Source organism: Phascolarctos cinereus, unplaced genomic scaffold (genome assembly GCF_003287225.1).
Source record: "Phascolarctos cinereus isolate Bilbo 61053 unplaced genomic scaffold, phaCin_HiC Scaffold_5;HRSCAF=322, whole genome shotgun sequence".
Lineage (NCBI taxonomy): Eukaryota > Metazoa > Chordata > Mammalia > Diprotodontia > Phascolarctidae > Phascolarctos > Phascolarctos cinereus.
This window is the reverse complement of record NW_027555958.1, coordinates 339,252,260-339,375,536: the sequence shown is the minus strand read 5'-3', so window position 1 is coordinate 339,375,536 and position 123,277 is coordinate 339,252,260. Positions and strand designations below refer to the sequence as shown.

General features: G+C 38.6%; 1 protein-coding gene across 1 annotated transcript; it reads right to left on the bottom strand.

The window, feature by feature from the left end:
* Positions 1 to 16,079: 16,079 nt before the first annotated feature.
* On the bottom strand, positions 16,080 to 116,356 carry EDARADD (EDAR associated via death domain). The gene is made up of 6 exons (XM_021000419.2): positions 115,720 to 116,356; positions 94,648 to 94,706; positions 83,247 to 83,286; positions 77,395 to 77,453; positions 32,930 to 32,975; positions 16,080 to 22,839 (listed from the first exon to the last, which is right to left on the bottom strand). The coding sequence occupies exons 1-6, from the start codon at positions 115,964 to 115,966 to the stop codon at positions 22,460 to 22,462; spliced, it is 831 nt and encodes a 276-aa protein (XP_020856078.1). The 5' UTR covers positions 115,967 to 116,356; the 3' UTR covers positions 16,080 to 22,459.
* Between the last annotated feature and the right edge of the window lie 6,921 nt (positions 116,357 to 123,277).

Here is a 123,277-nt window from a genome sequence, read left to right as displayed (position 1 = left end):
CCGGTCTCTGATGGTCTCGTGATCATTGCTAGGCAGAGAGTATAAACTGAAGGATGTTCCACTGCCTTCTAGTAGCTACTGAGTATAGTACATACAGAGGATTGATCTACTAGTCTTGGATGGGTGTTGCTCCCTGTTACCAGCTTCCAGGCTTATCTCTTTAGGACCACTAGCTGGCCAATATACCTCCAGTCTGCCATACCAGAGGTGTCAAAAACACTGCCAACGCTGCCAAGGGCTCCCCAAATCAGATTAAGATATAAATTGGAACTATTTTAAAAAATAAATAAAAATATAACATAACATAGATAATATCAATACATGGTTTTTCTAAATCAACATGCCACCATCAAGGATCTTTTTTTTTGTTGTTGTTGGCAATTGGGGTTAAGTGATTTGCTCAGGGTCACACAGCTAGTAAATGTCAAGTGTTTGATCTGAGGCTGGATTTGAACTCAAGTCCTCCTGACTTCAGGGCTGGTGCTCTATTCACCATGCCACCTAGCTGCCTCCATCAGGGATCTTTAGGTAAGGGGTTGTTGTTGTTCAGTCATTTGCAGTTGTATCCTACTCTTTGTGACCCCATTTGGGGTTTTCCTGGCAAAGTGGTTTGCCATTTTCTTCTCTGGCTCAATTTACAGATGAAGAAGTGGAGACAAACAGGGTTAAACGACTTGCCCAGGGTCTTCCTGATTCTAGGCCTGACACTTTATCCACTGTTCCACCTAGCTGTCCCTTAGGTAGGGTTTAGTGATCCCTCTTTTCTTTGAGTTTGAGACCACTGGGCTGCAATATGTGGATAGAACCTCTTCTTGATGAATCTAGACTAACAGTTTTTTTCTTTGTCATAGCCAAAATACTTAGCTAACAAAAGCCAGGCAGAATAGTCATAGGAGTCTAGAAGGAGAGCAAAGTTCTTTGTTACATATAATTCTCTAATTTAGGGTTAGATAATCTGAAATTCTGTCTGGCTTAGATCAGAAATGAATGTGATTTAAAACAAAAGGTGAGGGGCAGCTAGGTGGTGCAGTGAATAGAGCCCTGGCCCTGGAGTCAGGAGGGCCTGAGTTCAAATGTGACTTCAGAAACATAACACTAGCTGTGTGACTCTGGGCAAGTCACTTAGCCTCCAATGCCTCACAAAAAAAAAAAAAAGTGAACTAAGAAGGTCATAGTTTTTTACTCAAGAAGCTCAGATTCCTGACTTTATTATAAATCTCTGTCAATAGCAAAATTCTATTATACCAGTGGAATATTTTGACTAGTGGAAAATCTTGTTTCCTCCCAACATATACATGTACACACATATAAATACATATACATACGTGGAAAATTGATCTTGCCAGAGAAATAGATAGGATTAGGAGAAATACGTTCTCATATGTATAAGGTAGCTCAGAAGATGACCTTTGGATATTAACAGAAATAATAAATTCCTATATTTGCATAGGCTTATAAAGTGTTTTTATATGTCTTATGTTATTTTTTGTAATTCTTTTTATTTTAAACTTAAATACAAAATGAGAAAAGAAAAAAATATGTACATTGCCATGTACACAGCAGAGCATAAGAGAGGATTTAATGTAAAACAATACATTCCATTTCAAGAAAACCTATGTAACAAATACTATACATTGTTTTCAAAGCTGCCCAGCTTTGCCTTCTTGTTGGTTTTCTTTTGTTCTCGGATGCGCACTTTTTACTTTATTTTTTTCCCTTCCCTTCTCCCACCACACTAAAGAACACTACAGTTAAGCGTGAATATGTGTATATGCATATATATATATACACACACACACATACATATACACTCTATATCTATATCTATAAACACACATACATATACACTCACACACATATGTAAGATCATACTATGCTTATTTCCTCATATCATCTGTTTCTTTGAAGGTGGAGAGCATCGTCCTTTATAAATCCAAGTCTTTCCACGTTTTCCTAAATCAATCAGCTCATTATTTCTTCATCCTTTCTAAGAGATTGCCTATGAAAGTTTTTTCTCTCCTAATTTTCTGCATTCCTTCTATTCTTGGCTACATAGGCTTTATTTATAAAAGAAAAGTTTAATTTAAGATAATCAAAATTATCCTTTTTATACTTCAACAATGCTCTCATCATATAATATAGTTTAAGGTCTGATACTGATGAATCTATTTCCTTTACATCTTTTTTCCCTGGTTTCTTTAAAGTTCCTGATCTTTTGTTATTCCAGATGAACTTTGTAATTATTTTTTCTAACTCCGTTAAATAACTTTTTAGTAATTTAATTTGGATGACATTGAATAAATAGATTAGTTAGGCAAAATTGTTATTTTAAAAATTATATTGGCTTTACCTATCCATGAGCAATAAATATTACTTCAGTTATTTAGATCTGAGTTTATTTGTATAAAAAGTTATGTTTATGTTCATATAGTTCCTGTATCTGTTTTGACAGTATACACTCAGATATTTTATAAGGACTAAAACAATATCGAATGATACTGTGACATATAGTGTAGTTTCTCTATTTTTCACTTTTGATGAAATTTATTGTAACTTTAACTTTATCTGAGATCATGATTACTATCCCTGTTTTTTTTACATAATAAATTCTACTCCTGCCCTTTATTTTACCTTTGTGTGTATCTCTAATTTATGCCTTGTATTATTTTATAAAAGTGGGTAGATCCTTCTTACAGCTATCAATTACTTTCTTGGATAGCTAGATTAAAAAGAGAGGCTGAAATCTTATTCACAGTCAGCCCTATAGGTTCCAATATTCTAACTGAACAGTGACCTGATCTATATGGGTATTCCTGACTACAATGCAGAGAGCAATCCATTTATGCCTTCTCAATCTGGATGACTCTCATCTATGTCCTTCCACAGATCTATCACAGGGGGAGCAACCAATACACTTGGGGGCCTTTCTAGCAATGGAGCACAAAGGCTATCCATCAGTTATCCCTGGCTATGGATAGATTATGGTCAAGACAGATAAGAAGATTAGAAGACCTGATTTTTTTTGCATTTGTTTTTCAATTCTTCTGAATTCCAGGAAAGGAAATGTGATGGGGAACACATACATATGCAGAAAAATAAATTAACTAGGGCTTGAGATTAAATATTCTACCTCCAGTACTTAGCACTGTGCCAGGCACATAGTAGGTGCTTACTAAATGTTCACTGCCTGCCTGACTACCTCATAAGGCTGTTGGGAGGAAACTATTTTGTAAAGTTTTAAGTGCTCCATAAGCATGAATTATTATTGACACCATGCTTAGCCATGGCTCTCACTCATCAGTTCATTCATTCATTCATTCATTCAATAAGCCTTATTAAGTATTTTGCATCATATATGAACTAGGAGAAGCCATAGTGGCCTAGTTCCTTACGTCGGAACAATTTATAGGCTTTCTTAAGTATTCCAGTTGAGGAGGAAAGGATGGGCTTAAAAGAGGCACAGATTAATTGTGGTCTACAGCTGATGAGAGCAAGGATAGGTGAGTAAGCATAGAAGAACAACTGTTTAAGGAGTGGAGCCATTAAATAGGAAAAGTGCAGGTGGATGTCATCATCTCTCTTGGGCACTGAAAGGGGCCAGAATATTTCATTTATAAACTTCAGTTTCCACAAAGTGGCCTCCATCTCTTAAAATTATAATTTGTTTCTCCCGTGACTTATAGTATCTGTCATTGAACTATAAACAGAGAGTACCCAAGGAGACAAATTCCTGACCAGTCCATATCTATCATCCTAGAAAAAGATTAGAGTTAAATGGTCTATTTTTCTACTGGAAAGTATGATTTTTTTTTCCCCAAGGGAGATACACTCAGAGAAATAGAAAATACTTGTCAATTGTTTCTTGGAGTCACGTGAAAGTGTGCAAAGAAACCATGACCCATGCAGCTTTATAGTTGAAAGACAGTGCTTACTCAGGTCTAAAGTCTACAGTTTTCCCTTGGGGCACAGAAAAGAAATATAACTATTTTCACATAAATGAGGAAAGAGAAGAGAAAGAAAAAAAACCCCACCAACAACTGGGAATCAAAGGGATAATTCTCTCTGAATAATATTCCTGAGAGGCAAAAGGAGATAATGGTATGTCTTTGGTAAACATCTTAGTAGCTGATTATAGCTATTCTGAGCAGAGTTGTTAGGACCAAGGCAACTCATTTTCACTAGGCTTCAGATTTTTATTAGTCCTTTCCATAATGAACCATTGTTTTAATAATAATATAAGAATAATAGCATTACATTTGTCTAATAATAATAGCTGACATCTATGTACTGTACTATATATAGCTCACAAAGTACTCTTACTTTATTACATTTGCTTTCCATAATGAATGTCAGGGAAAGAAAGTAGGTATTATTTCCCTCATTTTATAGATGAGAAAACTGAGGAATAAAGAGATTATGCAATTTGCCCCAGGGAGTGAGTGGTAGCTCAAAGCTATGAGTTGAGGTGGGAGAGAGCAGAATTGGAAAGGCATCTGCCAATCCTAGGTTAAGGGTATCTTTTCTTTCTGAAAGAGCACAGAAGTATCTCAGAGACAGCTGCAGCTGAGCTTTGTCCTGGGATATGCAAATCTAATTAAGCCATCCATTCAGCAGAGGTATCATGTCCTCTAAGGGGCTGTATTTTTGAACCATCTGTCTAGCTGATATATTCTGCCCTGTGAGGAGCAAGTGGACTGACTCATCCATCATAGATGTTATGTCTGGTAGTGAATTTTATGAAGACTTTTTGAAGACATAAAGGACATTGAGGCCTTACCATTCTGAACAATAAACATTTAGAAAACAGAACTTCTCCATCAGCTAGCATTGCACCATCCATACAGGGAACCATTGGTTACAACAACTGGGGAGGTTTTGAATGCTGTGGAGAAGTTCACTTAATTTGGCAATATACTTTCCTGGGATGTCCACATAGATGATGAGACTGATGCATGCATTACCACAGCTAATTCAGTATTTGGGAGACTCTGAAGAAAAACCGGGACAGTCCACCAGTGCTATGCCAGGAGAAGGAATTGTTTCCATTTGAATCTTGAAGATCACCGGACAAGATAAGGTACTGGATACTGAGGTCCTTTCTCTACCTAAACTGCCAATTACTCAAATTCGACTGCAGGAGAACTCACACAAGGCAAGCGCTCACACAGAGGTCAGAAGTGATACAAGGATATTCTCAAGGTGTCTCTGAAGAACTTTTTTGTTATCGATTGTTAGACATGGTTGATGCTGGCACAGGACTGCCTAGCCTGGCATGCCCACATCAAAGAAGGCATTGTGCTCTCTGAGCAAAGCAGAATTGCAGTAGCTCAAAAGAAACACGAGATGTACAAATGTAGAGACCTTTAGACATTCAGGGATATTTAGAGACAGCCACGTTCATATGGGCTATTTGTGCCTGACCTGTGGTAGAACCTTCTGAACCCCTATTGGTATTATCAGCTACAGCCAGACACACTATATGTTGACCCCAAAATAGTGATGTCATTTTGGTCTTCTTCAAATATGAAGGACAACCACCACCATCACTAACTGCTATAATGCATAGACATCGTGGCAAGCAGGATTAAGCTCTGAATATGTACACACAGTCACTGATTTGTTTACACAGCCTCACACTGGAGTGCTAAGCAAATACAAGTAAAACTGAGGGAGGTACAGATGTATTTCCCTATTCTGGTGGGCCCATGGTCAGTGAATTGTGGGGGACAGGGTAAGGCTCATAGCTTTGGAGCTGGAAGAATCCTTAGTAGCTATCTAAACCAAGTAAAAAGTAAGAAATGTTGGAAGGAAGAGAGCATGTCCAAATATTTCAGATCTTTTGGTTCTTTAGGTTCTTCATTTCTTGGCATTATTAACTGAGCACCTTGCCAAAGATACATTGCAAGCCTAGCAAAACGATTGGCTTCATTCCACACATCAATATAGAAGTTTGGTTGGCACTCCCCTCCATACCTCCAAAGGAACCATATTCCCTTTCCTCTTCTTCCAGCTCCTTCTCCCATGCCAACCTTAAAATGCCGTGGTTTCCCATCACTACACTACCTGTTTGGAGTGCCTGAAGATTTTAAGTCTTGCTTTTTGTCTGGATCATGGACTCTCTCTGTCCCCCCTAACCCCTTTCCTGGGTTGTGTTTACTCAACTGGGTTATTTGGCAAAGTTCCACTGATATGGAGACCAGCACATTCTGTTGGAACTGACCACATCATTGGATGGGGGTACAGCTACTTGGGTATCTTCACTCACAATGGAACATCTCCAAAGTCCTCCTTTGATGGCTCATCGTGGTATGAAGATGACCTGAGCACTTATATGCTGCCAGCAAAGCACAAACCTTGGCAGGTTCTGCCATGTTGGAAAGGCTTCAAGTAGAAGCCTGCCTACTGCATCATGTCTGTCATTTGAGGACCAGTCTAGCTAAGTTCAGAGACTCATTATCAAGTTGGCTGCGGGATAATGAATTTTTCAGCCACAGTAACTCTGCAAAAAGATTGTTCACAGTGTCTGTTCTGGGTAACCTGGGAAGGTGTTAGAAGATCACCGAGAGTTTTTGTTTTTGTTATTTTTAAGGTATATCCTGATTGGTGGAGTTGTGAAATAGTACAAATATTTTGGAAAGCAATTTGGAATTATGCCGATTAAATGACTAAAATATCCATAACCTTTGAACCAGAGACTCCATTAGTGGGAGTATACCTCAAAGAAGACCAATTAATGGGCATCTACTTTGTTTCCAATTTTTAGCCATCACAAAAAGTGCTGCTGTAAATATTTTGTTGTTTATGGGAACTTTCTTCTTATTGATAGCACTGGCCCTGGAGTCAGGAGGACCTGAGTTCAAATCCAGCCTCAAACACTTGACACTTAGTAGTTATGTGACCCTGAGCAAGTCACTTAACTCCATTGGCTAGCCAAAAAAAAAAAAAGACCGTCCACTTAAGTAGAGAAATTGATGCCTGACTCCCTACTAAATCTCCAGTCCTTATAATATTATTACATATTATATAATATATAATTATTATATTAATTATATTATATATTATTATATTATATAATATATGTCATATGATAGTGAAAATAATCTGTTAGTCAACAGGTATTTATTAAACCTCCATTATATGTCAGGCATTGTGATAAGTTCTGGGGGTACAAAAACAAAACTGAAGCAGTTTCTGCCCTCAATGGGCTTACATTCTGTCAGGGAGAGAATATATACACGTATGGGTAAATAATAGTAATAATATTAGTGGCCAACATTTACATAAAATGCTTTGAGGTTTACAAATAACTTATTTTATATTTGATCACATAAAATATTTTCTATTTAGTAAATTTAGTGGTTCTTAAATGTTGCCTACCTGTGACCCTTGCATAACCCCACACTTCTTTATAAAAATGTTTTTATATAATTCCTGAGTTGATGTAGGCAACAGCAACGACGAAATTATCACCTGGTGGCCAACCTTTTAAAGAACTTCTTTGCACTGATTTGTTGTCGTTGAGTCATTTTTCAGTTGTGTCTAACTCTTTGTGACCTCATCTGGGATTTTCTTGGCAAAGATAATGTAGTGGTTTGCCATTTCCTTCTCCAGCTCATTTTACAGATGAGAAAACTAAGGCAAAAATGGTAAGTTACTTGCCCAGGGTCACAAAGCTAATAAGTGTCTGAGGCCAGACTTGCACTCGGGAAGATGAGTCTTCCTGACTCAAGGCCCAACATTCTAACCACTGTGCCACCTAATAGTCCTTTGCTCTGAGTTAGCCTGGTTATAAGAGCCACATCGCACATTAAGAAGAAAATAAACTATTGTCACTGACCTCTGCAACAATCTTAGTAAGAATACCAGAAGTGCCTTATATCAAGGAGCAGAGAACACTGGAATTAGAAGAAAGAAGACATCAGGTTGTGGGCCTTACGTTTATTAGCTGAGTGATGCTAAGACAAACCACTTAACCTTTCTGAGACTCAATTTACTCTTTTTATAAAATAGAAAAGGTATTATTTGAACTATCTGCCTCAAAGATTTGTTGTGAGTTAGGAGACCTGAGCTCAGATCCTAAGATTCTTATTAGTTGTGTGATCATGGGAAGGACATTTAATTCCTCAGAGACTCAGTTTCCTCATCTGTAAAAAGGGGGCTATTAATGCTTGTATCACCCACCCCACAGGACTGTTATGAGGAAAGTACCCCATAAACTGTAAAGCATTACATACGTCATTCATGATTAGCCTAGGGTATGAGAGGGGTAGGCTAGGGAGACTGGAAATAATTTGTATCCCACTCACCCAGGCTAGCAGCAGCTTGTATGGCATTAATAGATGGAGTATGATGGGACCAGAAGACAAAACAAAGAGCTGCTGTGGACAATGAGTTGGTGGCTTGTGGTTAGGGGTAGCTGGTGGAAGGAGAGGAATAAGGGAATAGTTGGTAAGACTGGTCTCCAAGCCCTTGGCAGCTTCCCAATGAAACCCCAGCTTAGGGAAACAAATAGAATTTCAAATGTTAGCTTGGAGCAAAACACAGCCCCTCTACTTGGTTACCAGCTTGTCTAAAGCTTCCTTTATTGTTCTTGCCAACACCATTAAGCCACTGTCCATTATGTAGTTTTCTGTTGGATATGGTGTAAAAGGATTTTTTGTTTCCATGAAAGGAAGTAAAAATAGATTCTTCAAAGATCTGAACAGATACTTGCTTCTGGCCACAGGTGTTTTGTTTGACTTGGATGGAGTTTGGGAAATGCAGTTAGGCTCTGGCCACAATTATGGGCTACAATTTATGACTTGAATGAAAACATGAAATATGCTTCCAAGACCACTCTCCTCCAACACCCCCCCCCAATTTTCCTTCAACGAGAGATGTAGCTCAGGTTTTAGCTCACTAACGTGGGGTGGATCTAAAATGGCAACCCATATTTAATCCAAGAAGAAGTACCTTACAACAGTAGGAAGTACAACCATTCCCTTTAAATATATTGACATCTTCTCTTTCTTATCATTTAAAACATAACCCTAAATTCTTTTTCCTCTTCCAAGAATCTTGCCCCAGGCATGAAGAGTAATAGTTATTATAGCTAGCACTGATTTAGTGCTTAAAGTTTTGCAGTGATTTACATAGGTTATCTTATTTGATTTCACAACAACCCTAAATACAGTTCCTTATGTTTTGAGAGGCAGTGTGGAATAATGGTTAGAGAACTAACTTGTCTCAGACACTTATAAGCTGTGTGACTTAAGGTGAGTCTTAACTGCTCTGAGCCTCAGTTTCTTATCTGTAAAATGGGGGAAGAAGGTGGTAAAGATTAAGCACCTTGAAAACCTTAAAGGGCTCTTTAATAGCTCTTTAGTTGTGAAATGCTGTTATTATTATCCTACAAAACAATCAGCCATTAACATCACCACCCACCTATTTTCAATGAGCCATGCTGGTCAAGAAACCCATCGAAAATATTTATAGGTGGCTTCCTTTTGCTATCTATGACAGTACTGGGTACTTCCCCTCACTATCCAGATGGTGCAAATTCAGAGGATATAAGCAATATCAATATTAGCCTCAGCCAGCAGTATGTTGGAACCAGCTTGTACCAGCTGGAGAAAGCTGACTGTTAAATCTTCAGTGAGAGCATTTACACCTTGGAAATCTGTAAACACTATAAGCCAAGGCTTGATTTATTACTTTTTTGATTGTTTAGATTTAATAAAAATAATGGGAGAAATGTTAGTGATGCAGATTAACTTTTAAAAGTGTGTCACGTGTATATTTTTTCATAAAGCCAGTTGTTAAAATTTTACCTGCACACTCCTAGCCTCAGCACAATAAATTTGAAAGCTGAAATTTCTGCTTTGTATAATTCATCCAATGCATTCCTAAGCCAGTTCCTTTACACTTTGCACTAACTGACTTTCATTGACTCTACAAACATCACTTAGCTTACCTGAGCCTCAATTTTCTCATTAGTAAAATAAGATGATATCTGTACTGCAAATCTCAGGTTTTGGGGAGCTTAATGAGGTAATGTACATGAAAGTTTTTTGCAAATGGTAAAGGGCCAGAGGAATGTGAGCTACTATTGTTATTTCCATCTCTTCTCAATCTTCGTGTTCTACTTTATTTGGTAAAACTGGCTTCTATATTGCATAACTGTATTACCCTGCTCGATTTCCAGTGTTTTTTCTTTCTTTTTCAAATGCACATTTATTTATTTTTAGTTTTCAACATTTACTTCCACAAGATTTTGAATTCCAAATTTTCACCCCATCTCGCCCCTCCCCCCACCCTAAGATGGCATGCATTCTGAATACTCCTTCCCCTAGTCTGCCCTCCCTTCTATCTCTTCCCCCCGCCCCCTGCTTTCTCTTATCCCCTTCCCCTTCTATTTTCCTGTAGGGCAGGATAGATTTCTGTACCTCATTTCCTGTATTTCTTATTTCCCAGTTGCATGTGGAAACATTTTTTTTAAACATGTGTTTTTAAAACTTTGGGTTCCAAATTTTCTCCCTTCCTCCCACCCCACCCACCCTCATTAAAAAGGCAAGCAAGTCAATACAGGCCATACATGTGCAGTTATGCAAAACACTTCCATAGTAGACATGTTGTGAAAAACTAACTCTATTTCCCTTAATCCTATCCTGCCCCCCCATTTATTCTATTCTTTCTTTTGACCCTGTCCCTCCTCAGAAGTACTTCCTTCTGATTACCCCTTTCCCAATCTGCCCTTCTCTCTATCATCCCCCTGCTCTCTTGTCCCCTTCCTCCCCTATTTTCCTGTAGGGTAAGACAGATTTCCATACCCAATTGAGTGTGTATGTTATTCCCTCCTTAAGCCAAATCCTATGAGAATAAGATTCATTCATTCTTTCTCGTCTTCCCGTTTCCCCTCCACTGTAAGAACCTTTTCTTGTCTGTTTTGTGCAAGATAATGTACCCCATTCTACCTCTCCCTTTCTCTTCTCCTAGTATAATCCTCTCTCACCCCTTAATTTTATTCTCCAGATATCACCCCTTCATCTTCAACTCACCCTGTGCCCTCTATCTATCTATCTATCTATCTATCTATCTATCTATCTATCTATCTATCTATCTATCTATCCACATAATTTTTTCCCCTCCCACTACTCTAATACTGACAAAGGTCTCATGAGTTATAAATATCATCTTTCCATGCAGGAATGTAAACAGTTCAGCCTTAATAAGTCTCTTATAATTTCTCTTTCCTGTTTACCTCTTCATGTTCCACTTGAGTCTTGTATTTGAAAGTCAAATTTTCTTTCAGCTCTGGTCTTTTCATCAAGAATGCTTGAAAGTCCTCTATTTCACTGAATGACCATTTTTTCCCCTGAAGGATTATACTCAGTTTTGCTGGGTAGGTGATTCTTGGTTGTAATCCTATCTCCTTTGCCCTCCGGAATATTATATTCCAAGCTCTCTGGTCCCTTAATGTAGAAGCTGCTAAATCTTGTGTTATCCTGATTGTGTTTCCACATACTTGAATTGTTTCTTTCTGGCTGCTTGCAATATTTTCTCCTTGACCTGGGAACTCTGGAATTTGGCTACAATATTCCTAGGAGTTTTCCTTTGGGGATCTCTTTCAGGGGGAGATCAGTGGATTCTTTCAATTTCTATTTTGCCCTCTGGTTCTAAAATATCAGGGCAGTTTTCCTTGATAATTTCTTGAAAGATGATGTCTAGGCTCTTTTTTTGATCATGGCTTTCAGATAGTCCAATAATTTTTAAATTCTCTCTCCTGGATCTATTTTCCAGGTCAGTTGTTTTTCCAATGAGATATTTCACATTGTTTTCTAATTTTTCATTCTTTTGGATTTGTTCTACTGTGTTGTGATTTCTCATAAAGTCACTATCTTCCAATTGCTCTATTCTAATTTTTAAGGAAGTATTTTCTTCAGTAATCTTTTGGACTTCCTTTTCCATTTGGCCAATTTTTCTTTTTAGGGCATTCTTCTCCTCATTGGCTTTTTGGACCTCTTTTGCCATTTGGGTTAGGTGATTTTTTAAGGTGTTATTTTTTCAGTATTTTTTGGGTCTCCTTTAGCAAGCTGTTGACTTGTTTTTCATGATTTTCTTGCATCACTTTCATTTCTCTTCCCAGTTTTTCCTCTACTTCTCTTATTTGCTTCTCAAAATCCCTCTTGAGCTCTTCCCATGGCCTGGGACTGATTCATATTTTTCTTGGAGGCTTTGCATGTGGGAGCTTTGACTTTGTTGTCTTCTTCTGGTTGTACGTTTTGATATTCTTTGTCACCAAAGTAAGATAATATAGTCTGACTCTTTTTGCGAGGCTTGTTTATGATCCCAGCCAACTACTTGAGTTTTAAACTCTTTGTTAAGGTAAAAGTCTGCTTCCAATGTGGAGAATGTACTGTCCCAAGGTTCAGGGGTTTTCTATAGCTGTTTTCAGAGATACTTCTAGGGACCTGTAAATTTTCAGTTCTTCCAAGGTGGCATGATAAGGGTCAAGGTGTTTACTCTTTTCCTGGCCTGTGCTCTGGTCTTTGAGTGACCAGCCACAAGCAGTCTTTTCTCTCTTGGAACTGTGAGGTGGGTTTCTTCTCCACTGCCACTACAAGCTCCACTGCACCAGCACTCCTCCTCACCCTAGGACCGCCACCCAGAACTGTGACCCAGATCCAAGCATGGGCAAAGCAAGAGATTCCTACCTCAGCGCTGGCAAAGAGATCCCTGCAGTACCCCTCTGATCAGCCACTTGCTTCCCCCTCAGTCTGTGGGCTGGAAACTCAGGACACAGCCATCACCCCGGCGCCGGTGCTCTGGAACTGGCTCTGACCTAGCTATTCTCTCACCGAAAAAACAGACTTGTCCCACTGACCTTCTAAGTTGTCTTTGGCTGTTGGTGGACTGAGGAGTCAGGAAACCGCCATGGCTGCCTGTGATTCATTCCTCTGAGGCCTGCTCCAGGTTCGCTGTGGCCTGCGTGCCCCCACACCAAACTGCGCTCCTCTCACTGCACTGCACGATATGCCTTTCCGATCAACCATCCAGGCTGTCTTGGGCTGGAAATTTGTTTTACTCTGTCTTTTTGTGGGTTCTGCTGCTTTAGAATTTGTTTAGAGCCATTTATTACAGGTATTTATTTGGAGGGGTTTGGGGGAGAGCTCAAGCAAGTCAGTGCATTCATCCTGCCATTTTGGCTCCACCCTCTCCAGTGTTTTTTATCTAAATTTTTTTCTTCCTAAGGGGTATAATACTCTATCCAATTTCTTTTGGAGTCTATATTAAAGTCAATATATCAGAAAAAGATGATATCATTGGAGAAGCACTCTCTAGTCTTCTTATGTAATAATATTTTAAAATAGACAATATGGATCATTTCTCTATTACTTGTTTCTTTAGGCCTAAGAGTATGTAAGAACAATGCAATTCAGGTGAGGTGAATTGCTTGATGATATCTTCTCAAATCCCAACTTTTTCAATGAAAAACTCCTTATTTATTTGAACACAGCTTATATTTCCCAGTAATTTATAACCCTTCTTTTTTTGGGGGTGGGGGAATAAGACTTCCTAGGCCCTCCAGGATTTCCCGCAATTCACAATAGTCTAGTTACCACAACCATTACCCTTGTTCCTCGCCCCCACCCCCATTCTAATTTTCATTTCAGCTCCTCCTTAGCTTCCCCTATTCTTACTTTTCATACAGGAAAGTGAAGAGTTGTGAACCTTGGGCAGCCATAGAAGGCTACAGGAGTCATTGCATAGAAATGCTATACAACAGACAGGAAATAGGACTGTCTTTAGCTAAGGAAAACATTTTACTTGATGTCAACAGGAGTTGGGGAGAGTAGGGCCAAAGAGGGACTCTATGACATTTTAGTCTCTGAACTGTCCCTATAAAAACGAACATGGAAGTCAGACTGTATATTTGGGATAAACTAGTGTCCAGATCTGTCCCAAAGAAGCCTTAGGCATCTCCATTCTTTTCTGAAGCTGGACATCCCCTTCCCAAAGCCTAGTAGATACTCTCCTTTGCTCCTTCTACTGAATCTCTTGCCTTAGTCTCACTCTAGCTTCTCTGGTTTTCTTTCCCAGGACAGTCTTGAAGAAGTAAACGGTAGCAGAAAATGATGGATTTGGAATCAATTGGGTCCCTTTTCTCTACTGCTACCATAGTTCAGCCATAGTTAAAGCTCTTATCAGTTATCAGAATTATTGAAATAGTTACTTGAAAGGAAGGGGTCCCAACCACACCACTCCACTGCTTCCTTGCTATCTTAACTAGGTGAGAACATACCTCAATTAATCAAATGTGCATGGGCCTTGAACTGAGCACTAAAAGGCTTTTGACTTTGCACAAGAATCACGTTTGGATTGTTGTTGCTGAGTCATTTTTCAGCCATGTCTAACTCTTTGTGATGCCATTTGGGGTTTACTTGGCAAAGATAATGGAGTGATTTGCCATTTCCTTTCTCCAGTTCATTTTATAGATGAGGAAACCGAAGCAGAGTTACACTTGCCCAGGGTCACACAGCTAGCATCCAAAGCTAGATTTGAACTCACGAAGATGAATCTTCCTGACTCCAGAAAAAATCCACTGTGTCACAAATGTTTGGATAGGGGCTTAGGAAACTTGTCCCAGGGATTATTTATAAATTATCAAGCAAGTTGAGAAGTGATTGAATTCCAGAAATTGAAGCATACTTGGCATACTGGCTGAACCTCCTATACCCCCTATACCCTCCCATGAACTGGGTGGAGAGGAAGGTGGGGTATAGAGGGCCTTAGCTTCAGTCTTGGCTAGATCTCCTTTCCTCTCTTCTTCTCTGACCAGAGGAGACACTTGAAAGCTTTTGGGCTTCTCAATTTTGTATTAACTGTTTTTATTGTACCGTTTTAGTACATATATTTTTCTAAAAACTATTTTAAGGTTGGCTAATGAAATGATTTTCAATTGACAATTTGGTGGGGGAATCGAGATGATGGCATTAGAGAATCGCCCTGACTTCTCAGGGGTACCCCTAAATTCCTGAGGGGAAAGATGTAGCTAGTCAAGCTCCGGGAATTGCACTTGTCATTGGGAGTAGGAATTGGGATAAGAGGTTTTACCTGGGCTACACACCTAATCGGTCTCCCAACATCCAGTCTTTCACCTTTCACCTTCCTCTACACAACTGCCAAATAGATATTCCTTAAGAACAGGTCTCACTACAACATTCCTCTGCTCAGAAAGCTTCCCTTGCTTCTCATCGTCTTCAGCACAAAATCCAAACTTCTGTGTTGGGCATTTACTGCCTTTTGTAGGATCCAGCTCATCTTTTGAGGCTGACTACACAGTGACTCTCCCTTATAAACTCTACATTCCAGCAAACTGGCCTACTTGCTCAGTCCATGGAATTCCATTCCCTACCCTCATGCCTTTACATAGGCTGATCCCAATCTTTGAAGACTTTTCTTCTTCACCTCTCTCTCTCTCAACTCCCAATTCCCTTCAAGGTTCATCTCAACTGCCACCTTCTTTAAGAGATCTCTCCTGATTTCCCCTAGTTGTCAGTCTCTCCCTCCTCACCCCATCATAACTCTGCATTTATTTTGCATATAGACTACATTTTGCTATGACCATGAAATATACCCCTGGAAGAGTATAAGCTCCTTGAGCACAAGGACTCTCAGGTTTTCTTCCCCAGGACGTAGCACAGTGCCTGACACAATAAAGGTAAGTTGGTTGACTGACTGCTACCTGCGTGACTGATAAATGTTAGTGACCTTGGGCTAGTCTCAATCCCACTTGGCCTCAGTTTCTTTATGTGTAAAAGGAGAAGTGACTTGGATGATCTTTGGGCTTCCTTCCAGATATAAATCCTGTGATCCTCTAAAGCAGCTCCCTCTGCAGAGGTAGGAGGGGAAATGCAGAGGAAGCAGGAGCTCTGACAAGTGGGCAAGTTCCCTTCCTGTTAGTCACATTTCACCCTTCTGTGCCCTGAAAAGTGTAATGGAAAAGTTTCCCTGTATGTAGGTGGGGGAAAACTACAGTCCTATTAGGTGCTGGTAGTTGACCTTTACTTAAGCTATGATAGCATCAATCACCATGTAGATTGGTTTTTTAAAAAGCCTTTATTTGCAAGAAAAATACAAAATAACAAAGGAGATCCATGATGAAGCCTCATATGCAACACAAATCAAAAAGTATAGTACCAAGACCCCAACAGGAGAATACCACAAAGAGCCCTCATGGTTTGGAAGCTGAAATCTTCCTTAATCACTGGAGAAATAAACTCCATGGAGTCTCAGAGGGTACTTGTCAAGTTAAAAGGAATAAACTATTTTTCATCAGTTGCAATATTTTTTTCTTTTACAAGATGATAAAAGAAAGAAAACCTAGCTTAGTGTAGGAAGTTGAGACAGACAGTCTCCTTTCAAATCACTAAAATAGTTGGTAAAAACTCTGGTCTTTGATAGTAGGATGTGCATTTCCACATCTAGATTCTGTTTTCTTGGATCCAACTAAGGCCAGTAGGGCAGAAATCATGAACAATAGTGAAAAGGTCTATTGGCTTTTGCCATGTGCACATGAGAAAGCAGAAAAAATGGATCTGTCCTGCTGGGGCTGATTTCATCACCAGAGCCATTCAGTTTCAGCTAGGAGCACTCAGAGCAGCCTAAGGACATTCAGTACAAAATCTGGCAACATTACTCTAAACACAGGAACATAGCAGGAATGAGATGCACCCGTACCCAATTTGCCAACAGCTGTATGTGGTTTAAAAGGTGGAGTCACAGACAGAATTAACTAAGCTGGCATCCATGGAATATACTTGAAAGGTGGTTTCTAAGATTTTGATACATGTGTGTATGTGTGTTCCGATTACAAAAATGGGGGGAAAAGTTATGATGTTATGAAGCCATATGACTGTTTATTAAATATGACCCTTTGTTAAATGAAAAGTTCAACAAATCCTATCTGCATTCATAAGCTAAGCAAATAGACAGTAAAACACCAGCAAGGAAGGAGGCTATAGTGCATATATAAAAGATACTGATGCTTAAAACCAGAGAAAAATTTCAAGTGCATATCACTAAGATCAGTAAGAAGGAGAACTAAGGAGAAGGAGATCCGGAAGAAGAAAGTAGCCTAGCAGATGTGAAATACTCTTTTTAACAGAGATGGTAGCTTTTAGTAAAAACTTTATAAAAGCATGCCTTACTCTTCTAGACAGAAGGGTAAGCAGAAGAGTTGGCTATGTGTAAGCTATTAATAGCATATATAAATGTAAAAAAAATCACATTTTTGAATTACATCCTAAAGACAGGTCAGAGAGGTTAGTGCTACTGATCCACACTTATTACCTTTTGATGTGAAAAGTTACCCTTGGCCTTTGCACCATTTAATTGTGTGAATTGTATCAAAATAAGTTTCATTTACCTGGAAGAAGAAATGCCAAAGATGGAAAGTCCAGGATCTACATGGGAGAAACTTTAATGGAATAAGACCCAGAATGAAGGTCCTATTATCAGTGGCCATTGGGTACTTCGACATGTTGATACTAAGAAAGGTAGGGTGACCTAGTGATACTAGACATATTCCTCAGGTTTGGGGGACCAGAACTTAGCCACTATGAACTTAGCAATTATGAGATGCTCAGCAATGCACTTAAACTCTATTGCTCCATTTGTAAAATGTGGATACCTCCCTTCTTTTTATTTTATGGGGGCATTACAGAGGTATTCTAGTAGTTCTATGAGTGGTACCTGTAAGAATTAGAGAAAGCAGTCAAGTACATAAGTACAAGGTGGCTGTTGGTGGTAGCCTCATGGATAAGTTACTGAACCTGTATGGGTAAGTTGCCTTTTCTGTAAATTAAGGGAGTTGGGCCACATGATCTCTAAGGCCCCTTCCGGCTCTAAATCTGTGATCACTACAGAGCTTAATTAGCAGCATTTCAGAAACACTTCTAATTCCATAGCTTTTAAATTCCAGGAGAGGGCAGTATGACATCAAAATTCATTATTATCTTAACATTAAAAAAGCTTAACTATCAGCTGTTCATTGCTACCTTCGACTCACCATTTCTATTTGTTCACACGAGATATACCAATCTAATGTTCTTTGGTAAAACAAGCAGGGGGAGAGGGAATTTGTACACCATAAAATGTACAGTCTTAAAGTGCACTTCGCCATAGTCTCCCTCCTTTTTTAGGGACAGAAGGGGAATAATAATCAGACATGTCTTCTCCTTCCTTTTCCCTAGGCATAACATAAATCTAAATGACAAACGACTTTTGAAATTCCTAAATTAACCAAGAAGCAATACATTCCAGTCAATCAGAAGGCAAGCTGCTTACTATGTATTTACAAAATGTGCCACATATTACTGACATTGAATCTCATTATAGAACCCTACAAATGAAAATTTGGTATGAGAAGTATCTGTTATGGGCCATATTCAAGGAGCTTAACTTACCAAAGAACCAAAAGGACTTAATACCAAGGCAATTTAGTTGATAAAGTGCCCACCCTTCATGGACCCTGAGGACAGCATTAGAATGAAGCTATCAGGCTTGTATTAGACTTTAAAAATGAGAAATAATTTGATTAATTTACTACGAAGTTATTTCCTACCTTCTCATCCTCTTCTTCACTGCACTTTCTCTTTGCCTGAGTTTCTCCTAGTCCATAGAACCTCCCCAAGCATATTTATGATATTGTAGTGATTACCTAATGTAAAGAATTATTATTAAGTAGTTTTAGATTAGCATACATATCTGACTTGCCTACATTTATTTTCAGGCTCAAACTACTTTTTTATTTCATGGATCTACATATGCAAAACTCACCCTACATTTAATTGCCTTGTGGCAATAGACTTTTGATAAGTGCATGTGTTTAATTTCTGTCTTTAGCTAATATAGTCAACATTATCTCACAAGGATCAGAGTATGCCAGATTTTAGAACAAATGGGCAGAAAAAAATTAATATAGTGGTAAACAGATGTCAACTTCTACATTTGCTATGGGCAGGAAAACAACAAGAACTTTTAAATTTTATAACCATGCTGATAAAATAAGCAAATGGAAGATGTAATAGTAGAAGTTGTTAGTGGCAAGTATCTACCTACTTTGGAAAACATGATGCAAATGTGTGGGTTGTGTTCTGTGGTTCATATCTCACTTAGGTTTTAGTGGGATTCTCTTGAATTCTTAAATGAAAAGATAAGGACGATTTTTGGTCTACATCCTGTTTAACTCAGTTAAGGTTTCTGGCTTAACTTAAGAAAGGAAAGGTAATCTAGATCACTTCATGATGTGTCTATAAAATGACTTAATACAGGCCATACCCAACTCATAAAAGGGCTGTGTATGTTACAAAAATTCATTCGTTAAGTGGACTGTTTGGGACTGAACACATTTTCCCAGGGAAATGATGTCCCATATGGTGGATTCCCATGTTAGTTCACAATTACCTATAATGCACCTAAAGAAGAGTATTATACTAATACTACTGTACTATTTGTATCATACCTAACAATGCACTGGCAGTATTTCTATGGAGAAAATGAACCACACAGACTCCCCTTATTTCCACTTGATGCCCTTACAAGACAGCAGAGATTCAACCTCTTTACATCTGCTGGATATTAGGGTCTGGGGCTCCCACAGCTCCCTGTCTATGATGGTGGCTTCAGCAAGGTTGGATTTAGGGAGGCCTGAGGGATGGCAATATGGGTTTTGGAATGTCAGTGGCTGAAAATCTAGGATAGGGATATGCTACAGATATGGCCACCAGAACAAAGTAAGAACCTGGAAATGGCGTTAACTAAATGGGAGTCTAAGGCAGTATGGAGTCTACAGCAGTGAGGAAAAAGGGGAAGGAAATCTCCTGTGATAGTGGAGAGGGAAGGGGAATTCCTGTGCCCATGCAGCAGGGAAGGGCATTTTACAAAGGGGATGGAAGTGTGTTGAAGATGGTCTATATTCTAAAAACCCAATACCTTAAGGAGGCTAAAGGGATATAAGAGGCAATAAGAATGTAGCTTGTGAGTGAGGTCCATACTTGCATCTATGTTACTCTTCATGCATCATTGACTTTTTAGTTTCATATACTTACAAGGTCTATAATGAATGCCAATTACAATTACATTTTCCTTCAATAAACTGTAGAAGTATGAGAAAGCCATATTTAGGTTAAACAGGCACCCAAAGGGGAACCTTCACTTAAATGCCCAGCATAGTGCCTATTCCATTGTCAACATTCAATATAAATTCAACAAATAGTTTATCGGTTCTGTTTAACAACTTACTAAGCATCTATATTTTAAAATTACATACATTGTAAATTGTTTCAATCACATCTTACAGTAACTCGAACCAGGGAAGAAAGTGAGTTGGGCATAATAAAGAATGGATCAGAAATTTTAGGGATTGTCTCTTCTATTTTAAAGTTCATCTTGCCATGCTGGAGTTGATTAAATTAGCAATATCAGGCTCTAAATGAAAACTATCGTTAAGGAATTGCTAAAAAGAGTGTTGGTGGCTTAGCAAATAGTTTTATTTCAAGTTTGCCTCTAAACTTTATTGAGGTTGAGAGGCACCGTACTTCAAAAAAAGAAAAAGAAAAAAGTGTTAGCCTCAGGGCTTTGAGTACCTAATTCTCATTCATGACATTTATTTTTACATATATATATATGTATGTATGTATAAAATTTGGACTGAGCTTGAATATCAGATATCAGATTGAACTGCCCTAATATATATTAAACCCAGAACTAAATCCAAATATTAATACTTCAAAAAATGAACTTTTTGTTTTTCCCCAAAAACACATTACTACTGCCTAATTAATCAGTCCTGCTGATCCAAATATTAATACTTCAAAAAATGAACTTTTTGTTTTTCCCCAAAAAACACATTACTACTGCCTAATTAATCAGTCCTGCTGAGAGGATAATTTGGTATATTAGGAAAAGCACTGGACTGAGAGTCACAGCATTTAGGGCCTAATACACTCGGTGATCCTGGGTAAATGATCTAACCTTTTGGGGCCTCCATTTCCTAATCTGTAAAATGAAGGGGTAGGAGGCAGCATGGTACAATGGAAGGAGTCAGAGGAAATGGGTTTGACTTCTTATTGTGCCTGTGCTCCCCATGGGCAATGCAGGCACTTAACTAAATCTGAAGTTCTTTGTCTAAAATAAGGGGGTTGGACTAGGCTACCTCTCAGGCTCCTTTTAACTCTGAGACTAGACGACATTCTTGATTCTTTCTAGCTCTAATGTTCTGTAATTCTGTGAGAGGTGATGCCATCTATTCCCGCAGAGGAATAAAGAAAAGACGATAGTCTGGGGAACTGGGCAGTCTTCCCATAGCATCTATATAGACTCAATGTAGCTTCTATGTTTTTTTCTAAACCGTCAAGCCAGAACACTGAAGAAGTCTCTGAGCTAAGCCGTTAATTAACTTGGTTGGATTCCTGGATTCTCATTCTCACTTGTGGAGGTTTTTACTTCTTAGCTAAGTGCTTTTATAGTGTTGCTGGGGCGTGTCTTAGCTGGTACAAGAAATGCTAGAGATAGCTATGTTTTAATGAGAGGTCGATGGATCTATTTTGACCTCTTAATGGAGTCTTAAAACTTTTCACTAGAAAAACACTCAGTCTCCTGTGGAAGATGCAAAAGTGAGCCTTATAATAATTTAAAATAACTCATAGCTAATATTAAAGCATTTTGAAGGCCACTGATGGAAAACTCTCCTTCTAGAGTACAAATACCTAGAACTAGGTTCTTGCTCTAAGGCTTTACTCTAACCTCTACAGTATTTAGTTGTATTTTTTAAAATAAATTTTTTCTTGGAAAAGCTGAGCAAATAACATCTATATTTAGATCCCTGAAAGGGCACAATTATTCAATTATACTAGATGGGTATGTCAACTGAAGACAACCTCAAGATGATAGTAACATCTTAGTAAATGGACTTTATAGCGCCTTACAATGGATGAATGATAATGACATGAAAATAAAATGGAGCAATCGTTTAATGGTGTTTGGCCTCCAAGCAATGGAAATCAAGGCTTTTGATGGCAGACATTGCATGTGATTCCTTTTGGGTCATCAACAGCTTTGGGCTCTGGGAATTGTTCTTACAATCTATATCATTACAGTCAATGGATAATCTGATTTTATGAAGAAATAAAAAGCATTTTGCTTATAGGGATTGGCTACTGTATGAGCTTGCCTACCACTTTATTTTATCCTCTTGAAGTTCTGGATTCAAACATTAAATCAAAATACAGATGTGCAAACACATATACAATAACAACAACAAAAACCAAACCAAAAACTGCTTAGAGGGAGACAAATGTCATCGTTTTTGAAGTAAACACTTAAAAAAAAAGCGAGACCAATGTGCTGTACTCCCTCCATCCCAAGCTACAGTGGTTTTCAATGTCCAAAGAACCAATGGAATAATGGAAGAAACCGTTTAAAAGTGATTGTGGTAGGCTCCATGCCCCCTCTTTGGCCATTCCTCTTCCACCCACCTCCGCAAGACTTTTTCCACATCAACTCTATGATAGAGCCTACACAGCTCAATCAGTTGATCCACAGTTTTGTGACTATTCCGGAGCAGGAACTCCAAGGTAGGACTCTGTTGTTTCTGTTCCAGAAAACACAATTCATCATAGTGCATTCCCCATTTGCTTGCAAAATTTCTCCAGTTTTTTACTGTTGGGTGACATGGATCCAGCTTTATTCTGATCACATCTAGCAAGTCCTCGTCATTGAGCAAGTCACTGATGTTGGGGGCCTGGGGTGAGCATAAGGAACATGTGCAACTTTCTTGGCAAGAGTTGTTCTTTATATCTGTAGGGGAGAAACAGTAAGTTCCAGTAAGTCAACAAGAAAACTACAACTAGGTGGGTTTTTTGCATCCTTTTTTGAGACTGGTTTTCCCCATCTCGCTCAGGCTGGAATGGCAGCAAGAGCTACTGATGGGCCTAGTTCCACATGGATCAACCAGAGAGCTTTGATCTGCTCCATTTCCAATCTATAATGGTTTGCCTCTTCTTGGGCAGCCTGGTGGCCCCCCATTCTTGGGAGCTCACCATATTGGCACTGGACTTAGTATGGAAGCTCTACTGGCTTGGCTTGCTGCAGCTAAGAATTCCTGAGCTCAAGAGATCCATTAACCTTACTCTGTCTCTGATAGCAGGAGTTACAGGTGTGCCTCAACACACCTGGCTGTCTCTTCTAGCTTTAATCCCATTATACTCTGAGTTGTCAGTGGCATTCAAATAAACATGACATGCGATAGTCAAGAAAAATGAATATTTCCAGAATTTTTTTTTTACTAGCTTTATGATTTCCTCAATGTGAGGGAACTCTAGGGAGGAACTTCCTCTAGAGCTAGAAGGGACCATCATCCCCCTCATTTTATAGAGAAGGAAAGTGAGACCTGGAGAAATTAAAGGTCATATTGTCAGTATGTATCAGAAGTGGGACTTGAACCCAGGTCTTCTTTATTCTAAGTCCAGCTCTCTATTCACCACACCATGCTGCCACTGTTTTCTGTACATGTATATAATAGAGATGTATACCTCATTGGATATCATGGATATATATGCACACATACATATATATACACATATGTATATTGTATGTATCTCCTTTTACATACCAAGGAATTTACATTCCTCTACAATGAGGTTGCCAAACTATACCCACCTGTTTTTGTACTGTGTGAGAGCTAAAAACAGTTTTTACTTTAAGTAATATTTTATCATATTTTAAAATGTAAAAACAATTCTTAGCTCTCAGGCAGTACAAATGCAGGTAAATGGCCCTCTAGCTACGGCTGAGGATCAGCTGCTGTTCCAATGATGAGGAAGGGTTTGCCCTTAACTAGCTACAATCCCCTTTCTTCTTAAGAACTTCAAGGATCACACTCCCTTCTTTGACAGAGATGGCCAGTCCTCTATGAGTCAACGGGTAGCTGGTGGCTGGCAGTTTCTGCGGCCAAAAACCTTCATCTCTTTGTGGCCGCCCTGGCAATGAGTTTCTTTGAACTTAGCTAGGCTGGTCCTCAGATGACAGAAGTATGGTTGGTTTGCTGCTGGGTCTGTACGTAAAGCCTTTTTTGCCTTGGTAAGATCTGCCTGTCAGATCTTGTACGCTGCTGGCACAGGCTTCCAGGTTCAGGAGTAACTTCCATGGCACAATTAGGCATCAGAGGAGGACTCTGGCAGAAGAATCCCTTTCCTAGTCCTTTTATAACTTTTTCAGAATAGCTAGTAACATGCATTTGTGAGATAGTTGGACTGAGTGAGGAACTCCCAAAAGGGTTTTCTCTGAAGAAAGATAAATTGCCCATCTGTATATCAAAGTTACCCTCATTAGCACCATGCTCTACCCCATCTGAACTAACCAGCCCAGGCATGTACATAGCCCCACTCCTCCCTGCCCCATCCCCCTTCCAATTTTAAAGTCAAGCCTGACAGCTTTTAAATGCCAAACACAGTACTTTAGGGTGTAAATGACTGAAAAACCTTTAAACGAGTTCTTTAAAAACATACACACAAACTTGAAAATCCACCCTCTACACATATTTGAAAATGAGTGATAACTGACAATGTCAAAATACTGATTTTAAAAAAATTATGGCCAATTTATCATCCTTCTGTTTTTTCTTCACCCACGGGGCTCTCTTTGAAGCTGAGCCAAAACTTTAGCTATGTACATGGGATGAGAATCAGGCTGAAAGAAAAAAAGGGAAAAAAGAAACCCAACAGCTGTAGATTCTTCTCCCATATAAAAACACAATTCTTCACAGCTTGAGTTTTCTGACCCAATACAGCATTCACATATGGGGTGCTTTTTATGTTGAAGGTACATTTAAGTATCTTACTGAGAGGATAAAGGAAAATAGAGCTAGTTGGTGATAGTGGTTGGCAAGCAATTCATACCTGCTAACTTTAGGTATCTCCACGTAACCAGGGTAAAGAAGCTAATTCTGCCACAATGCTCTGAAACACCTAAAAGACTCCGCTTGGGTCAGGTTAAAATTGTGATTGACTATCAAGGCATTAGCTCTTGTCGATGTGAGTAGGGGCCACAAGGACCCTTAGTGAATATCACATCTCGTTCTGGCCTCTCTAACTGAAAGAAATAGGTATCTCAGAGTGACATATTTTATGACATATTTTATGATTCCTCTCTGAAGCCATGCTAGACACTTCCAAGTTACTAATGCTTCCCTTCTACTCACAAAAGCACTTTGCCTTCTCATGTAGTGGCAGAGATAAGGCCTGGATCTATGATTCCATTGGAATAGGAAACTCTCTCTACCAATGAAGGTCAACACCTTCTTTGCCTGGGATGTACTGAAAAGTTAGGTAACGTGCTAAGATTCACAACCTGCATCTACTGGTCTTCCTGGTTCTGAAATCACCCTCCCCACTCTGTTCACGATGCCACATTATCTCTCATATCATTATCATGTGTTACTTCATATTACTGTTAACTTGATAATATGTACTTCATATAAAATATTTGTCGTCCCTGATTCGACTGTAACTTTCCCAGGGACAGGGACCAGATTTAAAATGTGTACCTCCTCCACCATTTTGCAAGGATGGGCATTTTGCATAATGGTCAATGTTCTGGAAAGATTGGACATCTGTAAAAGTAATTCTAGTCTGAATAGTGCTTGGGCCCCTAGGGAAGAGGTCTGTTAAGAAAGAATTGGTAGATGGTGTGATGGCACTTGATATATATAGATCTGTTAATCAGAATGGACTAAAAGATTGGAAAATAACAACACTGAGGAACACCAACACCCAAAGATTAAGTAGCTTAAAGAGAGAAATCTTCTTTAAGTAAATGAAATAAATACACAGAAGATCACCCTTATCTTCATGAATGGCAGAGAAAGGAGACACAGACTTCAGCTGTAATATAAGAGATTTAGGTTAGATGTAAGACAGAACTTCCCAACAATGAGAGTTACATAAGGTCAGAATGAACTAATAAGGGGCATTATCAAATTTATTCTAGAAGCCTTTAAAACTAGTATTGATGTCCATCATTGCAAGATTATGTATAATGTTGTGTGAATACAGGGTAGAAGTTTTAAATAATCTCTTCTGGTTATGCGCTTGTATGATTCTATGCTACCTTTGTTTTTATATTCAAGAAAAAGAAATAAGCAAGGAAAAGAATAATCCAGTTATTAATGTGTTAGTACAACTGCTTTAAATCTTCAGTTTGTAAGATAATTTTATTTCTTTAAGTCACTGGTGAGAGCATGCACTAGTTTCGGTTTAAAAAGGCATGATGTGCCAAAAGAGTGATTGCCTTTGTTTTGTTCTTTGCACTTCAATCACTAAATTGACAAACCAGTTAGTATATTGGAATTCACTTGAGCTGGCAGCATCAGTGAATTTAAAGCAGCTCCTGAGAGTCATAGACTATAATTAGCCCCTCTGAGGGGTGTGGGAGGTGGAACATGTTTTATCTACCAGATACATTTTGTCCTGCCATACTTTAAAAACCCATCATGTAAAGTTACACATGAAAGGGTAGAGTGGGTAACGCAAAAGGAAAAAATGATAATGAGGGAGGGGAGATTTAGAAATCACAAAATCCAAGGCAATCAACAATTTTAATAAATGTTAATATGTCGGATAATTGTGAAATTTTATTAGCATGTAGAAAAGGCACTCATTAATTGTTTGTTGATTATGATTTCTACTTTCCTTAAGTAACAGGACAAATTCATTATTATTGCTTAAAGAGATATTAGAACCTAAAGAAAAAATGATGATGAGAGAAAAGGTGTTGGTGCTTAATAATACATAAACAGAGGTATTTTTGGAAAATAGCAGAGAATTCATTGAAGGGGTAGATTTAGATTCAAAGGGGTAGGTGCTCTTTGAATTTTTTTAAAGTTGATATTAAAGGAATGAGGCTACTAATGTTCAAAACTCACCCGTATTCTATAATAACAACCACCTAAACAGGGTCTCCTCCCCATTATCTAGTTTTGCTATGGCCCAGTGCCCCCCCCATTTTGAACTTTGAAGTTGAAAGCAAGAATAAGTCCCACAATTCACACATTAGGCAGAGAATTAATTAACCCTTATTAAGTACTGAATTTCGATGGACATTTCTTATAACAAGCCAAAAGTCTGAGAAGATTTGATACCTGTGACACTAGTTTGAATACTATTTGGGAATATAAAGAAGGACTGGAAAGAGAATATTGAGAATAGTATTGTGGTAATCTATGATAGGGCAGCTAGGTGACACAAGTGAATAGAGTTCTGGGCCTGGAGTTTAGAAGATTCATCTTCTTGAGTTCAAATCCGGCCTCAGACACTTATTAGCTGTGTGACTCTAGGCAAGTCATTTAACCTTGTTTGCCTCAGTTTCCTCATCTGTAAAATGAGCTGGAGAAGAAAATGGCAAATCACTCCAGTATCTTTGCCAAGAAGACCCCAAACAGAGTCACAAATAGTTGGACGTGACCAAAAAGCGACTAAACAAAGAAAACAACAAATCTATCATAAGGAGAGAGATTTACAGAAATTCTCTAACCTATGGTTGAGTGGCTTGCCCCAGGACAGTTAGGTAGGTAAACCATGAGGGCTATTATATGCTTGTTATTTAGATGAGAGAGACATATCTTCAATTTTCTACATGTGGAAAGTCTGCCTATGCCATCTGTCTATCTAAATCCAGCTCAAGTGGCATCATTTGAATTGTTAAAAGATTTTACATCAAGCTCAAATTGTCCCCTAGGGGTACATACACCTAAGCATGGTAGAAATCTTCATAATATTAAAAACTGGAAATATCATGCCTGTACCTTGAGGAGCAGGGCGCAGTAGGGTATTAAGCATTGGACTTAAGAGTCAATTAGAGCTGACTCTGAATCTTATCTCAGATACTTACTAGCTGTATGACCCTGGCAAAGTTATTGAACTTTTTGGATCTTATTTTCCTCATATCTGAAATAAGGGCAGCGGTGGACATGAAGAACTCAGAGGTCCTTGACAGCTCTTACATTTATGATCCTGACTTCCAATCTTTGTCTTTTTTGGAAGCGAGGTAAACTACAGGGTGCTTAAACTAGTTTAAAATGGAACGAAGACTTTTGGGACACCCTGCACTGCATTACAGGGGTAGAGAGAGAAGACTGACAAATTCTAAATTCCATTGTAATTGCCAGAGACGACAGACCTTGTTATATCTTTCCTCCCCTCGCTACCCATTATATCGTAACCTGCTTCAGGTAAGGAACTATCTTGCTAGCTTTTATTTGTATCATCAATGCTTACCACAGTACCTGACATATTTCAAACACTAAAGTTTCTTTCTGTCTCTCTCTCTCTCTCACTCTCTCTCTCTCCTCTCCCTTTTTCTCTCTCTCTCCTCTCCCCCATTCAATCTCTTACTCTCTCATTCCATTTTAGAAAACACATGATGACAATCTATTTTCATGGGGTATAGAGTTTTAAATGAAAGGCACAATGAACACATATAAAGAGAGGAACAGGACCTGTGATTTCACTGGCATAGGGAACTCCCAGGTGAGGAAATTCTCTCTACCAATGCAAGTGGACACCTTCACTGCAGTTAACAGTCTTGAAGAATAACCTAGATTATGGAGAGGTTAAAAAATAACTATGTGACATAGCTAGTATGTGTCAGGGGTGATCCTTGATACCGGGTCATTCTGACTCTGAGGTCAGCTTTCTATCCCTAAATCACACTTCCTGCGAATGTATTATAGTATCACAGAGTATACAGCATATAAATGTCATTTTTTAAAGGAGAGACACAAGAGAAGAACAAAAAGGATGAAATAATAAAGTTGCCGGTCTCTGGTCAATATCACAAAAAGTTCTCTCCAGCAAATCTTGACTAGAAACACTTGAGCCTATTTATATTACTTCTGTCCTTGCTTAATTCAGTTATTCAAGTATTAGGGAACTGTAATTTAACAGGCACTTTCCCAGGTAGAATGGGGCCTGGAAGACCTTCTAGAGGGCATGCTTCTATCAAAATGGCATGGCAATTTGCTTCAAAAAGAATGAGTCATCTTTTATTATTCAGAATATTACTTTAAATGACATTTTGGAATTACGACTTGAGCTTTCATGCCTGTACTACTTTTCAAATGAAAAGAAAAAATCTGAACCAACTATATGAGAGTGGAAGATATTTCTGAGTGCTCACATAATTCAGAAAATTGCTGAATGCATTATTTTTTTAGGTGCTACCTTGGTGGAAATTTACACTTCATAAGGGATTCAGGTACCAAATATGCATGCAGTTAGAAGCAACTAGTAAGATCTAATGTAAAATTAGACTGCATTTAGATTTTTTTTTTTTGGCTTGCAGCCTGTAAAATACTGGTCAATTAACAGTTAATTGGGCATTTGAACAAGACTCAGAAATCACAAAGGTCATTATTAATTGTGCCTAGAAAATGGTTGCAATCAGGATGTTGGCAGTGGATCACAGATTAAGTTAATAGATCTACTTGCAGGTGAGATGCTCTTTTATCTTGCATGTTCTGGCTGCTAGAGAACTATTACCACGTGGGTGTTTCCCAGAACTTTATGGAGGCACTGAAGCACAATTATTAGATCTGAAATCACTCCTAGTGATGCTCCCCAGGTTAACTGAGGCTGGAGCTGAGACATCTGATAACTTAAAAAAAAGATGTGGTTAGCAAAAATGTAGCTAACTACATTTTTATATTGGGGCCTTTGGAGACAGTCAAAGTCTATGAGAAAATGACCCTTTAGCATATATTTTTAAAATGTAGTTAGCATTTTTATACTGGGGACTTTGGAGAGGTCAAAGTCTACGGATGAGAAAATGTTTCTTTATCATACATGTTACTTTAAATTCTAAAGGATTTGTAAAATGAAATGTATCTGTGTGTCAGAGTTGAGTTAACTATTTTTTCATTATGGATGTGCAAGCACACAGCTTTTCTTCGTGTGGTTTCCAATGTGGTTGATAGCAAAACTATTTAAATGCCACTTCATGGTTTTGACAAATTAACTGTCTAGTCATGTGTGCACATACAACAGATGCAGTCGCTACGTTGAGAGCTAGAAGGTGATAAAGAATCATTCTTATCATAATCCCAAACTAGTAACAGGAGGCCAGTTTGGTGTGCTTATGGAAGAACATGGGGAAAAGAGACACAGAACTGGCAAACATGGATAGGCTGCAATCTGCATCACTGGAGGGAGTACCCATATTGGTGAGATAAAAAATGATTTTTTTATTATCCAGAAGAAACTGGCTTAGGAGCTCTGGTGAGTTTTCTCCTCTTTTCCAAAATATTCTTATAAGATGACATCAACTTGGAAGCTGTGGCCCCTAACACTATAACTGCTGCTAATGAGTGCTGTGTTCTGACCAATTGTTTGAATTGTTTTGTGTCTTGTTTTGCTTCTTGGAGGAGTGCTGTCTATTTTTATCCATCTCAGGAATGAGAAATGTTTTGGAGAGACATAGAATAATGTAAATCAAGTAAATTGAGCTCTACTGGGAGAAAGCTACTAAATAAAAATATAAATTTCTTTTAAAATCACATCGTAATTTTTTTCCTCACTATGGCTATATCTTATATTTTCAGGAAGGCCCCCCAAATTATAATTAACTAAAACATCCAAGTAACTGAATCTTACCCCTTTCAATGACAAAATTAAAAATAATTATCTTTAATAGAAATATTTTGAAAGTGCATCACATGTTTTAATACCTTTCAAAACAGAATATACTAAGCATATGTAAGAACTTGGGTAAGTTATTTCTTTTACTAATCTTCAAAATGTTGGAGAGAGATTAGACGATCATTAAGGTCCAAAACCCTAGGATGCTATGATAATTTGACCTTTTCTTAATAGCTCAGGGTCAACATTATGAATATCGATTTTTCTAATGGTACTATTTGTTCCTATATCATAACTGACTTTTCTAGGTTTTATGTCGGTATTTTAATTCTCATCTTTCTCCCATCTCATAGTCAATCAGGCTTTCATTTCCAACTAGACTACTACCTAGCAATCTTTACTTCCCCATCTCTCAACTCCAATGAGCTGCTTCTAATCTGTTAAGGACTATGAAAGATAGCACTCATTTGCAGAGCATCAAAAAATACACTAGGAAAAATCATAAGCTCTAGAGGTGGAAGGGATCTGAGAGACCATCTCTTAACCTATTTTAGGTCCAATTAACCTATTTTTACAATTGAGGAAACCGAGGCTCAGAGAAGTTATTTTACACTCTCTCCCTTCTCAAATTATCTTTACTTATTTATGAATGAGTCATATCCCCCAGCAGAATATTAGGATGCTTGAAGGCAGTGTTTTCTAGGTGGTCCAGTGGACAGAGCACTGGACCTGGAGTCAGAAAGACCTGAGTTTGAATATTGCCTTAGATCCTTACTGTGTCACCCCAAGCCAGTTACTAACCTGTATTTGACTCAATTTCCTCATCTGTAAAATAGGGATGATAATAGCACCTACTTTTCAGGGTTGTTATGAGGATGAAATGAGATAACACATTTAAAAGACTATTATTGTATTATTTATTATTCCTTGCACATAAGCAGGTGCTTAATAAATGTTTATTGAGGTCATACAGATAGTAACTGGGGGTAGAGGTGCAACCAGGATTTGAATCCGAGTCTTCTGATTCCAAGATTCAATGCTCTTTCCATTAATAGCATGTTTCCTTTTAGTAGTGAATTTAAGATTGACTGTCTCTTAAAATTTACATGACACATCCACAAAGGCCTGCTGCACTGTAATCATTTTTTTTCATTGTGATTTATTTAATGACTTTAAACTTAAAATGTAGTTTTAAATAAGTTTGGGCTTGTCTGTAAAAAAAAAAAGAAAGAAGGAAGGAAGGAAAGGAAGGAAGGAAGGAAGGAAGGAAGGAAGGAAGGAAGGAAGGAAGGAAGGAAGGAAGGAAGGAAGGAAAGAAGGAAGAAAGGAAAGAAAGAAAGAAAAAGAGAGAAAGAGAAAGAAGAAAGAAAGAAAGAAAGAAAGGAAGAAGAAAGAAAGAAAGAAAGAAAGAAAGAAAGAAAGAAAGAAAGAAAGAAAGAAAGAAAGAAAGAAAGAAAGAAAGAGCTATGTGGACAAAGATTAAGTCTTGCTTTCATATGCAGACAAATATCAACCAAGCTATTTCAGGGATCTTAGAGGTTACTAACTTAATATAGAAAACCCAAAAGGAGTTAAAAACTGAAATTAACACATATGTATACAGTCAGTCAAACTGGCATGGCCAAATAATTTTAAGGCTGTTCAATTTTAAAAGCTCACTGTCTCTAAGAGTTTTTATCTTAAATTTTATCTTTTGCAATTTTTATCTTAATGTAAGTTAGCTACAGGCACATGCTGCATCTCTAGGTGGTGCAGCAGATACGGCACCCAGCTTGGAGTCAGGAAGACTTATCTTCCTGAGTTCAAATCTGGCCTCAGACACTTACTAGGCTGAGTGACCCTGGACAAGTCACTTCACCCTATTTGCCTCAGTTTCCTCAGCTGTCAGATGAGCTGGAGAAGGAAATAGCAAACCACTCCAGTATATTTGCCAAAAAAAACCCAACCCTCAAATGGGGTCAGGAAAAGTCAGACATGACTGAAATGATTGAACAATAACAACAATCTCTGATCCTAGATCCAGAGCTCTTCTCTTACACTATGATGATGCCTCCTTGAGGACAAGACATTTGAAACTTCACATATAGTATAAACCAAGTTTTAACAAATGGTAGTTTGGCAATTTCTCAAAATATTTCTTTCTGTTTTACACATTTGTTTTCAGTTGGAAAATGTTATTTTGTCAAATCCTTTTTTTTCCCTTAAATCTGGCACTTGGCTGTCATTGAGGCTTAAACATCATTAAGGCAAGAGGTTACCTGAAAGTGGATCCCCAGTACTGTCTGGATAGCCATTTTCTTCTCGCTGCAAACAAAAAGAGCAAACTTCATTAAACTTACATGAACTATTAAACAAAACTAATGATAATTATCCTAGTTAATCAGCAAGATGGCTATAAAAATGTAGAATTTTGTGATAGGTTAATATATGCCATATAAGGGAGAAAATATAGATAATTAATCTTCAATGATGTAAAATATATTTTAAATTTAAAGGATATATCCTTTTTAAACAAAAATTAAAGCATGAAAGAGTCGCTTAATTTTCTTTTTACATTATAGACAAGGGTATGCTTTCCAAAAAACTCATAGGACATACTTTTAAGTTCAATCTACGTTATTAACACTTTTCTTAAGTGACAGTCATACAAACAATAAATCATGCCCTGATTTGTAGAGTTTGCTGATTTCTAAGGTGTAAATACTCACAGTGAAAATCTAACAATCAGCTAGCTAGTCAGAGCTGTCTCCAAAATAGATCACTGCTTATTTAATTATTTATACATGTTCCACCATATTGCCTTTCACCATAAATAAAATGCTTCTCATATATACACACACACACATATATACACACATATACATACATACATATTTAATATATTATAAATATATAAATATATTTAAATCTATAAATGTGTAAAATATATAAATGTATACATTATGTATACATTATATATGAGTTGTACATAATATAACATTTACATGTATTTATATATTTTTACATATTTATAGATTTAAATATATTTTATATATCATATATGTATATATATGTGTATCTATGTATGCATGTGTATGTGGACAGAGAGAGAATAATCTGGACCGTATTATGGGTTATAACTTAATGTAGTTTATTTTTATTTTAAAGGATTTTTTTTAAGAGAATTTTTTTTTTTGGCAACTGTTAAACGACTTGCCCAGGGTCACACAGCTAGTAAGTGTCAAGTGCCTGGTCTGAGGCCAGATTTGAACTCAGATCCTCCTGACTTCAGGGCCAGTGCTCTATCCACTGAGCCACCTAGCTGCCCTTAAAGGATTTTTTAAAAATATGTTTTTAATTCTAGTGTATCCTAGTCTCAGCATATTCAAAAGCAACATATGTATGGTAAATTCACCTCGATACAAAGCCTCCTTCTCTGTAGTCCCCATTCCTCTCTACCTGTGGTGAACAGAAGGACCAAAACCAAACCAAACCAAACAAAAAACCACCTCTCCAATGGTTAGGCATGAGGATGCATTTTGCCAGAGAATTTGGGGGAAGAAAAGGGCGCTAGTCTTCTTTAAGACTGTCAAGAACAGAAAAGATCATAGATCTGTTCTGGAGCTAGAAGGGACCTTCGAGGTCAAATCCAATGCTCTCATTCTGTAGAAAAGGAAAGTGAGACCCAGCCATAGTGGGTCTCACAGTGACTTTAACCCAAGGTTGGAAGGAAAAGGCACTGAACCAGACCTGGAGCCCAGATCCTCATTTGCCAAACGCAGTCTTTCCATTAATAAAATTTGGGTAGGAGACGTCTCCAATATAGTCCTTTCCAGAGACAAGGCTTTGTGTTTTACAACCTCTAGGGAACCTGACCACAGGGACAGCTAGTCCTAACTAGCTGTGTGATCTTGAATAGGTTGCTTAGCCTCTCTGAGATGCTGCTTCCTAACTCATAAAATAAAGGGGTTGGCCTATATGATCTTAGGTCATCCCTTCCAGCACTAAAATGCTATAATTTGATGCCCTTTGCTATTAGCTCCAACTTGAGAGACTATCTTTAAGACAGGAAGGGGAACAAGAACGTATGAAGTGCCTACTATGTGTCAGGTACTGCACTAAGTGCTTTACAATTACGATCTCACTCGATCCTTGTGCTCACATCTGTGTTTCAGCTTCAGTATTAACATCAAGGTTCTTATTTTTATCACTTAAGATTATAGCATCATCATGGGAAAAGCTGGGCAAGGGAGGTCAAGAAATTATCAAGTGTGATGCCTTGTCTCTAGAAAGAACTATATCGAAGACATTTCACAAGAGATTTGTTCATGGAAAGACCCCTGCATTTGGCATAGGAGAAGCTGGACTCCAAGGCTGGTGCAGTCCCCTTTCCTTCTGGCCTTGGGTTAAAGTCACTATAACCTTCCTGGGCCTCACTTTCCTTTCTCTATAAAACGAGAAAGTTGGATTTGACCTCTAAAATCCCTTCTAGTTCTAGCTCTATGATTTTTTTTTCCCTTAACAGTCTTCAAAGAAGACTCTCCCCTTTTCTTCCCCTAAATTCCTTGATAAATGCATTCACGTGTCTAACAGTTGGAGAGGTGTTTTGTTTGTGTGACTAATTTTTTTAAACGACTCACCTGCTTCAACTAAATCTCCTCCCCTCAAAACTGTCTTTAGTGGACTAAAGAAAAGCTGCTCGCTGTCACTCACGCAATATCTTTTCATGAACTTGAAGGCTGTAATTTCCCCTCAGCCCCTCCAGCCTAGTAGCATTTTTTCCTGATGTGTACAGAGACAGTTGCTGGAGGAACAGAACAGATCCTTTTCTATCTGACCTTTTAGCTCTATACAAAGCTAAACACAGATTCTAAAATTTTAGGGACCTCATTCACCAGGTCATGCAGAGGCCTGCCTTTTCACATCTTGAATAGTTTCAGAAACTGAGGATCATGGTACATTGATTTTTTCCATCTTATAGTTTCCTTATACTACTGAATTTAAAACTTGGGCTGAAGGAATGGAAGCAGGAACTTTCTAAGGTAATACTAAGAGACATGAATGTTAGCACTTGTACACATTTCACAGTAGCATTTTTGTAGCTTTTTTTTTTAAGGTTCACAAAGCACTTTACAAATATCATCTCATTTGATCTTCACAACAACCCTAGGAGGTGGTTGCTACAATTACCCACTTTTTTTTTTCACAGATGAAGAAACTGAGGCAGATAGTGCTTAAGTGATTTGCCCATGGTCATAACAGCTAGTAAGTGTCTGGGGTCAAATTTGAACTCAGGCCTTTCTGATGCCAGGTCCAACGCCCTATTCATTTCATTACCTAGCTACCTCTCGTCAAGAAGAAGTGGTTTTACATATAAATGAAACTACTAATAACTAATATGTTATATGGAACATTTAATTAGAGAAATGTAAAATATTTTAGTAATTTTTACTGGAATTAAAACCACTGTATTTTTTTAAAAAATCTTTTGAATGTTGTTTAAAAACTGTAGGAAGAGATACTGGCCTTTTGGATGGGTAGTTTTTGAAGCAAACTTGGATTGGATCACCTCTATGGGAGGTTTAGAGGAGGATATAGACAAAAGCTGAACACGATGAGAAAGTGTGGATGATTTGAGAGCTATGATGTTGCAGGGGATGCTCACATTGATGAACACTGATGAGATCACAACTCTACTGGGGTATTACTAATCTTTATCCTGAAAGTACTTTTTACTGAGCTACATGCCTGGGGCAATGTCATCCCCAATATACAGGTGGGGATTATAGCTAAAAGAATCATTAAGTAACTTGCTAAAAATTTCTAAAAATTATTTTAACTGAACCTGCAATTTCATTAGTTTAGGGAACTCTCAGGAGATAACTTCCTCTTTCAATGTAGGTCAGCAACTTCTCTAAAAATTACAGTTATCTGAGAGTTGCCTTGGAAAGTGACAGGATAAGTGACTTACTTAGGGTGGTATACCCAATGTGTGTCAGAAGATGATGGGGTGCCCCAAGATCATGTCTCTGGATGCCTCCCAATTTCTCAGCAGACCCCTGTCCTGTGAGAAAATTTCCTCGCTGCAGAACACATTCTCTCATCACAACAGACGGAGGGGTGCCCGGCTCAAGGGTTTTTGTCCCTGGCTGGCCCAAGAACTCTCCCTCCCACCAGATCCCCAAGATGCATGTCTCTGACAACTCCCTCAATGGCTGGTACGCTCCCTACATTTTCCCATCCGTAGCTTCCAGACACCTGGACCCTTACATTATCTAATCAGCACCCCTGGCTTTCCTTTCCCATGCCCCTTTTCCATATAAGCCCCAGCACCATCCTCACTCTCTTGCATGTTCCCTAAGGACTGTTGCCAGCTTTTGTAAAGCGTTACAATAAACTTTTTGCCACTTGACTAAGAAAAGACCTGAGTGTCTGAATTCCTTCCAGGAAATTCTGCCTTGGCATTCTCGGGGTCCCAGGACCCCCAAAACCTGTTCAAAGAGGGTCTTGAAACCAGGGCTTTTCCTCCATGAAGCTGACTGTCCGCTACTATACATGACCTCATGCTTAAGGTTATTATGGAAGAATCTGTACTTCTTCTTGTTCGATTGTGTCTGACTCTTTGTGTCCCCATTTGGGATTTTCTTGGTAAAGTTACTGGAGTGGTTTACCATTTCCTCCTCCAGCTCATTTTACAGATGAAGAAACTGAGGCAAACAGGGTGAAGTGACTTGTCCAAGGTCACACAGCTAGGAAGTATCTGAGGCCAGATTTGAACTCAAGAAAATGAGCTGTCTCGACTCCAGGCCTAGCACCCTATCCACCGCACCACCTAGCTGCCCTACTTGAATCCAAGAATGTAGAATTATAGATAATTTTGATTACATTAAATTGAAAAGTTTTTGCACAAACAAAGCCAATGCAACTAAGATTAGAAGGAAGGTAGAAAATTGGGAAAGAATTTTTACAACCAGTCTTTCTGATAAAGGCCTCATTTCTAAAATATATAGAGAATTAAGACAAATTTATAAGAATAAACAAGCCATTCCCCAATTGATAAATGGTCAAAGGATATGAACAGGCAGTTCTCAGATGAAGAAATTAAAGCCATCTATAGTCATATGAAAAAATGCTCTAAATCATTATTGATTAGAGAAATGCAAATCAAAACAACTCTGAGGTACTACATCACACCTATCAGATTGGCCAACATGACAAAACAGGAAAATGATAATTGTTGGAGAGGATGTGGGAAAATTGGAACGCTAATACATTGTTGGTGGAGTTGTGAAATGATCCAACCATTTTGGAAAACAATTTGGAACTATGCCCAAAGGGCTACAAAAATGTGCATACCCTTTGATCCAGCAATAGCACTTCTAGGGCTATATCCGAAAGAGATCAAACAAATGGGAAACGGACCCACATGTACAAAAATATTCATAGCAGCTCTTTTTGTGGTGGCAAAGAATTGGAAATTGAGAGGATGCCCATCCATTGGGGAATGGCTGAGCAAGCTGTGGTATATGAATGTAATGGAATACTATTGTTCTATAAGAAATGATGAACAGGCTGACTTCAGAAAAACCTGGGAAGACTTATATGGTCTGATGCTGAGTGAAGTGAGCAGAACCAAGAGGACTTTGTATACAATAGCAGCCACGTTATGCAATGACTAAGAATGTTAAACTGAACCCTTCTCAGCATTACGAGGATCTAAGACATCTCCAGAGGCCTCAGAATGGAAAATGCTGTCCACATCCAAAGAAAGAACTATGGAAGTTGAATCACCTCTCACTTATTTTTACCTTCGGTTGAGTTTTGTTTCATCTTTCTGATGGTTCCTCCTATTGGTTTTAATTTTTACTTACAACTTCACTAATGTGAAAATATGTTTAATGGGTATGTAAAAGTAAAGCCTATGTCAGATTGTACGCTGTCTTGAGGAGGGTGGGGGGGAGGAGAAAAAGGGAGAAAAAATTTTCAACTCAAAAGCATATGGAAAAAATAAATTAAAAAAAAAGAATGTAGAATTATATCTGCTCTGACCATTACCTTAGACAGTTTTCAGTTAACCTCTCAATTATAAAATAAAGTGATTTTGTTTTTTGTTCTCACTTGAATTGTAGGAATGCTTGTGCTTCACAAAACTGCTTTAATGATATCACTTATTGATTTTTGAAAAAACAGATCCATTTATCTTAGAAAGGGAGGTGGTGCTCACAATTTATGATTTTAGACTCCGAATTCAAATGTAATCTAGGGCCAAAGGTGGGGAACTGTGGCCTCGAGGCTGATGGCTCTTGAAATGAGATCACAGTATCATGGCTCTACAGCTATGAGGAGCCTCAGAAGTCATAGTCCAACTGCCTAATTTTACAGATGAAGAAACTGAGAAGTAGGGAAGTTTAAGTTACTTGTTACGGTCATGTGGTAGGTGAGGAGGCAGGATCTGAACCCAGGTTCTCTGACTTCACAGATAATACTTTTAATTGTGAGAACCCAGAAAAACTTGGTATGATTTTTTAGTAAAGTTTTCTAAAAATATTACTGTCATGAGTACTTTTAATTGTGTGAGCCCAGAAAAACTTGGGATGATTTTTCTATAAAGTTTTCTAAAAATATCACTGTCATGAAACCACAATTCATCTCCTTTTTAAAAACTTCACTAAATTTTATTTCAATATCTTCTAAACAGTTTATTTTGCAAAATGTCCTGGCTCTTAGATAACAGATTTTGGTGTAAGCTTGGATCTCTAACTCAAAAAGTAAAGAGTTGCTTTATTTTTAAAAAATTCTCCTGAATTTAACACATACTAAAATAATAGCTCCACACACAAAGTAGAACAGAGAAAGGGGATTACTGCAAGACTGTGAATCTTTTATTATAGAAAACAGCTTGCTTTAAAAAATAATAATAACAAATTCAATTCTTTCAAAGCTGTCCTGCTTCTCTGTGTTTCCTTCTGAACTTCTTCTGTTCTCTTCTGCCATTAAAAAAAATGCTTCAATGACCCTCTTGTCTTTCTTTCCTGGCAACACTACTGCTAGGTCCCTTTTTCTTCTACTGAAACCCTGCCCCACTCCCCACAAAGGAAGCCTTAGAAGAAGACAATCTCCATCAGAAAGTGGGTTGTAAAAGTGCTACTTGTTAAGGAAAACAACAAATCAAATTTTAGTTCAGGGACAGCCTCGTTAAGATCAAAAAGTGTTAATGAGAGGGGGAACTTGGAGGAATTCCACAAAGAAGCTGTAGAGCCCTTCTGTTTGACAAAAAGGAACCACAGGTATCTTTTTCTCTTTGGCTTCTGCCCCACTGAGGTAGCAGGAACTAAGAGGCTATGGAAACAATGAGTGGTAGGAACTCTTAGAGCAGATGGAACATTAGCAAAAGCAAATGAACACTTCCCTATTATTAATTTACAAGCATGGAGTTCGTGCTCATTCATACTAGGAAAGTTAAGACCACTGGTCACAAAAAAAGAAATGGAACTTTGAACCTAATGATTTGACACGTAATGAAGCTGTAGCTGTGGACAGACAGCCCAGGAAAAGCTTTTGATTCTAAGATAAACATGTTGGGTGAGCTGAGGCCTATTTAAGAGGTTTCTAGTATAAGGTGAGATTTAAACTGAGATAATTTTCAAAAAAAATTATGTGCTGAATTTATATTTCCTTTGGAAAAAATTCAAGTCACCTTTTCTTCAAGGTAGTCCTTGTTCAGATAAACTGTGGACCAGAAAGAGAACCACATTCATTTTATACATACTTTCACCTTTCTCAAGTTTATTTTCCCCACTAGAACATTATATATACAGACTTACATCCCCACTAGAACTTTATATATACACACTTACATTCCAAATGTAAGTGAGAGTACTTGGGAAAGTATGAGCTGAACATCAAATCCAACTTAAAAGTCAGATTCACATTCAGATAATCAGCTGGAATTCCTTTTAAAGTATATAAGCCTCGTTAATTGTAACTCCACTAATTAGGAATCTGTGATGGTTTAGACAGGACTGGGCTAAGCTGTTTGTTTAACATACTCTTCATGGTGCAAATTACATGGAAATAAGATTATAGGGGAATACTTAAAGAGCTAAGAGAACTGAATGTTTCAAGTGTCCTTGAACATTCTAAGAGAGTTTTTCTATATAAAAAACTATTTAATAGCCACTTACATTCACCTATTAAATTCTTTATGCAAATTTTAAATAAGTACCTACTATGCAAAAATCACTGTTAGGTGTTAGAAATACAGGGATCAAATAAGACACAATCCTTTCCCTAATGAAGCTTACAGTTTAGTAGGCGGACACTGTACATAAGCAGATAAGTATATTACAAAATAGAAAATGAGAAAAGAGGTACTGGCTGGGTCAGATATTATCTGAATTCCCCTGAACTCAGAAAGCTTTCTGAGAGTCTGTGCTTCATGCTGAGAAAGCGATCAGGTGGATCCATTATGACCTCACTGATATGGATGGTCCCTCCAGTGACGCAAATTGCAGCACATTCTTGCCTATCCATTCTATATGACTTTGACTACGACGTTCTAAAAGTTCACCACAGGGAGGCCAAGCATTCTTTGTTGAGACAGTACTAAGGGAAAAAATGCAAATGACTGCAGAGGTCTCAGATCAAGCTATATTTTAATGATAAACTCTACTGGGCATCTCAGCTCACCACATTCCCCAGTTTTTGCCAGGCTGCTGGGCAGAGAGAGAGAGAAGAGAGAGAGAAGAGAGAGAGAGAGAGAGAGAGAGAGAGAGAGAGAGAGAGAGAGTGGGGGGGGGGCCAAGCAGTGCAGATGTTTTGGGACTTGAGTGACTCCAAATTGCTTGTTGCCATGAAAGCTTGTCTTTTTACCAGCTGTATTCTCTCAGTGATACCACATGGCTATGGCTGTGAATCACTGAATGCCATGATCTCAGGAGAGTCAAAATTGCAGATAACCCTAAGGGTAACAGAAAGTTCCACAGTAGACACAGGTAGGCTGAAGCCCATTTATCAGTGATGATTTGCACATAAAAAGCACTATCAAAGCCATGTATGACCAAAAAAGGGAGATGAGTCATATAGTAAAAGCAAGGTATCACATACAGACAAATCAGGTGCTGCATTTATAACTGCATAACATTAAAGGCCAAGAGAAGGCTTCCGGCACACTGGGTAGATAACTTGATGCAGAATTTATGTAAAGACATAAAAATCACATGGTATGAGAAGGCATGAAGGGCTAGTGGAGAGATCATCCACACCAAGATATACAGGGCATCAAAACTAAATGAATACATGGATATATATATATGTATGTACATATACATATACATATATAATATATGTTTCATATATATCATCAGTAGGTTTATATCATGGTTGCAGAATTTAATAACGTTTTTCTAGTATTATTCATTTGACAAATGTGGATATAGGTTCATAAAATTCTAGCGCCGTAAAGAATTTCAGATCATTTACTCTAATCCCCTTCTTTAAGAGATGGCCCAAGAGGTAAAGTGACTCCCCAAAGTCACACTGGTTGTAAGTGGCAGAACCAAGATCTAAACTCAAGTAATCTGACTCCAATGGTAGTGTTCAATCCACAGTCAATCAATCAGCAAGTATTTATTATGACCTGCTATCTGCCAGACACTATGCTAGGTACCAGAGACACGAGTACAAAGAACATAACAAGTCCTCCTTGCAATGGGCTTACATTCTAATGAGGGAAACGTGTGTGTGCGCGCGCACATGCAGCAGATAAATATACACATACACATACAGAGGGTAGCTAGGGAGAGCACTAATAGTTTATGGGGATCAGGAAAGGCTTCAGGTAAAAGAAGGTATCTGAGCTGCCTCTTAAAGGAAAAGGCTGACCCTGAGGCAGGAAGAAGGGGAGGGAGGGAGTACTTTCCAGGCTTGGGGAATGGCTAGATAGAGCAAGGGCATGCAGGTGAGAGGAGGGATGCCAGTGAGGGACAAAGAAAATGCCAATCTGACTGGACTGCTGAGTCTGGGAGGTGGAGTGATAATCAATGTGGCTGGAAATAGATTTGGGCCAAGCTGTAAAGGGCTTTAAAAGCTAGACAGAGGAGTTTATAGTTTTCCCCTAGAGGCAGTCACAGGCCTTGGTTGAACAGGAGAGTCACATGGTCAGATCTGCATTTAAGAGACATTTCTTTGGCAGCTGTGTATAGGATGGACTTTGGGCAAGGAGACTAGTTAGGAGGTTGTTGCAATAATCTGCATAAGAAAGTGATGTGGGCCTGAACTAAAGTGATTAACTACATAAGTAGAGAGAAAGGACCAGATATGAGAGACATGAGGAAGCCAGAATGGACAATATCTGGTCACTGATTGGATAATGGAGGATGAGGAAGAATAATGAGTTGAGGATGACGCTGAGATTACAAACCTCAAACATTAGAAAGATGGTGGTGCCTTTGGCAGAAGTCTGGACAAGGAGAGGGTTTAAGGGGGAGAGATAATGAGTTCAGATTTAGACATGTAGAATTTAAGATGATTCTGGGTCATACAATTTGAGATGTCCAAAAGGCAATTAGTGATATAGGACTGAAGCTCAGGGGAGAAACGGGCTGGATATGTACATCTGGGAGTCATGTGCATAGAGATGATAGTTAAACCTATGAGTGCTAATGAGATTACTGAGAGTCAGCACAGAGGGAGAACAGATGAGGTCCCAGGACAGAACCTTGGGGAATACCCATGGTTTGGGGGTATAACATAGATGAGGAGCCATCAAAGAATACTGAGGAGTGGTTAGACAGGTAGGAAGTGAACCAGGAGAGTTGTGTCATGAAAATCCAGAGAGGAAGACAGGTCAATGGCGTCAAATGCAGCGAATAGGTCGAGATGTTTAGGAAAGAGAAAAGATGATAAGATTTGTCGATGAAGAGATCTCAGACAGTTTTGAAGGCCTAGTCCAATTTCTCCCCTGTATAACTGAGCATAAAGAAAACTTCCATAACCTGTCTTAAGAAGGCAGTCTGATCCTACTTGCAGATGCTGGGTGGGAAGCTGAGTTGAGACTTCTTTTCTCCCAGAGTTCTGAATTAATCACAAATTATATTACCCAGAAAGAGGAGACAAAAGGATGAATCCTCCATGTTTTCTCCCCGGTAAAATTAAAGACTGTTCTGGGGAACTATCCTCTAAAATGACAAATGTGATAGCTTTATCCTTCGGGTCAGAACCCAGCAGAACTTACCATTCTATTAAGTAGATCTTGCTGAAGCGTGAAAAGATTTCAGTGTATGAAAAAGAGCAGGTCAGAACATGCTATGTTGACTCACATGAAGGGATCACCTGTAGCAAGTGCCAGCTTATAATAACAGGGAATGTTATTATAATTCTTTTTATTACTTCAGGTTTGCAGATAGTCTGGGCAAATCGTTCTATTGCCAAGACAAAGAGGTTGTTTTGTGGACAGTTTTCCTATTACCTCCCTCTATCATTTAAAAGATCACCTCCATTTATTGATGAGCTCCATGGGATAATGGGTAGAGCTCAGGGCTTGGAATCATAAGACTTGGGTTTGAATCTTGCCTCAGATACTTACAAGCTATAGAAACTTGGGCAAATCTCTCAGTGCCTCAGACCCTTCATCTGTAAATGATAGTAGTTAATAATAATAACAATAATAATATCTGTATTACCCTTTCTTACAGGATTGTTGTGAGGAAAGCATTTTGTAAACCTTCAAGTGCCACATAAAAGATGATTTATTATTTATCAGTATTGCTGCAAGTACAAATACTTATTGACTGACTGCCTGCCAGAACAAAAAAAAATCTATAATTGTAGAGAAGCCTCAAATCACTCTGAATATAAATAAATAGGATTTGGAAGGGAGATCATCTAGTACAGAGGTATCATATACTTTACTCAAGGGCCAGCAGAACCAGATTATAATGTAATTGGGAAATGTTTAACAAGATAAATAAAAATACAACAGAATACAGATAATATTACATTACAGGTCACTTAATTTCTTTGTAATTAACTCCTTTTATTATTATTATTATTATTATTATTATTATTATCTGATGAGGCAATCAGGTTTAAGTAATTTGCCCAGGATCACACAGCTAATAAGTGTCAAATATCTTAAGTCGAATTTGAACTCAGGTCCTCCTGACTCCAAGGCTGGAGCTCTATCCACCGCACCACCCGCTGCCTCATCAACTCCTTTTATAAAGAATTTTGTAAGCTGGAAAATTACTATTTTTATTCCCTAATAATAAAGCTAGCATTTATACGGCACTTTAAGGTTTGCAAAGCACTTTACAAATATTAACTTATTTGTTCTTCACAACAACCCTGGGAGAAGGGTATGCCATTATTATCCTCATTTTACAGATGAGGAAACTGAGGTTGTAACTTGCATACAGCTACTGTCTGAAAGTGGATCTGAAATCAGGTCTTCCTTACTCTAGGTAAAGTGCTCTTATCCACTGCACCATCCAGCTGCCTGTGAAAAATATTGGACTAGTTAATTTCCAAGATCTCATTCAATCATAAAAATGCTTAGTGGCCTCTGGGCAAGTCACTTAACCTCAGTTTCCTCATCTGTAAAATGGAGACAATTAATAGCAGCTACCTCCTAGCATTGTTGTGAGGATCAAATGAGATCATATTTGTAAAGTACTTTGCAAACCTTGAAGCGCTATAGAAATGCTAGTTAGTATTATTATAATAATGTAACCAAAGACCTCATAATTACCAAATTCAGTGGCCTTTTTTAGTCCCTATTTTTCCTTGAGTTCTCTGTAGCACTGGACACTCTTGACCATGCATGCCCTCCTCTCGGTATTTTCTCCTCCCTTAGTTTCTTTGGCTTTCCTACTGGCTCTTTAATGCTTTTTCCTATTGAATTTAGGTGGGTGGTCTCTGAGGTCCTGGCTGATAGTCTTCTCTTTTTTTTTTTTTCTCCCTTGGAAATCTCATTTATTCCCATGACTTCAAATACTTAGATAGGCTTCCAGAGTTCCCCAAACACAGAACACAAGGTGGGTCCCAGGACACATCACTTCCTGCTTTCTGGCTATGCTTCCCTACAGGGATGTACCACCTCCTACTTCCTCAATAAGGTTCCAATGGCAGGGGCCATAATACTACTAGGACCTACTCATGTTTGCCTTGAGGAGGCCCTCAGGAGATACCACCTCTGGCTCTTGCCTGTGTGAAATAACTCCAGATATAAGGATATCCTTCCTCCTTTCTCCATGAACTTGGTGTACCTGAAGCTCTCTCTCTGTCTCTGTCTCTCTCTTTCTTTCTCCCCACCTCTCCAACTCCTGTCTTTATACTAGGGAATTTCAGTATACATGTTGCTCTTCCCTCAAATACCCTAACTTGGCAGTTTCTCAATGTACTCAACTCCCATGACCTATTCTTCAATTTTATCCCAGCTACACAAAGGATGGTCTTATATCCTTGAACCTGTTATCCACCACAAGTATTCCCCTTTCATGTTCAAGAACTCCATAATTCTTTTTCTGATTATCATCTTTATCATTCCATCTTCTCTATGCCACTGAGGAGTTGAAGGATGGTTTTCTAATGCTATATAGCTCATGAGCCCTTACTGGTGTGTTTTCTGCTGTGATTATTGATTCAGTATCATTTAGTCAGCCAGACTTATGCAGTTTTTAGAAAAAGGTATTTGCAGTGAGTATAACTGGTACAAAACATCCTACTTTCCCACAAGTCTATACAGAATCCAGTGGAAAGTGGGATCAAGCTTAGTGAGCACTTATGGCCAAGTGAAAACTCACAACTCCTGGTTGCTTTGAAGACTTTTTCTCTACCCCATGAGGTACTCAAGAAGATTCTCTCCTAGCCATGGCATACATTTTTACTGGGCTCTTTGTAAGGCTATGAATCTGAGTTCATTGTACACTTGACTCCTGATTCAGACATTGCTGCCATCCACTGTTCTCCTAAAAGATGATGCTAGGATAGCAGTTGGAAGATGGGAAGTCCAAAATACTCTGGAAATTCAAAGCCCACAAAGTCATCCTCAGGCCAAGAGAGACGGAAAAGAAATAAAGACTGAAGCCAAAGTGCTCTCCTCTCTTCCAAGGTACTCCTTTCTCAGAGGATTTATCTGGAATGACCTCTTCCCTTCACCAGAATCTCTCTTGCCTTCCAGATGCTCAAACAACTTGAAGTCAAAACTGATCTTCTGTTTTATAGATGATCCATAGATTAAAAGAGTTGGCAATTTGGACATAGGAGTCAGGGAACTGGGAAGGATGATGATAAGGTTGTGAACCTTGGTGGCTGGGAAGATATTGGTACCATCAAAAAATAATTGAGATGTTTGAAGAAGAGATACTCTTATTCATCCATGGGTTGGATGAGATGGCTTTTGGGATCCCTTCCAACTCAGTTTCTGATTCAAATTCTGATGAGTCAGACCTCACTTTTTCCATCTATAAAATAAGCTGTTTGCAACAAGTGCTCTTTCAGGTCCCTTCTAATTCTAAAATTCTATAAGGATATAAGTCTGTGTAAACACCTGAACTTATTTTCCGTACTGTGAAAAACAAATACAAAATATCCTGAATTCTTGGACAAGAAAAAAGGAAACACAGGAAATTTGAAAGATCATGAGGGACGTGAAAGGTTTATAATCTTTTAGCCTTCTCTCTCCCCATCCCTAGTGCCACACTGCAGACAAGATAAACTACTGGGTACTTCCTGAACATGTCTGATACTTTATTAATTGCATCTTTTTTCATACTAGAACTCCTTTCCCATCCACATTTTCCACCCATTGATAACTTACCTATTTGTGTGTACCCAGTGGTGTGCTAGTAAATGTTTAACAACCAGCTCTTGGGGGGGGGGATGCACTCAGGGCACAATTTTAAGCTTAATTTGAATTATTAACATTTCCTTCATCACTTTCTTAAGTCTAGGTGATCAATACAACAATAAATCAAGCCCTGATTTGTGGCAGATTTCCAAGGTATAAATGCTCACACTGAAAATCTAATAATCAAGAGCCATTTCAAGCCAGGTAGAGCTGGTTCCAGCACAACCCTGAGGATATCCTCAGTCTGCTCTGGATCCTCTTTTCTTTTCCCTCTACATTCTCTTACTTAGTGACCTACTTCATCAGCTCCAACGGATTCAATTATCATCTCTGAGCAGATGACTGCTGGATCTGTATCTCCAACCCTAGCTTCTCTCCTGAATTCCACTCTTACAGCACCAACTGCCTATGTCAAACTGGATATTCCCATAGGTATCTTGAACTTAACATTTTCAAATAGAACTTAATCTCTTCCCCTCTCCCCTTCCCCGAAAAAAAAATCACCTCTCTTTCAGATTTCTTTCTTTCTTTCTAAGGAACCACTATATTTCTAGTCACCCAAGCTTACAACCTTGCAGTCACACTTAACTCTTCACTCTCCCTAACCCCACATATCTAATCTTTTGCCAACTGCTGTTGAATCTACCTCCAAAATATTTCTCACATCCTTCCCATTTTCTCTGCTCACAAGGCCATCATTCTGATTGGGGACTTCATCACCTCTCTCCTTGACTACTGCAATAAGCAGTATTCATTGGTCTCTTTGCCTCAACTCTCTGCCCCTCACAAACCATCCTCCAAAGAGTTGCCAAAATGAGTTTCCTAAAACAATGCTGACTATTCCACTTCCCTGTTCTATACACGTCAATGAACCCACAGAGTCAGACACTGACACCTCTGTTTGAGCCCTCTTTTTCCAAACTTATTATACATCACTCCCCTTTAGACACTTTTTAGCTAGTCAAATGTGCCTTTTTGCTGTTTCTCACACACACCATCCCATCTCCCATTCGTGTGCCTTTGAACAAGCTGTGCATGCCTAGAATTCATCCCTCCCTCAACTCTTATTACCTAGGTATGTGTACCCAGTGGTGTGCTAGTAAATGTTTAACAACCAGCTCGGGGGGGCGGATTCTATTAGAATCCCTAGTTTCCCTCAAAGCTAACTCAATCAACAAGCTTTTTAAGCCCTTATTACGTGTCACATACACACAAAGAAAGGCAGAAGTATAGCAAATCAGTTCCTACCCTCAGAAAGCTTACCTACTCACTGGGGACACAATATGTAAATAAGCAGATATATACAATATAGATACAGAAAGGAGGTAACTCCCTGGGGGCTGAAGCAAATGGGGGAAACTGGGAAGGATAACATTTGAAATGAATCTTGAAAGAAGACGGGGATGTCAGCAGGTGGAGGTGAGGAGGGAGACTTACTCCCTGCGCAGGGAGTGCACAGCCAGTAAGAAGGAGGAGGATATGGAGCGCTGCGCACAAATGACAGCAAACACGCCAATACTGCTAGCCTCAAGGTGGCGGAGGAGTTTATTGAGTGGGGGAATGGCATGGTGAGACCCAAGCTTTAAGAAAATCACTTTGGCAGATGTGTGAAGCGATTGGAGCGGCGAAAGAACTGAGGCAAAGAGGCCAATTAGAAAGCTATGGCAACTGCAATGAGAGCCTAAATCAGAGTGGTGGCTATGTGAGAAGAAGCTAGGTGGCGCCACGGATGGAGTGCTGAGCCTGGAGTCAAGAAGACTCGTCTTCCTGAGTTCAAATCCGGCCTCAGACACTTCCTAGCTGTGTGACCCTGGACAAGTTACTTAACTCTCTTTGCCTCAGTTTCCTTATTGGTAAAATGAGCTGGAGAAGGAAATGGTAAACAGCTCCAGTATCTTTGTCAAGAAAATCCCAAATGAGGTCATGAAGAGTTGGACGTGACTAAAACAACCGAACACACGTGAGTAGAGAGAAGGGGAAATATTCAAGAGATGTTGTGAAGGCAGAAATGACAAGATGGAGCAACCAACTGGGTATGTGTATTGTATAAGTCTGGAGAGTCAAAGACGACAGGATGACTGGGAGAATGGTGTTGCCCTTAATAATGACAGGGAAATACGGAAGAGGGGTACTTTAAGGGCAAGATAAAAAGTTCTACTTTGAATGTGTTGAGTTTGAGATGCCTGCATCACATCTGGTTTAAAATATCCAACATGTAGTTGGAGATACGGGGGTGGAGCTCAGAAAAGAAACTAGGGCTGAATAAAACAGATCGGTAATCACCTGCATAAATCTGGTAACTGCCCATGGGAAGCTGATGAGATGACCCAAGGAGACAGTATAGAGGGAATAGAGAAAAGGACCCAAGACAGGAGACTTATGAGACACCCACAATTAGTGGAGTGACAAGGGTAATAAAGACACAGCAAAGGAGACTTAGAAGAAGGACGGGTTAAGCAGATAGGAAGAGAAGAGACAGCATCATCTTGAAAACTCAGAGAGAAGAGAGAAAACACCACCTTCCTACATGTGGCCTTTGGAGGTTCCCTAAAAATTACCTTGCAAATTTTATTTCATATGTGTAAGAGCGGGAATTTTCTTCCCACCACAATTGATGTGGTCAGAAGGGCCCCAATGTGATCACTAAGTATTAAGTAGGTGTTAAAGAATCTTCCCACAACCCTAGCACAACTGTGAATGAGTACTTGATCAATCTGAGAGAATTACAAGACCTTGGCAACTGGATTAAGACAACCAGCACCGCACAGGAAATGTCTTGTGACTGGCTGAGAAAACCAGTCACGCTCCCTAGGCCTATATATAAAAGGAACAAGTTATTTAGTGGTGGAAGATTATGCTTCAACCACTGAATATCTTCAATCACAGGAATACTCTCCCCCTCCTCACGTATACCTCTTGACATCCCTGGCTGCTTTCAAGATTTAGCTCAAATGTCACTCTTCTGTAGGAGCTATTCTCAGTTTCCCTCCCCTACCTCCAATTCAGCCCTCCTCTGTCCTACTTATTTACATATTGTCTCCCCAGCATGTAAATTTGAAGAGTACCTTGTGGAGGTGGACTTCTTCAAATGTACCACACATAAGTTCCACAAGAACTGTAGGGCAGCTAGGAGAGGCAGAGGGGATTCTCTCTACTTTCCTCTCTGACTGCCTCTCCTCAATTGTCTACTGATTCAGTAGGAAACAATGTATCCAGTTGGGAGCTAAGACAATGATGACAACAACCACCACCACCAATTACTACTACTACTACTACTACTACTACTACTACTACTACTACCACTACCACCACCACCACTACTACTATCACTACTACCACTACTACTACTACTACCACCACTACTACTACTACTACCACCACTACTACTATCACTACTACTACTACTACTACCACCACCACTACTACCACCACCACCACCACCACCACCACCACCACCACCACCACCACCACCATTTATATAGTACCAGGAACTGTACTAAGTGCTTCACAAACATCTCATTCGATCACAACCACCCTGGGACATAGGTGCTGTTATTATTCCCATTTTACAGATGGGGAAACTAAGGCAAACATGAATTGAGGAATTTGCCCAGGGTCACACAGTTAGTGTCTCAGGCCATATTTAAACTCTGGTCAGCCACTCTGCCCATGTATACTGGTTTCAAGGAATGTGACCTTTCTCAATACAGAAGAATACTATCTATGAACTCAAATAAGGAGCAGAGATGCCTCACTTAAGGAGAGCTATGTAAGGACTCTCTGGGGGAAAAAGGACCTCTAGGCCTGAAAGTACCAAGAGTTGTAAATTATCACTGTTACAGATGTGCCTTCTTACCATTGCACTTTAAGTACAACCCTACTTTTCCCAGGGATGTGTCTCTATTTGTGTGAATGTACCTCAGATTTTTTGAGCTATGTTTTATTCCAGTTGTTCTTATTATATTATCTTAGTAAATGTCTTTGCTAAAAGCTAATTAAATTTACTGGCATGTCTATTAATGGGAAGCACACCAGTGGGAGCTCATGGGCTACAAGAGTGAAAGCACTCACCTACAAGGTTATCACAAGAACCCAAGCTGCCCATAGTACCCAATACATAAAATGTAAATGTAAAATGGCAGACCATTCCAGAAAGGTTGTGTCATAGACATACCGTATACATGGTACATCCTCCCAGGAAACTGTCTCCCCTGTGCTTAGCACAGTGCATAGCCTGGCACATAACATATGCTTAATAAATACTATGTTGGTCGATCGATTGATCTCACTCATCCTTTAAGACACAAATCAAATATCATCTCTTCCTTGGAAAACTCCCAACTCCTTCAAAAAGTGATTTCTTCCCCTGCCCCAGAGCCCCATAACATTTAATTTTATTTTTCCTCTTATATAGTTCATCATATTCGGGTTTGTAATATATTTACCTGTGTTCACATCTTCAGAGAAGCTTAATATTGTAGATTTAGAATTGAAAGGGACTTTAGAGATCATTTTGTCCCACACTCTTATTTTGGAAGTGAGGAGATGGAAGCCTAGCAAGGTCAAGTTGTTTCTTTCTCTACGCCATCTTTTGGTTATGTCCCTTTCTTTCTACTCTCTTGAGACTGTCTCAAGACCCTTCCCACTCCAATCCATCCTCTATACAGCTGCCAAAGTGATTTTTCTAAAGCACCAGGTGAGTTTTCCCCTCTACTATTGTTACTCCCTACTATCTGCAGTGCATGTTCGAAATATATGTACTTACGGACTCATTCTATGCGTCTCCCATCCAACTTCATATCATAATCCAGGCAGTATGTATTTTTATCTACTTATTCTTTTCTCCCAGCACAGACGACTAAGCCAATCTCTTTTGAACCACCACATATTTCAGAGAAGAGGCCTTTTAGTGTTTCTGGGCTTGATACAATCAGTACAATGTCATCCCCAAAGTCTTGTTGTTCAGTTGTGTTTTACTCTTAGTGACCCCACTGGGGGTTTTCTTGGCAAAGTTACTGGAATGGTTTGCCATTTCCTTCTCCAGCTCATTTTAAAGATGAAGAAACTGAGGCAAACAGGGTTAAGTGACTTACCCAGGGTCACACAGTTTATAAATGTATATGGCCTGATTTCAACTCGGGAAGATGATTCTTTTGAGTCTGAGCCTGGAGCTCTAGCCACACTGCACCACCTAGCTGCAGGAGTATGTAAAGAACCTCTTAATCAACATGAATTCCATCTTTATTTGAACTTCGCATTGGTGATCTTCCATGATCACCTTTGATAAGCTTTCTGGTATATTCTTAATAACTGTTTCTTGAATGAACAAATGAATGAATGAATGATCAAATGACTGAATGAGTGAAAACTCCTGGCGCTCCTTGCATATTCAAGGTAGCTGCCTACCATCTCCTCCATCTCCCAACAAGGCTACCAGGGAGTAAAACATAGGCAGTCCCCAATTTACAGCATATATACTAGATACAGTCTTAAAGAGCATAACTGATAACAGACCTTAGTTCTTAAAGCTTAATCAGGGGGTTTGTAACGCCTTGGTTGGTGCTGCAACAGAAGATGGACAATTGTGACACTAGTATAATAAGGTAGATACATTTCTAGAGTTTTTTAAAAAAAAGTAAAAATGCATAGATAAAATGTGAATCAAAGGTCAACATTTAGAACCAGTGCATCATTCACAGCATAGACCCTGGCTTAAAAGGAGAACATGTCTCCCTGAAAACTCATAGGTTTCTGAAGAACAGAACAAACTGCAAAAGGCTTCACATAGCAGACACAGCATGAGAGCAGAATATGAGATGGCTCCTTTCTCTGTCAGGGCCCAAGGCTTTGAGACCTTTCTTGAAGGACTTCAGCCCTCCTTGTTTCCTGTATCCTTCCTCAAAGTAAGTGATCAGAATAGTAATAGACACATCTTCTTGACAACAGCTGCTTTACAGAAGCAGCTGGGTGGCACAGTGGATAGAATGCTGGGCCTGGAGGCAGGAAGACCCAAGTTTAAATCCAGCCTTAGATAGTGTGTCACTCTGGGCCAGTCACTTAACTTCTGTATGCCTCAGTTTCCTCAATGATAAAATAGGAATAATAATAGCATCCACCTACCAGGGTTGCTGTGAAGATCAAGTAAGATAATATTTGTGCAGTGCATAGCACAGCCTAGCACATAGAAGGCATTTATAAATGCTTTTTTTTTTCTTCCTTTCCTTCTTTCCTCATATAGAAAGTAAGGATGATATAGGTAAGATGTTGTGATGCACTGTGTAGGAAGTTAAAAGGGCTGGGTTCTAATCCTGGGTCTTTCACAAACTAGCTATATAAACTTAGAAAAATCACTTAACTTTTCTAGGTTATAGTTTCTTTATCTTCAAAATAATGTGGCAAACTTAATTGATTTCTAGGATTCTTCCCAGCTCCAAAAGTCTATGATTCTACAATGGAAAGAGCTGGAGTCAGATGGCCTGGGTTCAAATTCCACCACTGTCACTACCTGATATACAGATATAGAGTAAACCAAGTAACTTCTCTCGACTTCAGTTTTCTCATCTCTAAAATGAAATTTTTTCCCCCTTAGGCAATTGGGGTTAAGTGACTTGCCTAGGGTCACACAGCTAGTAAATGTCAAGTGTTTGGTCTGAGGCCGGATTTGAACTCAGGTCTAGTGCTCTATCCACTGCACCACCCAGCTGCCCCTAAAATGAAAATTTAAAAATCGGTAAAAACCTAGATGGGGGAATGGGAAGGAGAAGGGAATAAGCATTTATACTGCATCTACTTATGTGCCAGGCACTATGCTAAGTACGAAACAAATATTATTTCTTTTGATCTCATAACAATCCTGGAAGGTAGTTGGTATTATTATCTGCATTTTACAGTTTAAGAAACTGAGGCAAACAGAGGTTAAGTGACTTGCCCGGGTCAATCTATTGATCAGTAAGTATTTACTAAGCACCTACTATGTGCTAGGCATATCTTGTAAGGGCTAGGTCACACAGTCAGTAAGTGTCTGAGGTCAAATTTGAGCTTAGGTCTTTCTGACTCAACATCTAGCACTCCATGCACTGCACCATCTACCGGCTTGATGCCCTCCATCTCCAAATCTGTGGTCCTGATATATTATCTGAATTGAATTAATCCTGAATACATGCATGAGACTGGCATAGTGAATGGAAGACTAGCCTTGGAGGCTGAAAAAGCTGGCTTCAAATTCTACCTCTGACACAATAATCCTGGGCAAAGCATTTATCTATTTGGTGTTCCAGGCCACTCTCTGAAACAACTTTAAAAGACTGAAAAATGCTTAACATCTCAATGACCAACCATGATTCCAAAGGACCAGTGATGAAGCATAGACTGAAGGCGTAAAACAAGACATACATTTTTTTGGACATGGCCAATGCAGGAATTTGTTTTGCTTAATTATTCACATTTGTAATTTTAAAAAACTCTGAATATGTGTTACAAGGGTTTTCTTTTTTATTTTTTAATGGTGAGTGATACAGTAGAGAGAGAAAAATTATTTTTGTTAATTGAAAAAAAAACCTATGTTATACATGAGTCACTGATTTTCATCAATGGAAATTCCACCCAAGATTTTACCACCTATGTATGAAATTTTGCCACCAGACTGAAAAAAACCATCTTAAACACATACGCATTTCTACCATATCTAAGAATAATATTGACCCAATGTAATCAAAGACAGCCAAAACGAGAACCTTATGTTAAGTCATAAAAATCACAGAATCTGTGAACTGGAAGGTACCTTAGGAGTCATTTAGTTGAGAAATGTCAAACTCACTGCTGTAATTGAGAAATATTCAATAAAATACATAAAAATAAATACAACACAGATAATGTTAATTTATAGTTTTCAATGTTAATATGCAGCATCAGGGGTCCGTTTCCATTTAGTTTCATACCACTAGTCCAACTTTTTTATTTTGGGGGTGGCAATTGGGGTTAAGTGACTTGCCCACAGTCATACAGCTAGTGTCTGGGTCCATATATGAACTCAGGTCCTCCTGACTCCAGGACTGGTGCTCTCTCCACTGTGCCACCTACCTGCCCCTCTAGTCCAATTTTCAGCAGAAGCATGAGTCCTCTACAACATTGCTTATCCTTGAAGGCTTTGCACTTGTCTGTAATGCTATCTGTGTGGGATAACTGAAAGTTTCTCATGTGAAATGGAAGCTACACTCTAAAAATTTAGTTACAGGCTTTAGCATTAGCTGGGCCTAAGTTTCGTTTTCCTGTAAATCATGTGATCGGGTCACACATCTGTTGCCTACCCCCTCCCTTGTTTGTAATCACCACCCCAGCCTTATCTTTGCCAAATAAGGCAATCTTCTAGCTTCCAAGCTTGTTTTGGGTAAAATGTATCTCTTAGTTTCTAGGTAGAATGTAAAGGTCTCTTACTTCAACCAATGGGGATAAAGAGATTCAGGTTAAAATGTGGGAGGGTGGGGTTTTCTTAGAATTTGTTTGTCTAGGGGTATATAACTGCTTGCTTGCTGCTTGTATCCTGCCTCCCTACTCCAGTCTGCCCTGGGTAGGTGATGCGCAATTCTCGAGAGAGACTTGCTAGAATAAAATTTCTGTTTCTACTGAGAGAAACCTCTGAATTTTTATTTAGGTAAATGGTCTCAATCCCACTCGTATCCCTCCTTACCCCTGGCTCTCTGAATCCTTAGCTTTCTTCAAGGTTTAGTTCAAGTCCCACCTACATCATCCTGATCTCCTCGTTATTAGACCCCACTCCTCAACCCTAAATTACACTGTATAAATTTTGTATTTATTTACCAGTCAATCAACAAGCATTTATTAAGCACCTACTAGATTTGAGAAACTGTTCTGTATACTAGCTTTACAAAGATAAAAGTGCCCTTAAGGAGTTTATATCCTTTCAAAAAAAAATTTAGTACTATCTTCTGTTTCATTGGTATTTAGGTAGTAGAGTTGAGGAGGGTGAAAATTCCATGCATGGGTGGAACAGCCAGCAAAATTGCCCAGAGTTAGGAAAAGAATATCTTGTTCAAGAAACAGCAAGGAGCCGTGTCACTGGATCACAGAGTACATGGGCATGAGAATGAGGTGTAAGATTAGAAAGATGGGAGGAGGGCAGGTTATGAAGGGCTTTGAATACTAACCACAGGGTTTTATATTTGATTCTGCAGGTGATAGGGAGCCACTGGAATTTATTCAGTGTGTGTGTGTGTGTGTGTGTGTGTGTGTGAGACAGAGAGAGAGAGAGAGAGAGAGAGACAGAGAGAGAGAGACAGAGAGAGAGAGAGAGAGAGAGAGGAAGATCACTTTGACAGCTGAATGGAGAAGGAACTGGAGTAGGGAAAGACTGGAGGCAGAGAGCCCAACCAGCAGCCTATTATAATAATCCAGGTGTGAGGTGGTAGCAGTGTCTGAGGAGAGATGGGGTCATATGGGAGAGACATTATGAAGGTAAAACCAACAGGGTTGGCAACTGAATGGCTATAGGGGGTGAAAGAGAATGAACTGAGGATGCTACCTAGGTTGCAAACCTGGATGACTGGATGAATGGTGATGTCCTCATCAGTAACAAGGAAGTTAGGAAGAGAGGACTATTTGCGGGAAAGATAACGAGTTCAGTTTTGGATACACTGAATTTAAGGTGGCTATAGGATGTCCAGTGAGAGATGTCCAATAGGCAGGTTGGACATGGGAGGTCAGCAGAGAGGTTAGGGCTGGATAAGTAGATTGGAAAATCAACAGTATAGAGAATGATAATTGAATCCATGGGAACTGATGAGATCACCAAGTGAAATAGCATAGAGGGAGAAGAGAAGAGGGTCCAGGATAAACAGGGCATGATGTAGATGAAGATCCAGCAAAGGAGACTGAGGAATGGTCTGATATGTAGGAGGAGAACCATAAGAGAAAAGAAAGTATTAAGGAGAAGAGGATGATCAACAGTGTCAAAAGCTACAGAAAGGTAAAGAACGAAGACTGAGAAAAAAGCCATTAGGTTTGGCAATTAAGAGACCATTAGTAACTTTGGGGGCAAATAAGTGGTGCAGTGGATAGAGTGCCTATTCTGGAGTTAGGAAGACTCATCTTCCTAAGCTCAAATCTAGCCTCAGACACTTACTAGCTGTGTGATCCTGGGTGAGTCACTTAACCCTGTTTGCCTCCATTTCCACACGGATAAAATGAGCTGGAGAAGAAAATGGCAAACCACTGCAGTATCTTGGCCCAGAAATGACCCCCAAATGGGGTCATGAAGAGTCAGAGACAACTGAAACAACTGAACAAAAAGAGTAACTTTGGAGAGAGAAGTTTTGGTTAAAGTGATAAGATTGGAAGCCAGATTATAGAGAGTTAAGTAGAGAGTAAGAAGAAAGGAACTTAAAAAATACATCTTGTGTGTGTGCGCGTGCGTGCGCGTGTGCATATATATATATGTATATATACTTATACACACACACACACATATATACACATATGTACACACACATACATTTATATATGTGTATATGTATGTACACTTCTTTTTGTATATACTTCTGTGGAACATAAATTCCTTGAAGGCAGGAACTGTTTCTTTCTTATCTTTGTACCTCTAGCACCTAGCACAATACCTGGCACAGAGTAGATGCTTAATAAATTCTTGATTGGCTGATTTCTGGATGAAAGCATTGTTGAATTCTCATGATGAATAATTTTTGATGTAAGAGAAGAGCAATGAATGAAGCAAGAGACTCATTTCTTTTGGTTGCAGTTTTCTTGTCTATTTAAATCACGTTCATTAATTGTCTATCCTACGCAGAATGGGATAATTTTAAGGGCCAGAAGTAGCGTTTAAGTTGAATTTTTGAGGAAGCTGAGGATTCTAGGAGGAAGTTGAGGGGATGCATTCTAGGCATGTAGGACAGCCTGAACATGTAAGACTGCAGAGACAAAAAATGGAATGTTATGGAGGAGGATCGACTACAAGGCTAATTTGGCTGGAAGTTAAAGTGAGGGAAGACAAATAATGTATGAGGAAACCTGGAAAGGTAGGAGGCTCAAACCAGATTGTGAAGGGTTTTAAATGTCAAACAGATGTCTCCAAAGGCAGAGGGAGCCACCGGAGATTTTTAAGGAGGGAGGCATGGAATTATCTGTATGGAAATTCCTTCAACCAGTTAAAATTGCAACCCATCTATGATTTAATAGTTGTCTTACAAAGTTGACCGTGGCTGTTTACTTCCCATATTCACATAGCCAGTAAAAGTCACAGGCAGGATTTTTACCTAAGACTTCCTTACTGCAAAGCCAGTATTATATTCACCATTCCAGGTTGCCTATATGGTGTCCATGGAAAAATAAACAGTATAAGAGCCTTTTGAAAATGTTGCACAATTCTCCAAATGCAATCTGGCTTGCATTCCAATTCAATTCTAAACCCAGTTCAGTATCTGTCTGCAATGTCTGTCTCACACACACACACACACACACACACACACACACACACACACACCCTCAATGGTCTGCTTGTCAAAATACATGGTATAATACCGGCAATACACATTTTTCACTTACTTTGTATTCCCAGACTGGCTATGGACAAAGAATTCATTATGTGTGGCCAAACTGGGGATGAGTCTCTTGTTCTTTTCCAGACTAGTCCTGTGATAGCTAGCTCCATCTACTGCTGAGACTCATGCTTGAAGGAAGGTGGAGCACTAGTCTCCTTCCAAAGCTTTCCTTTATAGAAGACTGGATCTGGATTCTCAGCTTACTAGTCACCATCTACCTACAGCTCTGCTTGGTTTGAACTCTAAGAAATACGATGCCCCCCACACCGGTCTGTCTCCTCAACCCCTTGCTTTCTAGCTTCCTTTTGGACGTTGTCTTCACCTTTTAGATTGTAAGCTCCTTGAGGGCAGGGACTGTCTTTTTCTTAATTGTATCCCCAGTGCTGGGCATAGTACCTGGCACAGAGTAGTTGCTTAATTAATGATTATTTAGTTGAATTATTGACTTCAATGAAGTGATTTGAGAGGATAGCTCCAACCTACCCTTTTGTAGTGGTGAGCAGTCCACAGGGGTTTCACATTACACATATTTTTGGACTTTTTCAATGTATTAATTGGTTGTGCTGATTTTTTTCCTTTTTTTCTGTCTTTAAAAAAATATGATTTGCCAAATGGGATGGCTCTTTGGGAGGAGGAGGGAAAGGGATGCTTGGGAAAACTATGATGATGTAAAAAAAAGAAGATAACAATAAGAAATTATTTTAAAATAAATTTTAAAAAGAAAAAAAATTTTAGATCTTCAGGGCTGCTTGATGATCCTTTTTTAAGCTCTTTGTGATGACTCACAATCTCATTCCCTATATACAGCAGCCATTCTCAACCTTCTTCACCCCAATAGCATTCTGAGTTCCACATAAATAGTTCACTTCTCATTTTCTCCCCTTGTTTCCAACTGACTTCCTATTTACTTAAGACGTGAGTCTATTCTAGTTAGCTTCCCTAATGTCTTTCTCCCTTATTAATTCATCTGATTTTCACCCTAAACTAACGCAATAGCTACTTACATTCCAGTTCCTACCCAAAAAAAAAAAAAGAAGGAATTTTATTTTCAAAGTAGAACCTTTCCCCCTTACTGTGTTTGGTAAATGTATTATTATCTTTCAGAGGAGTCTTTTTCAACCTAATTTATCCTAAACAACGAAAAGCACATTGGCGAAATGATGAATATTATGTACCTAATCTTAAATTAGTACAGTGTGGTACAGGCCTAACCTTAAACAGAGAGAGACAACATGGTGTTGTGGGTGGTCCTATGTCTGACATATACTAGGTGTGTGAAGCTCAGGAAGTCACTTAACTTTCCAGGGGCCCCAGACAATTCTAATTGCAGAGAGGTAGAATTCTTTAGTTTCTCATCAGAAGCTGCCTACATCTATCAAATCACAGGTCCATTAAAAAAAAAAAACACCTTAAAGAACACTGGAAAATTGCTTGCAGCTAGCTAAACCAACAATATAGCCTTAATTTTTAAGGGAATGTGGTTTGCTCCAAGAATTTGGAAGAATTTTTGTTAAAGAGACAAGGTTCAGTATGCTAGTTCAAACTCAGCCAGGACGGTAGTCAATCAGTAACAGATTGTCACTGGGGGAATAAAAGGTAAACATTGGAAGACGTTATGATGGAAGAAAGTAAACGTTTATCTGTTTCCCTAGACTCAGCCAAGTCTCTGCAATAGGACCTTTTAAAAAGAGACGTTCCCTTCCCCGTCCCTTCCCTGCCCCCGCATGGGTTTTTCCATATGACTTGACCCAAGCAAATGAAGTAGATAAGAACAGAAGGAAGGGCCTGAAGGAGAGGTCTTTCCTTTATGGTCAAAATGGTTCTTTCCTATAAGCTAACTAAACCATTGTTGATCCATGACCATTAGCATCCATCAAACTTCTTCTCATCCTATCTCCTGCCTGATGAAAAGTCCTTACTCTTGCTATCCTACTCTTCTTGTCACATCTTATCCAAACAATAAATGACCAATGACTCCCTCCACCGACTCCTCTGCTGAGTTAGGATCACAGACGTCGAGCAAAAAGGACCTTACAGACTATCTGGCCCAATGTCCTCATTTTACAAATGAGGACCATGAGGACTGGAGAATCTGAATGAGTAGCCCAAGATCCCAAAGGTAATAAAACCAAGACTTGACTTAAGTCTAGCATGTTCATTCTACCAGGGATTGAGGACACGATCTGATGGCCATTCGTCTGAGCTATTTGCAAAACTGGAGGAAGACAGAAGAGAACTGAGGCAGGAAAGAATGAGAGGAGACCAATCACCCTTGTACCTGCTGCAGAAAAGAGCCAGAAGAATGAGATGTTAATAGAGAGCAGGGGTAATGACTTGTATTTTATTATCTAATTACAACGATTGCTGTATACACCAAAACTGGACCTGCCATGCAGGTAGACAATTTCAGTTGCCTGATTAGCTTAAATCTTAAAAATCCCTTTACTATGGCATACCAATGAAGTGTCTATCGTATAGCTGAATCAGATATTTTATGCTAGGTTTACCATAATGACGTTGGGTTATAGGATTTAGGACTATAAGGTACCTTAGAGATCATTTTACTTCATTTTGCAAATGAAGAAACTGAGGCACCAAGAGCTAAAGTCACAAAGTCAGTAAGTTGTAGTCAGGATTCAAACCCAGGTCCCCTGGTTCCAATTCTAGTGCTTTCTCCACTGTAGTATCTGCTTTCAAGGAGGTTATCTTTTATTAAAAAAAAAAAAAGAATAGACTACAGAAAAGGGGTGGTGGAGTAGGTCTATAAACTAAGATATAGTCATGTACATCACAAAAGTCCTGCTTTGATGCTTCACTCTATCTTCTTGAAAGGCAGTATGATAAAAATGAATAGAATGCTAAACTCAGAGTCAGGAAGAACCAGATTAAAATTCTGCCTCAGACACTGACACTTACTAGCTATGTGATCAGGTGGCTGGGTGGCACAGTGGATAGAGTACCCAGCCTGGAGTCAGGAAGACTCATCTTCCTGAGTTCAAATCTGGCCTCTGACATTTACTAGATGTGTGACCCTGGTCAAGTCACTTAATCCTGTTTGCCTTAGTTTCCTCATCTGTAAAATGAGCTGGAGAAGGACACGGCAAACATAAGAAAATCCCAAATGGGGTCATGAAGAGTCAGATATGACTGAACAACAACAAAACTATATGACCATGGGTGAGTCATGTAACCTCTATGGGTCTCAGTTTCCTCATCTGTAAAACATGGGATAATAACGTCTGGAGTATCTACTTACACACCATTTTCATGAAGCTCAAATGAGATAACACGTAAACCACTACATAAATTATTACTATTGAAAGTTATGCCAGTGGAGTGAAGCTCATAGATTCTACCAAGTTAGAAAAGCTTCTTACATGATCCTTGTGACAAGCTATCTACTATCCTAGGACCAGCCTGGATAACTACAGAAAAACACGTCATCAGTAGCTTAACTACTAGGTGATGAATTATTGGGCTATGGCAATCCATGAAACAAAGAAATATACTAAATATCCCTCAGTTCTCTGTGTCTCCCTGTCCATTTCCATAGTGACAGTGAAAAAGAAATGGGATAGAGAAAGCTAAATATTACAAAGCTTTAAGACCATTTATAAATGTTAATTTAACTATTTCTAAATTTAACTGGAATTCTATTTTTTTTTTAATTTTTTTAGGCAATCGGGATTAAGTGACTTGCCCAGGGTCACACAGCTTATAAGTGTCAAGTGTTTGGTCTGAGGCTGGATTTGAACTCAGGTCCTCCTGACTTCAGGGCCGGTGCTCTATCCACTGTGCCACCTAGCTGCCCCTGGAATTCTAAATGAGAGATATTTTTCCAAAGAGTAATTACAAAAGAAATGGATTATGTGAATATTGAGATTTCTCTCTATAAAAAAAACCAGAAATCACAAAAAAGTGGGGAAATTCTATGACAAACTTGACCAGACAGTGCTGCAAGTAGAATGAACCATAGTTTTGCAATCATGATCTGGGTTTCAAGTTCTGTCTGTGCTAAACGCTAACTGCTTGACTTGAATAGTCACCCACCCTTGCTAGGTCTAAATTTCCTCAAATACAGAATTAAAGATCTGGATGACATGATCTCTGATATCCTTTGTGGCTTGAAATACTATGAACCTAAGACTCTACAACCCAAGGCAATCTATACCTTGATACTAGATAACTGGAATATTAAGGAGGGTTTATTGGAGGAGAGGAAAAAAATGTTCAAAAACATAGGTCAGATTCAGAAGTGAAAAGCTTGAAGGCTTTTGGACTACTCAAAAGACTCATTTACATATCATTAATACTTTTTTTAAGAAAGTACTCAAAAGGTTCTGGTTATAATAAACACAGAATAGTCATTAAAGAAAGAATTTACTATATCTTTAAAAACAGGAAGCTGTTAATGATGTGGAAATAATTTTTGAATCAGTAGTCTATGTAGTCACATCAATTTTTAAAAAAGAAATGGTAAAATCAACCCTCAGGGGCAGAAAGGATAATATAGGAATATACTATGTGCAGTTATAACAGTTCCAATATGACCTATTCAAACAAGCAATGACTCTGAAAAATGGGCAACAAATAAAGGTAAAGACATTGACCCTGACCATCACCATGTCATACAAAAGTTTCATCCACTGAAAACAAGTGCTGCATCAGCATGCCAAAGGAACCCAGAAACTGCCCTACCCAGCAAATAGCACCCACCTTTCCTTGACAGGTAGTGAGACTTGCAGCAAAGTGATTCACTATTTTAAAGTACAAACTTGTTTGCAAAACATTATAGGAGAGTATGTCTAAAGATTACTTACAATATCATCTCAAAAAATAGAAAATAGCAGTGGAAGGGAAAAGGCACATGTAGAAAGTTTGGGCTGAGATCCAACTAAACCAGATCACCTAAGACCATGGAAAGATGAAACGGAAAGAAGATAAACAGGCAGAGAATAAATACAACAGATCTGGCATCATGTTTATGACACTGATTCTCATCATCCATGACAATATGTTATATGAGGAAATGAATATAGCATTTTAAGAAGATGTAGTTTACAGCCAGTGTTTCTGATAGAGGCCTTATTTCTCAAATATATAGAGAATTGAGTCAAATTTATAAGAATATGAGTCATTCCCTAATTGATAAATGGGCAAAGGATACAAACAGGCAGTTTTCCAATGAAGAAATTAAAGCTGCCTACAGTCACATAAAAAATGCTCTAAATTACTATCGATTAGAGAAATGCAAATTAAAACAACTCTAAGGTATCACCTCACACTTATCAGATTGGCTAATACGACAGAAAAGGAAAATGATAACTGTTGGAGAAGATGCGAGAAAACTGGAACACTAATGCATTGTTGGTGGAGTTGTGAACTTATCCAACTACTCTGGAGAGCAATTTGGAACTATGCCAAAAGGGCTATAAAACTGTGCATACTCTTTGACCCAGCAATACTACTACTAGGTCTGTATCCCAAAGAGATCATAAAAAGGGAAAAGGACCCACATGTACAAAAATATTTATAGCAGTCTTTTTGTTGTAGCCAAGAATGGGAAATTGAGGGGATGCCCATCAATTGGGGAACGACTGAATAAGTTGTGGTACATGAACATAATGGAATACTATTGTTCCATAAGAAATAATGAGCAGGTGGACTTCAGAAAAATCTGGAAAGACTCACATGAACTGATGCTGAGGGAAGTGAGCAGAACCAGGAGAACACTGTACACAGTAACAGCCACATTGTGCAATGACTGACTTTGTTAGACTTAGCTCTTCTGAGCAATGCAATGGTCTAAGACAATTCCAAAAGACTCATGATGGAAAATGCTATCCACATCCAGAGAAAGAGCTATGAAGTTTGAACGCAGATCGAAGCATATTATTTTCTCTTTTCTTTTGTTGTTGTTGTTTTTTTGTTTTTTTCTTTCTCATGGTTTTTCCCTTTTGCTCTGATTCTTATTTTATAACATGACTAATGTGGAAATATGTTTAACATGACTGTATAAGTATAACCTGTATCAGATTGCTTGCTGCCTTGGGGAAGGGAGAGGAGAGGGAGGGAGAAAAATTTGGAACTCAAAATCTTATTAAAAAAATGGAGGTTGAAAACTATCTTGACATGTAATTGGAAAAAATGAAATACTATTGAGTGGAGAAAGGAAGATGTAGTTAGGAGGACAAGCTGGACCAGGATAAAAACAGGAGAAATCCATTCTGGAGGCAAAACAATTTTGGGAGAAATGAGAAATCAATTTTCAAGATCTCAAAAAGAGAAAAGAACATACATTACAAATGAATGGGGAGAAAGTCAGGAATGGAATTATTTTTGAAAACGGTGACTCAGATGACATCAACAACTAACAACCTCTATGCCCACCTTTTTTTTTTTAAACTTTCTAGTGACTTACATAAATGGGAAATTTGCATTTTAATGTCACATTGATTTTCAATACATTTCAACCCAAGGAAGAAGAAGAAAACTGAGACATAGTTATGACTATAAGGTATAAAAACAGCATGTCCCAAAAGTCTGAGTATAGTTTAAGCTACTAAAAAGTTTTAAAACTACAGTTTTAACCTTTAGTAGCTTAAAACTATATTCAGACTTTTGGGACATTTTGTATTACACTTCACCTTGTTATATACATTTGTGGTTGTATGATAAAAAGTAAATTGAGGGTAGAATGAATCCATCAAATGATTGTCACAGGAAAGAAGCTATTAAATAGAGTTCTAAAGTAAGCATATTTGTTTAATGTCAAAATCTCAAACATTAGATCTTAACCTCATTTAAAAAATGCTTAAACACTAAGCTAGCTAAATAACTATCTTGAAAGGTTTAAATGTAAGTAATATAGAAAGTACTTCCCCTCTAAATTCAATCTTCCATACACAGAAGAAGAGAGAGAAAAAAAAGAGACAATCTTTTTGAGCAACATATACAAGTAAATTCATCAACCACTGTAAACTAGAAACGGCCATTAAGGACCCCATTAAAAAATCTGATGAAATACAAAAAAGTTATCCACTCCACAAAAGACATCAATATTGGGTTACTGCAAGTAAAGATAGCTTTCATACACTTTAATTTTTTCTTAACCACAAACCTGAGGATTCACCTCTTTTCAGTTTAAGAAATAAACGTCTTTCAACTAATGTGATTTGCAACCTTCTTGGAACACAAGGAAGCAGGAATGAGAAGCAAAGACTGATTAGCTAAACCTCATGATCTAAGCAAATGTTTGTTGTTCACTCCTTTCTGCTGTGTCCGACTCTTTGTGATCCCATTTGGGATTTTCTTGGCAAAGATAATGGAGTGGTTTGCCATTTCCTTCTCCAGTTCATTTCATAGATGAGGAACTGAGGCAATCAGGGTGACTTGCCCAGAGTCACACAACTAGAAAGTGTCTGAGGCCAGATCTGAACTCAGGAAGACGAGTCTTCCAGACTCCAGGTCTGGCAGTCTATCCACTGCACCACCTAGCTGCCCATTTGTTATTAATACCTGTTTTTTAAATTTTAAAATCTTCCCTGGAGTAAAATGGTCTACATTATACTGTACAAATACATGAGCTACTCCTTCCCTGAAATTATCATTATTAAGCTGTAACCAAATGTTACTGAACACTTGATCAAATGCTCTCAGTTGGGGCATGAATGATAAATTTTGCTGCTACGTGCATCTTCTTATTTGCCAATTTCTCCAGAGCTTGTATCTTCCTTCTGGTGACTAATGACAGCCACAGAAACTTGATTTCCTTCTTCCCATACAGTCCCATGAACTTATGACTACTTTTAAATGCATGTTAAAAGCATACTTTAAGGGGCAGCTAGGTGGTGAAGTGGATAGAGCACTGGCCCTGAAGTCAGGAGGACCTGAGTTCAAATCTGGATTCAGACCAAACACTTGACACTTACTACCTGTGTGACCCTGGGCAAGTCACTTAACCTCAATTGTCTTTTAAAAAAAAAGCATACTTTATAAGCATATGTGAAATGAACAGGAAGGCTCTAGCAAATGATATTGTATAGCAGAGCATATATTCACAGTCACATACTGACTAAAGAAGGTAGAGAGAATCTGATGAACCATATAGCATTTTTAATGATTTATAGCTATTCTTTGAAAATGATTCATCTCTTTAACACTAACATTTTCTTAGTGATGTTATATGCCTACAAATCACGGAATACCACAATTTCTAAAGAATGAAAATTATGGGTGAGCCAAAGGCTAGTGGAATGAATAAATGGTGAGTAAGTAAGCCGCAGCACATTACCAATGATGACTGGTATACAAAATATATCCCAGGAAATGTATAATCAGAAAAAGAAGGAGGCTTGTCTGGCAGGACACGTAAAGCTACAATGAGCAATGAATGCTAAGTAAGACTAAAAGGGTTTACTCAGCTAAGACAGATATTAAAGGTACATCAAGAAAGGTATCAGACTACTACTTATGGAGGACAGGACAAATTTAATTAATGATGGAGAAAAGTCAAAACAATCGATTTGCCATTTACCTTTGTTATTTAAGAATAACAATCTTCTGATGCCCATCAATTGGGGAATGGCTGAGCAAGTTGTGGTATATGAAATGTAATGGAATACTATTGTGCTATAAGAAATGATGAACAGGCTGACTTCAGAAAAACCTGGAAAGACTTGTATGGTCTGATGCTGAGTGAAGTGAGCAGAACCAAGAGGACTTTGTACACAATAACAGCCACGTTATGCGATGACTAGTACTGTTAAACCAAACCCTTCTCAGCATTACAAAGTCATTACAAGGATCTAAGACATCTCCAGAGGCCTCATGATGGAAAATGCTGTCCACATCCAAAGAAAGAACTATGGAAGTCCAATCGCTATCACTTATTTTTACCTTCTGTTGAGTTTTGTGTCATCCTTCTGATGGTTCCTCCTATTGGTTTTAATTTTTACTTACAACTTCACTAATGTGAAAATATGTTTAATAGGAATGTAAATGTAAAGCCTATATCAGATTGTGCGCCGTCTTGGGGAGGGTGGGGGGGAGGAAGGGGGAGAAAAATTTTCAACTCAAAAGCATATGGAAGTGATTGTTGATAAATCAAAATAAATTAATAAAATAAAAAAAAAGAATAACAATCTTCAACCTGGAAATTCCAGAATGAGTGCGTAATAGAACTGAAACACAAGAGAAGTGAAGAGATGGTTAGTTATGCCCCTAGTTGCCCTCAATGAGGTTCAAATTACTAAGCCTGGATGAGCTGCATCCAGTGATAGTAAAAGAACCTATAGACAGAGATTTTTTTTTTAAATCATAGAGAATAACATTTGACGCTTATATTGTGTTTTAAGGTTTGCAAAGTGTTTTACATGTATTATATCATATGATCCTCACAATGACTCTTCAATGCAGGTGCTATTATTATCTCCATTTTACAGGTGGGGAAACTGAGGATCAGAGAGGTCAATTCTTTTCTCAAGAAGTTCAGTATCAACTCAAAATTGTATAAAAATGAATGTTAAAAATTGTCTTTACATGTAACTAGAAAAAATAAAATACTATTTAAAAGAAAAAAAGTTAGTGTCTGTCTCAGATTCTTCCGCTCTACCCTAACTCCTATTCTCACCTGTGGGAACTTGAATATATATGTTGATATCCCCTAGAATACTCTGTCCTCTAAATTCAACTTCTGTAGCCTCTTCAATTTCTATAGCCTGGTCCTCCACTCCTCCATACACAAGGGTGGTGATCACATTCTTGATTGGTCCTCCACTCCTCCATACACAAGGGTGGTGATCACATTCTTGATTGGTCCTCCACTCCTCCATACACAAGGGTGGTGATCACATTCTTGATTGGTCCTCCACTCCTCCATACACAAGGGTGGTGATCACATTCTTGATTGGTCCTCCACTCCTCCATACACAAGGGTGGTGATCACATTCTTGATTGGTTCTCCACTCCTCCATACACAAGGGTGGTGATCACATTCTTGATTGGTCCTCCACTCCTCCATACACAAGGGTGGTGATCACATTCTTGATCGCACTATCACTCAAAGTGTTCCACTTCGATGATCAAAAACTCCAAAATCCCTTTGTCATATGATAACTTCTTTTAATTCTGCCACCCTGCCTTATTCCTACCAAACCTATTCTTCCTAACTGTAACCTCTAATTCTCACACCCATCAGTGCCTATCCCAGGCTACCATCCCTGATCTAACTTTCTCTTTCTCCATTTCCAAATTCATCTCTATAGTTCAACTCTCTGAGTCCTCTGCTTCTGAGTCTCTTGTTACCCTCCTTCCACTATCATCAATCAATGTTCAAGCCTCGCCAAACCCCAACTATGGACTGTTCCCCCTCTCCACCTCCTCCATTTCTACTCACATGCAGCTGAAAAGAGGTAGAGGAAATGGTGAAACTGAGCCAGTTGGATCTCCAAACCTTTGCACTTGGCTGACTCTCGTGCCTCCTATGCCCCACCTCCTGACCTTCCCCTCCTAGAATCTCTTATTTCCATCAAAACTATGCTCAAGAGGGGCATCTTAGATGAGTAGATAGAGTTATTCTCTCAGTCAGGAAGACTGAAGTTAAAATCCCACCTTTGACACATGTTTTTTGTGTGACCTAGACTTTTAACTTCTCAGTGCCTTGGGCAGTTTTCTAAGACCAGGCTATAGAATAAGTGCAGATCTATAGAAATGAGAGGTCTAGTCCACAACTATCCCTTCCTACCCCCCAAACTCTGCTCAGGCACCACCTTCTTCATCCTCTAGGTTCCCTCCCCCTTCAAACTTACCCCCAATTTATTTTTATATATACTTATTCATGTACATGTTATCTCCACCAGTGATTATAAGCTCCTCAGAGGGCAGGGACTATCTCATTTTTGTCTTTGTATCCATAGAGCCAAGCACTTAGCAGACACTTAATACAAGCTTGTTGACTGATTAAATGACTTGCCTGAATTCACACTGTATCTGAGGCAAAATTCACATGGGATGGACATACTGTTGCTTTGGCCATCAATTCTTTAGACTCCTTAACTTTCATAACCCAGTCTTTCACTCAAAGTCATGCCAATGATGGCCAATTGTTTGACCCAATTCTCCCTGAAAAATTCTTAAATGTCTTATAAAGCAATTGGTTTATTAGTACTTAGAAGTAAAAGAGTTTTACCTGGCCCCTTCTAACGTTTCTAAGTTTCTTACACTTTACTCCTCTCCCCCCCCCGCCATGTATTTGATGACACAGTGACACAGGTCTCCCTGCCCATCCTCACACATGACACACAAGCTCAGTACATTTTCACTAGATGTTCCCTATGCCTGGAATGCTCTCCCTCCTCACCTCAGACCCTGGCCTCCCAAGCTTCCTTTAAGTCCAGCTAAAAACTGCCTTCTGCAAGAAGACCTTCCCCCTTCCTTGTAATGCTAATGCCTTCTCTCCAAGATCATCTCCAATTTATTTTATATGTTATATAGATACACATATAGATATCTCTATCTCTCTCTATGTATATGTGTATATACTGCATATATATGACATATATACACATATACATGTGTATATATACATGATACATATATGTGTATCTATCTATCCAGATCTTGTTTGTACATAGTCGTTTGCATGTTGTCTCCCCTGTTAGAATGTAAGCTCTTTGAGGGGAGGGACTGTTTCTGTCCTTCCCTGTTTTGCTAGTGCTTAGCAGAGAACCTGGCATTGTAGGTGCTCAACAAATCCTTCTTGACTTAAAATGACTTAGGGAAGACCCAGTCAAAAACAGGTTGCTCCACACAAACATGATTTGTTTCTGATAGAGTTAATAAATTGGCAGCCAGTAGGAATGCCAAAGACATAGCAAATCTGGATTTAAACAAAAATTGCTGATAATTTCTCGTTATATCCTTATGGATAAGATAGATAGACAAAGCACAGATCAGATTTCACAGGGATAGATGTAAGCTCTTTAAATGAGGTTCAAAGCTAAGGCATGACACAGCAAAAGTGGACTGCAAGCTCAATATGAGTCAACAATTTGACATGGCAACCAAAAAACCCCAAAGCAATCTTCATAGAATTCTGCTGTCTAGAATGCAGGAGCTAACAGTCCTGCTGTGGGTGCTCTGCACCGAGCAGGCCATATCTGGAACGTGTGTTTGGCCCTGGAAATCACTTTAGAAGAAAGTTGTTGATAAACCTGAATGGTAGGAAGGCACTGTAGATAGTAAAGGAACTAAGGACCATGCCATAGGAGGACCAGTAGAAGGAAATGGAGATAATTCTTTTGGAGAAAAAAGAAATTTTTAAAGGGGATGTGAAGGTTGTAGAAGAGGAATTTTATTTGTCCTGGTTGGTTTTAGAGGACAAAGCTAGTAGCAATGGATAGAAGGTGCAAAGAGGGAGAACTTCTCTTGATTTTAGGAAAAACCTTTTATAATTTGAGCTACCTAAAGGTAGAATAGGTTGCTGCAGGAGATGGTGAATTCCTTTCTCACCAGGGATTTTCAAGCAAAGCTTGCATTATGATCTCTTCAGGATTGTTGTAGTGCAGCTTCATCTGTGCTGTTGTTGTTATTGATTTTTCTGTTTTGATATCCACATTTCAATATAATTGGCTTCCTCTGTAATCCCATGTATTTTACATTATGCATCTCACACATTATTCTGAGAAGGGGCCAACAGGCTTGGCAAAAGAAAGTGTTAACCTCTGTTGTCACAGAATCCTTATTTAGGCAGAGGATAAACTAAATGGCTTTTGAAGTCTCTTCCAACTCTGAGTATCAGTGAATTTTCATTTTTCAACTTAATTATGATATCAACCCATCCGCTAAAGTCAGACTCGTATGCTTTTTTGTAGGATGGAAATGACCCTGGATTCTCAAAGGTTATGACAGCAGAGCATAAAACTACAATTCCTGACAGGTGCCACTAAGCTGGAAAAGTTTCAAGTGTTGGCCCCATGATAAACTATGTGTCTGTCCTCTCTCTCACGCAGTCTAAGTTCAAAGGCCCTAAAGGTTGGCCATCAGGATAAGATTTGCTTCAGCCATAAAAACTTATGAATGGTCTTTACTCAAGGTTTGAACATGTTTAGATCTGTACAATGAGGGGACACTTCTTTGAAGAGCTTAAGTTTTCGGTTTTCAGTTCCTAAATAGGCACATTAATTCCAGGCCAAGGTATTCTGATGGGGTAGGACGTGAGAGGTAGAACGCTTCATGTACAGGACAAAGACAGATGTTTTTATTCTCTAATATTGTCATTTAGTGATTGTTACAGTTTGAAGCAAAACCATTTTGAAAAATTATATTCTGGGAGGACAGGATTTGAAGAAATCATTAAAAGAATCTGTGTTTTGGAAACTTTTACTTTATTAATAATGGTAATAATGATAGGGGTCATTGTTGTCTAAGACCTTGAATTTCATCCAAGCAGAGAACTCCCAGATTGGAAATTATTTCCACTGATGCAGGTCAGCAACTGACCTGCAACTTAACAGTATTAAGAGATTTGCCTGGAGGAGCTAAGAAATAAGTGACTTGACCATAGTCACACAGCTAATATATATCTGAAGAATATAGGTCTTTCTGATTTCAAGGACAGGCCAATATCCAAAAAGTCGTATATCTCTCAATAATGATCCACAGGTGATACATTACTTCACTGCATCCCTGTAACAAACTCTGGTGATCTAGGTGCTTCCAATATTGTTTGCCTTATTTCATAGACAAGGAAACTGAAGCTCATAGAGTTGGCCTGCCTACAGTCACAAGATTGGGAAGTACTGGAGTTGGGAGTGAACTCAATTTCCTTTAACTTGGAACAGAATTCCCCATCTTTTCAGTTTGAAATTTCCCTTCAAAATTAGTCTGAATTAATTTTATTAAGCAACAACTTACTTATTAAGCAACAACTTAAATCCAACACTCTGTTATGAAGCTAAATTCAAGCAAGGTACGGTACCAATTTTTTTTGGATGCTATCCAACATTTAGGAAGCAGCTAGGTGGCTCCTGGGATGCAGCACTGGTCCTAGAGTTTGGAAGATCTGAGTTCAAATCCAGACTCAGATACTTATTAGCTGTAAGACCCTAGGCAAGTCATTTAACCTCTGTTTGCCTTAATCCACTGGAGAAGGAAATGGCAAAATATGCCAGCATCTTTGCCAAGAAACGCACAGTATGGTCCACAAGGTCCCAAAGAGTCAGACATGACTGAATAACCGAACAACAATAACTCTAAAATTTAAAGTCTGTCTATTATCAAGCTACCCCTTGGCTTGAGGCCAAACTCTTCTAATAAGGTGAGTTTCCTTACTAGGCTACATTTTCAAAATAATAACAATAACTCACATTTTTATAGTGTGTTAAGGTTTACAAAACACTTTACTCTGCAAATAGAATGTCAGCTCCTTAAGGACAGGGAATCTTTAATTTTTTTTTTTTGTTCCCAGTATCTATCACAATGCCTGGCACTTGGTGATTGAGAGCCTGATTAAAATAAAAGGCAATACATTTGAGACAAGGGCATTGGACGAAGTTTTTAAAAATGGTTTATTTTTCCTTTTTATGCCATCTTATGTTGTTCAGGGAAAGTTTAAGAAAGGAGAAAGGGCCAGAGATTCCAGAAGATAGAGAGCATTAGCTGCAGTAGGTTTTAATTCTAAGTGGGATACAATGTCCTATTCCACAACTAATGTACAGTTTCATTTTATTACCAGGGTGCTTTACCTGCCCGAGAATATCACAATTTAATAAGAAAAGATTTATTACAGACTAATTTTTAAAAGCAAGACTAAACAAACCTACAAATTTGTCTTGTTAAAAAGTTACTTCATGTTTATGGAAGGTGCAGGACAGAACCAGCATCCCTTGAGGCTAGACATGCTTTTAGAAATATTTAATACTCTAAATATAGTTTTAGCACATGCTAGTCATTGCACAATTTTGCTAATGAGTTTTAAGTTACTGAAATGGACAACACTAAAAATGCGATGAGGCGCTGAGAGACCAGTGTGAACATCCCTAAGCCAATTAATTTCTCCCTATTTCACAAGGGAGCATAGAAGAACTGTCTCTTTTCATAAAACATTTCCTTTACCAAATTGAAATTCTAGGACCTTACAAGAACCTCTGAAAATAAAAAGTATTTACTGTCCAATAGAGGGCAGCTAGGTGGTGCAATCGATGAGAGCACCAGGCCTGAGATCAGGAAGACTCCTCTTTGTGAGTTCAAATCCAACCTCAGACACTTTCTGTGTAACCTTGGGCAAATCACTTAACCCTGTTTGCCTCAGTTTCCTCATCCGTAAAATAAGCTGGAGAAGGAAATGGCAAATTACTCTAGTATCTTTGCCAAGAAAACCCCAAATATGGTCATAAAGAATCAAACATGACTAAAAAACAACTGAACGATAAAATAACAAAGAGTGGCTATGGTAAAAAATTACGTTAAGTTGAGTAACATGCAACCAATACAAAAAGAACCAAAACCAGCAACAAAAACCAAAACCTCAAGCTGAAATTTTGCTTCCTTGTGTGATAACAAATGTAGATGCTTCTCTGAAAAACAAACTACACCAAAAAGATAGAATCTATCCTTGAGATCTGATTCTGTGTAGGGTGATATAACATGCAAGAAAAGAACTTTAAAACCTCACTCTCTGGTTTACAAACTCCTGAGTATAAGATTTTTCCCCCTAAAATAAGCATTTTGAAATGTTGCCCCAATGGTATTTTGATTCACAAAAGGAATGAATTCTTGCCATCAAATACGTCTCACTTGAGCTTCCTTTCACTCTACATTAATAACACATTTTTTTTCTCTGCGACTAGTCCCAATATTTCAGCTGTTGGGGGAACTTCTGGTTAAAAAACCAAGTACTAGTTCCACACCTGATCATCTTAGAGAGATGCCTACAGGCACTGAGAAATGAAATGCTCTGCCCAGGGTCATGCAGTCAGTCTGTGTCAGAGGTAACAGTGGAATTCTGGTTCTCCAGATTCTGAGGCCAGCAAGCTACCCCATATTCCAAGGTGGCCCCACTAATTAAAAAAACCCTTTAAATTATCTTTAATTTTCTCTATTGCTGTCCTTGGCTTTTAATTCTTCATGCATCATCTGTTATCTTATTAATCATAGCGAAACTATGGTTCCTAGAATACAGTACCATAAAAAATCACGATTTTTACTAGAACAAAAACAAAAACAAAACATCACCACACTTTCCCTTTCCCCTCACACCAAGTAGAAAATGAATGAAAGCAACTATGATTTCTAACTTACAGAGCATAAATCATTTACCCTCATCGGGTAGACAAACATGCATTTCAAAATCAGGATTATAAATTTTAAAATACCACAATGGTTAGAAGAAAGACAAATTGTAGAGATGGCTGGTTTTACTGGGACGCAATACAATAGCTCATTCCAAATCACAATTCCAATATATTTTACACAATTGTACATATATAATCTATGTCAAATTGTTCACCTTTTTAGGGAAGAGGGAAGGAAGGGAGACGGAAGAAAAGGAGAAAATTTGGAATTCCATTTTTTCCTTTTTTTTATTTAAATTTTTTTATTTTTTCCATATGCTTTTGAGTTGAAAATTTTTCTCCCCCTTCCTCCCCCCCCCCAAGACGGCACACAATCTGATATAGGCTTTACATTTACATACCCATTTAACATATTTTCACATTAGTGAAGTTGTAAGTAAAAATTAAAACCAATAGGAGGAACCATCAGAAAGAGGAAACAAAACTCAACTGAAGGTAAAAATAAGTGAGAGTGATTTGACTTCCATAGTTCTTTCTTTGAATGTGAACAGCATTATCCATCCCAAGGCCTCTGGAAATGTCTTAGATCCTCATAATGCTGAGAAAGGTTCAGTTTAACAATCTCAGTCATTGCATAACATGGCTGTTATTGTGTACAAAGTCCTCTTGGTTCTGCTCACTTCACTCAGCATCAGACCATATAAGTCTTTCCAGGTTTTTCTGAAGTCAGCCTGTTCATCATTTCTTACAGCACAATAGTATTCCATTACATTCATATACCACAGCTTGCTCAGCCATTCCCCAATGGATGGGCATCCTCTCAATTTCCAATTCTTTGCCACCACACAAAGAGCTGCTATGAATATTTTTGTACATGTGGGTCCGTTTCCCATTTGTTTGATCTCTTTCGGATATAGCCCTAGAAGTGCTATTGCTGGATCAAAGGGTATGCACATTTTTGTAGCCCTTTGGGCACAGTTCCAAATTGTTCTCCAAAATGGTTGGATCATTTCACAACTCCACCAACAATGTATTAGCGTTCCAATTTTCCCACACCCTCTCCAACATTTATCATTTTGCTGTTTTGTCATATTGGCCAACCTGATAGGTGTAATGTGGTACCTCAGAGTCGTTTTGATTTGCATTTCTCTAATCAATAACGATTTAGAGCATTTTTTCATATGACTATAGATGGCTTTAATTTCTTCATCTGAGAACTGTCCATATCCTTTGACCATTTATCGATTGGGGAATGGCTTGTGGAACTCCATTTTTTAAAAATGAATGTTAAAAATTGTTTTTAGGGGCAGCTAGGTGGCACAGTGGATAAAGCACTGGCCCTGGAGTCAGGAGGACCTGAATTCAAATCCAGTCTCAGATACTTGACACTTACTAGCTATGTCACCATGGGCAAGTCACTTAACCCCACTGCCTAGCCAAAAAAAAAAAAAGTAAAAAAAATTGTTTTTACATGTAATTGGGAAAAAAAATTTTAAACTATCTAAAAAACCAAAATTACAATTCCACTAATCTTTATTTCTTTTTTTTCTTTTTTTGGTTGGGCAATGGGGGTTAAGTGACTTGCCCAGGGTCACACGGCTAGTAAGTGTTATGTTTCTGAGGCCAGATTTGAACTTAGGTCCTCCTGAATCCAGGGCTGGTGCTCTATCCACTGCGCCACCTAGCTGCCCCCGCTAATTTTTATTTAGAAAGTCTGTTTTCATTGTCTGTTCATTGCCATAAAATTTTGGTTAGTTTAAATGTACCTTCTAATATAAGTGAGCTCATTTTGCTTCAGGAATTTTTACTCTTTAATTCCTGTATTGGTTTTCCAAGTGTTCATTTCTATTTTCTCTTAAATTTGAACTGATTAATTAACATTTCTGCATTTAGCTCACAATTATTTTTAAAGGAGGCCAAAGGGGAGAAAAAACCAACCAAACAAAATCCAAACCTCTTCAGTTGAGACAAAAATTTTAAGCATCATTAAGAGTATACAATGTTCCAAAAAATATAGTTTAAAATATTTTCCTTACCTGATGTATTATGTCAGAACTTGGTGGAACTTTCAGTGTAATTGAATTATATTCCTCAGCTAAGAAAGATAAGACACAAAACTTGATAAAAAGGAATATCAACATAACTGACATACATTCATCTTCCTACAAATGGTATTCTCAGTGAGCTTGGTTATTTGCTTGCCAAACATCCTGTTCAAACCAATGGTACTAGGTCACTGCTCAGTATCTTACTGTTTGTGTTACACACTAGACAGTACATTCAGATTTGTCTTCTTTAGGACTCACCCCTAAAGGATCAAAGTTATATAGTTTCTATTTTGTTGTGGTTTCCTTCTGAACACTTAAAAAGATAGAAAGGAACTGGGTGGGTTGGGGAGGACGTAGGGAGTCAATTTATAACATCTTCCAAAAATTGCTTCAAGTTGACTTGTTCACAATTGGGTTTCTGCCACCCATGATCTCATTTCACAGCTTCCAACCTGTGATAAAAGGCCCACAGTGTATGTGTTATAAGATCAATTAAAAATTAGAATGAGGTTCAGCCAGCTTTTTAGCTTGAATCATATAACTCAAAGATAACATTTTCCTTCTACATCACGCAACTGAGGCTGAGTGTACATCCTCAAACTATTTTTACTTTTTAAAAAAGCTGGGAGTTCAAAGCAGATTTATACTAATTCTCTACACATATAATTTTCTAAAAAGAAAAAGTAAGGGCCTTACCTTTCACATTTAAGGTTAGAGCCTTATTAACTGAAAAAAAAATAAGCTACAGATAGGAATTGTGATTTTTGCTCTCTCTCCTCCATTACTTTTGACTTTTGAACCACGCCAACAGGAAGCATGAATCTTAGCATCTCCCCTACACCTTCCTTCAAAAGGTCCTAGATATGGGACTTACGCCCTGATTGTCATAATAGGTGACACTGTAATTTCAACAAATCCACAGCATTTTCTGTTCGTTTTCCTGAATTCCTAGGTCAATTTTTATAACAACTTGAGTTTGGGAGCTTTTATTTAAATAAGGCATTTGAAGTACTTCTCATAGGGTCCTGGTTGTTCTTCTCTGCCTTCCCTCCTCCCTCCAAAAACCATTAAAAAACAGAGAGGGGTGGCTCAAATATGATTTCCTACTATGTTGCTCTGCCTTTTGCTATTGTTTCTAATCAATCTGTTTTGACCTAAAATTGGTACTACAATTAAAGAAGTCAACATTTGTGTGAGAAGCAGTGTTCGTGGAAAGAGTATGAGTTAGGGGTCTATGTAAATGCAAAGAGTGCTCATTCTAAGACTGGACCAGTAGCTATGAAGTTGGTGGGCAAGTATTATTATCAGATCCAAATGCAGACTATAGAGTACATCATATTTGCAATGTACACTTCATTTGGTGGCAGCTAGGTGTGGTAGTGGATAAAGGAGTGTTTACTATGTTTTTTAGAGGCTAAGGAAAAAATCAAAAGATTAAGTTCTATACAGGTGTGATTTTCTAGGGTTTTTTTTTTAGTACTAGTACAACAAACATAGTATTGTGGATATGGAGGAATGGACTTGGAGTCATGAAATCAAGAGTTCAAATCCTGCCTTTGGACACCTTCTAGCTATTCAACCCTAAGTCATTTAAATTTCCTCAGTCCCAGTTTCTTCATCTGTAAAATGGGGATAATAATAGTGCCTACCTCCCAGGGTTATTGTGAGGTAATTTTAAATACACTATAAATTCATTCAGAGACCTGGCACCAAGACAATTTTTAGTGAATACTATAAAAATATGGCAACGGTACAGGCTGAGCAATAATTTGTTAGGAAAAGTGGAGGTCATAAAATATTTAATAATGTAGTTGTGCATAAATGAAGGGAACAAATCTATTCACTTCCATAGTGGTGGGGTCATAGGGCTCAAAAAGGAGGCTTCTCCAACAACATGGGATCCACTCTCTTAAAAAAATGCTTCTATTTATTAAGCCAGTAATTGAAGATTTTCTGTCAGTTGCTATGGAAACTGGAAGCCAGCCATTCCCATGAGATGCCAGTAAAAGTATCCTATAAATTAATTCTCTGAACTTTTGCTCCAAACTTCAGTATGGTACCCATACAAAGTTTTCATGTACTTTATGGAAAAGTTTAGCAGATCAGATAAGTCTGAGTGCTGCCATAGGAGAAATTTTAGCATTTACTCAACAGCAGTGACACAACTATAAAAAGGAAACGATAAACCTTTTCATCTCATTAAAGATGTTGATCACTGAAAGTCCAATCGGGTCTATTTTTGACATATACAGTAAAATCATATTAACTTGAAGTCCTCTAATTTGAGCTGGGCTACAGACAGCCTTTGTATTATCTATGGAAACAGGGTTTGTTAGATAAATTCATCCCAAAATCACTCAGGGTATATGTTTAACCTACCTCTTAGCGCAAACTTTTAAAGCAGTTTATTCTTTTAACTATATACAAATATGTACAGTTACAAATTACTCATCTATTAAATCAGGCAGGCCCAAAGAAATCTCTATTTTGCTAGAACTTAGTATATTAGAACTTGCCAGAGCTTGTGACCCACTGACACACTCTGTGAGAACACTGAGTCATCTGAGGCATGGAAACATGTAAGGGTGAATTTAGTGAAGGTGAAAGTAATTAACCTTTTTTTTGTTTGTTTTATACACAAACTATAAGGGGTTTTTGTTTCGTTTTTACTAATTCATTTAGGCCTTTCTTTCTGCAACCCAATTATTTTGAATTAGTGAAGAATGATTTTAAATGTGAAATAAAACCTGACTCTTGTTGGTTTACCTTATAGAATAAACACAGGGGATAATTTAAAGCTTTTCACCAGATGCAAAATTGAAGCAAGTTTTATTAACTTAACGGAATTCATTGCTTTTGTAGAGTGATATTTTAAAGGACATAAATCACATATTCTCTTCAAATCAAGTAGGTAAAGGCAAGCAAATGCATATCATTCTAATTTTAAATCATTTAAGATTTTACAAAACTCAGATGACATTCTAGAATTTTCATTTAACAGAGTATTTACATGCTAAACACCAAGCTTTAGCCTTCAAAACAGGAAAGCTTTACATTTCATACAATATCTTTAGAAGAGTCAAACTATGATTTTGCATGATAAGGTCCTTACTCAGAGCTTTGGCTTTTTCTTGGCCAACTTGGTTTTCAACTTGTATCACTGATGGTTGGCTTTTGCCTCATTACAATAAAATCTTCAATTATTCTCTATTTTCATATGCCTTGATCTCTCCCTCAATTTTCCTTTTTTACAACACTCCTCATTTCCTTAAATCTATTAAGCCTCTAAGCTTGTGAGGCTAACTCTGATAAACCCAACTCTGTACTTCTATTATTTCTTGTTGAAATAAGTATTTGGCTATCTAAAACATCAGGGTCAGACTATCTCCTTGCAGCTGGCTGGGAAACTACTATTATGGCGTGGAATATTAAAAGGGTGGTGGGGGGAAGGGATGCAATAAATCAGACATGAAAAATGACTTTATTAGTGAAAATTTTAAAACTTCTTTGAAATGAATCACACACATATATGCGATCACATTCTTTCTTGATGTGTGTATATATATATACATATATATAAATACATAAAATTCTTTGAAATGAATCACACACATATTTATCTTTTTTTTATTTTTATTTTTTATTTTTAGGCAATTGGGGTTAAGTGACTTGCCCAGGGTCACACAGCTAGTAAGTGTGAAGTGTTTGGCCTGAATCCGGATTTGAACTCAGGTCCTCCTGACTTCAGGGCTGATGCTCTATCCACTGTGCCACCTAGCTGCCCCTCACACACATATATTTATATATGAAAAATGGAGAGAGGTATGATCATATTATATATATGATACATTTCAAATAAATTTATATATATATATATATATATATATATATAAAGAGAGAATTGGATCATAGATTTGTGATTCATTTCAAAGAAGTTTTAAAATTATATAATATGTATACATGTATATATATATATATATATATATATGGAGACAGAGAAAAAGAAGTGGGAGAGGCAATCAGGTCATTTGGCAGCTGTAGGTAAATGGTTGTACATTTGAATAGCTGCTATTTTTTACATGGAAAATTAAAGCTAGAAAGATCATTAAAGATTATTTGGTTTAACACCTCTTTATTTTGAGATGTTTTCAATTTTCCATGAGTAGTACTACAAAATGGAGTTATTTTTTAAAAAAAGGCTAGGGAGAATTTCTAAGCAGTTTAGAAATTCTGATCCCTCCTGAAAAATCCTTTTAAATATAGTGGGCAGGGCTTCCCTTGGGCACTCCTAGACTTCCCTTTCTTCCACTCTTTATGTTCTCCCTGCTGCCCCATCTTTTAATTGCCCTCCAATTCAAGTACTCGGTGCTTGTATGTTCTATCCCTCCTCATTAGTATAAAAACCTAGCAATGTGTTTCTTTACCTTAAGCAAATAATGTCATATGTTACTTTTCCCAGGGTTGTTAGTAGGGTAGGGGGTGAGGAGGGCAGTGGAGGTGAAGCATAAAAATGAATCTCTAATTAGGGAAATTCTAACATCAGGGAATAAAATGTACAGACATGGTGTCCCCAAAAGTCTTACTGCTTAAATTGTATTGAGACTTTGGAGGATACTCTGTATAAGTTTTATCTTTTATTTTTATCAAATTGGAGGGGAAAGTAGTTTATGACTACTTTGCCTGTACTTATACTCAGCCCAGAAAGTACCTCCCAGTCCTCCAAAGAAGCAGCTTTGAGATCATTTGCCTGTATAAGAAAACTGTTGGGGAAACCCAAGTTTGGTGGGAATTTCCACTGTTTCCGTGGTAGTGATAGAGCCTAATAAAACTGCCCACTTGGGTAATGCTGAGAGAGGAGAGAGAGATTTTCTACCTCTGACATTTCTGCAGAAATTACAGGTATCTGCAGCTGTATCTGACTGCAGGGAGTTTACCTGTCCTCTCCTCTCTCCCTTCCCAGCCCATTCCTCCCCCCAAGGGAGGCCTCAGATCGAAAGCAAAATTTCTGACTTGGCAATGGTGTCAGGTTCAAATGTTCCACGTACATGTTCAGGCCTGTGATCTCACAATCACCTGGCTCGCTTCAATGACAAAATCTAACTTTGCAAGATGCCCTGCAGTGTAAGCAATAGAAGACAGGCCACGTGATTTCAGTGGTCTATGCTGTGTATTGGCACTGGAGGTCGAGAGTGCTCAGGTTCATTAGCTTTAAATGAACAAGTGGAACACTTTACAGTCTGGCACAAGTAGGCCACAGATGGGAATGTCATTCAACTAATTAAAACTTTAAGTTTTAATGAAGACAAAATGAGAAATAGTTTAGAGATTTTGATGACAAAATCCATTTTAGAGATATTTGTGTAGTAAGCCACATGTCAAATTATTTATATGGAAATATACACATGTATATAATATATTTATGTATGGGTATGTATGTTGAACATACACACATACATAATTGGGACCAGACCTTCAATTTTATCGTGATAGGGAATTATTGATGAGAAAAGTCCTTTACCAAAACAGATCAACACCTTCTCTTCAAGCGCTCCTAAGCCACTGGAAAGATCAAATGACATGCCTAGAATCATGCAAGCAGTCATGTATTGGAGGTAAGTTTGGAATCTAGCTCTTCTGGCTCTGAGGCCATCACTCTATCCACTACACTATATTACTACTTATCAAAAGGAAGCTGTAAATTGTTCATGATATGTTATTAAATTCAGAAAAAAGGGTCGTATTTTGGCTGAACTATGGTTCAAAACAGCTTTATCATTTAACCAAACTCAGTTAAATAAAAATAGTTGCATTAAAATTAAAATAACTATTATTGTACATACCTTTAGGGAGACCTGTATCTTGAACAGGATATTTTTCTGACTGTACAACAACAAAAAAAGGAAAGAAAAGTTGTATCAATATGAAAATATTTGATAATCAGATCAGATTAAGGTAAACAGGAATTTTTTGCCTTGGGAAATAAATATTAAAATTACAATATTTTAAGTATTTTGCTTAAGGATTTACCAACAGCATTGGTTTGGTTATTGTTATCAATTCCATTTTATAGATGATGAAATGACTGCACATGTATAACCTATATCAAATTGCTTACTGTCTCAGGGAGAGAGAAGGGGAAAGAGGGAGAGAAAGATAGAATTTGGAACTCAAAACTAAAAAGAAAAGTTAAAAATTGTTTTAACATGTAATTGGGGAAAAAATAAAATATTATTTAAAAAAAAGAAGAAATTAAGGCTCAGACAAACCATGGAATTTCTCTAATGTGACAAGGAGTCAATGTTGGTAGAACAAATGCTCCTAAATTCCTAGCTTTGGTTCTGACCATGAAACCACACTTCCTTTCTTCTATGTAGTATTTTTCTCCATATCTTACTTCCTGTATTTTTAACATCTACATGTCATTTGAGAGGCACTTGTTTTCTTTTTTTTTCTTGAAACAACATTTTAATGGATTCTGTAACAAATTCATGAGAAGTGATACTTTACATATTTTGACATATATATACATATTTTATATATACATATGTATTTTTACATATACATAAAATCTCTTTAATGTTTTACTTAATAGAAGACAGCTGAGTTCTCATATCTGCTTCTACATTCAATCTGTTGCCATATGTTGTTCTGGTTGAAATACATGAAGAAAATCCAGCCTCAGATACATAATTGGAAAAGAGAGGGGCAGCTAGGTGGCACAGTAGATAGAGCACCGGCCCTGGATTCAGGAGGGCCTGAGTTCAAATCCGGCCTCAGACACATAACACTTACTAGCTGTGTGACCCTGGGCAAGTCACTTAACCCCACTGCCTAGCCAAAAAGAAAAGAAAAGAGAGGACCTTTTTAATAGCCACATAACATCTTAGTATTATTATAAAAATAGTTATGACATTGCAGACCCCCTGACAAGATCTCAGGACCCCTTGGACCACATTTTGAGAACTGCCACCATAACATATAGTTTGATAGGAAATTGCAAATATAAACTGGTTTCCTCAAAGAGGAAAGAAAGAAACAAGCATTTATTAAGTGCTTATTATGTGCCAAGCAGCTAGGTGGCATACAGTGGTTAAAGTACTCGGCCTAGAGTCACGAAGACCTGAAATCATATCACATCTCAGACCCTCACTAGTTATGTGACCTGTGACTTAACCTCTGTCTGCTCCCCTTTCAAGAGGCACTTGTTTTCAAATTAGATTGTAATTACACATTTCTCCATTATATAAAAAGATACAGAAGGCAATATGGTGGAACAGTGGAAAGAGTACACACAGAATGTGGAGTTGGAGGACCTAGCTTTGAATCTTGCCTCTGATGCTTATTATCTGTGTGACCTTAGAGCAGTTACTTAAACTCCCCGGCATCAGTTTCTTCATCTGCAAAATGAGGGAAATGTACTAGATGGCTTCTGAAATCTCTTCTAGCTCCTTATCTGGACTGTTACAATCCTAGTTTGAAGTGCACAGAATCTGGAGTAAAAGAGTTCTGATCTTGGCTCTACCGCTTACTATTCGTGTAACCATGGACATACAAATTATTCCAGATTAATAAGGAGCCACTGGAATGTATTGTATTAGGGGGTTGCCATAATCAGATGTGTGCTTTAGGAAAATTATTTTGGAAGTTCTGGGAAGCTTGGATTGGAGGTGGGAGAGAAGTGAGGCAGGGTGACATGGTGCTGGCTATGTGAGTTGAGAGGAAAGGACATATGGGAGAGAACTGCGGATTTGGCAAACAAGATCTGGCAAATGATTGAGTATGTGGGGCGAATGAGAGGGAGAAGTCAGGGGTGAAATAAAGGATATAAAGCTAGGTGACTAGAAGGATCGTGGTATCCACAATAGAAGGAACATTTTGTAGGGGATATGTGGAAATGAGTTCTACTTTGGATGTGCTGAGTTTAAAACGTTTATAGGACATCCAGTACAAAATGCCCATCAGGCAAAACGTCCATTGGTGATGCAGGCCTGCATCGCCTCTCTGCATCATCTCTCAGGAGAGATATTAGGACCAGGATATTACCCAGCGGTCATCTGCATAAAGAGGACAATTAAACTGGTTGGAGTTGGCGACAGTATTAAGTGGGAGGGTGTAAAGAGGAAAGATGAGGATCTTGGGGAACACCCATAGTCAGAGATCATGGTATAGATGATAAATCAACAAAGGAGTGGTCAGATAGGCGGGAAGACAAAACCAAAAGAGAACAGTGTCATGAAAACTCAGAGTGGGGAAAGTACCCAAGAGGAGAGAGTCATCAGTCAGTGTCAAAAACTGCAGGAAGAGTGAAGACAAAGCAAAACAAAACAAAACAAAAAACAAAATCCCAAAACCAGACCATCAGACTTGGCAACTGAGAGATCTTGAAGAGAGCAGCTTCAGCTAAGTGATGGAGTTAGAAGTCAGACTGAAAAGGGTTGAGGAAAGAAGAGGGAATAAACATCAAATAATTTAGCCTCTCTCAGATGTATCTTTCTCGTGAGTGAAATGAAAGGTTTGTACTGGATGGTCTCTAAGGTTCCTCCCAGCTATAAATCTATGATGCTATGACTTTCATGTCATGATTTCTGCATGCAATTTATTCTGTATTGAACAAACATTTGAGTGCCTACTATATATACATAGAAGTTTCTATCTAAAACAATTTTTAAAAATTAAAAAAGAAGTTTCTATCTAATTTAAGATTTATAATCAGCTTTTAATTATCAGTACCAGTAGAGGGGAATTATTAAAATAATTAATAAAATAACTCATTTCCATAACAAGTCATATTTTTATAGTGCTTTAATAGTTGTGAGGTATTTTCCTCACTACCACCTTGTAAGGTAGATAGTGAGGATATTATAATCCCAATTGAGAAAACTGAGACAGACTAGTTAGGTGACTTGTTCAAGGTCAGATATTAAGTAAATATAGGAGATGGAAGTCAAACTGAAGTCTTCTGATTCTAGTACCTGTGCTCCTATAAAACACTACTTATTTCAAAGAGCAAATAATTTAAAAATCCCTTATATTTACCTCTGGAATACATTTTCAAGTTTATATTTGAAATTTACTTTTCTTTCATGCACTGACTTACCATGGTCCAAAACTTCAACCCCTAGTGGTTAACCTCCTGGTGATTTATCTGTCTCTGTTCTTGGCTAGGTCAGTCTTCAGATACTATAAGCGAAACCTTTCTAGCATGAGAGAAGCTGCCAAAGTTTAGGCTCTCCTGGGTAGCCTTCGAGAACCCAGGGTCATATTCACACCATTGTCAAGCAAAAGACTCAACTAGAGGAAGGTAGGTTGGATATGTCCTCCATGAGGGTGTTATGGAAGAACGCAGATGAAAACTACACATAACGAGAAAGCATGGTGAGGTCATAATTCACACCAACAGATGAAACGCCCACACTGATAAGATCAAACACCCACTGATGGATATTTGGAATACAGGCAGGTCTAACATCCTGGGGATTTAAGACACTTCAGAATAAATAATTGTGACACAGCTGGGAGGAGCTAAATATCTGCTTGACTTCCCTATCCCAGTCTCTCTCCCAGAAATCTTCACCATTGCTTCAACTCCCTGTTCTTTACTCCATGACTGGAATGAAAAGTATTCTTCCTCAGACTATACTTCAGCCTAGGCAGAGCTGCCTTTCCTTCTCTGAGCTCCTCGTGCGTCTAGCTCATAGGCCTTGCCTTAATACTTGCTGAAACAAAGGCATTATAATAAATGTTTTTCTTTAAAAAGGTCCTTCCTCATAGCTAAGCCTTGATAGGAGAAGGGAGGCAGTGACCTCACCTCCCACTCCCACCTCCACACTTCTCTTCTAATTCTAGCTAAACTGGAAAGTAACATGAGTCAGTTTGTAAAAATGCTAGTTAGATTAGGGAAAAATAAGGCAATGGGGGTTTTAAGAGCAAACATCTGTGAAAGAAATTTACTGGCCTTCTGACTACAATGAAGTATAATTTTTCCCTCTTCCTAACTTCCCTGCTTCTACAGAGGGCACCACTGTTTTTACAGTCATTTTTGACTGTTCCCTCTCTTTCACCCCTTAGCCCAATCATTTGATAGGTTTTATTGATTCTACCTCTATAATAAGCCTTTTGTCTCTCCTCTTCTCCCTCACATAGCCACCATCTTAATTTAGGTCCTCACATCTGTCACGCAGACAAATGCCAACAGGCATTAACAGCTAATTAACAGCTCCCTGGTCTTTAACCTCTCTCATCTCCAATCCATCCTCCATAAAGCTGCCAAATTGATCTTCTAAAACCACAGGTCTAATCATGTCACTCCCATGCTCAAGGAACTCCTGTGACTCCCTCTTCCCTTTAGAATAAAATACAAATCCCTCTGCTGGACTTATAAAAACCCTTTCAGAATCTGTAGCCAACTCACCTTTCCTGGGATACCATGCAATCATTTTTTTTTTCATGAATGGCACATTCTAACCAAACTTGGCCTGCTTACTGTTCCAAGATAAGGTCACAGATCTAGAGCAGGAAGGACCATCTAGTCCAACCCCATTATTTCACAGGTAAACGGACTAAGGCTCTGAGACATACAGGGAAACTGAGGTTCAGAAGGGTGGGGAAGAAGGAGGAGGGTATGACACATCTCTGTGTAGAAAGTAATGGGCAGAATTTGAATCCAGATCTTCTGACTCTAAGGCTTGTGTTCTTTCCATTGTACTATGCTGCCCTCCATACAACAGAATACTTTCTGCCTCCTTGCCTTTGCAGTCTGTCCCCATGCTGCAATGCATGTCCCCACTCACCTCAACCTCATAAATTCCCTTGTTTTCTTCAAAGCTCAGCTCAAGAGACACATCCTACAGGAAATCTATATGGATCCCACCCCTTCAATAATTGCTAGGGACTTCCCCTTAGAAATTACTTTTTATTCATTTTGCCTTTTATCTTCTATAACTGTGTTGCACCCTCTCCTCACCTCCACCACAACTCCTACAGACTGTCCTTTTGGGACAGGAATGTTTCACTTTTGTCTCCTTATCCCAAGTACCCAGCACTGTGCCTGGCACACAGTAAGCACTTAATGTATGCTTGCTGAATTGAACTTAATTTCTCTGAACCTCAGTTTCCCTGTCTGTAAAATGAAGATAGAAATACATGCAGTACCTATCTTACAAGGTGTTGTGAGGCTCAAATGAGAGAATGATTGAAAAAATAGCTTGTCAATCTTGAAACTCTCTATAAATGTCAGCTCTCATCATCACCATCATCATCATTATGATTTTGTAATGGTTAAAGTTAGTCCAGGCTCATGATTTTTTCTGCCAATGTTCCTTAGTCCTAGAGCAGGAATGGATTGTTGAAGTTATCCAGGGATGATGATTTGCAGGTTGATGGATGAGGGAAGGTCAAAAAACAAAAAATTCTAAAGAGGTATCTGGTGAATTATCAAAGTAGTTAAAGATGGTCTTCAGGCTAAGTAAGGAGGTAAAAGAAAGCAGAATGGATCAGCTAGATGGAGAGACTAGGGAAGGGCAGAGGGTCATAAAATTGCAATAAAATCAAAGAATAGGTATAGAATGAGTATGACTGGGAAAGAAGAAAGGTTAAACGGAGAGGCTTTGTTTGGAAACAGAATTTCAAAGTTGCACGTACTGGTGATGCAACATGAGATGGTAAAGTCTACTATACAGCAATGCCATGGGAATGAAGTGGGATACAGATTGTGGTACACAAGGATTTTGTGGCCCTCAACACATAAAAGGTCATTGAGAGATAGTGGTAGAGGAATGGCAGGGAAGCAGGAGAGGAGCATAAGATAATGATCACCCCACTTCCTGGCCCTTAGGGTCAAGGGGACTAGGAGAATGAATGGCTTTTGATGGAGAAGGCACACAGTATCTAATGTCCTCAGAGGAGAGCCCATTCAGTTAAAGAAAGGGGTATAAGGAATGTTGATTGAAATATCTAAGAATGTAGGAGTGTTTGCAGTAGATTAGTGTTAGGGCATAGTGAAGATAAACAAACTGGTTGGTAGCAGTCTTTGACAGGGATTGGAGCTCAGGAAAATGCTGTTAATAGAATGCCATTTACTCCTACGGTGAATTGACAGGATAATGGAAAATGAGGAGTTAGTACAACAAGAGGAATACTGATATAACATATTCCACAGGCGGGCCTTAATCATAAGGATACATGAAGAGTTAACAGGTAGCAGAATTATAATAAGGTCTTCTAATTTATAAATCTGATTATAACAAATTCCAAGTTACATCACAGATTCTCTTGCTGTACTTGGATTTTTGTTTCAAACATTGCCATCAGCTGGCAATTTTTTCCTAATAAGTACTACATTTAAATCATCTCTCCCCTACATTTTATTATTTGATCACTGTATATTGTCTGATTCATTAGTTACAAACCCCCAATTTTAATATCTCTTGTGGGAAAAGGCTATATCTTATGTCGGCTACTTTGCTCCTATCCAATGTATAAATATTAAAAGCAACTACGGGTTTTGTCTGGAGGAAACCATGGCCTTGATCCTGCTTGGTTTTATTCCTATACCTTTTTACCCCTTATATTCATTTGCACAGGGAACCAAAACTCCATTGGGGTGGGGAAAAAATTGGAAGCCCTCAAACTTAGAGAGTTTTTAGTAATTTTTTTTAAAGGTCAGTCTATAAACTGATACAAATACAGTATGAATTAACAATGAGGAATGCCAATCCCTACCCAGACCATGTGTTGTTCTCTAGGTGTATCTATTCTTCCTGTATATTCTGTGGATGATGTATGTGCCACAAGGTTGGGGGAAAACATTTTATAGCTACTTTCCTCCTCTTGCAGTTTCAGTAAATGCCTTTGTTTTGATTTGTGACCTGGCTGCCTAGAAAAAATGAACGCCATCAGGAGTTCTTGAACTATTGTTTTTGCGCAGGTATAGTTGACATGTCATTGTATTATTGTATCTTGAATCTTAACCTCCAGCTCATGTGGGATACACATGTGGCCACATGTGGCCTTAAGGCAGCAGGTTCTCCACCACTGATCAAGACCATTCAGCCTCAGGCTGCCCCTTCCCAAATCCATATTCTATTCCTTGAAAAGTAGGTAGAGGCTAGAGTAGCCCAGAAGTATTATGGAAGAGAGGAGAGTGAGGAGGAATAAAAGTTGAAACAAAGAACTGAACAAGAAAATAACCTACTGGTGTAGACAACATAGTGACTGAGAGACCACCCCAGTGAGGGATGTGCTAAAAATCAAGTGTCATTTTAGTATACCCCAAGGGGGCTAAATTCTTTTGTTGTAACAACAATAGGGACCAGACCTATAATTTCATTGCCATATGGAACTCTGGATTAGTAACCTCCCACTACTAATTTAGATTGGAATAGTAATTAGTATTATAGCTGGCAGTTATATAGTGCTTTAAGGCTTGCAAAGTGCTTTTCCATCCATTATATCATTTGATCCTCACAACAACCCTGTGAGGTAGGCACTGTTATTACGGCCATTTCATAGATGAGGAAACTGAAATTGAGAGAGAGGTTAAGTGACTTGCCCAGGGTCACATAGCTAGTAAGTGTCTGAGGCTAGATTTGAACTCAGGAAGATGAGTCTGTCTGACTCTAGGCCTGGTGCTCTATCTACTGTGTTACTTACTGCCTTTTTGTGAAATTTCACTGCCTCTTATAATCTTAGAGAGTTTTCCAAAGAACTGAAAGGGTAAGTGTTTTGCACAGGGTTATAGCTAGCATGTTTCAGAGGCCTTCCTGGATCTAAGACCCGTTATCTATCCATATTTGTTATAACATTTTTTAAAGATTAGAAGGTTATATTAATCTTTTGAGTTTTTCTAAGAAACCATTTAATTTAAATGGATTTTTCTTGACCTCTAAAAAAGCATAAGAAGCACGTGTTTATTTAAAAAATAAGTTGCTAGAAGCTCTAAATAACCAGATTTGGTGAGACACAGTCTTAATCAACAAATAAGTAAGTATTTATTTATCACTTACTATGTGACTAGCATTTAAGCACAGAAGATAAATGAGATCTAACAGAGTTAATAATCCATTAATTAAGTGTGTCTAAGCAATTTTAATCTAAAGAAAGGGAAGGCTAATTGGACCAGGGTGATTGAAGTAGAATGAAAAGTTTTCATGGAAAAGATGAGATTTGAATACAGCCTAGAATTTTGATAGGCAGAGAGAAGGGAGGAGGGAATACCATAAAATATATGTAAGTAGATAGGTAAAGAGGAATGAGCATTGAGTATATTAAAGATAGGGATGAAACTGGCCTGATCTGACTAGGACATCAATAGGTTATTCTCAATAGGGTGTGTGTGTATGTATGTGTGTGTGTGTGTGTGTGTGTGTGTGTGTGTGTGTGTGTGTGTGTGTGTGTGTGTGTGTGTGTGTGAGACAGGAAATAAAGTTAGATGGGTAGGCAGAGGAAAAATCACGGATAGCTTTCAAAAGTCAGGTCCTCCATAGGAATTTAACTTCATGTGCCAGTGAAGATTTCCATAGGAAGGAATCATAGAACAAAGTCAGATTAGTCTGGTAGAAGCATGCAGGGTATATTGTATAGATGAGACTGATGTGAGGAAGACCAAGTAGGAGATTATCATGGTGGTAGTGGAGCAAAAGATGGTAGCAATGAGAATGAAGAAGGAAAAGAGGATCTGGGATACATTTTTAAAATATAACAGGACTTTGAAAAACTGGATAAAAGTAGGATTACAGGTGTCAAACACAAAGACTATGGGCTGCATGAGTCCCACCACACTCATAAGTGCAGTTCAGACCAGATTAAAATGTAACTGGAAAATATTTAATGAAATAAATAAAAATGCAATAAAACATAGGTAATGTTAATATGTGGTTTTCTAAGTCAATATGCAGCCCACAGAAATCCTTATGTATCACTTGGAAAGAAATCTATCAGTGATCTATCAGAGCATGTCTTTGACTTAATACTGGAACTCTACAATATCAACAGTCATTTGCTGCTATCTGTTTTACCACAGCTTGAATTTAAACTAAAGAGCAATAAGCATTCATTCTTCAGTCTACTTTTTATAACAGACAAGTAACTAATAAGCAAAATGCCATCGGGGTTTATCTTTAAACACCTCCTAAACCCTCAAATAAAATAAAAATATTTCCTTGGATACATCATATGATCAGTCTATGTTCAACCTCATCTCCTACCCTTCTATATCTATATTGTTAAATAATCATCATTGATAAGCCTTAGAAATGGCAAGATACTTAAAATGCATTCTGAATCATCAAGGAAAGATTAAACTATATTTGGTTCAGTTTAGTGCTAAGGATATTTTACATTATAAGCATTTCCTGAAAATTGGCAATCCATGTGTGGCATATGGTAAACTAGAATTTACCACAGTTTATTAAACAGAATACCCCATTCTTTAACCAATGCTAATATTTGCTGCATATTATATTCATAGTTAGAAACAAATTAACTTTTTCAAAGACATTTGTTATACTTCTTTTCGTGCCCACGTATTAGAGACAGTGTAGTAAAGTCAAAAGAATATCAGATTTGGAGTCATCAGCCATATATTAGCTGTGTGACCTTTGGCAAGCTGCTTAACTTTTCCAAGCCTTAATTTCCTTCCTCATTTGTAAAATGGAGATAATTATACTAAGACTAGTTGCCTCAGAATGTTGTTAGGCCCAAATGAGATAATATGTTAAAAACCAACAAAATGTTTGCTATACTCAATCAATCAAAAGGCATTTATTAAATGCTTACTATGTGCACTGTACTAAGTGCTGAGGGATACAAAGGCAAAACTGAAGCGGCTCCTGTTCTCAAAGAGCTTATATTCTTTTTTTTTAAGCAGCTAACTTTCATTTTTATTTTTATTTATTATTTATTAGGCAATTGGGGTTAAGTGACTTGCCCAGGGTCACACAGCTAGTAAGTGTCAAGTGTTTCGTCTAAGGCCACATTTGAACTCAGGGCCTCCTGACTTCAGGGCCAGTGCTCTATCCACTGTGCCACCTAGCTGTCCCAAGAGTTTATACTCTAATAAGAGTAAATAAATGTAAGCAATTTTAATGTTTCTGTTAACATTTCATTTTCAATACCCAAGTAAGAGTAGTATTATTATCCAAATATTAAAACATGGATTTATCAATAAACAGTTATTTTCTTCTAAAGTCCCTAGCGAAAAAAAACAGTTCAGTATTTATAAGGTAGGGGTTGGCTGAATAAATCCATCAAATCACACCAACCCATTCAATGTAGTTCCAGATCATGAACTATAAACGTCACAAGCAAAATTTAATAAAAAGCCATAGCTAGGGCAGGGTAACTGGTGATTTTGACAGGCACCAACTTGAGAGAGGTGGATTTCATCCTTGATTTGAAGTGGACTACAGACTTTTTTCACCATGCCTAGTGTCCCTCCATTGTTTCCTGCCTCTGTATAGATTGGAGAGGAAGGCAGGCACCAAGAGGGAGTGAGGGAAAGAGATCTTGGGCCAATGAAGTTTGAGAGAAGAGGGAAAGAAAAAGTCTGTCCCTGCTTGTCTCACAGATATATCTATAGCTGGATTCTCCTCAAGCACACTTTCCCTCCCCTCCAAACCCCTTGAGTACACAAACCACATTCTCTAGGGTAGGAATTCTTACCCTGACATCTGTAAAGCTGTTTAAAATTTTTTTTAAATAACCACTTCAATATAATTTGCTTCCTTTGTAATCCCATAATTTCTTTTAATCTTACGTATTTAAGAACATTATCTTAGGAGAGGTCATAGGCTTTGCAGGATTTCTAAAGGGGTCCATGACACAAAAAAGATTAAGAACCCCTTGTCTACGGGCTCATTATAGCTATCCTGTTCCCCCCCCCCAAGTGAATTTGTCTTAGGCAATAGGATTTCTAGATACATTTCTGTTTAAAAGTTTGTGTATGTGTGTGTGTGCGTGTGTGTGTGTGTCTGTGTGTGTGTGTATAGCGAGAGAGAGAGAGAGAGAGAGAGAGAGAGATAATTACATACATAATACTTAATTATTTCCTGCATATGTGCTCAGTTCTGTTTTAAGTCTTGAGGGGTAAAATGTCCCCTATATCACAAAGTATATCCTATTTGATCAGATGTTTATCTCAGGAAAATACCACTTTAAGGTTCCTGATACATTTGGTAAATACTGAATAATGAGCCAGTCGAAATTAAATGACATATTTCCATTCAAACAAAAATGACAACATACCATTTTAAAAGATAAAGTGCTAGGATCAGTATCTTCTACTGGTTCTCTTGTAGCATGATCTGTAAAAAATAAATAAGCACAATGAAATTCACCTTCTGATGATTTTCAAGTTGATACAGGACTTGAGTCACATTTTTTTTAATTTCTTTTTTTTCTTCTGAGAGCCTGCATGGCATAGTACATAGATAAAGCCTGTAAGACCAGGGTTCTTACAAGTACAGGCTCTGTGACCCAGGACAAGTCATTCAACTTCTAAGGATTCTAGGCAACTTTCTAAGGCCATATATTGAAGGAACGATGCTAATCTGCATTGGTAGAGGGAACTTCCTCATCCAGGAATTTACTATACTAATGAAATCACAGGTCCTTCTCCCATCTTTTCTGAGATCAGAAGAAATAGGCTTAAAGTTAACTGAAAAACTATTTTATAAGAATTTTAAATTTCCTTTTATTCAGTTTTATTATGCCATTCCTTCTGGAACATTTGGCTAACTGAAGCCTGTTTCCTGTTAATATTAATCTCACCTGGCTTAAACCTGACTCACGGAATTATAGTATTAAAGAAAGACTTTTTACACTCCTGAGGTAAGATGCCAAAAAAGAGGAAGAAGGAAATATAGCATTTATGAAATTTTTAAGTCTTCCCAAGGAGACTGAGCTAATTTTATCTGTGGAAGAATTTCCCTTACGCTGAACTTTTGCTTATCTTCATGACATGTAAATCTCTTCCTCTCAATTAGCCCACTGTGACTTCTTTAAAATGCAGCCTTGTAATTTTGTAAGGATTTTTGCAAACTCACTGTTTAAATCTGTAACTTAGTCTGTTATATGTTAAAAAATTGTTTCTGTCTCTCTGACATAGTTTCCACCAAAAAGACTTTGTCAGAAACTCTAATCTTTGTTTAGAGTTATTTTTCTGTTTCCTGAACCTGTTCTTAAACATGACAAAACTTAGGTTTTTAATCTCTATAATTTCTGCATTATGATAGATTCATTTGGCAGCAATAACCTATTATACAAACTCAATGGGGAAAGAATTTTCCCATAACATTAAGTTATATAAAAGAAATTGGTAAAAAATAAATTTTAGGACAAGTTACTGATAAAAACCTACAAGTTTATAGATAATCAAACATAACCATACATTTTGGGGATATATAGATGTATACATATTATATAGAGACAGACATGTTGCTGTTTGAAGATAGATTACATGCTGGATATGGATTTCAATCCTGGTAGATGTGAGTTTGGGCAGCTAAGCTGCACAGCGTATAGAGTACTGGGCCTAGAGTTAGGGAGACCTGAGTCCAAATCTGGCTTCAAATACTTACTAGCTGTGTGACCCTGAACAAGTCATTTAACCATGTTTGCTTCAGTTTCCTCATCTGCAAAATTTCATACATACTTATTAAGTTACATACTAGGTGCTGGAGGCACTATGCTAGGAGCTGATGGTAGAAAGATGAAAAATACTGTAGTTTTTTTTTTCTCTCAAGGAGCTTACATTCTAATGGGGATGGGATGGGAAGGAGGTGACTACAAGTACCTGCATGACAGAGGTAGAATGCAATAAGGCCAAAGGAAGGATCTAGAGAAAGTTGCTTAAGAAATTTGAGGCTGGAGTGGATCATTTTGGGAGGAGAGATTAGGAAAGGCTTCAAGGAGGGCATAACATCTGAGATAAACCTTGAAGGAAAAGGAAGAAGAGAAGGATTTCAGGGAGGCGAAATGCGTAAGCAGTGCATTCTGAGGCAAGAAAAGACAAGATAACACTAAGGGACAGCTGATAGTACCATTTTACTAGAAGGGTGTGAGGAGCATAGACTAAAATAAGGCTGGTAAGGTCTGCCTTACTGGAGGCAGCCTTGAATGGAGTCAGGGTATGGAAAGTCTTAAATGCCAGGCAAAGGAGCTTGTATTTTACTTACACATAATGCTATCTCCACTTTCTCAATCCCCTGGCTTCTGAACACACTACTCAACTGAAATCGCACCCTCCTATGTTATTGTCAGGCTTTTCTCAGTTCTCATCCTCTTTTAACCTCACTGCAGCTTTTGATACAATTGACCACATCTTCCTCCTAACATTCTCTTCCCCCCACTGGTCTCTCTTGGTTCTTCTCCTACCTTTTTGGCCATACCACCCTCCTCAATGTCCTTAGATGGACCATCATCTCTCACTTATCTCTTTAGCATGAGTCTTCACCAGAGATCTACCCTGAGCCCTCTCTTCTTCTCTTGTTCTCTTACCCAGACCAAGAACACTCATCTGGAACTCTCAGCCTTCATCAACTGATACTAATGAGTCACCATTCATTTCTGGAAGCTAAAGTACAATGTCCCAGCAAGACAAGAACATGGAGATTGTCTAAGTAGTTTTGTCATGTGGTCTGATACCACTGAAATGCTTCAGACATCTAGGAACTTTGCTATGTTTCAGTTAAGATGGTTATGTGGAGAGTTAAACAATACCCTCAGAGATTTCAGCAACTCCCATAGATTCAAGTCTCACCTCTATGTGGATCACTTATAAATCTATATATCTAGCCCTACTTATTTTTAAGTTCTAGTCTTGAAGCAGAAACTGAACCTCCTGGTGGCCCAGGAGGCATCTCAATATGCCCAAAATATAACTCATTATCCTCTCTCAAAATCTACCCTTCCTACAAATTTCTCTATTTCTGCTGAGGGCACAACCAAGCCAATGTGGTTCAGTGGAAAAAGTTCTAACTTTGGGGTCAGAGGACCTTGCTTCAAATTCTAGTTCTGACATTTACTATTAGTATTGGGCAAGTCATTTTAACCTCTATGGGCCTCAGTTTCCTTATCTGGAGAATAAATAGGGTTTGAATTAGGGCAGCATGGTACAGTGGAAAGAGTACTTGCTATGGACTTGGGTTCAAATCCTTCTTCTCATACTTAACTACCCATGTGACCTTGGGCAGGTCAATTAACCTTCATGGGTCTCACCTTCTTCTTCTGTAAAATGAAGGGTTTGGAACTGATGGCCTCTGAGGCCTTTCCTGCTCTAGATCTACGATCCTTCCAATATCCCAGGATTATAACCATAAAATCATCCTTTATTCCTCCCTCTCTTGCACCTTCCACTTCTAAGCAGTAGTCATCTTGTTGACAATAAATATCTCTTAAATTAGTCCTCTTTTCTCTACTCACTCAGTCACCACTCTAATTCAGGCCCTCATTATTTCTTCCCTGATCTCTTGTTACAGCCTCTTGACTATTCTACTTTCTTCTGGTCTCTCAGTCAATAAACATTTATTAATTGCCTACTATATGCCAGTCACTGTGCTGAATGCTACTAGGGATCTAAAACGGGGGCAAAAGATAGTCCCTGACCTCAAGGAGCTCACAATCAAATAGAGGAGACCACAAGCAAACAAGTATCTACAAACGAGCTGCCTAAAAGATAAACGGAAATATTTTTAAACGAGAAGGCACTAGAATTAAGAAGGGTTGGGAAAGGTTTCTGGCAGAAGGTGAGATTTTATTTGGGACTTCAACACAGCTAGTAGATGGGGTGGAGGGGGAAGGAGGGGACAGTGCATTCCAGGCAGGAGGGACAACCAAAGAAAATGCCCAGAGCCAAAAGACAGAATGCCTTGTTGGTACAACAGCCTGGTGGCAGTGTCACCGGATGGAAGAGTGTGTGGCCAGTGTAAGGTGTCAGAAGACTGGCCGGCAGCAAGGTAAATTATGAAAGCTTTGAGCACCAAACAGAGGATTTTATATTTGATCCACGAGGTAAAAAGGGAGCCTCTGGAGTTTACTGAATGGGGCAGGGAGGTGACATAATTGGACCTGAGCTTTAGGAAAATCACTTTAGTGGCTGAATGGAGGATAGATTAGAATGGAGAGATTTGAGGCAGGCAGATCCACCAGCAGGATATTGCAGTAGTCCAGCCTGCCCTAGAGTGGTGGCAGTGTTAGAGGAGAGAAGGGGGTTTATTTGAGAGATTTTGCAAAAGTAAAGTCTTTCCTCTCCAATCCCATTTCCATACAGGTACCAAAATAATTTTTCTAAAACACAGGCCTGACTGTTACCCTCACGCTCAAAAAACCTTCTATGGCTCCCTCATGCCTATGGGATAAAATGCTGTGGCATTTAAAACCTTCTCTCTCTGGCTCCCATGTTTCCAGAGTTATTTCATATTAATCTACTTCACGAACTCTGTGTTACAGCAGAACCAGCTGTTCTTTGGACTGAACGCACCATCTCTTTTGTCAGTGCCTTTGCCTAGGAGGTCCCTCTTGTCTATCACGACGACAATGATGACGACAATGATGAAAGTAATGGCGATGATAGTGGTGAGCACGATGACAGCTAGCATTTCTAGATGTCTTTAAGGCTTGCAAAGCCTTCTGAAGTAATCTTCCTTATCTGCTTCTGGTAAATGTTATCTTCCTTCAAAACTCAAGTGCTCTGGTTCTCAGAGAAGTCCTCTTAGATCCTCCCAGGTGTCCATGCTCTCTTCCCCTCAGTTTTCTTTGATTCTACTTATTTGTGTATATATTGTGTCCCTCCAATGGAAAGTAAAGTCCTTGGGGGTTGTCGTGGTCGTTTTAGTTGTGTCTGACTCTTTGTGACCTCATTTAGGGTTTTCTTGGCAGAGATTTGCCATCTCCTTCTCCAGCTCATTTTACAGATGAGGAAACTGAGGCAAGCAGGGTTAAGTGACTTTCTTAGGGTCACACAGCTACTAAGTGTCTGAGGCCAGATTTGAACTGAAAAAAGATGTCTTCCTGATTCCTAGCCCAGTGCTCTATCCACCGTGCCACCTAACTGTCCCTGGCATTGAAGGTAGTGTCCGTCATTGTATTTTCACCCTTGAAAACAGTAGGTAACAGCGTTTGTTGAATTTGTTAAATTTAGTCACTAAAGGTTTCATAAGAGGCAGATAGAAGAGCTGTATGTGACAGTTAGATTTGTGGTCCTAGATTATTTATAAGAGAAGAGACCACATGGTCAGACACATATTGAAAGATACAAAGAGATCTGTACTGGGTGATTTTTTTTCCTTTTTTTGGCTTTCCTTTCCATTATTTTGTGTTTTCCTCTGATGCATTTGTTACAATGATAGAAAGAAAGTAATGATATGGACAAGGCATCAAGACAGACTAACCCAAAGCAAAATTATGAAATAGCCTGAGTTAATGTTTGGTCTCGATCCTTCTGTTCCCATTATCGTCCTAGATTGCTTTTGTCCTTTCTGGCTAAACTCCTTGAAAATGCCATCTATAATAGGTGCTTCCACTTTCTCTCCTCTCACTCTCTTCATAATCCCTTACAATCCAACTTCTCACTGTACTGTCCCACTGAACTTGCTCTCTCCGAAGTTACAGATGACGTCTCAGTTGCCAAATTCAATGGCCTTTTCTCAATCCTCATTCTCCTCGACCTCCCTGCAGCCTTTGTTGATCTGCTGACCACTCTCTCCTCTTTGACACTCTCATCTCTTTAGGTTTTGGTGATACTACTCTCTCCTGGTTCTCCTCCTACCTATCTGTCCATTCCTTCTCACTCTCCTTTGCTGGATCCTCATCTAGATCACACCCTCTAACCATAGATATTCCACAGTCTTCTGTCTTGGGCCCTCTTCCCTTCTCCCTCTATACCACTTCACTTAGTGATCTCATCAGCTCCAATGGATTTAATTACCATCTTTACACTCCTCTCAGAGGATCCCAAATCTATCTATCTTGCCCCCAACCTTTCTGCTGACATCCAATCTCTCATCTACAACTGCCTTTCAGACATCTAGCACTTGATGTTAGGTGGACATCTTAAACTCAACAAGTTCAAAATAGAAAACCATTATTTTCCCCCCTAAACCCTCGTCACCTTCTGGGAGGGCAATTCTACCCTCCCAGTCCCTCAAGCTTGAAACCTGGGAGTCATCCTCGACTCCTCACTACTTCTGACACACCCCTTGCCCATATCCAATCTGTCACCAAGGCCTGTTGATTGCACCTTTGCAACATTTTTCAAATGAACTCCCTTTTCTCCTATGACACTACAATCACTCTAATGCAGGCCCTTATCACACCTCATCCCTGGACTGTTACAATAGCCTGCTGGTAGGTCTGCCTGCCTCGTCTCTCCTCACTCAAGTCGATCTTCCATCAACCACGAAAGTGATTTTCCTAAATCATGGGTCTAAATGTGTCACCCTTCTACTCAATAAACTCTAGGGATTCCCTATCACCTCCAGGATCAAAAAATAAATCCTGTTTGGCATTCAAAGCCCTTCATTACCTAGCCCCCTTCTACCTTTCCAGTCTTCTTATATGTTACTCATAGTCATATATTTTTTCCATCCAATGACACTGCCTTCCTTGCTGTTCCACCAACAAAACCCTGCTTCTCTCAGCTTTGGGCATTTTCTCTGGGTCTCCGTCATGCCTGGAATGCTCTCCCTCCCTATCTCTGCCTACAGGCTTCCTTGACTTTCTTTAAGTCCCAAACAAAATCTCACCTTCCTTTCCCAACCCTGCTTAGTTCTAGTTCCTTCCTTCTCTTAATTATTTCCTACTTATTCTGTATATAGCTTGTTTGTGTTTAGTTGTTGTCTCTCTCCTTTAGATTGTGAGCTCTTTGAGTCAAGGGCAGTTTTTTTTGTCTCTTTTTAAATATTCAGAGCTTAGCACAATGCCTGGCACATAGCAGACACTTAACTAAATGTTTACTGATTGATTGATTTGATTGTGTTTGGGCTTCAAATCTCCCTGTTCTTGGCCATTTTCAATGAACACTTGTTTTGTTTTGTTTTTTAAGTGAGGCAGTTGGAGTTAAGTGACTTGCCCAGAGTCACACAACTGGTGAGTTTTTTTTAATGTGTCCAAGGCCTGATTTGAACTCAGGTCCTCCTGACTCCAGACCAGTGCTCTATCCACCGAGCCACCTAGCTGCCTCTCAATGAAAACTTGTTAAGAACATCCTTCCCTTCCCCAAATCAGTGACAAAATGCTCTCATAATCAATTCTTTCTCACTTTTCTATCAAAATTTATTGCTGGAAGCTTCATTTGTTTACACTAAGGCAGTATTTCAATGTAATTTATTTCCCTTGTAACCCTATGTATTTTGTTTTATGCATTTAAAAACATTATGCTGAGAAGGGAGTCCACAGTCTTCATCAGACTGCCAAAGGGGATCCTTAACACAAAAGAAAGTTTGAATTCATGCTCTAAAACATAAATGACTGATGATAAACCACTACCTCTTTCAGAGTTCTGCTGTTTTAATAGGAAATCAGCACTTAAAGTTAAAAGAATGTAGTTTTAAGAGTAGAAATTCAGGAATTCCTTAAGAGCAGTTTTGGGGACAGTGAGAGATGAATGCCTTCTCAGTACATGAAATTATATGGATCAGGCAATTTTCTCTTCTCCCTAAGCATGAAACTAATCCTGCATTCCAAGAGAAAATGAGTATTGGCTGTAGAAGTGTGGGAGGTGAGAAGAAGCTACAACAGAAGAGCAATAGGAAAAAGGGAAAGCAAATTTGGGAAGGAAAAAGGAAAACATATAAAGAGCAGTAGTCAGCAGTTTAACCTAGGCAGATATTCTAAGAAAATGACAAGTGGGCAGGCCATAGGAAAGAATATAATTCTTTACCTTAAAGAATACTAAATCCCAGCATCAGGACATGAAAATTTTTTGGCCTCATGATGAAGTTCTTTGGGGCTGGATATTTTACTAATGGGAAGAGAGGCTTTAAGAGATTGACATATAGGCTATAACTTCAGTCTTTTGAGGTCACTGGACATTGACGTAGAGGAACTTGAATGGAAGGGCATCCCCAGAAAAATTCACTCCTGCTTTCTTGTATTTAACTCTATGGCTCATGAAACTGGCTCTCAGTTGTCTGAGATCAGGTTTCAGCTCCATTCCCCATATTTCTAAGGGATGTGTGACTGCTATTAGTATGGCATGGTGGGAAGACCACTGGCTTCTAAGTCAAGGAGAGTTGAATTCTAGTCCCAACTTGCATGACACTGAAAAGGTCACTTCTCTGGGTTTCCATTTGTTTCTCTATAACATGAATCATTTGGGCTAAATAATCTCTAAGATCCTTTTCACCCAGAGTCATATTCAGTCAAAGATGAGGAAAAGCTCTTCCATTTGATGGTTGCTATGACACATTTCTGTCATTCTGTTGCTATGGACCATTTCTGGTCCAGAAATAACTGACTTTTTAAAAATATGTCAACATATCATGAAACACCAACATGTAGTTGAATTAGAGAAATATTTAATAATTTCCTCTGCTAGGAATTGAGAGAAATGTAAAGTTTACATAACACGCAGCTCCTACCCTCATGGAGCTAATAAGACACATATCTAACAATAATCTCTAAAATTATATAATACCTGCATTTGAGAGATACAAAACAAAAACAAAGCTTGAGAGAAGGTAGAGGGACAAAAGTGTGGGACAGAGTCCAAGAAAGCTAGGCATAAAGAATGTCGAAGAAAATATTATGAAATAAGACTAGAAAAATACAGTGGTTCCATATCGATTGTATATGGCTTTGAATGCCAGGAAAAGGAGTTGGAAGTATACTCTACAAGCATTGGGAAGCCACTAAAATTTTTCAGGTTAGGATTAAATAGCGAGAAGTCTGTATCAGGAAGATATCTGGAAGAGACATGAAGAATGAATGAAAGACAAGAGAGTGGAAGCAGAAACCCGGTTACAAAACTACTGTAGGAGTTCAGGGTTGGAGTGGAGGAGTTATGAGGGCCTAGACCAGAGTAGCGGTAGCAGGGATAGAGAAGTGGGGATAGATGTGTGGGATGTTATAAATGCAGAACTGCGAGTCAGTCAACTAGAATTTTTAAGCACCTACCTTATGCCAGGTACTGTGCTAAGTGCTGGGGATACAAAGAAAGGCAAAAAACCAGTCCCTGCTCTTGAGGATTTCAAAATCTAATGGGGAAGACAACCTGAAACCAACTATGAATAAACATTATGTACGTGTATGTGTATGTGTATGTGTATGTGTATATGTATGTGTATGTGTATATGTATGTATATGTATATGTATATGTATATGTATATGTATATGTATATGTATATGTATATGTATATGTATATGTATATGTATATGTATATGTATATGTATATATACACATACATGAGATAAATTGGGGGGTAATTTCACAGGGAAGGCCCTAAGTTGAAGAGGACTAGGAAAGGCTTCATGATGAAGGGGTGACTTTAGCTGAGACTTGAAGGAAGCTAGGGAAGTCAGGAAGCAGAGATGAGGAGGGAGAGAGTTCTAGGAAAGTTCTAGGACAGCCAGGGAAAACACTAGGAGTCAGAGACAGTGTGTTTCGTGCAAGCAACAGCAAGGAAGTCAATGTCACAGTATCAGAGAATATGTGGTGGAGAGTAAGGTGTAAGAAAACTAGAAAGGGAGGAAAGGGGGAGATTATGGAGGGCTTTTATGAACACATAGGACTTTGTAATTTATTGGATAAGAGAAGGGAAGGAAACAAAGATAGCCCCAAAGTTTCAGACATGGGAGATTAAGTGAATCACAGATCATTAAGGTGCTATCAGTTATCTTTGAAAGATTGTAGAGAATTGAAGAGGTACTATAAGACTGGTAAGTAGTCTGCAAATGCTGTCCTGACATGGGCAGATGGGCAAATGCTGTCCTGATTTTCAAAAAGGAAAAAGATGAGAGGTTGGTTAATGAGGATTTAGAAAGGAAAGCACTGATCACAAAGTCTTCTAACATCACAACATGGCTCCATAAAAAGCCAGTGATGTCAGACTGCTTTAATTTCTTTTATGACACATTTATTACATAAGATCAGGGGAACACAGTTCACAAAAGTACACCTGAATTTCTGCAAACTCTTTGACAAAGTTTCTTATTCTAGAAAGCCAAGATGGTGGAGGGTGAAGTAAGCAATGCAGTTAAGCTCTTACCCACAACTACTAACCCTAAATGTTCACCAGCCCTGATAAAAAAAAATCCAGAAAAAAAAAGACAGTGAGCAAGGAGTCCAAAAGAAAAAACTGAGAAAGTATTGAGCAACCACAGTCAGGCTCACACTCAATTTAGCAACCATTACTAGAAAGCATCAGAGAACTTGGAATATAATATCCCAGAGGGCAAAAGACATAGGTTTAAAGCCAATAATAACTTATCCAGCAAAAAAAAAAAGTATAATACCACACAGTAAAAAAACGGAGCTTTAATGAAATAGAGAAATTTCAAGAATTGCAGACGAAAAAACCACAACTGCAGAGAAATTCTGAAATTCAAACACATGAGTGAAAAGGTAAGCATGAATGAACAAAGATAAAGGACTAAACAAGGACAAGCTTACATTCAAATACAGGGAGATGATACATGTGTCCCCTCTGAACCCTTATCATCATTAGGGTTCAATCAGACAAGACCTGGGAATGGTTCTGTTATGTCTTGGTGATCTTTAGAAAAAAGAATGGAAAGAGAGTGAAAGAGGAATACACCAGTGTGGAGGTGAAGATGTGGAGAAAGGAAAGGGAGATTAGAGAAAATTATTTCATAAAATCAGGATGCACAAGAAGAAAAATTATCTCATACTGTCAGCACAAGATACAAACAAGGACAGGGCAGAATGGCTGACATCTGAATTGTTCAAAAAAAGGAAGAACACACACACACACACACACACACACACACACACACTCACATACGCATGCCCACATGCCACAGAGTTGGGTACAAAAATCCATTTCACTCAACAGTAAAATGCAAGGGAAAGGTGAAGGGGGAATTAGAGGAAGGATAGATTAAGGGAGAGATTAGTGCTAAGCAAAACAATCTCAAAGGATATAAAAACTATTTAACACTCTTTTTGAGATGGCAAAGAATGGGAACCTGAGGGAGTACCCAGAAACTGGAGAACGGATGAACAAATTATGGCATATAAATGTGATGGAATATTACTGTGCTGAACTCTTATCAGAGTAATGACCAACCAGGATTCCAGAGGGCTAATGCTGAAACATACAACTCACCTCCTGACAGAGGGGTGAAAGGACTCAGAATACAGAATGAGACAATTTCTTTTAGACATGGCTAGTGTAGAAATTTGTTTTGATTAACTATACATGTTTTTAATAAGTTTGTTTTTCTTGTGTTCTCAATTGCTGGGGGAGGGGGAAGTTGAAGTGGGAGGGTGAGAAAGGCAGGTCTTAGCTGACTAAAATAAGTACAATATTTAAAAACATAAAATAAAATTGGAAGGTGGCAGTATTAGACTAGATGAACACCAGGATCCCTTAAAAAAAAAAGATAATTTAGAATCTAACTTATTTAAACACCTGAACCCAACAGTCAAGAATGTGCCCACGTCAATTTGGAAGGAAGTCTCTAATGCTGTGCCCCCAAGGCTCCACCTCTGGTCCTGTGCTGTTTAACAAATGACTTGGATGACAGTATGAAAGGTATACTTAGTAGTAAGTGGCATTTTTATGGTGCTTTAAAGTTTGCAAAGCACTTTACATACATCATTTGAGGCAACTGTGTGATTAGGTTCTACAGGTATTATATTTATTTTACAGATGAGAAAACTAAGGATCAGAGAGATTAAGTAACTTCTCTATGGTCACACAGCTGGTAAGCACTTAAAGGATGCATTCAAATTCAGGTCTTCTTTTCTAAATCCATACTTCTGTGTCTATGCTGCATTGTCTTTCCTATTCTTCTCATATTTGCAGATGAGATGAGAGACAATGTGGCAAAGGGAATAAAAAACTGGTCTCAAAGTCAGGAAGACCTGGATGTAAGCCCTGCCTCTCACATGTATCAGCTATGTGACACTAGACAAGGTATTTAATTTAATCTCTTATTCTTCTAGGCAACTTTTTTTTTTGAGGCAATCAGGGTTAAATGACTTGCCCCAGGGTCACACTGCTAGTAAGTATCTGAGGCTAGATTTGAACTTGGTCCTCTTGACTCCAGTGTTCTATCCACTGAGCCACCTAGCTGCCCCAATAGGCAACTCTTTTAAGACAAAATTACAGAAAAATTGGCAACCTGCTTTGGTCCAGGGAGTTTCTCATCCAGAAGTTCCCTATACAATGAAATCACACATCTAGTCCTTAACTCTATGATGCTGAGAGGTATAGCAAATCTAATGGATGACTGGGTCAGGTTCCAGAAAGATCTTATCCAACTAGAGTCAAACCTAATAAGATATAATTTAATGGGAATAAATGCAAAGGCCTATACTTGGGTTCAAAAGCTAATCAGTACAGGGGCAGCTAGGTGGCAAAGTGGATAGAGCACTGGCCCTGGAGTCAGGAGGACCTGAGTTCAAATCCGGCCACAGACACATAACACTTACTAGCTGTGTGACCTTGGGCAAGTCACTTAACTCCATTGCTTACCCCCCCAAAAAAAAAACTCATCAGTATAATATGGGGAAAGTAGAGCCAGGCAATAAATGATACTAGCAGTTTTAAGAGACTATAAATTCAATATAAGTCAACAGTTTAACGTAACAGCCAAAAAAGCTAAAGTGATCTTAGGCTCTGTAATCCAAAGGCGTAATGTCCTGGTTGAAATGCATCTTGAAGGATTATGTTCAGTTCTGGGCTCCATATTTCAAGTAGGATATTGACACACTGGAGTGGTTCCAGACCATAATAGTGAAGGGACAAGAGACCATGCCATCCAATGACTTGTTGAAGGAACTGGAGTTTTCCCTGATCAGAGAAAATTGGTTTAGGAGAATCATCATAGTTTCATTCTAGCATTTGAAGAGTACGTGGAAGAGAAATTGGACTTCAGTGGACAGTCAGGATGAATGGGTAGAAGTTGCAGAGAATCTGATTTTGGCTTGATATAAGGAAAAACTTCCTAAGAAATAAAGGCGCAAAAGAAGAATGAGTTGCCTCAAAAGGTAATCACTGATGCCCTTCAAGCACAGGCTGGCTATTCATTTGTTGGATGATGTATAAGAAATTCTCAGTCAGATATTTTTTAAACTGCATGACTTCTGCAGTCCCAATGAACCTTGAAATTCTGAGATTTGAATGGTGGTACCACTGAGAGAAACATCAAAGTAAGAATCAGATTTAGGGGAAAGATAATATGTTTTGGATATGTTGGATTTCAATTGGATCTAGGTGGGCTTATCCTCTAGACAGCTGGAGATGCAAGCCTGGAGTTTAGGGCTAAAGATACATGTTTGGCAGTAATTTATAGAGGTAGCAACTGAAGATATGGGAGTACATGAGAATGCCAAAGGAGATGGGAGAGACAGACAGACAGAAAGACAGGAAAGCTAAGGACAGGTTTTTGGGATTACCAAGCTTGAGGGGGCAACAAGAAGAAAAGAAAGTTTCAAAGAAAACAAAGAGGTGGCATTTGAGAGAGCAGCTTCAGTAGAAGGGTAGAGGCAGAAGCCAGATTACAGGGAGTCAAGGACAGTCAGTGATGAGGAAATGGAAGCAATGGGGTAATTAAATTTTTCAAGTGGAGTCATTTGTAGGTTTCATGTCAAACATTCTGATGCCTTTCTCCATATGAAGCTAGAAAAATCCGAGAGGAGACAGTAGATACATCAAGTCACTGTATAAATGTGTGCTTCTCACAGCAAATGATAGACTGCAAATTACTCAAAGTAGGTTCAAAGAAGTACTCTTAACTCACTTCTTTCTGAGCAAATGTTGATAAACAGGAGAATGTACCAGATGCTTTCAAACTTCACTGTGCCATAAGCCGAAATCGTGGCTCTTTGTGCTTTCTAGTGAAGAATTAAAGGGGATTCTTTGAACATGTGATTGTAGAATCTACTTTTTGGACACCATGAATTTTCTTTTGAGCTACAGTTGTTTCTATTATTGGTCATAAAGAACCCCCGGAGTCTTGAACTACTTCCATGATCACAAAAGTCTCCAAAGCAAGGAGAAATGGATATGTCCACCGACCCAATATTTGGTTCATCTCACTCTTAAGCGCAAGTGTGTTGCAGTCTCTTGAAACAGCCCTGCACCATCAATCTCAGAACTAGGTGCAGGGACAAAAGAAAGAAAGGCACTGCGATAAATAGGACTCTAACTTTGATTTCTCAGGCACCTACCCAGCCAGTATTTCACAGATTTAAAGGTGTCAGTCAGTAGTACACTGAACACTCAAGAAGATCAAACTGTGGGGAGAGGAGAAGAACGAGGGAGGAGACACATAACAAAGAGACATGAAAGGAAGACCTAGACAAGGGGAACACATTCAAGTGAGGAAAAGAAAACAGAGAAAGCAGAGGCAGAATATGATGGAAAAAGGTGAAATAAGCATTGTAAGAAGGCATAAAATTAACAGGGCTCTCTCTGTCTAGCAGGTCCACAATAAGGGTCTGGCTGGCTAGGGAAGGGTATTGGAGAGGAGGGAAGCTTCTGGTAGGGATAAATTTTTTCTGCTCTAATGGCTGGTGAAAATGATGAGCAGTGGAGGCAGAGCCAAGATGGTGGAGAGAGGCCAGGACGTTGCCTGAGCTCTCCCTGGTTTCCCTCAGAAACAATATTAAATTAAGCCTTTAAACAGATTCTAGAGAGACAGAACCCACAAAAAGATGGAGTAAAAGAATTTCCAGCTTAAGATAACTCAGAAGGACTTCAGGTCTGTCTCACTTGAGTAAAAGGAGAGCATAGTCCAGTTCAGGCAGCGTCCAGGCAAGCCAGAGGAAGGCTCTTAACCACCGCACAGATCAGCAACTGAGGCCCCTCAGTTCTGGCTCAGCAGACCAGCTGTGAGGCCTCCAGCTCCAGTGCTGAAGGCAAATTGCCAGCCCCAGAACCCCAGCACAACAGGCGAGAGTAGGTAAGGCCACCCCAGTGCAATGGGCAAGCCACCAGCCCCTGAGGCCCCAGCATAGAGAGCCAGTGACCAGACCCCTGGCCCGCAGCACAAGAAGCTTAGGACAGCGCTCCCTGTACCCCAGAAGTAGAGCTCAACTTTTTAAAATGAGCAAAAAAAAAAAGAGCCCTAACCATAAAAAGCTATTATGGAAACAGAGAAGATCAAAACACAAACTCAGAAGGGGATAATAATGTCAAAATGCCTACATGTGAAACCTCAAAGGGGAAGGTGAACTGTTCTCAAGCCCAAAAAGTCCTCTTGGAAGAGCTCAAAAAGAATTTAAAAATCAAATAAGAGAAGGAGAAGAAAGATTGGGAAAAGAAATGAGAGTTACTCAAGAGAATTATGAAAAAAGAGTCAACACCTTGGAAAAGGAAGCACAAAAAGCAAAACAACTCCTTTAAAAGTAGAATTGGCCAAATGAAAAAGGAGATAAAAAAGCTAACTGAAGAAAATAATTCCTTAAAAATTAGAATTAGGCAAGTGGAAACTAATGACTCTATGAGACATGAAGAATCAGTCAAACAAAATCAAAAGAATGAAAAAATAGAAGAAAATGTAAAATACCTCATTGGAAAAACAACTGACCTGGAACACAGATCCAGGAGAGATAATTTAAGAATTATTAGACTACCTGAAAGCCATGATCCAAAAAAGAGCCTGGACAGCATCTTTCAAGAAATTATGAAAAAAAGCTGCCCTGATATTCTAGAACCAGAGGGTAAAAGTGTCATTGAAAGAATCCACTGATCACCTCCTGAAAGAGATCTCAAAATGAAAACTCCAAGGAATAGGCAGCCAAATTCCAGAATTACCAGGTCAAGGAGAAAATACTGCAAGCAGCCAGCAAGAAAAAATTCAAATATCAAGGAACCACAGTCAGGATTACACAGAACTTAGCCGCTTCTCCATTAAAGGACTGGAGGGCTTGGAATATGATCTTCTAGAAGGCAAAGGCATTTGGATTACAATCAAAAATCAGCTACCCAGCAATACTGAGCATAATTTTTCAGGGGAAAAGATGGGCATTCAATGAAAGACAGGCCTTTAGTCATTCCTGATGAAAAGACCAGAGTTAAACAGAAAATTTAATCTTCAAATACAAGATTCAAGAAAAACACAAAAAGGTAAACAGGAAAGCAAAAAGAAATGTTATTCAATAAGGTTAAACTGTTTACATCCCCACATGGTAAGATGATACTTATAACTCCTGAGAACTGTATCTCAAAAGAAAAAGAAATTGAGAGAATAAAAATAGGCAATGAGGAAACAGAAATATAACTCTACAAATGATGATATACTTAGAGAATCCCAGAGTCAACTAAAAAACTACTTAAACAATTAACAACTTTAGCAAAGCTGCAAGACATAAAATAAATCCACATAAATCATCAGTACATTACCAACAAAGCCCAGCAGCAAGAGATAGAGAAATTCCACTTAAAATAACTGTAAATAATATAAAATATTTGGGAGTCTACCTGCCAAGACAAATCCAGGAACTATATGAACACAACCATAAAATACTTTTCACACAAATAAAGTCAGATCTAAACAACTGGAAAAATATCAATTGCTCATGGATGGGCCGAGCTAATATAATAAAAATGACAATTCTACCTAAATTAAGTTACTTATTCAGTGTCATAATCATCAAACTATCAAAAATTATTTTATAGAGCTAGATAAAATAATAACAAAATTCATCTGGAAGAACAAAACATTAAGAATATCAAGGGAATTGATGGAAAAAAAATGCAAAAGAAGGTGACCTAGCCATACCAGATCTAAAACTATCAAAACTATTTGGTACTGGCTAAGAAACAGAATGGTGGAAATGGTTAAGTACACAAGACACAGTAGTAAACAACTATAGTAATCTACTGTTTGATAAATCCAAAAACTCCAGCTTCAGGGATAAGAACTCACCATTTGACAAAAACTGCTGGGAAAACTGGAAAACACTATGGCAGAAACTAGGCATAGGTGTCAGACCAATATCTCACACCTTATACCAAGAGAAGGACAAAATGGGTACATAATTTAGGCAAAAAGGGTGATGCCATAAGCAAATTAAAAGAGCAAGGAATAATTTACGTGTCAGATCTGTGGAGAAGGGAATAATTTATGACCAAACAAGAGATAGAGAACATTATAAAATGTAAAATGGATAATTTTTATTATATTAAATTTAAAAGGTTTTGCACAAACAAGACTAATGCGACCAAAGATGAGAAAGAAAACAGAAAACTGGAAAACAATTTTTTACAGCCAATGTTTCTGATAAAGGACCCATTTCTAATATATAGAGAGAATTGAATCAAATTTGTAAGAATACAAGTCATTTCCCAACTAATAAATGGTCAAAGAATATGAACAGGCAGTTTTCAAATGAAGAAATTAAAGCCATCTGTAGTCATATGAAAAAATGCTCTAAATCAGTATTGATCAGAGAAATGCAAATTAAAACAACTCTAAGATATCACCTCACACCTATCATATTGGCTAATATGACAGAAAAGGAAAATGATAAATGTTGGAGAATCTGTGGGAAAATTGGAATACTAAATGCATTGTTGGTAGAGTTGTGAACTAATCCAACCATTCTGGAGAACAATTTGAAACTATGCTCAAAGGGCTATAAAACTGTGCATACCTTTTTGATCCAGCAATACCACTACTAAGCCTGTATCCCAGAGAGATCATAAAAAGGGAAAAGTACCCATGTACAAAAATATTTATAGCAGCTCTTTTTGTGGTGGCAAAGAATTGGAAATTGAGGGATGCCCATCAATTGGGAATGGCTGAACAAAGTGTGGTATATGAATGTAATGGAATACTATAGTGCTATAAGAAACAACGAGCAGGCACACTTCAGAAAAACCTAGAAAGACTTGTATGAAATGATGCTGAGTGAAGTGAGCAGAACCAGGAGTACGTTGTACACAGTAACAGCAACATTGTTCAATGATCAGCTATGACAGACTTAGCTCTTCGCAGCAACACAATGATCCAAGACAATTCCAAAAGACTCATCTAGAGGAAAGAACTAGGGAGAACTATGCAGATCGAAGCATACTATTTTCACTTTTATTTTTTGCTTTTTCTTTCTCATGGTTTTTCCCTTTTGTTCTGATTCCTCTTTCACAACATGACTAATGTACAAATATGTTTAACATGATTGTACATGTATAACCTATATCAGATTGCTTTGCTGTCTTGGAGACGGAGGAAGGAAAAGAAAGAAGGAGAAAAATCTGGAATTCAAAATCTTATAAAAGTGAATGTTGAAAACTATCTTTACATGTAATTGGAAAAAATGAAATACTATTAAGTGGGAAAAAAAAATCCAAATGCAGAGTAGTGAATGCAGGGCATGAAGGCTGCTGGCTTTGCCCTTATGTAGACATATCCTGGTATGATAGACAAACCTAATTAACTGGACGGTGAATACAACAGTAGAGGAAGATTTTCCTCATGTTGACGCCAAGTTTGGAGTGGTAGGTACAATAGGTACAGCCAACACTAAAAGTATCAGTTTCCTGGGAAAAGACACAGGAAAACTAAAATTTAAGTCTTAGATTTTAACACTGAAATGAAATAAAGAATATAATTTCTCATAGGATTAAAAATGGATCAGTGAATGTTATCACCATTATATAAATCAAAGACCCTTTCTTCATCTTTAGTTTTCAACAGCTAGAGAAAATCTAAATTACATATTCTCCCCCTCTAGGAGAAAAATTCTGATTTGGTCAGTGTTATACTGCATATTACTAACTGAGTTAGTAAGAAAGATATAAAAATACATTAATTTTCTAATGGTTATATGTGTCCTAAAGTTTTTTATTTTGGAAAACCCCAAACTGTCATGGGTTTTCTTAATAGGAAAAAGTTGTATGTTTTTTATTCTACTGCTCATGTATATGTGTATATGTAGATATGTGTCTGTATCTGTCATAAAATACATAGACACATATATTTACTTTAAGGAGTGAATCCAGTTAAAATACTGACCCTGTTGAAGGAAAAAAAAAAGATATCAAAACAAGAGTGTGTTTGTTCTGTCAGCTTGGTAGAGCTAGTGTTTAACTTTTCTATCTTTATTCTTCACCTTCAAGTTATACCACATTATATGATACTAAAGTAGTATACTGTGATTTCATTATATAAATGGGAGAGTTACCATCCTGAAAATCACAAAAGTCTTAATGAAGTATCAGAAAATGTCATCACCATTAACATATTTTTTTTAGGTAATCGGGATTAAGTAACTTGCTCAGAACACAAAGCTAGTAAGTGCCTGAAACCAAATTTGAACTCAAGTCCTCCTGACTTCATGGCCTATGTTCCATCCACTGCACCATCTAGCTGCCCCCATCATTAACCTTAACACTTTTTGGAGTACCAGGCATAGCAGCTAGATCCATTATCAAGAGTAGCCTTAGAATCACCAGAAGCCAAACGGATGGAGGCTGGCTCCTAAGAACTGAATTCACATATTTCTCTGATGGTAGTCCTAATATCAAGCACAAAAAAGAGGTGAAAAAGAAATGATGAGTAAATATAAGAAGGAAGAGTCTAGGAAGTAAATGAGGACCCCTAAAGTATCAGTATGAGCAGTAATAGCCTAACAGCAGGTCAGGGAATAATTTGCCAGGCAAAAACCACCCACCAGGACATGGCATTTGTGCCAGAAGAATACTAAATTCTACATTTGGATATTCAGAAGATCAGATCTCCAATCCAGGGTTTCCATAATGTTTTATCTCCATTTCCTGACTCTTTTCAAAGGAAAGGGGTGAATCAGAGGTGGGCATACCCTTCTTACAGAGATATCTAGGCAAGTTTATCCATTTTCTTCCAGTTATCACTTCCCATTTCTTAATAATCAAAGACACTTCTTACAGTGGCTGGCAAATAGAAGGCCCTTAAATACTTGTTGACTTGTTTGCTACTCTAGGAAACTCCTCAAGGAACAGCACATTAACAAAAATAAGTCAGTACTCTGATTTAAACTTTTGGTCAACTATTCATCTCCATTTCTTCATGTCTTTTACCTTTTTTTTGTATCCCTAGCACTTAACACAGAACCTGCTATAGAGTAGGCACTTAATAAATGTTTATTGATTTACTGATTTCCTCAAGGTAACCATATCTACAGCATAAGTAACTCAATATGAAGCGTACTTAAAGTAATTACTTTTGGCTCTCCCTAGAGGGGCCAACCCCAGAAACTTCCAGAGAAACAGCATCTATATAGTCTGTACTCTATATAGGGCTAGAGGACAAGACCAAGAAGATCCCCCTAGCTGTGCAGTTGGGAGAGGTGATGAGTTCATGGTGAGTTCAATGGAAGGTCTTTACTCGATATCAGTGTCTGAGGCAGTGTATAGGAAGAAAACATCCCGGTTAAGCCCACCATAGATGTGAACTCACGATTCACTGAATTTCTTTTGGTTCTGTGCCTTTCATTGTATGCCCAGCGCTTAGCACAGTGACTCGAATATAGTAAGCGCCTAATAAATGACTGTTGACTGACCGGATCCTGACACTTAAAACTTTCTAGTAAGTACAGTTTGGAATGACACAGCTCGCTTTCTCCACCCCCCACCCAACCCCCACTGTGAGACTTAGGTAAGAAGGAGATGGTGGGGTGGGGGGAGAGGACCTACACAGTATGCAAGTAGGGAAGGTGGAAATAAGAGAAGAAATCAGACACTTAAACAGCTTTATGCCAGGGAGATTGGTTGGACGTGTTTCAACCTGGCATCTCCCGGTCCAGAACAAAAGCACTGGGGCCAAGAAATGAAAAGAGGGCAAGAGGCTCAAGAGGAAAGAAGACGGAGATGGAGAAAGCAGACAATAAGTGTGTGCGGGAGTGGGGGGTTGGGAGGTGGAGGGGAATTGGCAACTGCCCCCCCAAAAAACCTTGTTTTTCGAGAGTTCCCAAAGGACCACGGGGCCCCGTCTTGCACGGCAAGCACTGCTCCAAACGTGGCCCCGGGTGGGGAATGTGGGTGGGGGTGCCACGCTGGGTGCCCATCCCGCGCCTCCCCACCTCCAGGCAGGAACTGAGACTCAGTCCTCCTTCCTCTCCCGCCCCTCACCTAGACCCGGCGGCCAGCCCTCAGGGCACCGCTACTCGCCCGGTAGGTGAGGGTACGCCCCACCTCGATGTCAACTTACCTGTAAGCAGAGGGTCCTCGGCAGAAGCCATGGAGGCGGGGTGGGGGCGCACCAGTACCAGCTCGGAGCTGGGGAGCTCGCTGGGGAATGGGGAAGCGTGGGTAAAAGTGGGGCGAAAGCAAAGTGTGAGGGGAAGGATGGAAACTCCGGCTTTCCCGGGTCGGTCTGATAAAAACACCCCAACTCCTCCTCCTCCTCCTTGTGTCTTCGCTGGCTTCTTCCTTGTACTCACTTCCTGCTTGGGCATGAAGAGAAGCCCCCTCTGTGCGCGTCTCTAGCTCCCTCCCTTCGGCAGGTTCGGAGCTGGGGGGGGGGGCTCCCCGTGGCTTTCCCTGCCTGCGGGCGCTCCGGCTCCGGCCCCGCCGGCCGCTAGCCCTGCCTACCCCTTCGCCCGCCGAAGCCCAGCGCGTCGGCTGCCCGCTCCGGACTCCCCTTTTGCCGCAGCCGCTGCCCAGAGCCGCGAGGACTGATCCCGCAATTGCTTCAGCTTAGCTGCTGCTCAGCACCGGGCTTCTCGATTCCTACCGTGAAATGATTAACCTCAGCCAACCGTAGCCGTAGTCTCACTATATTTAGGCAGACGGCAGTGAACTTTACTGGATGCTACCCTAGCTAGGACCCCAGAGCTACCTGTGTGCAGTAGGCATGGTTTGTGTTATATACGGTAGTCTGATATTTAAGCAATTTCCTGATCTTTATGTAGACGAGGTTCTGATGCATGATAGTACATGCTAATAATTTCTATTTTGATTTTTTTTTTTGCATTAGTCATTACCTGACCTCCCCCGGGGAAGTACTACAACAAAGAGAATGAAAAGATGATTCTCGTTTTAAAACTCATTAGCAGTACCTAGGCCTTTTACTGAAGTGAAGTAGCTACTGTGAATTAGTGTGGAGATGTTTAATTCTTATAAGAAAGCTTAGGATTTCATTTATAAAGATGAACAGATCTAAAGTTGGAAGCAACTTCAGAGGGATCTAGTTCAGAACCTTCATTTTGTAGATGAAGACACTATGACTCAGGTAGGTTAAAAGACTTACCCAAAGTCTCACTGGTAGAAAGGGTAGCTGAGCACTTAAAGGGATTCTTAAGTAGCTAGGAAAGCCCTCCCTCCTCACCTCACCTCATGGAATTTATTAGCTTCCTTCAAAGTTCAGCTCAAATGTCACCTCCTACATGAACCCTATCTTAATTTCCCCAATACAGATCCCAGTTGTTAATAGCTTTCTGGTGAAAATCACCTTGTATATATTTTATATTTAATTTTCTACAAACATGTTCAATAAAACGTAAGCTTTTGGAGGTCAGGGACTGCTTGATTATTAACTTTTTATCCCCAATACCTAGCAAATAGCATTTAATAAACGTTTGCTGAATTGAATCAAATCAATAGATTTTGGTGTGGACCTATGATTTTGTTGGTGTAGAGAATTCTTGGTGTGAAAATTTCCCGTAACTTGCATTTTCAGAGTTGCCAGAGGTAGTAAGAAGTTAAGTAATTTACCCAGGGTCACAAAGCTAGTGAGCATCAAAGGTCACAGACAAGATTTGAACTCAGGTCTTCCTAAGTCCAGATTGGCCATATATCTGTTAAACCATGCTGCTGAAAGGCATAGATAGATAGAAAGATATACATACAGATAAATAGACATACACATATTTATGCATATGTACATACATATGTGCATGTATATATATAAGCTATACTAGTATATATGTATGTATATATAAAGGATATACTTAAATTAGTCATATTTCCAAGTATTCATAAAACCTATTATTAATCACAAAGCTTCCACACATATGTGGTGACACTGAAGTAAATAGAAGTTTGGAGGGATTGTAATATTCCCTAACTGCCATTCATACTCAGGAAGAGAAGGATGAAATTGAATACAAGCAAGTAATTTCTTGCCGTTTACCACAAGAAATTGTTTACAAAGGATGAACACTGCCTAAAAATGGGATTTGTACCATTTTTGTAGCAGTGTATCATATTGTTAATATCACAGACTAAGTACATATTTAACATCAATCACTTGACAAATAATTTATCAAACACTTACTATGTGCTAGGCATTGACCTAATCACCTGGTCTGACCTGCTTAAAAATAACCAGCAAATGGCTGACATACCAAATGATTGACATACCGTCTTGGTGCCCAGGGAGTGGCTCTCTCCTTAGCCCAGGCTGCTTTGTAGTCCTGAGTCCCATAGCACTCTTGAAGATGTCTTCTTAAGTCTCAGAAATGTGCCATGGATGAAACAATACATTAATCAAAGAGATGAGTCTTTAAAAATGGAAAAAATCCTCTGCGTAGGGAAAATAAAATCAGCCTAGATGAAATGTCTCTGGAGAAACTGTGGGTGGGAAGACAAACTTCCTCTCCCTCTGCTCAATGATGGAAAGGGAAATTTTTTAAATAGGTATTTTCTATTGTTACCAGTTTGTATTGTGGTTCTGCTTTTCTCATAAAGTGGCTAATTTTTGAGATAAATCAGCTGGAACTACTTCTAATCAACTCAGGAGATCTTGCCATCAATGCAACCTCAGTGGACGCCCAGAAACTTTTTTTGGTTGCCTTGACTCACAACTATAAACCTCTAAAAACAAAGATTTGTAACCGGAACCCCAAAGTTTGGACTAGAATTCACTTACTGATAACTCTGATGCCTTATTATGTCAAGTAGAAACTAGTAAGATGGGGCGGGGGGGGGTGTTAATGCATGACCTCTTTTTTTATGAAGATTGGATCAAGGACAAACCTTAGTATTTCCAATTCCCTCTGATTCCTGTTAACTTCCTCAGGTCTCAGTACTACCATTTATAAAACAGAATGCATGTAAAAGGGAAAATAATAATTAAACTATCACATGGATCATTATGAAAAAGGAAACTAACAGTATTTACCTGGGTAGCACATATACCAAAATTGGAATAATTAAAAAATTCACACAACAGGAAAAGATTTGTGGGGGGGAGACAAAAGAGCAGGATAACTATGAAATTGATGTGCTGAATTCATTATATATTCTACAATAAATAAGTATGTAATAGTGTGGAGGTTCTCAACTTGGGGTTCTTGGACTTGTTTTTTAAAGATATTTTGATAATTGTATTTCAATATAATTTATTTCCTTTGTAATCCTCTGTATTCATTTTATATGACATTATTAAAAACATTATTCCGTAGAGTCCATAGGTTTTACTAGACCAGAAAGAAGTCCATGACACACAAAAGGTTAGGGAGCCTTATACAAACATTCATGGTTTCATATACAATCTTCTTTCTATTTTTTTGTATGTGGAAAAGTTCATATTTGTCAAGTTTAGATGAAATTTTTTTTAAAAAGAATAAAAAAGTGATAGAAATCATTGCAAAAATAAAATACTGCATACAGATACTCGTAATTATCTTCACTTTCCCTTGAGAACATTAAAAATGGACAAAATGATCAGTCAATGCAAAAAAATTTCCTTGAATTTAACCTTTCTGATCCACTGGGGTTTCCCAAGAATTTGGTTTTTTTATATAAACTCAAGTTGATGGCACTCTGTTTCTTCTATGTTAAGCATTTTATTTCCATTGATTTTTCCTAGCAGAGCCTATGCCTAATTTCATTTGAACCTCCTTTCTGCTGACTGCCTGGCAAGAAGAAACAATTAACAGATGTCTGTTGAATCAATATTGACTTGTTGACTAAAAGAACCTTATTGTTTAGTCAAGCATTTTGATTCTTCTAAATGGAATTTGATTCTTCTAAATTTGTCAGTGGAACTCCAGTGAGCTCGGTCTATGAGTTAAGCGACAAACCTCATAGATTCACCAGGGCTATTCATCACTTCTTTGACATTAGATACAGTTTACCTTTGCATTTGAATAGCACCATGGTACTATGAAACCTTGGGCATACTGTGATGTCTTGACTTGGATCTAAGTGAAGCAGAGTTACACAAAGTCATCAGCCTCACTCTCTCTTCCAAAGTCATAGAAGTCTAGTGGCAAGACAAAACTCAGGACAAATGGCGTGGCCCTGGAGCAGTGGATGACCTTGTTGTCTTTGATGTCTGGCCAAACTCTAAGGATTCCAGAGCATCAGTTTCAGCTGCCTTTGTGGCTTTGGGAACAAATTGTTCTCATCCACCCATTCCACTGGAAGGGGTCTTCATATGCTATGGGTCGATACCCCCTAATTCATGGACAGGTTTGTGCCCTACCTGTTACCCTCAACCTGGTTTAGCCTATCAATGGTGATGGTTTTACTGGGGTGGGGCTGCTGCGCATGCTACTGCTTCTTGGAGCCACAGGTGAGAGTTGAGTGCCTGGCCAATAAGTGCTTAATAAATGTTTATTGACTGATTGACAATCACATGTTAGTTTTATTCTTCTATCAGAATTGAACCAATATTTATCACAGTACTTCTCAACTTAGTGGGAGGGGATAACAAAATCATCAGAGAAGGAATAAAAGGATCACCAAATAACTTTTCAGGAGAAGACTAAAATATAATGGGAAACAGGAAGGAGGCAGGAGAAATACCTTATTTTTTTTAAAAGTATTGATATCTTTTGTTTTTATATCACCTTCACTCTCCGATATCTTTTATATTCTTATAATAAAGAATAAACAGAAAAGGTGGGGGGAGGAAGCAGTTCAGCAAAACTACAACACATCAACCAAGTGCAGCAACCAAGGTCACACACCTGGAGTGCACTCCCTCATCTCTCTCTTCCTTTACGATGCAGCTCAAGCACCATTGTCTTCATGAAGACCCTTTTTTTGGTTCTATTCTATTTTAGATTTTTTTGTGCTTTTGTTCTATTCTATTCTAGATTCAACTACTTTGTACATATTTTTATTTATTCACTTTATGCTACATATTTATACTCTATTTGTTGTCTCTCCCATCATCAGTAAACTTCTTGTTTCATTCTTTGTTCTTGTATTTCTTGTTGCCTACTCACACAATGCCTGGTACATAGTAGGTTATTAGTAAATACTTATTGATTGATTGATACAACAATATAGGCAATGTGCCAAACCCATAGTTTCCCACCTCTGGAAAGAAGGGCTTAGGGGCAGCTAGAGTGGATAGAGCTCTGGCCTTGGAGTCAGGAAGTGTCCTCAGACACTTGATGCTTACTAGCGGTCTGACCCTGGGCAAGTCACTTAACTCTGACTGCCTCAGCAAAAAAAAAAAAAAAAAAAAAAAAAAAAAAGAGCTTAGAAGTACATTCTTATTGCTCAGAAAAAAAATTCAAAACATGCACTAGGGAAGTCTCAAATAATATAGCTCTGTTGAGACCTGCTGAAATTTAAGGTAGCAGATGGAATAGTGTGGTATGCGACACACATAGACTAGGTAAATGTAGGTACTTGGAATTTCTAGTGGTAAGCCTGACTAATTTTATATCCCATTTACATCTAGTACACAAAGCACTTTTGTGAATATGCATTGATGAAGGAGGTGTAAAACTAGAATGTAATGCTGATTTGGGTGTATTTGTCGATTTATTCAACAAACACATATTTTTTCCTACTGGTATAGTACCCCTTGGTGGCAGCAGTGGCTGTGGGTCTTGGGGACTGTGAAGTTACCCAAATCCCAGAATGAATTTTCACCCAGGTTGGCTTCACACATTGGCACCATTTTCAAAGGCCTTTGTGAAACAGTATTTGAAGAAGGTATTAGAAAGTAAAATAAAGATTTCTCCCATAAACTTTAATATCTTTCAGGCCATGGCCTATTTCATTTTTGTCTTTGTTAAGTCCAGTACTTAGAGTACATAGAGTATACTGAATAGATGCTTGTTGAATAAATTAATGTACTATAATTCATTCATTCAATAAGTATCTCTTTAGCTACACATTCAAGGCTATAGGCTACATATTCAAAGGATAGGCCTTGAGAGGGATATAAAATAAACTATATAGTACACCTTTTAGGACTATGTGAACAGATGCGTATACCACAGGACACAGCCTTTGTATTAGTTGACTTTTGCTTAACTTTTTCTCATTGTTACAAGGGAAGGCTCATTGGACAGAGATGAGGAAAATATTTCAAAATGACTATGATTTTGATAGGTAGGTAGATAGATAAATAGATAGATAGATCAAACATTTATTAAGCACTTATTATATGCCAAACCCTGTGCTAAGTGCTGGTGATATAAGCATTTAAACATAAGTGCTTAATAACTGCCCATTGCCTTATAGTCTCTTCATGTCCCGTGCAAGACAGTCCCTACTCTCAAGGATCTTACATTCTACTGAGGGAAGACAACATTTAAAGGCTAACTGAAAAAAACTCATCGGGGAGCAGGATACCTAGGTGAGGACAAGGTGGTTGGCAAGAAGATGGAGAAGTCCAGAGAGTAGGTTGAATTGGGAAGGAAGGGACCATGGCTGGGGATATTAATGAAATGATCCTGGCTCTGGAGTCACCAATCAGCAGAATGGGCTAAAAAGCATCAACAACATGTTAATTTTAAAAACATATCATCTGTTTCCTCCAATGGCTTAGTTTCTGTCTCAGAGAGAGACAAGTCCTTTGCATGTGAAACAGATAAGTAACAGTTCAAGGCACCATATGGGTAAAAGCCCCAGTGACTCCTAATGAAGCAACACTAAAAATGGGAGTTTGAAGAAGGCAGGTACAGGTTTTGGCTGGAGCCAGAAAGACCTTGGAGATGAAATGGCACCTGAGCTGGTCATTAAAGGATGGGTAAGAATAAAACATTCAGAGTGTTGTCCTATACAATATCCCAATAGCTAGATATGGGGATGATGGGGGCCGGGGGGAAGGTGGGAAGGGGAAGGCGCAGCAAAAGCAAAGGAGTAGAGTTAGAAATTAACATAGCTGTGTTTTGGGCACAGTGAGGAACCCAGCTTAGCAGAAGTACAGGAGCTGGTGGTAGATAATAGTGGGCAATGAGGCTGGATCACATATAGATCATAGATTTAGGACAGGACAGGATTATGAAGGTTCAAAATTTTCTTTTTACAAATAAGAAAACTGAAGGAAGCCCACAGACTAAATATCCTGCCAAAAGTCACAAAGGATAAGTAGGTTAGGACTAGATTATGGAGAGCCTTAACTACCAGCCTGAGGAGTTTGGACTTTATTCTATACTTGAAATTTTTCAGCAGGGAAATGACTTGATGAAACCAATCTTTTAGGAAGATTAGTATGGCACACATTCAATTGGGTATGGAAATCTGTCTTACCCTACAGGAAAACAGGGAGAGAAGGAGACAAGAGAGCAGCGGGGTGAAAGAGAGGAGGGCAGATTGGGAAAGAGGGTAATCAGAAGCAAATACTTCTGAGGAGGGACAGGATCAAAAGAAAGAATAGAATAAATGGGAGGGCAGGATAGGATTAAGGGAAATAGAGTTAGTTTTTCAAAACATGTCTACTAAGGAAGTGTTTTGCATAACTGCACATGTACAACCTATATTGAGTTGCTTGCCTTTTCAATGAGGGTGGGTGGGGAGGAAGGAAGGGAGAAAATTTGGAACTCAAAGTTTTAAAAACATATGTTTTAAAAAAA

What these genes read in the sequence shown, in the direction of transcription:
- EDARADD (XM_021000419.2), bottom strand. Translation starts at nt 115,966, where the DNA reads ATGCCCAAGCAGGAAGTGAGTACAAGGAAGAAGCCAGCGAAGACACAA. An exon ending in CGAGGACCCTCTGCTTACAG is followed by an intron (nt 94,707 to 115,719) that starts GTAAGTTGACAT and finishes TATTTTTTACAG; the next exon opens with ATCATGCTACAAGAGAACCA. An exon ending in AGATACAGGTCTCCCTAAAG is followed by an intron (nt 77,454 to 83,246) that starts GTATGTACAATA and finishes TATCTTTCTTAG; the next exon opens with CTGAGGAATATAATTCAATT.